Genomic DNA, 116,020 nt, shown 5'->3' with positions numbered 1-116,020 from the left:
GCCTTAAATATGCCATGACATTCTTATGGCTATAAGATTTACAAAATATAGAAAAGTGTCTCTCTTTTGGAAGAAACTAAAAAAGAAGAACTGTTATATAAAATGGAACAAAGGGAGTACTATTTATCCAGTGTACATCCGAAATCCGGGGGAAAAGAGAGAAACAGGAAGTTACCATTTTCATATTCCAATGCCTGAAGTATCATCTCCACCTGAAAGAAAACAACTTATCAGTCAAGATGAGAGCAGTGGATTAAGCTAAAGGAAGAGATAACTATCATAGATAGCATTACAGCACAGCAACTGAGCAACAGAATGGACATCCTTCAGTAACCCGTGGATAGCAATTTTGTTATCGTGAGGCAAGAACTTTTATTAAACAATCATGCATGAAGGCTAATTGAGTTTTTCCCGAATATCTTGTATGCATATTGGCTAACAAGATGTCAAACTTTACTGAGCGTATGGACGAATCCCTCACTTCATCCATCTGTGTAAAAGACACTAGCCGTAAAAAAGGAAGACACGATACAATGATGAGTAAACTTATATGTTTATCGCAAAATAAAATGAAAAACATCCTCATAAATACCATATTTTTTTATCTTTTATTTTTGATAACCATGGTGTGCAGATCAGCTTTTGCGCACCTCGACTAATTCCACGAGATACCATCACCTCCCACTAGCACCAAGTACTAGGTAACTCTGTTCACCACGGTAGGACAAATAGGAAGAAAACACCTAGCGTTTTTGTCTCTACTGGGATTTGAACACGAGACCTCATGCTTCTCAACCCACTTTACTGACCACTAGGCAAGTAGGCAACTCCCTTGAGTGTATCCTCATAAACAACATATAGATGGGACATATTCAAACTTTGGTAACAGAAACAATACCTTGTCGAAGTCCTTTACAACTTTGGCTTCTAAAGATGAATTTTCTTCATATTCCATCCACAAGTCACTGATCTCCTTGGCTGCAATTGCCCAACAGTAAATAATCAGCATGAGAATAGATCAAAGCTCAATCTTTCAAAATATATATTAGTTCGTAAAAAACTCAACGGAGAAGAGAAGCAATACCTCGGGATCCTCCACCCAAAAGTTTACACATGTCTTCTAGTGCTGCTCGCTCTCGTCTACTCTTTTCATCCTTTGGAATCCCATCAGCAGGAGTGATATCTCCAACAATTGCTGTTTAGTAGGAACACAAGAAAATATTTGATGAAGAAAATTAAATAAGCTATCAAATTTTTCAAGTGAAAAGCCCACAGGATTAGAAGACCAAAGACGCAGATGATTTGTCCTACAAGACACTGGTTCTAGGGGAGATCTTTTGAGTGAAAGTATTTTTAAGTGAAAATGATATATTATGCAAATAGACAGATAATTTCAAGTTCATGTTCTAATGGCTGCTTTATGTTCTTCTCATTGAAGTTAAATGTCATACAACCTCTACTAATTTTTTTCAACAAGTCCTCTAAAACCATTGAACTTAATACTTTTCCATTTATCTAATTAAAAACTGATGATACTGGATCATTCATTTACATTGATGTAACTTTCTAGAATGGTTGTAACTAGCTAGGTAGAGGGCACTTCATGCAAATTCTTCAAATATAGTAAAACTAGCCAAAAGAAAAGGAATACAAATACCTAAATCAAATACTTAGACACACCAGTGAGTTCATAATTCATAGCAGTTTTGTCACTGCAAACAAGCTTCATATTTTTTAAATTTTTCTGAGAAGTAATAAACAAGCTTCCTACAAGTCAAGAGAGGCATTAAATTTCTAGGTGTTACTTCCATTTTCAGTTGATATTCTACCACCATCTATGCATTCGCAGTATACGAAATGCACACTGAAAACTGACTTATTTCTTTTTTTTGATGTTCTTTTTCCCCTGAGCATCGCCTATTCATAAACAAACATTGAATTCTTATGAAAGCACTTGAAATTAAGGGGCATGCATCATTTGATTCAATAAAACATAAACAAATTTCCAAGTCCCTTGTGATAATGAAATCTGAATTCAGCAAACATATTATTTATAAATTCATCTTTTCCCATTACAGAGTTAACTAATTCTACTTTGGACTCTCTGACACGAATGATTTCAGATAGTTTTAATTCATCTTTCCCAGGTACAGAATATGATGTAATTCAGGTTTAATAAGATTTGTATATCAATAGTCAATGCCATTATCCGAGGAAGTAATACCAAAGGGTAACCTTAAAAATGTTTTCCCGGATTATAAGAGGTGACAAACTTATGTGATTATAAGTAATCCATCATTTCTTATACCATACCTTTTACTCTTAATTAAATCTTGTTCCATAAAGCTTGTAATAACACAGAATTATTATTGAAACACGTACAATCAAATACGCAGAGAAGAATCCCAACAGAAAAAAGAATTTCTCATAGGGAGATGCTACACGATAACATAATCCTATTTCATGTCATTGCCATAAAAGCAAAGAAGATAGAAATGGAATACTCATACATGACAGACTCACCTTCTGCAATGTCATGCACGATTGCCATCTTAACACACCTAAATTTGGAAAAAGAAAAAGCAGTGCATCATCTCTTATTATAAGAATCCACATGTTTACTGGAAACACAGTACAGGAATGTACCAAGTGCCATAAAAGCTAAAGTACAAATGTCAACTAATAAAAACACTTACTTGTCACGATCAACTCCAGGAAGGTCAGCAGCAATAAGAGCCATTACTCCCATACGGTACATGTGATCAGCTATAGACTCGGGATTATTAACCCCTCTACGTACCCAACCTTCTCTCTTTGTTGTCTGATCACGTCATCGAAAACACAAATTTTAGTCAGAGTGCATAAAAGATGACAATGGAACAGAGAGATAACATGGGAAGATATAACAATATGAAAAGAATGTTGCAGAACTTGTAACTATGTTTTGATGCAATAGCTTACTGTTTATCCCTCTTTATAAATTACCTTTTCACTTTGATGGCATTACCTTTTCACTTATCAAAAACACAGTATGAAAAGAATGGTTATGTGAGGTTGTAAGCATATAATTAGAAGTTGATATAGGCAATTAACACAACACAGTCGTGTATTTAAAGATACACATATATTCTCTTAAACAATGCAAGTAGAGTGTGGTATAATGCACAGAGTACAGGTCTCTGGAAACGACACACACTACTATCCTCATATATCATGATTCCATATTCATACACAAAACACCCGTGTAAGTAAAACCATAATTTGAAAAAGGAAAGCATAAAATAGACAACAATTGCATTAGCATTGTACAAACAGCTGCAATAGATACCAAACAAACTGAAATAGAGCAAATGCAAACACAACGCAAAATCCAATACAAGTAGAGCTTAATACAACACATAATGCACAAAGTACAACTCTCTCTGAAAACTACACACTAGGATACTCACCTATCACAATTTCATTACTCATACACCAAAACATTCATCATTACAAGCTGATGCATTAGATGCAACACAAACTGAAATGGAGAATGCAAATACAAGAAAAAGGTAAAATCCAATGCAAGTAGAAGGTAGTACAACATGCAATGCACATAGTACAACTCTCAGCAAACTACAACACACTACAATCCTCATCATCACTATCTCATTACTCATACAGAAAACATTCATCATTACAAGTTGCTGCATTAGACACTAATCAAACTGAAATAGATCAAATGCAAATACATAAAGCAAAATCAAATACAAGTAGTGAAGTGGTGATTAGTACAACGCCTGATGCGCAAAGTCCAACTCTCTCTCATCAAACTACAGCACACTAAAATCCTCATACATCACAATTTCATTACTCATACACAAAACATTCATCATTACAAGCTGCTGCATTAGATATAAGCAAACTGAAATAGAGCGAATGCAACTACAAAAAAGTAAAATCTAATGCAAGTAGAACTTAGTACAACTCGCGATGCTCATAGTACAACTCAGAGCAAACTACTACACACTACTATCTTCAACTCCTCATACACACAAAAACATTCATTATCATACAATCACATTCAAAACACAAAAAAAAACAGAGCGCGACGTACCTTGAGGCGGTGACAAAGGGTTAAAAAATCGATGGCAGATGAAGGAGACGGAGATGCAGATGACGACGCCGAAGCTGAAGACGATGAAGATGAAGATGAAGCTTCGGTTGCCATACGAGAAACCCTAGGAGATGATGAAGACGAAGAAGTTGGAAAGTATGTGAATCTGAACTGAGCAGAAATGGAAGAAGAAGAAAGTAACGAAGGGATGAGTGATTTACAAAGCACTCTGCTCATTTTTGCTCTTTACCCTCTTTTGTTTCGCTCTTTTTTCGTTTAAATAAATTTAGTCAAGTCATTTTGCGTGACTTTCAAATTATTTTACCATAAAAAGACGTGGTGTAGTAGATTGAGTATTGTATATCAATATATATTTTGAATAATTAAAATTAAATTTTTATATAATTTATATAAGAACCTATAATTTTATTAAGAAAAAATTATAAATTGATACGCTTCTAATTATATGTTGAACAATGAAAAAGTTACGTAGTAGATAAGCTTAGCAAACTCAAGTATACACAAACGACAAGAAAGAGAAACAAAATAAATAAATATATAAATAAATCATCATAACTTTAAATTTTGAATCTGCTTATGTCGATAGAATTAGAGGTGAAAGGGTAAAATGATCATCCTCATTCTTCTTGTTCGACTCATTTTGTTGAAATTATTACATATTAAATAATAAAAATTTCTTTCTTTAAAAATTGAGGAATATTTGAAATGAGTTCAGTAAACTCAACTTAAACAAATACAAATCAAAAAAATATAAATAGATGATGTTTTTCTTTTTGAATCAGTCATCATAATTCTAAATCTTGAATTTGCATCTGCTTAAAGTTCATCATGGTATTGGAGGTGAAAGGGCAAAACGATCCTCCTTCTTTGTTGTTGTTGATTTATTAAACGTTAAACAACAACAAAAAAAAAAAAAAAACTTAAAAGTCTGAGGCATATTCTAAACGAGTTCAACAAATTCAACTTATACATATGCAAAAAGAAAGTGAAACAAAATACAAACATATAAAAATTATTCTGAGGCGATCATTATCATTATTCTAAATCTTGAATCTGCCTCTACTTATGGTAGTATTGGAGGTGAAAAGGTAAAATGATTCTCCTCCTCCTCCTCCTTCTTATTCTTCTTCTTGTCAAGGGCAACACACCTCTTAAAAACTTTGCTAACATTAGACTTAACAACCTTAGAATCAATCTTATCTTTAACCTCTGGCAAACCAATATAAACTTTTATCAAAGTTTTGTAACACTTTAGTCCCATTCCAACAAGATCATGACAACATTTCTTGTCAATATCTTCCTTGTCATGAAGTGTGGCATTTAGAACTTTTATACCACAATTATTAGGCAAATACTTGGTACAATTCTCTAAATATTCTAACAACTTTTTTGGTATACTATTTATGTATTTTTCATGTGCATTTTCTTCTTTTTGTGAAGGTGGAATTGTTGGTGGAGGGTGATTTTTGTGATGATGGGATTTGCAAAGTGAAGGAATTGCACTAGAAATTATCAAAATTGTTATAAAGGATGAGAGGATATTGAGTCTTGCCATTTTTTATTTTTTTGTGTGTGTGTTGTGATGTTGATTTGATTTGTATTTTATTACCCACAAAAAAAGTTGATATTTATATAGAGTGAATTGAGATTATTTATTTTTATGTTATAACAATGTTATATTTATGACTTTGAATAACATTTGGTTATTAATTAATGAACTTTTAAGTTACAATTAAATTATGTCTAGAATATTAATGTTACACTATTGAATATAGAGCGTTAGTTTTTCTTTTTTCAAACTTTTATTTTCTAAAAGTAGCTATAGTAAATGTGGTATGGCACCACTCTTATTTATCCTATGTCAAAAAAATAAATAAATAGAGATTATTTATTAAATGTTTATTGAGTCGCGACAGGGTCGGTCTAATTGAAGGAGAAATGTAGGGAAAAGAATAGGTGTCACGATTAGGAAGTATTGAAAGGAAATCGAATTATCGGACCAAACCAAAATATCTAATCATATTGATTTAAAACCATGTATAATTAATTTGGTTTGATATTGAATAAGAAAAATATTGAACTAAAGTGATACATAAATACATTTATTTTATCACAAGATTAAGCGAGCGATATATAAATATATTTATTTTATTACAAGATTAATCGAATTTCTAGGCTCATACACCTTTTAAATAAACTAAGGATGACTTCTGCGTCTAAATTAAAAATGTATTTATTCTTTTAAGTTATTATAATTTGATTAGACTCGAAAGTACGTACTAGTATAAACGTATGGTAGATTAATGAAAATGTATAATTATCATGTATCACCTAGAAATTGTCTCACATAATAACAGATCAATATATTATAAATAAAATTTCATTGTTGAATTCATGTTCAACATACATTCATTTTTTTAAATAGTTTTCTATAATAGATTGAATTGGATTAAATTATGCCCAAAAAATAAATAAAATCGAATCAGAAAAATCGAAAATAATTATGGTTTGATTTAACTTTTATAAATGGTTTAACACTTCACAATTCATTATATTTTGAAGACTTACCATCAAAGAAATCAAAAAGGAAATGTACATATCACTTGATTGAAGATTAAATATTCTTGATCGAAAATTACAGAAGTTAAAATCATAATTTGTCGTATTGAGATATTAAAATGGTATTATTTTTTTCAAGAAATAACTAAACTAATTTTTCAGTAAGGATTTTTTTTAAGATAGTGTCTACACAACTATCAAAAACTTTAATGCTATTTGCCAAAATTGATTTAGATTTCTTCTCATATTGTGGCAAACGAATGAGAAGTTTAACCAAAGTAGCATGACATTCTAGACCACTTTGAACAAGCTCATTACAACAATTGGATGTGATATTTTTATACTTAAATAGGGTCGTAACGATCTCTGGACCACAAGGTTGTGAAATGTTGTTAGTACAATTATCTACAAAATCTTTAGTTTTCTGCGATAATCCCTCAAGAAACAACCCATCAGGAGTAGCGATACTTGTGTGGTAGAGATGACGGTGGGGCTTGAGCGGTTGGACAACGGGGTTGTCATGGCAACAGGCCCGGCCCGACGTAAGGGCCCCACTAATAATAACCAACATTGCCGCCATGGTGGAGAAGCCACAAAACGTTGCCATATTTTTTTAACTATGCTATTTAGGTGATCAAGAGTAATGTTCACAATAATGGGTTGTTATTTTCTTATTTATTTTTGAAGTTTATTTATTGATCAGTTACATTATGCATTAATTAATCAGATGTAAATACATTGTACGTAGAGGGAGAAAGATGTTGTGATAGTTTCTTAATTATACGCATCAACTTCACTAAGACGTAAAAGTTCATGCATGTTTCAATATTCACTATTGTGTACAATGTGACTAGCTACATAATGAACGTTTGTGAATATCTATAGAATTTTTTTTCAAAATTTCTATTATATAGAAATGTGATAAGGGGACGACCAAGGGCACTTTTGTCATTTTACCAAAATTATCAGCTTAAAACAATTGTACTTTCTGCTGCAAAATTATTGAATTTCCCAAATACCCAACCAAGTTGCTATTATTATGATGGCCACATGTACTTTCTATCATGAAAAGCATAAAAATATCATAAGTAGCCGTACTATCTAAAAATAGTGGGACCCATTTATTAAATCAATTTATATTTCATTAACACCTTTACTTTTTGCACTAAAATAAATATAAAAAGAAATAAACATGATTTAAAAATAAAAATTAATAAATAAAATGGATAGATAAATTAAATGAAATTAAAGTAAACTAAGAAACTAACTAAATTTTTAAATAAATAGTTTTAAAAAAAAATTCATATCCAAAACTCAAAATTAAGATATTTAATTAAGGAAGAAGAAACACCATTCAATGCACTATATTCTTTGATGGTTATTTTTTGATATTTTTTAATACTAAATTTTTTACCAGGATCAATATTAATTTATGTTGATCAGAATGCTATAGAAATACCTTTTAATATTTATCAAATAACAATTAATAATTGATTATATTGGGCCCGTATCACGGGCCTTAAGAATCTAGTATAAATTAAAAAGGGTGAATCACATAAATATGGAATATTAAAATAATATTTACCATCTATGGCAATACAATTTTTCTAACTAAATATAACAATTTTTTAGAATTAAAAAATTGTACTGTTTATCTTCTTTCGCCTCTTTTTCTACCATTTTTCTCCTCCTCTTTTTTTTTCTTCTTCGTCGTCTCTTTCTGTGTCCTTGTTTCTCTTCCTTCTTTTTTTTTATTCTTCTTCTTTTTTTTTGAAATTTTCATTTAAATAACTGTTTTTAAATCAGTTTTTGCCCATATTTCACTATTTTTATCCAAAAACACGATGAGAAGAGGAATAGAAAAATCAAAAAATTGAACAATATCATGTTCTCAAATAGAAATTTCAAATCTTTAAAATTATAGAAACAAGAGTTCACCATTGATGGTCATTATAAAGATTCAAATTTTGAATTCATTAATTGAATTTTACGAATTTGTGATTAGTTTGGTTAGGTTGTTCCTACAAATAATTGAAAATGTCGTTTGGAGTTTATATCCCAATTTTAAGAGGGTTTGGTTAAGTTTATAATTGATTTTAGGAGAAATATTAGATTGAAACTCGAAAAAGGTGAAGTTTATGGAACGGTATCGCGATTGTATTAAAGTTGTATTAGATATGTTTCATAATTGTATTAAAATCACGAACAATACATTTATAATACATATTAGAAACTTCACTCCTTTTTTAGTGATATCAACCAAAATAATTGAAGTAGCACACTTGTAATACATTTATAACATATGCACAATACATTTGTAATACATATTGCAAACATCACTCACGTTCTTAGTGATACAAACTAAAATAATTTATAAGACACATATAATACATGTTTTATTCATGAATAATACAAGTTTAATTCAGTCTATAGATTATTGTCTTGTCTTTCGTTAGTTACGTTTTTCATTTATTGTTAATTTTCTCTTCTAATTCAACTTTAATATTGTGTAATACACTTTTAATGCAATTTTGTTTTTTGTAGTTTATTATTTGTTACTGTTGGATTACTTGTTTAATTCATTATTGATATAAGTTTAATTCACTCTATAGATCATTGTCTGGTGTTTCATTAGTTACATTTCTTATCCATGCTTAATTCAACTTTAATATTTGTGTATGCACTTTTAATACAAGTTAATTCATTTTGCAGTTTATTGGTTGATTTGTTATGATTGAATTACTTCTTTAATTCATTATTAATACAGGTTTTATTCAGTTTACAAATCACATAATGCTCTTTCGTTTGCTACATTTTGCATTCATGTTTAATTCACTTTTAATTCAACTTTAATATGTGTGTAATACATTTTTTATTCAAGTTTAATTCATTTGGCAGTTTATTATGTTTCTTCATTTGTTACAATTAGATTACTTGTCTAATTAATTATTGATACAAGTTTTATTCAGTCTACGAATCATTTACTGCTCTTTCGTTTGCGATTAGTTTTGATAGGTTGTTCCTACAAATAGTTGAAAATATCGTTTGGAGTTTATATCACAATTTTAAGAGGGTTTGGTTAAGTTTGGAATTGATTTTAGGAAAAAAATTGGATTGAAGCTCGAAAAGGATGAAGTTTACGGAATTATATCACATTTGTATTAAAGTTGTATTAGATATGTTTCATAATTGTTGTATTAAAATCATGAACAATACATCCTACATTTATAATACATATTGCAAACTTCATTTCCTTTTTAATGATATCAGCTAAAATAATTTAGGTAGCACACTTATAATACATGCACAATACATTTTTAATACATATTGCAAACATCACTCACATTCTTAGTGATACAAACCAAAAGTAATTTATAAGACACATATAATACATGTTTTATTTATGAATAATACATTTATAATACGTATTGCACACTTCACTCATTTCTTATGGATACCAACAAGAATAATTTAGGTAACACACTAATAATACATTTATAAGACATGTACAATACATTTTTAATACATATTGCAACTATCACTCATTTTCTCAGTGATAAAAGCAAAGATAATTTATAAGATACATATGATATAAGTTTTATTCATGAATAATATGAGTTTAATTCAGTTTATAGATCGTTGTCTTGTCTTTTGTTAGTTACGTTTTTCATTCATTCTTAATTATCTCTTCTAATTCAACTTTAAATATTGTGTAATATAATTTTAAAGCAATTTCATTTATTTTGCAATTTTTTGATTTATTTGGTACTATTGGATTACTTGTTTAATTCATTATTAATACAAGTTTAATTTACTCTATAGATCATTGTGTGTAATATATTTTGAATTCAACTTTAAATGTGTGTAATACATTTTTAATTCAAGTTTAATTCATTTTGTAATTTATTATGTCTCTTCATTTGTAATGATTAAATTATTTGTTTAATTAATTAATTATTGATACAAATTTTATTCATTCTACGAATCATTGACTATTCTACGAAAGAAAGTAGAGAGAAAAACAAAAGAAAAAAAAGCAACAGAAAGAGAGAGAAAAAGAGCAGCAAAAGGAAAACAAAAAAAGAAAAAACAGCAAAAAGAAAGTAAGAGAGAAAGAGCAACAAAAAGAAAGGAGCGAGAAAGAGAGAAAAATTAAAAAGCTGAGAGACAAAAAAGAGAAAGAGGCGAGAGAAAGAAAAATGTAATAAAATATATAGTATTGTTTTATATGCTATAAATGGTAATAATTAAAGAGTATGTCTAAAATAAGTAATTATTTTTTAAAAAGGATCCACTCAAGTAATTAATCCAATTAAAAACGTATAACAAATACACTTTATCATGTATTCTGGGCCCAATAGGAACAAATTATAGTTTGATATCTATTAGATTCATATCTCACTAAAACAATTTTATTGATGTTTTCCATTCCAAAAACATGGGCCAAATCTTTGGGCCCAATCACAACATAACAATCTTAAATAGCATCTTACTTTATTTCAGTAGAAAGTGTTGAGAAAGAATGTGATTTACGAATGATATTTTTTTCCTTATTTATTTTCGAATTTATTGTATTACTCTACGTTCTATTTAATTTGACTACTATTTTAAAATTTCTTTTTTACTTATCATTGTATTAGGAAAAGATAATTATTTTTTCTATTTTATACTCAACATTAATTGCTTATTTTTCAAGACTTAAACTATTCATCAATTAGTATGACGTATCTGGAGGGGTTCACGTGAACATGTGTTCTCCTCCCAAGATCATGTATATACTGGTGTTATATTTTTTAAAATATTCAAATAAAGATGTGTGATCCCATACTTGAAATATCGAATACATGCTATAAATTATAATGATTAGCTACACCTCTAGGTAGAAGATTTGAAATTTAAATTTTATATCCTTCGTATTTTTCGTCTTTCTAAAATCATGTAACATTCTAAGTGGTTATTGATAGTACTTATGGCGTTTTATTATATTTTTTATACTATGATCTTTCAAAAAAATTAAATCCGTCACATTGAAACTTTATAATATTTTTAGCACTGTAATAATTTTTTTTATATAATTAAATCAATGTGTATATTAAAACTCAACTATTAGTATTGGATTATATATCATACAATCAATGGGTTTGACTATTTCGTGATAGGAATTTAAAGATTAAACTTGTATAATTTATATCTTAGATCAACTTTTTTCTAATCTTCTCAAAATCCTTAATACGCCTCTGAGAATCTTAGTATCTCAATTGATTAACTACCTATAATTTCACCTTATCGGTGAATATTCGATTCTCGAGATGGTAAATCATCTCATCTATTTTTCTTTTCTCGACCCAAAAATTTATTTTTTTTATCTTTTTAAAAACTCTTATGTCGTTGAAAACTTGAAAAAACCTTTCTCAGATACCTAAATAGAAAGAGCTGAGAATGTAAGGCATAAAACGCAGTCAACGAATGCGATTTATGAGTAAAATTTCGTGTATTCTTATTAATTGTTTAAATTACTATAATATTCCTTCGTTTAATTTTATTTGTCCACTATTTTTTCAAATATATTTATTTATTTCATTTATTACTTTTATAATATCAAGAAAAGATAAATATTTTATCTTTTTAAAAAAATGTCATGTCGTTGAAATTTGAAAAATCCTTCTCAAATATCAAAATAGAAAGAGCTGAGATTGAAAGGCATAAAACACATTCAGTGAATGCGATTTATGAGTAAAATTCTATGTCTTCTTTATTGAAATTACTATATTACCCTTTCCGTTTAATTTTATTTGTCCACTATTTTTAAAATATATTTATTTATTTCATTTATTACTTTTATAATATCAAGAAAAGATAAATATTTTATCTTTTAAAAAAAAGTCATGTCGTTGAAACTTGAAATTCTTCTCAGACACCAAAATAGAAAGAGCTAAGAATGAATTGCATAAAACTAGGGGTGTGTATCGGTCGGTTCGGTTCGGTTTTAAGTATTATTGATTCGATTTATTGGTTTTCGGTTTTTAAATATGCTAAACCGATAACCAAACCAATAAGATATTTGTTATCGGTTTTTGGTTTATCGGTTTTAGGTCGCTAACGGTTCGGTTTTCGGTTTAACCAATAAGAAAATGCTTTTAAAACAAATATATGACTTATCCAATAATTTGACGCGATACGCATACATCAAAATAATCTTTCCAAATGGGACAACAAGGATCAACTTGTTGTATTTTGGTCATCACAACAAAGACTTGGTCAATTTATGATCACCATAATATATAAAACGAGGTCCCCTTTATGCAATAAAGACAACCAAATAAAACCAAATCATAGATAAAAGTCAAAACAGTAGCAAATGAGGTCATGCTTATGGTAACTAAATGAAGTTCTTACATTATTTTTAAAAAAAAACACACAATCTGAATTCCTGACGTTAATCAAATAGCAGATATTTACAATCGTGCAAAAGCTAATATTAGTCAATTATAAACTAACTAAAGTAAATAAGTAATATTAAAAAGTAAAACCAAAAGGTTAAATAACTAAAAGCAGAGAGGAGAGTTAATTGTTAAGTAGTGTTAATTATTGCGTACGGTTTTTATATTTTTAATCTAATATACTACTAATTATATTAACATTTTTTGTTTAATATATTATATATATGTATAACTAAAAAATAAAATAGTAAATTATTATATTCTTAATGGGTTATCGGTTAACCCAATAACCCAATATTAAAAACCAATAACCCAATAATTTTTTTTTGTAAAACCATTAAATAACCGTTAACCCAATAACCCAATAACAATAAACCAATAACACTTTTTTCGGTTCGGTTTATCGGTCGGTTCGGTTTTTACACACCCCTACATAAAACGCATTCAATGAATGCGATTTATGAGTATAATTTTGTGTCTGTTGTTGAAATTACTATATTACCCCTTCTGTTTAATTTTATTTGTCGACTATTTTTATAATATATTTATTTATTTCATTTATTACTTTTATAATAAAAGATAAATATTTTATTTTTAAAAAAAATCGGCATGTCGTTGAAGACTTGAAAAAAAACCTTTCTTAGATACCTAAATAGAAAGAGTTGAGAATGAAAGGCATAAAACGCATTCATCGGATGTGATTTATGAGTAAAATTTGTGTATTCTTATTGATTGTTGAAATTACTATATTACCCTTCCGCTTAATTTTATTTGTCCACTATTTTAAAAATATATTTATTTATTTCGTTTATTACTTTTATAATAACAATAAAAGATAAATATTTTATCTTTTAAAAAAAACGTTATGTCGTTGAAAACTTGAAAAACCCTTCTCATATACCTAAATAGAAAGAGCTGAGAATGAAAGACATAAACGAATTCAGTGACTGCGATTTATGAGTAAAATTTTGTGTCTTCTTATTAATTGTTGAATTACTATATTACCCCTTCCGTTTAATTTTATCCATTATTTCTAAACTATATTTATTTAATTCATTTATTACTTTTACAATATCAAGAAAAGATAAATGTTTTATCTTTTTTTAAAAACACCATGTCGTTGAAACTTGAAAAACTCTTCTTAGATACCAAAATAGAAAGAGATGAGAATGAAAGGCGTAAAACGCATTCAGTGAATGTCATTTATGAGTAAAATTTTGTGTCTTCTTATTTTTTGTTGAAATTACTATATTACCTCTTCCATTTAATTTTATTTATCCACTATTTTTTAAATATATTTATTTATTTCATTTATTACTTTTATAATATCAAGAAAAGATAATTATTTTTTTTAAAAAAAATTGTGATGTCGTTGACAACTTGAAAAAACCCTTCTCAAATACCTAAATAGAAAGAGCTTAGAATGAAAGGCATAAAACGCATTCACCAAATGCAATTTATGAGTAATATTTGTATCTTCTTATTTATTGTTGAAATTACTATATTACCCCTTCCGTTTAATTTTATTTGTCCACTATTTTTAAAATATATTTATTTCATTTATTACTTTTATAATATCAATAAAAGATAAAAAGTTTATCTTTTAAAAAAATGTCATGTCGTTGAAAACTTGAAAAATCCTTCTCAGATACCTAAATAGAAAGAGCTGAGAATGAAAGGCATAAAAAGCATTCAGCGAATGTGATTAATGAGTAAAATTTTGTGTCTTTCTTATTTATTGTTGAAATGACTATATTACCCCTTCCGTTTAATTTTATTTGTCCACTACTTTTAAAATATATTTATTTATTTCATTTATTACTCTTATAATATCAAGAAAAGATAAATATTTAATCTTTTTTTAAAAACGCCATGTCGTTGAAACATGAAAAACTCTTCTCAGATACCAAAATAGAAAGAGCAGAGAATGAAAGGCATAAAACGCATTCAGTAAATGCGATTTATGAGTAAAATTTTGTGTCTTCTTATTTTTTGTTGAAATTACTATATTACCCCTTCCGTTTAATTTTATATGTCCACTACTTTTAAAATATATTTATTTATTTCATTTATTACTTTTATAATATCAAGAAAAGATAATTATTTTATTTTAAAAAAATTCGTTATGTCGTTGAAAACTTGAAAAAACCCTTCTCAAATACCTAAATAGAAAGAGCTTAGAATGAAAGGCATAAAACGCATTCACCAAATGTGATTTATGAGTAATATTTTGTGTTTTCTTATTTATTGTTGAAATTACTATATTACCCCTTACGTTTAATTTTATTTGTCCACTATTTTTAAAATATATTTATTTCATTTATTACTTTTAGGGATAAGTGTCTGAAAAATACCCCAACTTTGATCAGTTTTGCTATTGCGATACTAAACTTTCATGAGGACCTATTACCTCCCTAGACTGTGTAATACCATATTTTTTACCCCCTAAACTATTTAATAGTGTATTTTAAAGGTATATATGTGCCATCGTGGACACATTACTATTTATAATTTTACATTATTTTTTATGTCCACGTGGACAAATATATATGTTTAAAATACGGTATTAAATAGTCTAGGGAGGTAATAGGTCCTCATGAAAGTTTAGTATCGCAACAGCAAATTCGACCAAAGTTGGATATTTTTCAGACCCTTATCCCTTACTTTTATAATATCAATAAAAGATAAATATTATATCTTTTAAAAAAACGTCATGTCGTTGAAAACTTGAAAAATCCTTCCCATTTACCTAAAATATATATATTACTTTAATCATATCAAGAAAAAAACATTATTATTTTTCTATTTTATTCTCAACATTAATTACTTATTCCCAAATTATTTATCAAGACACAATATTATTCGTCAATTAATAAAAACATTTTATGAATATTCTCATATTAATTTTATTTCTTGCAAAACATGTAAAATTTAAAATGAACAAGTAAAAATTAACGGAGGGGTAATCACTTACATTTGAATTACCTACTCAAATGTAAATGATTGTACGTTGAAGGAAAATGAAGTTGTGATATTTCTTTTACAGTGTTTGTGGACTGAGTATATATATATAACATTGAAATGTTTAAATGGTTTATTTCACATAAATTCATGTAATACTAAAATTTATCGGTAATATTTAGGCACTCATATTATGGCATATTTTAAATGAACTCCTGTACGTATAATAAATTATACGTAATTCATATTAGACACTTTGACTTTATAATTTGAAAAAACTTTTATGCAAATTTATAAGCTAGCTATGCTTAAAATATGTTATTTTTTTTAATTAATTGTATGCATTAACTTTACTAAGCTTAAAGAATTTATGCATGTTCACTAAGATGTCGTTTCGATGAATGAAACGTAAAAAACAAAAGTGAACGAATGAAATATTTTGATTGAAGGAGTATTAAAAAATTCATCATCAAATGGTGTGCCTTGCACGATGTCCTAACGATAATTTTTATTAAGTAATTGACAAAAGAAAATATTAAATATGTTTAGTTGATGGCATGTCATTTTTGTGAAAACATCGTCATGAAAATGTTTTTTTTTTTTAAAAAAGAATGTTTTCCTGCTTTTTATTTGGTTGAACAACAAAAAATATTATAAATGTGTAGTCTATAAAATAATTAAATGGTTTTAAAATGTAAGTAGTTGGCACGTTTTAATTTATTTACTTTTTAATTTTCGCATTCAGTTCGTATTAAGATTCAATTAAATTTAAATTTGTACATTACAAAATACATTTCTAGAAACGTCGCTTCTAATATGACATATTTTGTTCCATTCTCATTACTCAATTTCAAAATGTTAGTTACAAACTAAATAATCATCACCAACTTCACTCAACATAATATCGTTTTAAAAATTGTACTATATATATAGTCACAAAATACATTGAGGTTATGATCGAGATAAGCTACTTTTTGAAAAATATGAATTCATGATGGATAAATTTTATAGCTAAATAATAAAATTGTTATCTTTAATTCTATTTAGCAATGTATTATCATAAAATCTTATTAGGTTACGAGTTATTTAGCGACAGATTGACGATGAAATTTATAGGTATTTTCAATTATATTAGGTTACGAGTAATTTAGCAACAGATTGACGATGAATTGGTAGGTAATTTCAATTATATATATTGACTAAGGAGATAATAAAGAGTAATAATTCCAACCAATTTATACAACTTGCAAGTATTGATTTGTAAGTGCAAATTTAAATTCTCGTGACAAATTTCAATTACCTTCATCAACTTGATTGAATTCTATCAAATTTCTCTTTCTGTAAGTATATATTAGTCCTTTATCAAAGTTGTTTAATTTTCTCTTCCAAACATAGTTTAACAGTAAAGAAACTACATAATTTAATATGATTTGATTCTTACTTAGTCAATAGTCATGACTAAATAGATCTTAATTAGTTGACAATTGGCAAATTAGTCGGATAAGTAGGTTTAATTAGGGTTGAGAATGGATATACAAAAAACAAAACAAAAAATACACTATGTTTCTACCACCTAGGTTTCTATACATATTTTCTACCGATGTTTCTAATGGACGTTAAACTTAAAATAGATGTATCTATATAATTAAACCTTAATTCCAACTAATTATTAATTGATATAGTGTATATAGAATTATTTGTTTCTTCCATTGTACTCTATTTTCTTATCATGATGTATATCAAGAACATATATGTAACTAAGTCATTCATTGTACTTGTGAATCAGAGTTGAAATTTACATCATAAGTTTTAAACAAGCACAAGAGCCAAAATTGTCGAAGATTTTACATAATATATGTGTTAGTGAAAAATAACAAATATCAATAGAATAGTTTAAACTGTGCATAAGCTAAGCTGATCGAACATCGACATTATTAAAAAAATAAAATAGGGTTTAGTACTCACATGTTGATGAAGTGGCAATGAGTTCTAACTATACTAAAGCATGTGTGAGTTATTATTTCCAAGAATTTCAAGTTGTTCATGTGGATTTGTTGTTTGCTCCTAAATATATGGTTTTATTCACATGATTGAGATTTAGTAATTACTATGTTTCCATCTTTCCTTTTAACTTTTGAATGAATTAATCAAAACCCCTTTATTTTATTTTTAAAAACCTATGCTCAAAACACATGAATTGAATTGAATTTAATTTAATTTAATATTATTATTTTTTCATAAATATGGATGTATAATCATTTTTATATATGTACAAATACTAAAATTCGATCGAAACTTGATATTGCTTAGTATGATAGAGGAAAATCGGAGCGAAAATAGTGAACCTTACTAGGGGATGGTGAATGCAATATTATTATATTGAGGTTAAATCTAATAATATTTAACCTCAAAATTTATATCTTTTTTTTTTACTACGCCATATTCAATTAAAACTTTCACATAAACCAAAGTTGTATGATTTTGTTAAATTCGTATAAAAATTCAAAAATGTTAAATAATTCAAACTTTCAAAACTTTATCGTTGGAATACTTTTAAGAAAAATATCAAATACTATTAAAGATCAATCACATTAAAGTTTGAAAAAAAAAAACAATGGGTCCAATAATATAAACTGTCGGTGGATGTCTAGTCCTTTTCCAAATAAATGAGTCATATTTTGAAAGAAGAAAAAAAAACGAATATAATCACTTACATTTTTTTCCTTTTATTTTTCGTTCGATATCTAATATTTACATTGAAGTACGACTAAGTTAAATTCACATATTAATTGTAGAGCCTATTTTATATGTGACGCTTTTAACACAATTTTTTCCCTTACCAAAGTTCAAACCTTAAACTTCATATTAAGATGTGGTGAAATGGTTAAGATCCTTCCACACTTCATCAAAAGTTTCGATTACAAACCATGAGAATGAAAATCAAAAATCAAAAATCAAATTCTGCATCGCGAATTAAAATTAATTAATCTTCAATTATGATACCACACATCTAGTAAAACACTAGATAAACTCCACCCCTCCCCACCCTCAAACACACACCTCATTATGTGAGTCGTGATGTGATGCTTAGGAATTAAGATTCCTCTACACTTTACTAGAGCTCACGAATTCAAGTTTTGAATATGAAAAATAAAAATTAATTTTGCAATAAGTGAATCTGAACTAATTAGACTTCAATACAAATATCCAACACTGAGTGAAAAAATAAAAAATAAAAACACTTCCACCACCACCCCTCCCCCCACCCATAAAAAACATCATAGGGCCCACAAAGCCCAATTTTTAAGTGAAAGAGCCCAAATAAGTGTCGGTAGGAAAGAGCCAACAAATAGGAATACAGTTGGATCAAATTCACACGTTTGAGTACTAATCATTCACATGTTGTGGGTCCCAAATAAAAACACTTCATATATATCTCGTATTCATATTGAAATCTGACTATTTCAAAGTTAGTGAATGACACAGCCCATTCATGATGATGGCTGCACTCCAAATAGATTTTTTCAATACGCAGAACTCGAAATTATCGGAGAGTAATCCCAATCATTCCGTCACAATCCAGATCGATGACTTATACATGTATTTCACAGTCAAGCTTAGCTGTCCATCTCCACTATTTAAGGCTCAAACTTAGCTGGCTTTTCTGTCTAATAAATCCTAACCATTTAATTGTCAACAAATATCCCTCCATGTGCCTGCACAAGATCTCACTACTACAATTAAATATTTTAATAAAAAATTAGATAACATTATTTCATATCAAGAGTGGAGATAGCATTCAAAATGCACATTCAACATAATTTTAAAATTTTAGTCTAATAAATCATATATACTTGAAATTATTTTCTTAAAATAAAAAATCAAAACATATATCAGATTAAAATCTTGAATTTTTCTTTGTATCAAACTTTCATACATATGAATTACCTTATGTACACCTTAATCAGCTTTTACATACTTCGATTATTCATAAAATACTTGTTACTAATAAAAGTAATTAGTTATTAGATATTGTTATTGTACTTTGTAAAAATTATCACATAAAGAAGGAAACAAGAATATACATATCAATTATCATATAAATATACATAAAAAAGTAAAAGACAATATATGAGACAAAGAATAATAAACTTCTTTTATCCTTTACAAGGAAAGCAATAACAAGTTGTTCTAAAAAAGGGAAAGGGAGTTTATCAAATCTTTTCCCCTCCTCTTTCCCCAATAATAATAATAATAATAATTTTTTAAAAAAAGAATTGGTATTCACCTTTTCTTTTTCCTCTTTTTTTTTTTGCTTTTGTGATTAAAAAAAAGAAAAAAAATCTAAAATAACCACAACATGAAATTAAAAAAAAAATTAATTATCAATTTACAACTTTCCTTGATCATAGCCATAATAAGAGAGATACCATTTAACAAACTTTTTTAACCCGGTTTGCAAATCGGTTGTGGGTTTATACCCGAATTCTTTCCGGGCCGAACTTATATTCGCATGAGTAAACGGAACGTCGCCGTTTCCGGGCATTACGACGAAATTCTTCTTAGCTTTAACCTTCAAATGCTTCTCCAACATCGCAACCATCATCGGAACTGTCACCGGAGACGTATTACCCAAATTAAATATCCGATACGGAGCGGGTCCCCGTTTCTTCCCACCCGACCCGGTACTTTTACCCGAAGTATCAAGTGACCCGATACAACCTTTTACCACATCATCAATGTAGGTAAAATCCCGGGCTAAATCAACCCGATTCTTGCCCCGATAAACCGTAATCGGTTTCCCTTGCAATATGTTACGGGTAAAGCTGAAATACGCCATGTCGGGTCTTCCCCACGGTCCGTAAACAGTGAAGAATCTTAACCCGGTTATCGATAACCCGTAAATATGGTTATAAGTATGTGTAATTTCTTCACCTGCTTTTTTTGTAGCGGCATATAACGAAGCGGGTTGATCCGTCCGATCCGATTCGGAAAATGGTACTTTTTCGTTTAACCCGTAAACAGAACTTGAGCTCGCCCAAACAATGGCGGGTTGCGGGTTCGAATTTTTACAAACTTCGAGTAGGGTTACCAGGCCGGCGATATTACTGTGAATGTACGAACCTGGATTCTCCATGGCGTAACGAACTCCAGCTTGAGCTGCCAGATGCATTACATGTGTAAATCGAGCAATGTCAAACAGCTTAACTAACAATTTCGAATCGTTAATATCACCATCAACAATGAAAATGGAATTCTGGTTGAGTAGATTCTTCCGGGCTTTTTTCAACGACGGATCGTAGTAATTGTTGAAATTATCGATTCCTACAACTCCGTCGCCTCTTTTTTTCAAGGCGAGGGAGACGTGGGAACCGACGAAACCAGCTGCGCCGGTAACCAACACCGACATTCCGCCGTGAGAACGGCGGATCTGAGCGGAATTGATAACATTTTTCTCCCAATGATGACCGCCCCATGTAGCGGTGAAATACCGGTTACCGGAATCCATAAACGACTGAAAACACAAATATGAAGCTGTTAAAGCTATTAAAAACAATGCCCATAGAAACATCGTGCTTGTTGATGCAAAACATCGATGAAAATGTCGATTTCTGTCCTTGAATTTTCCAGGTGTAGACGGAAACAATTCCTCCTCTAACGAAGGCATAATTATAATTATGGTGAATTTCTACAACTATTTTGTTTATTTATTTAATTTTTTTGAGCAGCTGCAGAGAACAATTTGTTGAAAATTGTGAGTCTGCATCTGCGGAAGAAGAAGATAAAAATGGAGGAATATATATAGTGGGTGACCACAAATAAGGCGACAAAATTTAACGCGTGAACGCGTTGAGAGGTTAGAGAGAGAAAAATAGGAAAAAAAATTAAATTGTTTAATAAATAAAAAAAGAAAATAATGACTAGAAATAAGGGGACAAGTAGTACAAAGTATAAAAAAAAGTAAAAGTTTAGGGGAATTGGATTTTTAGTGGGGTAGCGTGGGGGTAAAAATGGGATTATAGGTGAAAGTTTAAATTTAACGATAATAATAAGGTATAGAAAAGATAGAGTGTATATAAGACTTATCTTATTATAAGAAGATATAGAGATTATTTTTGATAAAACTCTCGAATTCAAATTTTCTAGTTGGTATTCGAAATCATTAGTTATGAAGGTGAAAATTTTTAACGTTGTATTGTGCGGAATTTAATAAGGATTATAGTAAAAGATTATTAAGATTTAAGAGATGTTCTCTTTGAAAATTAAAGACTTTTCTTTCTTTTTTTCACCTTTAATAAAAAATCAGCAATCCAAAAAATCTAAATTTACGCACTAAGAAAAAACTCACTAAAAACATTTTTGGTTTTTAATTTAATAAAATACTATTTTTAAATTTAAATTTAAAATTTCTAATTAAAGTAAAATCGCACTTGGTGATACTTCATTTAGTAGGTAGTAGAGTAAAAACCTATTAAGACTTTTAAAAAATAAATAAATGATGGTATGATTAGTCTATGTGTGGTTGTAAATATTATGGAATGTGTTTTTATTTTGTTTTTTGTTTTTTTAAATGATTTTCTATCTTTGCTCAATTTTTTTGGAAGATGGTGTAAATTGTTTATAAATCTTAAATTAATGATTCGATATTCCAACGAATCTTAATTCAATCATAGTGTTTTTTTCCTTTTGTATATTTTCAAAGTTTTACTGTTTATAGTCACTCCTATTAAAAATAAATTATCTTAATATATATTTAAAAAGTACTTCAATATTTCTTATTTGTATAAAGTTTACTATAACAATATGCTCACTAAAATTTCATTAGTGAAATCTGAAAAATATGAAAATATGAAATGTACGCAGATTTTATTCCTATCTCGTGAGTCGTGAAGGTAAACTATATTAATATTAGATCTTTTTTTTTTCTTATTTATTTCACATTAATATTGCTTTCTTGTTATTAATCTTTATTAATTATTATAATGAGGGGTTATTGTCAATAAGTGATTTGAGTGAATATCACTTTATACACGTAAGGATGTTGTATTTAAAGTGAAGTTAGTGATTGACCTTATTTTATATAAGATTTCAATTATCATATTGTCTCTTGCTACCATCAAAGAACTATTTAATTTCCATAAATTGAATGAATTAAATTTAAACACGTAATTTGTTTGTTTAAATTTGTTAAATTATTGTTATATTTGACTAATTTGAAAACTATATTACAATACTCATTCTATATATCACACAAGTAGTTAATTGGTGGAACTATTAACAATTATGGTAACTTTATAAATATTCACTTGTAAAAGAACAAAAAAATTAACGATCTAACTTACTAAAAATAAAATTTAGCATGCTTAGTGAGATATTATATAAATATTAGACTCATTTTTTAAACAAAAGAGTGTAATTTAATTGTTGACACAAGTAAGTAAAAGTAATTCCTAATTATTGATACTAAAAATTAAGGAGTATTTGTTTTAGTAGAGTGAAATGTGATAACGAAAACAATGTCATTATGATATCATAAAATTTATTGCACTAATATAAATTATTCGATTTTATAGATATTTCAATTCCAGCGAATAATATATGAATCGTTAGAATATTCATTAAAATCCAGTTAGGTTGTAATATTATGAAAGATACTCAATAGATATCCTTATTTAAAATGTTACTTGTTGCGTGCTTAAGTAATAAGTACGTATAATGTGATAATTAACATAACATATTTTAATTAAAAAAATCTTATTAATGGGAAATCATCACTCATAATGACATATTCACTGTTTTTAGAAATAAATCCTGACTCTTCAAAAAGCAAATAAATTCAATTAATGTGAAAATATATATCAAAGTGAACATACTCTCTAAGTGGTAATATTTTCCTCGTTTTCCACTTATTCTATTAAAAACTTATTATATTAAATGTATCTTAATTAATTATTGCATCTTTAATGGTAAATAAAATTGCAAGCGACTATAACACATCATTAACCAATTAATTATTGAAGAATTAATCTAAATAGGTTTATCGAATAGTTTAAATAAAAAATAGTTAACATAGGTAGAATATAAAAAATAATTATGAATATAGTAAAAAGGAAAAGTTAAACAACTAATATGATAGACTATTTGGGAATATACCCTCTAATTAGTTTACCAATTAGTTCACGCATGGCGTAAAAGAAGATTTGAAATAAAAACAATTAGTTCATCATACTCCCTCGATCTCAAGATTAGCATCGCTTTAGCAAAAAAAAAAAACATTTCAAAATAAATATTGTTTTAGAATTAGCAGTATTTTGAGCCTTAATCATCAAATATTACGATGATTTGCTATTTTATTGAGAAAAACTCATGATATAGTAATCGATTCGCTTTGTATTAATGTATTGATTAGCTTTGTATCGATCCAATCTATATCAAAGCATAGAGATAGAGTGCAAATCAATATAATTCCAAACGAACAAATACAAAACAAAATAAATAAAATTCGAATTTTCATTAAGTATTATTATTTTATTAAACCGTCACTATTTTAATAAATACAAAACATATATTTGCTCTATCGGTTAGTTGTGCTTATCGAGAGGTGGGACCCAATATATAAATATGAGAGTAAATTAACATAACATGGACACCATTTTGTTGAATCGGTTTAGTACAATGTGACAAATAATATGTACACGTTAATTATTGCTTCGGTTTTCTTTTTCTTACTAATTTTGATTGATAAGTTTACCATCGGTTGAACCGGTCACCACCTTTTTCTCTATTATCATCTTCGTTCACTTTTACTTATCAGTTTAAGATAACTCTCGTATTTAGTCGAGATATAAAAGGATAAATAACTTCATACAATAGTAAATTATTAGATTTTAGTTCAATCATTGTACATTGTAGATCACTTAATCCTTAATCAGGCTCCGAATTCGAACCTCTAAAATTGTAAAATGAACTTTACAATACATGAACTCGGATTTAATGACATGAACACTAATGGAAAACTAATAAAAATACCAATTTTACCCCTAAGGGCGGTCGCAATGTTGTCATAGGTGCCCATATTTTTCTGTTTGTTTTTTGTTTCTGTATAAAAAAAAAGTCTAATTGCCAGCTTTATTTTGCAGATAATAATCAGTTCAACCTGAATATTGACTTATTTTTTTAAAAAAAATTAATTATCATATAAATTATAGTTTTAAATTCCTTGATGAAGGTTCTATGAAACTGTGAAGACTGAACTTAATATTTTAACATAATTATTAAATTCATCACTCCAAAGAGCAGTGACTCTTGTGAGAGAAACTCCAAAAGTATCGATGCTCAGTCGAAAAATTTAAAATATTTAATTATTAGCGGATGAAGTAAATATTGATCGCAAATAAAAGATGATCAAACCCTAGTTCTCAAGGTTAGAGGAGTAGTCAAGATTTTCGTGGTGAAATACATAATTTATCTTAATAACAAGCTTCACAATTACATATTTAATGAATTTTTAATAAAAAGATTCATCTGAACCAATACGTAATCATCTAGCTCCCGCTTTGCTCAAGGTTAGGGTATTTCTATTGCTTTTGGCATATAATTTCAACACAAATTTGATAAGTAAATCGGTTAAATTTCAAAATGATATCAGACGTCTGACATAATGATAAGTTGATTAATGGGGCTAACTTAATTCAGATAATCATTGGAATTTTCTAGGTATTAATGGGGCTAACTTAATTCAGATAATCATTAGAATTTTCTAGGTTATTTGTTTATAACTAAATTTTAGTTGTTTTTCTTAATTAAAAAAATAGGACATTTTATGTATTTATTTTAGTTTTTTTCTTCTCAAAGAAAGGATTAAGATGGTGGTTGGAATGAGATTTAATAAAATAAAATAAAGAAAGCTTATAGAATAAAGTTCAATGTGAACTTAATGACGTGATTGCTTTAAAGTAAAGTCTTCTTTTGACCTAACTAAGCACATCTTGTCTCTTATTATAATAAATGAAAAAAGAACCCTAATTAGTACATATATCACTCCACATGTTACGAAAGACTTCCGTTTACTTTTTTATTCGATATTTGATATTTACTTATTTCAATTTATAATATTTGTCATTTTCTATCCATCTAAAGACAATAACTCATATAATCGCTAGATCAGTACGATCGATATGTTTTTATTATACACCACTTCATAACTCGCTCTGAAAATGCTTTTCTAAAACATTTGGTGAATAGTTACTATATTTGATTAACAAAAATAAAGTCAAGAAGGGTTTGGAATTCCTCAAATCAAGAAGAGCTAAGTTGTGAGATAAATAAGTAATAATTGATGAAATAGGTGTAGCACAATAAATAGATATAAATTCTGACTTTGATGAGATAGATATATATCCAGTACCATATGAGCTGTGATGTGTACTTTACCTTTACTACTCCACTAGTTTTAATTAATCGTATAATTGTCATATTTCACTTATCAAAAATTAAATTATATAAGTATTTGAAATATTTTTTTAATCAAATTAATAACCAAAAATTGCAATTTATGGTATAGATTATATATTGTATATAAATGAGTTAATTTGAATTTCTTACAATAAAACATGATAATTAATTTGAGACGAAAGGAGTACTATTGAGATTCTAACAACTAATTGTACGGCTAATATGGCTGGCACTTGAAAATTTAGGAGTGTTTGGTCTTACCATTAGAATTATTCACTTGATCTTAATAACTTTCGCTTACCCTCTACTGTGTAATAGCCTGCAAATCACACAGGGGATGTAAATCGCATTAGGCAAGCCCTATGCGAGCGACTCGACTCAGAAGGCATTGAGGGGAGATCGATCCCGGATCATCCATGTGGATGACCACCGTCCAAACCAACTGAGTCATCCCAAAGAACAACTTTTGCTTTATTTCTAATGTTTTATTATAAAATTTTCAAATCTAAATTTGAATTGGCATACATATTTGAAAAAATATTTTAAATTCATCTTTCAACTCTATCTTCGTAAATTCTAAATAAAGCATTCTTTTTATCATTTACAAAAAATATAATCAAACACAACCTCATCTTTAACTCTAACTTCATAAATTTCAAATAAAGAGATAAATATTTGAAATCTATGGTCAAACGTTAACTTAGATTAGCTAGAAAATTTATTGATAGTATACTATTTGTGCCAAATTAGTGGTTCAAAAAGTGACTATTTGCCAATTTCTAATCATTTTGTGATTGGGCCATGTCCCATTTATTAATCTTTGGGCCTAGTTCTTTTTCACAATTAGCAGGCCTTGAACTCTGCAGAATTTTGGCTGTATGGTCTTACTAATTTTCTCAATTTCAACTCCTCATTTTTTTTCAATGTAATCAAATACTGTGTAAATGTAAGGAGTTGTTTGGTATGAGGTATAAGGTATAATAATTCGGGATAAAATGTAGAATTACTTTATCTTGCTTTTGGTTAGAGTTATTAAGTAGTTATTGGATTATTTATCCCACCATTTATACCATAGTGATGAGATAAATTATCTCATATAGATAGTGGATAACTTATTCCAAGTTAATTAATTCCTAAATAACTTGTTCCCAATTACCAAACGACCCCTAACCGTTTTATAAGCGAAGACTATTATTTCACTTGAACATTTGCGGGACTATAAATCATTTAAAAGATTTGACAAGTACCTCGTTAAACTCAACACTTAGCTTTGCTCCCTCCAATCATAGCCAACACTATCACTAAATTTTGTATCATAGAAACTACATGTGACATTATATATACAACAATAACATATTCAGATCTTATATTTGTCTTTATGAGGATAGAGTTATTTCTGATGACATGATATATACGTATGTACAAAATAAAACTTTAACATAAGGTGAAGAATGCATCAAACACAAACCAAACATAATTCCTTCCATTTAAACCTTAAAAACACAAATCACAATGATCAAACTAGTAGTACAAAGTTACATTCTATTAAGACTTCACCATAATATTTATTACTTAATTTTTTTTTTTGAGGTGGTGAATTTTTTTCACTAGTGAAAAATGACATGCATGCATGGATTTAGTTGCCACCATTTCCTCCACCATACCCACTCCCCTGTCCACCTCCATATCCACTACCACTGGACCCACCTCTGTTCCCAGATCCAGAACCGGCTCTTGATCCAGCGTATGACCCTGCAGATGATCCCGCCTCAGAACCACCACCTCCTCCTCCTCCTGAGGAAGATGAACTAGAACTCGAGCTTGAACTTGAACTTGATCCTGAACCTGAGCCAGCTCCTGCACCAGCACCTGAACCACTTCCACCACCTAACCCTAACCCTATCCCAAGACCAACACCAATTCCACCCAAATTCAACCCTAAATCCATCCTTGCAACTCTACTTTCAGACAACACAATAAAGCTTGAAAAAACAAGCAAAACAAGAAGAGAAAAAGCCTTCACCTTAGCCATACTAGAAAAATATAGGACCAAAATAGCAAAGCGAATGTTTTGTGTACTATTTTTAGCTACTTGTGTTATGATGTTTTTGTTGAGTAACACATAAGGAATGTTAGGGCTATTTATAGTTGTAGATACTAATTAGGTAACACCAAAATAAGTGGACCACATTTTAACTAATTAACGCAAAAGTTAAAGTTAAATATATCAAAATTTTTACATAATCAGATCACTTTTATGTGTGGTAAATTGCAACAATCTTTTATATATTCTCGACATTATAATTTTACATGGTATAAAGATTTATTTGTAAATATTATACATCAATTCTAAATATCTGTCATGTAATTTAAATTCTTAATGTATCATACTAGGAAAATATTATGTTGATCTGTTTTTCTTTTTTAAAAATATTTGGACAAAAATTTGTGGATGAGAATGCTAAGCATGTCTGTCCAAAAAAATAATAAATAAATGTCAATTAAGCATGCAATACAAAAAGGTTATTGGAGTGCTGATTTGATGGTGTATACAGTATACTATGATGATATTATGACAATCCACCATACCACTATGGTAGTGGAGTTTTTTTTTTCTTTTTAAATTTAATTTTTTAAAATAAATAAATAATTTTTTTTAAATTTTTATAAAATATATAGTAGAGTTAAATAAAATTTCGCATTTTAAGGCGACTTACATATATGTTTCTTTAGATGAAGAGTATTTTTATCGATGTAACTATTTCTGTTAGAATTCGATTCATCAATTTCTTTCATCGTAAATTCTTATTTATCAAAATTTTTCCACTAAAAAAACATGTGTGTTTTAATAGTGATAGTATAATCAATAATGAATAAATTATATTAATAATACACATAAATTAAACTCTTTTTAATAATATGTAGCCAAATATAAAGTGGAAATATAATACCAATGAAAATGTACGTGCCACGAGGAGAATTGATTAATAAAATGTTTTAGAAGGAAATAAAATGCATATAATATTGTTCAATGGAATGATGAGAAAGATCCCAAAAAATGATATATATAAATAATATGTATGAAAGTTCTAGATTTAACTTGGACTTAATTAATCTAGATGTGAATTCAATTTTGTGGATGTAGTTCTCTAGGTTATATTTAGTGCACAAGTCAAATGATATAATATATGGTCATTTGCTATAATGGAATATCGCTATTTAGATCAATATTGAAATGTGACAACTAACAATAAGAAATTGACAAGTGATGAAATTGGTTAAAGCAATAATGGAGTACAAAATGGATGGTAATATTAGAGGCCGATTTGAGATTTAAATTAATTTAACTAATTTAATATTCAAAGTTTTAATAATGAGTTTATTACACTTCTAAAATCATATGTTTTCAATTTAATATTTGATAAAATAATAAAGAATTTTCACATATATACATTTAATATACATGTAAAAAATATTTAATTTAATTTAATTTGTCGATGCTATGAAACTATGTATACCTTATTGTATATATACATGCTCAATAATCTTGTAACTTCCTAACCAATCGAAGAAAAAACAATAAAAGATTAAAAATGCCAACCAAAATCATTCAACCCAAAACAAATATGCTTACAATTCAGATGTTCAAGACCGTGATACATAAAAATAAATGCATCGTATTACAATACAAAATCAAGATTTAACTGATGAAAAGTTGCTACATGTTCATATAATTGAACTATCTGTATTGAAGAATTATTATAGCAATAGACTTGGATTTACGTATAAACCAAATTCTGACAATAATTGATATCATTTACGTAAAATTCTATATACCTTAATTTTTGTATATACATATCATCAACTTCAACAATTTTGTATCTTTCTAACTCAAGCCCCCACCCAATCCAACCCAAACCAAACAACTTAGGTGGGAATTGATTGTTTTAAAAAGACTAGAAAATAAGTGTCACGCCCCGAGCTTACATCCTGGGCGAGATTGGCACTCGAAGATCATTGTTAGCCCCAAGCGAACCCTTGGCCTGGCTTACTTAACTCAGCGGAAGACAATATTCATACTTATAATGATCAATAACACTTAACTGAACTGAATAATAAAATAACTGAGAATGTTTCAAAGGTTAAACATTCAACTTGGCCAAAAGTGGCAACCCAAGTCTTAACAATAAGAAATGATAATGAAAAGACTCAAAGGACTAACATATGACTGTCTGTGAAGCCTCTAAAACAACTGAGATGGATGTTGGGACAACCCCACAACATCCTAATGAACTAACTAGAAAACAATGAAAATAGATCCTCTAGAATGCAAGGAGGCTCACCGACTGACTCTGAACTGCTCACTGGATCAACGGTGCGCTGGAATGCTGATCTTAGTTACTTGTGTCTGCATCATAAGACGATGCAGGCTAACAGTACATTGAATGTACGAGTATGCGAGTTGGAATGCTAAAACAACATAGGCTTGAAAGGGAAATCTGAAAGAAACACTTACCTTGACTCTTCTCAACTCATGAATACTTAACTGAACTCATTTCAATATAAAACAGTTTAAAACAAGTGCAATATGAAGAAAGCTATTCAAAAACATGATGTCAACTCTGTGTATATACAAGGATACAACATAACTCTGAAATGTATGTAAAAATACAATAAACTGATGTATATACAAATACAATAACTTCTGTGGGAGTTTCTCTAACTGACAACTATCACATAAGAGCTATAGTGATGATACAACGATCTACCTCACGCTGCCAGCACATCCTATACGCAGTCAGAGGTATAGGACCTGAACTACTAAGTGGATCCACTAGTCTATTGTGAAAATGGTTCATCTAAAAAGTATGACCCTTTATAACCCATGGTGGCTACATGGTTTTATGGAGACGTGAGTTATCTGAACTCATGCTCGCCCCCAATTCGATGCTCAATACTACTCCCAAAATATGATACTAGCTCTTTATGTTTAAAAACATACTTCTTTCTTTGGTTTGAGATAATTACTCAAAACTTAACTTAAAAGCTCTCTTGGAATCGATGTTCCCTTTTCTTGCTCAAATGTGAAAACATTTATAAACTCTTTGGGAATACTTAGTTCCCTTATAGCTTTTTGAGAAATGAACTCAACTCTTTACTCTTTGCTTAATTTGAAACTTAAGTCTTAAAACAAAGTTAAAACATTCGTTAAAGACTTTTGAAAAACTTTATAAACTTTGTTTTGACTTGCTTCGATTTGACTCTTAACTTCTCTTGACTTTGATCCTAACTTTCCTTGAATTGAATTATGGATTCAAGTTTCATGATCTCATGTTTATGGATGATTTCATGATGTTTAGATGTACCTTAGAGTGTTGGAATCAACTAGAAAACATAGGTACATTGCTAAGGAACTAGTACGAAAAGTAGGGGAAAAATAGGAAGAATTGGTGTCCCTGGCGCTCTGAGAGGCGTGGGGCGCCAACCCTTGAGATTCAGAGACCAAGTTGGGGAGCTTTGGCTAGCGCAGCGCCCCAAGACTCAACATTCAGGGACTGCTTTGGGGGGCGTTGGCTGGTGTGACGCCCTACCCCCTTCCCCAGGTGTTTGACGACTTTTCTTTTTTGTTTTTCAATTCTAACCCTCTAAACTTCAATGGTTCTTTCCCCAAACACTTAGGATCATTTATACCCTCAATATATGATAGATTCAAATCGAAATTACACCCGAAAACATGAATCAAATCGCAAGAAACTTCAACAAAATAACCCACAAGAATTCAAATGAATTTCATCAATAACTCAAAGGATTTACTTTCAATCACACATATTTCGCTGAATTGAATCATGATTGGCGCGTGGGTGAACTAACCCAACGCTATGTGATCTCACATACCTTTTTAGGGATCACCCTGACGAAATCCACAAGCTATCCTTGACGAAATCGACGAATCTTGAACGTTCTTCTCTTTTCTCCTCTCCTCCAAGCCCTAACGTGAAATCCCAAATTCTAAAACTGACTAAAATTTGATTTGACCCATATTAAACTCCTAAAATCGGATTAAAATAATAGGGCAGTTAAACAACTAAAATACCCCTTGAAATTCCGGATTGGACATTTCCTTAATCCAATTGCCCAACTTCCAAAGGGCATAACTTACTCATACGAACTCGGAATCGCGCAAACTTGGCGGCGTTGGAAAGATCATTCCAAGAGCTTTCCAACCATATCTGGAACTACACCTATCTCATCCTGATCTAGGAGTTATGATCATTTGAAGTTGACCAAAAACTCACTTTAACTTATTTAAACAAATTTCCAGATTTGTCACTATTTCCAAAATTGACACTATTTCAAATTCTTAGCTTTTTCCTAACTATTTCAAATTGCGAGATGTTACAATAAGAAACTTAAAAGGAAAGGGAAATGATTGGAAATTTCCCTTGTTTTCGTGGACCAAAGAGAGAGTGTAAATATTGTTCTTAGTTTATTGAGCCTGTGATAGAACGAGAGTCATTTTACATCATATGTAAGGGGTTTCTTTGTTTGGATCGAAGAAACAATGTCATTCAATCGTTATCAAATTGAATATGGAGTAATATTTTTGTGTTCATGAAAAGGATAGAAAGTCAATCTTATAATAACATTTTCTTGTATCGTTAGAAAAATCTCAATTTATTGAACCTTTGAGTAGAATCAAATAGACAATTTCAAGATGTTATATTTTAGGAGCTTAGCTTGTGTGATTCAATTAGAAAAATCTCAATTAATTGGATCTCCAAATATAATCAAATAGAAAATTTTCAAGATATCATGTTTTAGGAGTTTAAATTATATTTTAGGAGTTTAGATTATGTGATTGAATAAATATTCATACGAATGAAGGAATCCTTTTTTTTCTCCCTTTCTTCAAATTACGAAGAGCCATTTTGCTTCCTATTTAAGGGGCTACTTGGTTCGAGCCGAAGATGTAATGCCACAATCTTTACTAAATTAAATGTATTTTTTTATTTGTGAAGATTCTAAGTGCCTTTTGCCTCTAATAGGCCATGAACTAAATCAAAATCATTTCTTATAAATCCATATAAAGTAATATCATTTTTTTCATCGGATTTGAATAAAAATCAAAACTCATTTTCATATTTGTCTAAATAAATATTCATATTAATTTTTAAGCATGAAGACTTATTATTACTTTTGGATGCAACTATTCTTGTATACTCTAATTACCACCAATATAATATAATATGTGATATTTGCATCAATTCAATAAAAACACTACATATAATTTTTTCATAAATTGTTAGCATTATTAAATTATAATTAATTAGTACACATTTCTATTTTTTAATTTTTATTTATAACTTAACTATATTAAATTCAATGTCGTTTAATTTAATTTAATTTTTTTGATATTTTTGAATATTAAAAATTGAGTAATAAACAAATCCCTAATTCAAAATTTTCAAAACCTTAACTGAAGACCGCTGGTAAGAGAAGAACTGAACGCCGCTGAGCCTCTCGCCGTCGCCGGAACCTCTCGCCGCCGCCGCTATCAATCACCACTTGCCGTGGCCGTCTGCGCTGAAGTTTAGAGGTATTGTTTGACTTATCGTCAACTGGCAATTCATGTTTTTAAGGATTAGGGGAACTAATGTATTAATTGAGCTATTGTACTATCAGAGACGGAGTCAGAGTTTGAAGTTTATGCTTTCTGAACTTAGTCAAGGAACACTTTGGAATATTATGAATTATGTATAACGATCACCTTTTTTTGGTGTCCTATTGATTGATGCTTGTTTTTTCCTTAAAAATGGTGGCTAAAGGTATATGAGCACTTTTCATATTCTTATTGAGCTGTCTATGCCTGATTTTTAACTTTTAATATTGCCATCAAATATGTTCAGTAGCTTGTTCAACTGTGTTAGTCTTGTTGTAATTAGAGGACCTGATGATAATTTTATTTCTGTTGTTAACCTTGCTAAATACAAGGTGAAACTGCTCCATAGTCCTATATACGAATACTTAATGCTCTGGTTAATGCATATGAGAAGCATGAGAAATTTTAGAATGGAGAGAATGAGGGCCAGGTTAGCTGCACTATGTAGTATGTTCGTAGGGGCCATTATTTGCTGGGACGATAGGCTGACACTCCCCCATGTGTGTTGCTAGATCTCATGTACGTAGGGTCACAATGTGTATCTCAGTTTCTATTACAGTGTAGCTATTACCTTAAAGTTCTAGTTTCAGTTGTCTGCTTACATGTTCAGCTTACAGTTTCAGTTTTGAGTCTATTATCAGTTTCAGACCTTGAATTGTTTACATGCTTTCTGTGGATGCATTTTCTTCGTGGTATGTTTATCCCAGAAGGTCTTGCCCTGTCTTCTTAGGAGGTAGCTTATGGGACTTACTGGGTATCCTTCAGTCCAGTGATACTTAGCTCGTTTAGGCATGTCACGTCATGTGGCAGGTGTTGAGAAGAAGCACATGTCTACGGGCAGTGACAAGGTCTGTTGATTCATACCAGTGGTAGCAGATTTTTCCCCATTTTTTACTTTTAGATATTTTCATTATTCTTGGGAGATGCCCCAGGTTCATTTATTCAGATTTTAGTTAGAGGCCCGTGACTGGGTTAGCTTTCTAGATGTTTTGAAGTTAAGTTCCTTATTTAGTTTGATTGCAATATTTAATCAAGACATTGGGGGTGTGACAACCCAGGCTAAGAATTTTCTTTGATGGGGTACTGCATGGATCCGCACTGATAGCAAAAAGAAAAAAATGAACTTGCTATAGATTAAAAAGACCCACATGGGATAAGGAGCCATATCTTGTAGTCATTGTTTTGCAAGTCTACCAAATTTTGACTTTTCGCAAGTGTGTATTTTTGTGCAGAACTTGATAAATCTTTTTGGTGTGTATCTTGCCTCAGATTTAAGGAGGCATGTTTTATCTGAGTGAAATAGAACACAAACTGAGGTTGCCACCTCATCTCCTAAACCTTCCACTTAATGAAGCAATCAAAGGAGAGCTTGAGGGTCTCTTCGTGGATAAGGTTCATTTTCTTCTTCTCTTTTGAGGCTGCATTATTGTTTTCAATCCATTTCCCAACTGAAAAAGATTTGGCATTATTACAAGACACTAACTTTTGGACACGATGCTAAGGTTATTGCAAATTTGGGCCTCATCATATCTATTTACGATATTCGCTCCATAGATGATGGTTTTATCTATCCAAGTGAAGGTGCCTCCACATATACGGTATTCTACTTGTTGCTGCAGTTAATCATATTTAGTTTAACTTGAATGGATTCTACAAACATGTATCATCGTCCCTCATGAGAGATTCCCATTTTCCAAACCCGCTCGTTGAAACTGTTTTCTTTTGACATAAAATGATTTCAATTGATATGTTCTCTCGCTTTATGAGTATCACTGCCCCGTACCAGGTATTGTATTTGCACTTTTTCCTTGCTCTGAATATGAATTTGTGATTATGTGGATCTCATTCCTGGGCAGGGATGCAAAGCGACACAACTTCATTCTAAATTATATCTTCCCCCTTCACTGATCCAACCAAAAATATTAAAATGAAGAAGCTAAATTACCCCTCAAATTTTTAAAGAATAAGAGATGTGGATAAGTGTAAGTATCTTTGGTCTTCAATAAATCTGTTACTACCTTCCTTGATATGATCGATATGAAGATCTGATATCTCATTGGTTAAGAAAAAGTGCTCAACATCCTTGTTTTTGCCTACAACAGAAACCTTTCAATTAGAGGAATAATGATGAATCCTGGCTTGACAACACAATAACCAAAGACACTTATGTGTCAACTATTTTCCGTAATATTGATTTTTTCCTTCAAGGCCAGAGTTAGAAATATCCAATAGTTTTGCATGAAGGGGGTGCAACGCCATCTAAAAATATAGAGAACATATACAACCCTGCAAGGGTAACATGGAACAAGTCCTTCAGAAATATAGCTTACAAAAAAAATATCAACTTAATCAGTTAGCTATACGAGCAAAGCTGAATCAGTAGCTAATGGTTTCATCCTGTAAAAACAGCCTTAAAATTGGTAAGGGACAAATACTCATCTTGATAAAAGACCAATTAGGCTTTCGAGTGTATTGGCATTTGAAGAAGCAGTTGTGAGATCCTACTTACAGCAATGCACTTACGAGTTCCAATGACATCTTTGGCATGCTAATATGATGTTCTTAGTTGCAAGAAGTTCCGTAATAGTTCTATAGTTTATGAGCTAGTTCTGGACTAGCATTTCGGTGGTATTAAATGTGTCATATGACTGCAGGCTATCATCAATCTGCTTTCTATTGTTTGTAGTATCTTCTGTGATAACATGTTCATTAATACAGAAAAATCATGGTGTCTTGCAGGTCAAGTTTAGACTGATAGTGTTTCGCCCATTTGTAGGAGAAGTAATAACTGCTAAACTCAAAGAGTCCAAGGCAGAGGGTTTGCGCTGTAAGCCTTGCAGAATGCTTACAATTTATTCTCATCTAATATCCTGTCATATATGTTGTGAGACATATTTAGCCAAGTATTACAATCTGCAAGAGAACTATCTAGCACTGGAAACTATTAGTTGTTGAACCATGCAAACCATATTGAAGGATGTATGGTTCATAGTTTCTTAAGGCGTAATACATAAACAAACACTTGAGCACACCTAGACACCTCAACTTGTCTCCACTGTGTTAGTCGAACAATCCAACTTACAAAATGATCATCTAGACACTTACAAAATTTATGTGACACGTCATCATAGCGTGTCCACGAGACGCAGTGGGGACTAGTTGGAATGTTTAGTTGCCATTTGAGACCAAGTTGAGTTGTCTAGATGTGCACTCTCAAAGTTGAAGTGCTTACCTGCCAGTTGAGGCCAAATTTGACTGTCCGTTTATACATTATACCGTTTCTTTATGATTTTAAATATGTAGTTTATGAAGTGAGATATTCTCATTCTAGATATTCTTCACATCCCAAATCTTTCAGAAAAGGCATCTTAATGTTTGTTCTGTTTTGCGCTTGACAGTGTCACTTGGATTTTTCGATGACATTTATGTACCCGCACCTCTATTGCCAGATCCATCACGTTCTGAGCCTGATCCTGAAAACAAGTAAGTATTTTTTGTCGCAACGTCTAATTTTGTGGTGGGATCTCATGTACTGGTTGGTCTTTCTGAATCATACATCTTAAGTTTCTTTGCATATGGTTTTATTGTCCATTTCAGGAACCAAGTTAGGTGGATATGGAAGTTTGATGAACTAGATTATCCTATTGATGGCGTAGATGAGGTTGTTAGACCGAACAATTTTGCTAATGTTGCACCATTTTGTCAAATGATGTATGTTAAAATTTTGATGATTGTATAAACTGCAGATTAGGTTCCAAGTCCATAATGTTAGTTATCCATCAATGCCTCTTGAGCAAGATAAAGATTCAAAGCCATTTGCACCAATGGTCATAAAGGTATGTCAATTCTTAACTTCATTCCTGTTGTATACTATTTTTTTTGTTTCCCACCATTAAATTGATATAATTGAGCCACACATATTATAAAGGAACATGTCTTGCAAAAATTTAAACTTCAGACGATTTAATCTTGGAATTTTAGATGAAACAATGTTGTTTATCAGTAGCATTTGGTCACACTAAGTAGCTATATCTTGAAATCGAGGTAAAAATGGAATGATTATTTTCAATTAGTTGACAGGGGAATTAAAATTCCTATGGAGCAGGTCCTTTAAACGTTGTGTGGTATTCATGACTCAAACTGGAACTTTTTTTAATAATGGTGGTGTTGGGGCCAAGTTGTGCGCCTCGGTTATTTCATCGATTACCTACTACCTCCCACCAATATAGCTACCAGATAACTTCACTATCAAGGCTCATGCAGATAGAAAGAGATCACCTATTTTTTTTTTGTGTGTCTGTTTGGATTTGAAGACTTCTTGGGTCTTGAGCATGGGTGAATTTATAGGCTTTAGTACGAGGCATGAAAACCAATGGCCGCTTCGTAAAATTAGATATTTTATGTATATATTTTCTATAATTGGAATAATATTATCTTTTCCTTTTTCTTTTTTAGTGGTGCACCCATTTTCTAGAGATCTTAGAGTTGTCTCTTGTCTCGAGGCCACACCCTTGGGTGCAAATTGAAACTTCTGAAAAGGTTACCTAAACATCATGTAATAGTGAGAACTCTAATGGAAAGATTAGGAGTGACTGTCGACACCTAGTAATCTCATATGAGATAATTACCTGGACAGTATCAATGGACAATCAAGAAGGCTCATGGCCTAGGTTGGTGACTTCCTTTTTACTTTCGAGGGTGCTCGCTTAAGGTCGGACCCAAAACCTTGTAATCTCATATCAATGATCCTTGGTAGATAATGCCATTCATGCCCTTTTTTTTTCTTTTCTTTGCAAGGTTGAAATGAGCTTTTTGTCCCTTTTTATGTTAATCTTGCATTTTGGTGTGTTTGAAAATTTCTCCTCTGTTATTCTTATTTCTCTAGTCTTATTTTACTAACTTTAAAATTAAAATTCTGTTTTTTTGTTTGTATATTGCTAGGGATCTCTTGATGCTGATGGTCTAGGACCAATTTCATGGTGGATATAGCAGAATTGTTGTATAATCTTGACTAAGGAACTATCTATACAACTATATTTTTTGTTGATAGAGAGAAAAACAGTGACTGTAATTTTGACATCATGAGGAGAGCAGCAAAATGAGCTGGAAAAGCCATTTTCAAGTAGTGTTCGATTGATTGGTGTGAGTTTATCGACACAAAAGATTTGTCCAAGTCACTTCGATAGAAAGGAAGGAATAGTCTGTATATTTCGTTGAGGATTTCTGAGAAAAAATTGTTGCAGACTACTTCGATTTCTTATAAAAGATATTCAATTCTAACAATTGAAGTGGATATTTATGCTTAGCCATACTTGTTGATGTAAAATCATCTTCCAATCAATAAAAAATTCTTTCAAAGTGACTTAGATAAAATGTACCTATTGGGATATGGTATAATAATCTTTACCATAAGGTGGATGATTTACTTTGAATAAAGTGGAAATAAAATCACTATTTCCAGTATCAACTGTTGAATCTCCAAAAACAAAACTTAATGTGAAATCTTAATGTGAAATTGGGCATTGATTTTATGTTGATGTTGAAACTGATGCTTTGATTATTTCTCGTATCTTTTGATAATAAAAATTCATAACTTATCTTGTCGACGTTAAACTCTTTTGGATGGTGAAATATTGGAGACATGGATACATGACAAATATATATATTTTTTGTGGTGAATTACTGGAGAAAGAAAGATACAGGGAAAGGAAATTGTTATTTTTAGAAAAAATGAATAGCAATTAATTAAGGGAGGAACAAATTTTTGGGATGAGAGCACTTAATGAAAATGATCTAAATATATTTTTTATATCTAATTTTTTTATTTTGGCCCACCAAACAGGAACACACAATATCCCTTCCTTGCCTTCAACTCTCTTTTTTTTTTTCTTCTTTCTCGCCCAATTTGCGGTGTTCGTATTAGAATACAATTAAATTTGAATCTGTATCAATTTTTTTTGAAAGGGTTCACTTAGTAATTGATTCACTTGTTCACACAAATTCGAAGAGTTATCGCGGATGAGCCACATTCAGGTTCGACATATAAATCTATGCAACATAAATGAAGCACACCACGATGACAACCCTTTTCGTTTCGTGAAAGTCTCTGACAGAGAAAAAAATTGTAGGTGATAATACGCTCTTGCTTCTTATCTTATCTAGAGAGGGGTAGCAAAAACTTTCTATCGGTTCTTACATTGAGGATAAAAAGCTCCCTAATAAAGATAATTTCATATCTAACAAGGCTCAAATTCAAAATTTCTAATTATAAATTATAAATGATTGAATACTTACCTCTCCTTCAAGTTCTAAACAATGGACAAGTATGAAAAGCCTATCGTATATTTGAATGCTTCTTTGATTGAAAAAATAAAAAAGAATGCCTTTGTGGATTTTTTAAAATTATCTTTTAATATAAGTTTTTTTCTTTATATGATTATGAAGTTATATGGAACACTCATGTGCCAATATTTCACATTATACAATATTCTTAAAGGATTTTCAACTTTAAGTTCTTTAGAAATCTAGATTTTTTTTCATTATTTACTTGCTTTAAAAGGCAAATTATTTAGTTCATCTTTTGCTTTAAAGTGCAATTTAATTAGTTTATTTTAGCAATAAAATAATAATTTTGATAGTATTATTTAATCTCTTATTTGATAGTCTTTTTAATTTACGTATAACTAACACATGCATCCTATTTGGTCCTATTCTTATATAGAGTAAATCATGGAAATTATTTACATTTTTTTTACTTTATTTAAAAGTTAGTGTTTCGTTATGAAAATATCCAAATATCTGTTTTCACTTTTAATATGTAGCTGATGGACTAAATGTGACTAATATGTATGTGTGGAAAAAAGTAGCTATACTGAAGCATATATGGAATCTTACAAAGAAAAAGGATAAATTATGAATTGTCACAAAAATTATAACCAAGTACAATTTCATCTTCGACTCCAACTTAAAAAAATTTCAAATAAAATGATCACGTATTTCATTTCTATGACCAAACGTCTACTAATACATCCTATTCAATTCTATTCTTATTCTAATATATCCTATTCATTTAATATAACATCAATAAAAATTAATACCAGTATAACTCTATTATCCAATATTATTCTTATATACCATCCCAAATGACCCTCGAGGGAATTGGAATTTATCCATATCTAAGGGACTAAAAATGCAAACTTCAAAAAGTTCCTATAAATGACTACAAGCTTATTGTGACAATTTTTACTTCTTCAAGTGAAACAACACAACCCTTGAATGCCTCTATACCCTTCGCAATTTTGCTTCTCTGATAGAAATTTTTTCCTTAATGGGTTGTTATTAGTACAAAGGTATGATCTTTTTCTCTTTTCTTCTTATGGGTATGTTTTAATCTGATGAAAAAAATCTTAATTTGTCCAGCCATTGTTGAAGAACTAAGTTTTTTCATTTCTTTTTCTTGTTTTAGTCTGTTCTTGTTGATTTGGGTTATGTTTTTATCAGGGAGATGAAATTGTTTTCTTGTTTACTGATTAAAAGAAGTGATTGTGTTTATGTTGAAATGTTACATCTTTTTTTTTTTTTTTTTATGTCATTGATTGAGTAGGGATGTATAGTTTTGTTTATTTGTTTATGCCCCTCTTTGATTTTCTTGATCTTTTGTTGTGTTTATCTGTTTTGCATTGACCCTTTTAGGTTTTCATCCTGAAAAGATTTGTTTTTTGGATGACTGGGGTGTTGGGGTTAGCTTGAGTTTGTACTCTGTCTGTCAAGGAGTTTGAATGGATAGGTACAAAATACATACTTTTTTTTTGGCTTTGTTGGGATTTGAACCTGAGACCTAATGGTACTCAACGACTCCATTAATCAGTAGGGTGTCCCTGAAAAGGTTTGTATCTGTGTTTGGGGGTTGATAGGTTATGAACAACCCGCAAGAAGGAAAATAAAGGTGTGGTTGTGTCATGTGTGTGTTGTTGTAGTTGGTGGGGTTGGGTATTTTCTTTTGGAAAATCATCATGGAGGCAATGGTAGTAATTTAAGATTCTGATGCACACTCAGTTTGTTTGTTTCTTGAAATAGGAAATCTGTGCAAGTGTTTTGGGGATGCTAGGTTATGAATAACCAGCAGGAAGAAAAAGCGCATGAAGGAAGGGTTGTTGTAGTTGGGGGGTTGAGTGTTTATTTTTGAAAAGTCATCGTGGAGGCAATGGTAGTAATTTAAGATTCTGATGTACATTCAGTTTGTTGTTTCTTGAAATTGGAAATCGGTCCAAGTGTTTGGGGGTTGGTAGGTTATGAACAGCCGGTAGGAAAAAAAAGCGCGGGAATGGGTTGTTTTAGTTGGTCGGGTTGAGTGTTTCCTTTTGGAAAGTCGTTGCGGAGGCAATGGTAGTAATTTTAAGAATTTCTGATGCACATTCAGTTTGTTTGTTTCTTGAAATAGGAAATCAGTGCAAGTGTTTGGCGGTCGCTAGGTTATGAATAGCCTGCACGAAGAAAAAGCGCGGGAAGGGGTTGTTGTAGTTGGTGGGCCTGAGTTTTCTTTTGGAAAGTCATTGTGGAGGCAATGGTAGTAATTAGGAATTTCTGATGTGCAAGTCTGTTCGTTTCTTGAAATAGGAAACCGGTGCAAGTGTTTCGGGGTTGGTAGGTTATGAACAACCTGCAAGAAGAAAAAGCGCAGGAAGGGGGGGAGGATGTAGTTGGTGGGGTTGAGTGTTTTCTTTTGGAAAGTCATCGTGGAGGCAATGGTAGTAATTTAAGAATTTCTGATGCAAATTCAATTGTTCGTTTCTTGAAATAGGAAATCGGTGCAAGTGTTTGGGGTTTGCTAGGTTGAAGAAAAAGCGGGGGAAGGTGTTTCTGTAGCTATGTAACTAGGTCTAAGTTTTCCAAGGATGCCCGATGCATTTGTTATTACTCCCTCCGGTAAAAAATAATTGATGTTTTAGCCTCTAAAAGTTGGTCCAAAATAATTGATGTTTAACATAACCAATTCTTTTCCCTAAATTTGTCCTCGATACATTCCTAATCCTGTAATCCCGATGATAATTATGTCAACCAAAAAGTAAAAGAAAATCATAATTAAGGGTATTTTAGTCAAAACCCTTCTTAGTTTTTAGGAGTAAGTGAATTCCTAATTCATTATTCATGTGCCCAAGCCTAAAACATCAATTATTTTGGACCAGAGGGAATATTTATTTAATTTTAGTGAAGCGATTCCAGTAGAGAAATTATTCTCTCAGGTATTAGTACATTAAAGCTGTCTTTCTTCTCATTGTGTATATATGCTAGCAAGTTGCTGAAGTTCCTTCGTCATGCTGGGCTCCCTATTATTTGTAATCCCGAAAGAGCCGCTAAGTGACTGTACATCTGTCTTCTTCTCTCCCTCAATAAAAAATTTGAAGGTTGTGAAGAAACCATATTGTTTACAGAATGACTAACCTCATTATCTGATTCTCCGTCACTTAGCTGCAGCTTGTGCCTACCTGCCTAGTCATGCTCGTTTTCTGTTCTGAAATAAATTAAATTAGGAGACACGTAACTGGTGTGATACATAGTAGTCGTGGTATTTCTCAAGTAGCTTCTTGTCCATCAATTTCTATTACTATCTACTGTCTCTTGTATTTTGATTATCACACTTTTTTGGTGTAGTTAATGTTCCTCTTTTTAGAATGTTTTGTATAGTATTTTGCCATGATCTCTTCACTTCTGTTATTTTTTTTCCGATCTGCTTTGATATGCTTTTCCTTGAGCCAGGGGTCAATCGGAAACATCCTCTCTACCTTCCAAGGTAGGGGTAAGGTCTGCAAACATTCTACCCTCTCAAGACCCCAGTTATGGGATTACACATGATATGTTGTTGTTGTTTAGCTGATGTGATTAATAGTACATGCAGTTTCGTCTGCTTAATTTTCCACAACCCAAGAAGTGCACTGTTTTAGTTCTATTACCCTATGTTTTCTTTTTTGATAAGGCGTCCTATTATCCTCTGTTAAAAGGTTGCACTGCTGGTTTATGATGTCGATTTTCCTCAAATTAGCATTGCTTACCCTGTATCCTCAATTATTTATGATTCATAGTATGAAACTTAAGGTCCTAGCCTTAAATTGGTAAGCTGCAGTTATTTAGAATAGTAGTCTCATAGTTTATTTTCTCTCCAAAGCAGGTAAATACTTCCTAATATTGAAACCTTAAAACAAGTATTTGCCCTTTTTAGTTCTGGGGCCTGGTGAAAAGATGGCTTCCAGAAGACAAGTACCAGCATCATATGGACGGTCACTACAAGCTCCAGGAATGGTGCTTCATGAAGAATTGGCTGCTGGAAGCCGCCGCATTGATCCATTTCCTCCTCCTGAGCTTCGGCACAACATATTTGCTGCTAGGGCTGCAGAGCTAGAACACCTTGCTGGAGACCATCATCGGTTGGCAGCTACATATGTTGCCTTAAAGCAGGATCTTTCTGCTGCTCAGCGAGAGGTACTGAAACTCGATGAACATATAAGAAGTACTCAAACAGAAAGTGACATCCAGGTCCGGTTGTTGCGTGACAAGATTGCCAAGATGGAGGTGGACCTTAGAACCATTGAGAGTACGAGGAAAGATGTGGAAGAGGTCCATTTGGAAGCACGAAGCTTGGTATCAGCCAATATGGAACTGAGCGGAAAAATACATCACGTTATGCAGGAATTGGAAAAGGCTCATGCAGATGTCAAGAAGCTACCTGAGATGCATGCTGAACTTGATTCCTTAAAGAAAGAACACCAGGAGCTGCGGTAAGTTAAACATGTCTCTTTTACCAACCTTCCTCCAGGAAAATAAACCACAGGTCACTACTATTTAATTGTCTTGACTTGCTGTTTAGGTGGAAGCATGAACAGATTCCTTACCCTTTAATTACCATTGAAAGAGCTTCCCCTACCCATTACCCTTGAATGGACTTGGTTGACTCTTCAAAAATTTCAATGGTTGTGTGCTGGATACTCCAAAACTAGTGTATTTTTGGAGAATCCGACATAGGTGCGGCATCATTTTTGGAGAATCCGACATGGGTGCGGCATCATTTTTGGAGAGTCTGGCAACATTGATGTATGGCTATATATCAATCAAGTATGCATCATTTCCAAACTAGTCGGGCTGGCTTTACAAATTCTTCGTATTTGTGTTGCTCTTTTAGACACATTTTATTCCAATATTAAATATTTTGTCTTTTAAGACTAATTATGGGTTCTATAGAACTAGAGGGTTCTCTAAATCTTACACTTACTCCTATTGAATGTACAAGTTTCTAACTCAAATAGGAGGACTCGTGGAAAACACCGGATCTAATGTGAGTGCAACAACAATAACTAAAGCTTTATGATCAACTGTCATTGCTTTTATGGATCCTTTGTTTCTCTTTGCTCTTAACCAAGTCCACAACGATTTCGAGAGATTATAGGTCGTTTGAGATAACTTTCTCTATTATATTTTTGGTTCACCTTGTAAGTTTTGATCAGACTCGGTCATTATGGTGTCACACCTATTCGCCTATGCGTAAACGTCCAAAATTCATTTAAATATAATACTGCCTGGAATTGTTAGGGTATAGAATTTGGATCCTGCCATGTTGATAAGATGTCTTTATGACTGCATGCCATGTGAAGCATAACTCTCTGGATTCCGTAATCATGATTGTTTTACTTTATTGGAACATGCAGCAAGACCTTTCAGTATGAAAAAGGTTTAAACATAGAGAAAGTTGAGCAAATGAAACTCACGGAGAAAGAATTGATTGACATGGCCAATGAAGCAGAGAGATTGCGTGCTCAGGTGGTAATTACTGAGAAAAGAGCTCAAGGTAATCAGTATGCTAATATTCGGCACATCAACATTATGCTAATTTGGGCTCCTTTTCTGTATCTAACTATCTATTGTTCATTTTGAGCCGAGGGTCTTTTGGAAACAACCTCTCTACCTTTTTAAGGTAGGGGTAAGGTCTGCGTACACACTACCCTCCCTAGACTCCACTTGTATCTATTTATCATATATGCTGAGTATTTTCATGTTCCGTAGGTATTGATCCTTATGGTCACCCCTACATGAACTCAAATCCCATGTATCCAGCTCCTCCTATGCATCTACCGGCCCATGTAGACAGTTACCAGAGATCTCATATTCCAGTAGCCCTTGGCGCTATGGGAGACTCAACGTATCCATATGGCAGTAGCATAGCTGTAAGTGCTCAGGGCGGAACGGGAGCTCCACCTCTCCCCAGTACTGATGGCAATGTAGCATGGGGAGAAAGTCATGATGCTCCACAAGCCGGGAGCTGAATTTTCTGCAGTGTAATTTTTGGTCTGCTTGGCAAAGGTTGAATCTTCGAGATGTCAACCGGTTTTGCTTTAATCCAAATTTAATTTTAACAGCTCTAATGTAAGATTTGCAGGGCTGAAACAGTAGTTCATGAGACTAGAGAATTGTACATTTCAGTATGTCAACTTAGTTTACCTGCACATTTTCTAGTCCATGGAATATTTTTTGTTTTATAGATTATTAGCAAAGGGCACTTTTCATATTATTTTTTATATGCGGTTACTTGGGACAAGAGTCTTTTGGCAATGACCTCTCTACCTTCTTAGATCGTAATATTCGATCATATGAATAATTAATTTCATTATTTTAGTACAAATAGTGGAATAAACGATCTCAAGATAAATAATTAATTTCTTTATTTTAGTACTAATACACCTAATCAAATGGATAAAATAACAGAAAAGAATCTTGTATTTTATATTGAGAGTATTATCCTTTAATGAAGAGATTATTATCCTTTATTACTTGTACCAAAATCGTTCAACCCAAGGAAGCCATCACACACTTTTCTGAATTTTCCTACTTGATCTTTTAAGGGAAAACATACCTTCTATTAGTTGTTTTCGAAATGTCGATTTTCTTGTCTATGCTAAGGTAACAACAACAACATATCAAATATTTTTCATAAGTAGGATCCAAAAAGATTAGAGTAAACACATATATTATCCTTACCTCGTGGAGACAAATAAGTTGTTTCTGAAGACCCTGACTCAAGCAATTCATACCAAAGCAATTGAAAAAGAAAATACAAAAGAAAACATAACAAATAATAGATAGATAAAGCGTAACAATAACATTCAGAGCATCCAAAACGTTAGATAGTAATCAAAATCAAAGGACAAAGAAACTATAAAAAGAATATTAATAATATTGGTATGCAAGGAGAATGAAAAAGACCCTTAGTACGTGAAAAAAGAGAGTCAAATAGAACCAACAAGCTTTGATTTCGAGTGGCATTTCACCTCTAACCACAGCTCATCGCCAATTCTTCAATAGATTAATTTTTTATTTATTTGTTTCTCCAACATAAAAAAAATACCTTTTTTGGTCAATGAAACAAAAAAAGAAAAGAAAATGATTTAGAAAAATTGAGAAATAAATTTTGAAAATAACACCCAAATGAATCGGATCCAAAATTATAAACTTATAATTAACCATTCACTAATTTTTTTCATTTTGAGTCAATTTTGAAGCTTCTTCTCTCATTGATTTGCATCAGCCATGGCCGAGGTAATGCAAAAATTTTCCAAGAAAAGACAAACCCTAGTTTTATTTTGTTTTAATTGTTTATTTTCCCTTTTTCTAAGTTTTTTTCATTCGTTTTTGATGATTCTATAGTTATTCATGGATTTCAAAGGATTTAATTGATATATGGTAGAATAAACATAAAAGAACAAAAATTTTTTCTTATAGAAAATTTCTGTGCTTTCTTTGGCGATCTGTACAGCTTTTCTGTAGAATTCATGTTGTTGGTTGTTGTGGTTGATGTGTATGTGCTTAGATAAATATGTATAGGTGTGGGGATTTTTTTTTTGTGGATAACTATGGTGTCTGGACAAGCTTGCACGCACCTCGACTAGTGGTTGGTGTGTGTGTTTAGATAAATATGTATAGATGTGGGATTTTTTGTTTTAATAACCGTGGTGTCTCGGCCAACTTACGTGCACCTTGACTAATTCCATGGGATTCATGCCACCTCCCACTAGGAACTAGGTAATTTTTTCCACCAAGGCTAGAACAAATGGAAAGATATTGTCTAGTGTTTTGTCTCTGCGGAGATTTGGACGTGAGACCCATGGTTCTCAACTTATTTCATTGACCACTAGGTCACACCCTTGGGCGTAAGGTGAGTTTTAGTTTTTTTTTTTTTAAGTCAAAGAATTGCTCTTGTAGAGGTTATTGGTTTTATAGGTTGTGGATGAATATGGAAATTGGTGTATGGAAAGGTGTAAAGTCCAAGTCTTTGATCTAAGCGTTTTCATGTGAGAAATAACTAAAGAACTAAAACATGAAGGGGGTAAGGTTGAATATTTTGGATGAATAGGTTGCTTAATGGAAGGATTGGAGTATTGGATTCAACTAGAATTCTCAGCCCTGTTGCGATTTGGTACTAAGATCTAGCAGCAGTTTATATTGATGTTTGAGGTTCCATCTCCAGCTCATAATGAGTTCTAGAAATTGTTAGTTTGTAGCCTACAAGCTTTGAGTATTTTGCCCTTTTAGTGAGATGGTGATATATGATAGAGTTGATATAAAAGAACAGATTTCTAAAGAAAATTTCTGTAGGTTCTTTGGCAATCTATGCAGTTCTCTGTAGAACCCGTGCTGCTGGTTGTTGTGTATGTGCTTAGATAAATTTTTATAGATGTGTGAGTTTTCTTTTGTGTGTAAAGGTGAGATAGTTCTTTGTTAAAGAATTGTCTGTGGAGGTTATTAGTTTTATGAGTTGTGGATGAATATGAAAGTTGGTTTCTGGAAAGGTGAAGTCTTTGATCTAAGCCTTTTTTCCTGAAAGAAATAAAAAAAAGAAAAAAAAAAACTAGAAGGGGAAAAAAGTTGAAAAATTTGGATGTTGTATAATTGAAGGATTACGTTATTGGATTCAACTATAGTGCTGGATTGTGATTGAATGAAGAGAATTTTTTGGCAGTTTTGTGAAATATTACTAAGCTTTAGCAGCAATGTAGATTGATGTTTGAGGTGTGAGGTCTCATCTCCAGCTTAAACGAGTTCTAGAAATTGTTAGTTTGTAGCCAACGCGCTTCAAGTATTTTTCTTTTTCATTGAGATGGTAGTAAGTTAATCGAAAACAACCTCTCTACCACCCAAGGTAGGGATAAGGTCTACGCACACTCTACCTCCCCATACCTCACTTGTAGGATTACACTGGGTATGTTGTTGTTGTTGGTTGTGATAAGTTAATCGAATTTGTAATCAGGTTAGCAATTCACTTAAGGTCGATAACATGTTCAAGGTTTTTACTATAGAGATTATGTGAGGCTCGTCTGTGGAAATGACTTCTTAAGTTTCTCTCAGTATTTTTGATAACAAGGTTGCTTAGTGTCACTGCGTTTAAAGGATGGGTGACATGATGTTACCAGAAACTACTGTGATGTTTTCAGCATCGTGGTAAAGATTTTTCTTGGTTTTGGAATGTTTTCTTTTCTTTAATCTGATTCCACTCCAAGTAAAGTGAATATGTTTACCTGTCACATTAAGTTCCTCAATTTAACTTGCAGTTTGGTCTAGATCTTCTGGTTTTTGTCATTCAGAAAGCTTCAGTTAGAAATAGAGAACTTTACCATTCTTGTTGTAGTCAGCAAGTATTATATTGATAAAAGGTAAAAAAAAATTGTAACTAAAAATGGAAGATAAGTGGCAGTGCTCTCTTTTCAAGGTGTTTAAGAATTTTCTCCAACTTTGTGAATGTATTTACTTCACTTGGATTACTTCGGTACTTGTTATTCAGTTTTGTTTATGCCTTCAACTCTGCGTGCCTTTCAGATTGAACTTAAGACTGCCCCAGCTGATTTCCGGTTCCCAACAACCAACCAAACTAGGCACTGTTTCACTCGCTACGTTGAGTTTCATAGGTAAATTCCCATGCATTTTACAGAATTTGGTGCTTTGTAGACTTGTTTCTTCTGTTGCTTGGTTGCCAATTGAATCAGTTTTTGACCATTATTTTCATATCCGTAATAGTGCGAAAAGAAGGCCCGGCTCCAAGTTGTTCAAGAATAGTGGTGTTGAGTTTCTGTGTAAGCATGGAGTTTAAAGGATTAATAATCCCTTTAATAGACTTGGGAATTGATCTTTATTTCTTCTCTGAAATAGAACAATGAAAGGCTTGGTCTAGGCTAGTCCACTAAATTAAAATCATCTGCTAAACTAGGGACTGAACTCTCAATATTGAAATTGTGCTTAAGGCGGTTTGAAATCCTGCTTAATGCAAGCCTTTCTGCAATGAAACAAGAATTAATTTACGACGTAATTAATTGTGCGTTACTTGAACCGAAGGTTGTTCAGGATCAACCTCTCTACCTCCTCGAGGTAGGGTAAAGGTCTGCGTACACTCTACCCTCTCCAAACCTCACTGATGGGACTGCACTGGGTTTTTTGTTGTTGTTGCTGTGAAGACGCACTTATCATCCTCCCATCTACCAACCGAAAAATGGTAAAGAGAAGAAATGGTGGATTTAGTCAAGTATGGGGTGGAATTGGTTCAAGATCTGATGAAGTCTATTAATTTACATGTCCAACCTTTTGAAAAAAGGGAAAAAAATGTCCGTCCAATATTTTTGGTCACCTTTTAGAAGATCATTTAACTTGATACTGCCTTTTCTAACCTTGTGAACTTGAATTGTTCTTGCAATATGTGGATCATCAGAAGTTGTTACTTTGAGGCGTAGTCATTTTGTGGTTGTTTTACCAACTCTTGCTTCTTCACAAACCTCAGGTGTGTTGCTGCAAAGGGTGATGAGGCTGCTGACTGTGAAAGATTCGCAAAATACTACCGTGCACTTTGCCCTGGTGAATGGGTGAGTCATGTGCTTATTAAATTGTATTTTGGTGTAGTTAAAGTGATTAGGTATCTTCTAATTTGTGGTGGGTCGTAGTTCATCGCTTTGCTTTTACGCATTACCCCTTCCATTCCTCAATTTTTTTTTACTTGCCTATGAAAATTTTACAGAAGTTTAAGCCATAATTTGAGTTGAAAGGGCACTTCAATATAGACAATGACTTTGTGAATTTGCGTATGATCCTTGAGTCGGAATTCTCTGCCTGACCAAAGTACTTTTCCTTATCTCTTCAAATAGTACACATGGATGTGTTAAATACGTATGTGAGTCTAAACCAACCTTTTCTAGTTTGAAACCAGTGTGGGCAAAAAAAGGTTCTCTATGGCGTAAACGCTGCAGGGATCTCACTTCTGCATTCAGTTTTATTATGTTTTCTGTTTTCTCAAGCTTTCAGCTAGTGGCCATTAGGTGAATTTTGTCATTGGCACAGAAGATTGACGTAAATCTGGCCAAATAGAAGAGATATCTAGGTTGTGTGCATGAATATTGAGCAGCTTATTGAGTGTCTACCACATTTCTCCATCTTTTCTTGATGTGGGAGAAGGACTAGGTGGTTAGGTGTGTCATGACATGCTCCGTGAATACATCCTATCCTCGTTCACGATATGCCATAGTTCCAGTCTTTTCATCAGATCAGTGATCCACTCTATTACTATCAGATTGTGTGTTAGGTATCTCCTCTTTCGGGTGACGATTAGCAGTCTCGTGCATTTATCATTTGTCAATCAAGTCTGTGGGCATGTCTGTGGTGCTACAAGTATTACACAGGAAGTGATTCTAAAGCCAGTTTCCGGGAAAAAAGAGATAATGTGATTGGTGATTTGTCTATGTGAATGCTCAGTCATTTTTAACTCCTAATCCTTTTAATTTTCTCAACACATTTGGATTCATATGCCTTTACCTCCTAATTTAATGTCAACTATTTCAATTTACATGATAATCTACAACTTGGATATGTAAGGGACTCTTGATTTTTTAAAATCAAAACACCACCCAAATAATTTGTTATACGCAAACAAAGGACTCGAACCGGGTGCTGTAGCCAAAGGTCGGGCACGGGTGGGCTGGACCACGGACTCTAACCGGGTACTGTAGCTAAGCCTGGACATAAGTAAGCTGGGTTACCGACTATTAGACTCAAGTCTGCTACATCAGTCTACAAGGAGCTGACCGTCCGAAACGACGTCGGAAAAAGTTCTACTGCCCAACGACATCCGAAATCTCGCAAGTCTATGGCAACACTAGTCTAAGCCTAGACTAAGGCCAAACATACTTCAAATCAATATTATCATATACACCACAAGGTATGGATGTTCAATAATATCAAGAGACATGCTGTCATAATCCAACACTTTCCCGAAATAAGGTCTAAGGCAGGGATTATAGAAATTTAGCATGCTCGACACCCGAACCCCTCCATACTCAAGCAAATCAATAACAAATGCCTAAACATGCTCAATCTCACGAGGGAAAGCCATAGCCTACCTGAAAGCCGACCACGCGTGCTCCAACTCACGGTACCGGAACTTTTCCCTTCCGAACGGTCTCCAAATGCTTCCCCACTAACAAAAGGTTAATCACCTCGTCATTACGAATATATTGACACTAAAATTATATTTTTCGAAGACGGACCCAAAATCGGGTCTAAAACGGGATTGTGGGGCCCACAATTGGAATCCCGAAAACGAATCCGTGAAAACGTCCCAAATACCTTACTAAACTAATACCCCAAAATTTAGCACAAACAGATGCCTAAAACATCGCAAATCAGCCACAACAATTAACACTAGCAGCCCCTTGATCACCCATTTCTGGAAAAACGAGACCCTTCCAATCCAAACAGATTATACCACGACGATCCTTGCGAAAAACTCTACAAGTTAGCCTCAAGAATGACTCAAAACGGACCTAAGATGATCAAGATCTCATATTTCAAAATTCAACCACAATTCAATCCGAAATTCACCCTAGCAGTAGCTAAAATCGAGTTCTTACCTCAAACGAAGCCTCCCCTCGCGTTCCTGAGATCACCTCTAGATTCCCCACGAAATTCTCTTGAAGCACTTAATTCGGGCTTAAAATGGAGGAGAAATCTTATGTTGAAGATGTGAAAGAAATAATGGACGAAATTCGTCCTAAAATTTGGAAATTTCCAGATTTCCATCCGCTGCCACGTGGTGTCGCGTGGCTCTGCCACGTCACCGCCGCGTTAGAATTCTACAATCCTTCAAACTTAAATTTCGATGTTCCGGACTCGTTCGGAGTCGAAAAAATACAAACCATATATGGAATCTGATTGAAAATGATATTTCGGACTCAACGGTGAAGGCGGAATTTCCATTTGGAGATCGCTTCGATGAAAAGTGGGTCCCACACCCAGTATCGTTTTGAGCCAGATTCCACAACTGCCATCTAAAGCCTCGGGAAGTGAACAAAGGGTCGTTCTAGACCAAAATCGATATTTCGAAGCTAACCTAGCTGTCAGAATTTTCATCTGAGCACGTCTTCCAAGAAGGTTGACCAAAGTCAATTTTTCAAGTTATAAAATATCCAAAACAGGGAAACGGGCCTAAAACCCAAACGAACGACCAGGCGACCGAACAGTCAGTGCCAGCAAGTCATAAATGACTTGGGGTCGCTACAGGAATGCTCTATACGAGGGAAAGAATTCTTTAATTTAAAAATGACTTGGGTTGTGTATGATGTAGTTGACTTGGATGTAGTGGACCATGCCCCAATCATATTCCAGGATCTCATTACGTCCCGGACTTTAATCGGAATCTCTCCAACCTCCAAAACCTCAACCTACAGATGAGAGTAATCAAGACTAAACTGAAGCTTTAGTGAGGAATTGGGAATACACCACGTGCAAGCTGGACCACAGACTCGAACCGGGTACTATAGCTAATGAGTCAACCTATATGGGCTGGACCACGGACTCGAACCGGGTGCTGTAGCCAAAGGTCGGGCACGGGTGGGCTGGACCACTGACTCTAACCGGGTACTGTAGCTAAAACCAGATCACAGGTAAGCTGGACCACGGACTCTAACCGTTACTTTAGCTATGCCTGGTATTCCACCAGTGGTGTGGCAGGGCTCTTGTAGTCGCACGCCAGTTGGGGTGATATCTTTTGTTCGGGCCCAGAGGTTGATGGCTAGCGGGTGTTTGGCTTATTTAGCTTATGTTAGAGATGTTAGTAGGGAGGGTCCCACCAAATCTTAAGACCCCATCTAAATCTAAGGTAGCCAGGCCAGTGTCACCTCCCAAAACTCGATCTCGAAGTGCCACTAAATCCTCATCCTCAAACTGACTGCTGCGAATCCGATCCAGCAGAGATGACTGAGCATCCACATAAGCTAGTACACACCGGGAATCAGATTCCATATATGGTTTGTATTTTTCCGACTCCGAACGAGTCCGGAACATCGAAATTTAAGTTTGAAGGATTGTAGAATTCTAACGCGGCGGTAACGTGGCAGAGCCACGCGACGCCACGTGGCAGCGGATGGAAATCTGGAAATTTCCAGATTTTAGGACGAATTTCGTCCATTATTTCTTTCACATCTTCAACATAAGATTTCTCCTCCATTTTAATCCCGAATTAAGTGATTCAAAAGGCTAACTTCAAGAGAATTTCGTGGGGAATCTAGAGGTGATCTCAGGAACGCGAGGGGAGGCTTCGTTTGAGGTAAGAACTCGATTTTAGCTACTGCTAGGGTGAATTTCGGATTGAATTGTGGTTGAATTTTGAAATATGAGATCTTGATCATCTTAGGTCCGTTTTGAGTCATTCTTGAGGCTAACTTGTAGAGTTTTTCGCAAGGATCGTCGTGGTATAATCTGTTTGGGTTGGAAGGGTCTCGTCTTTCCAGAAATGGGTGATCAAGGGGCTGCTAGTGTTAATTGTTGTGGCTGATTTGCGATGTTTTAGGCATCTGTTTGTGCTAAATTTTGGGGTATTAGTTTAGTAAGGTATTTGAGACGTTTTCACGGATTCGTTTTCGGGATTCCAATTGTGGGCCCCACAATCCCGTTTTAGATCCGATTTTGGGTCCGTCTCCGAAAAATATAATTTTAGTGTCAATATATTCGTAATGACGAGGTGATTAACCTTTTGTTAGTGGGGAAGCATTTGGAGACCGTTCGGAAGGGAAAAGTTCCGGTACCGTGAGTTGGAGCACGCGTGGTCGGCTTTCAGGTAGGCTATGGCTTTCCCTCGTGAGATTGAGCATGTTTAGGCATTTGTTATTGATTTGCTTGAGTATGGAGGGGTTCGGGTGTCGAGCATGCTAAATTTCTATAATCCCTGCCTTAGACCTTATTTTGGGAAAGTGTTCCACGAGGTAAAGGGGTAAGGTCTGTGTATACTCTACCCTCTTTAGACCCCGCTTATGGATTACACAAGTAGATTAAAACGACTCCTAATTATAAACAATATTGGATTTAGTGCAACTACACCAATGGTGCGTAAGACTCAGTCCCAACTAGCTGGCATCATCAAGTCCCTTGCTTCTATCGTGTTGTGTTTTTATCTAAATTAATGGTTTTACGATTCAGTGATTTTATTCCTTTATTTTGTCACAAGTAGATATCTCATGTCATAACCTATATATGACATTTGCCATGTTGTTCCGACCCCCTACTGTTCGACCTTTGATGGTAAACTAAGCTAATTTCTATGGCTGGTTTTGTCATGTTTCGAATTCCTTTATCTTTTGTCATCATGGATATCGTGTTTTCTTAATTCTCGCCTGTTTCTGCAGGTTGATAAGTGGAACGAGCAGAGGGAGAACGGGACTTTCCCAGGCCCTCTTTAATTAATAACCATCAGATTTGCAGCATCCTTTTGGTTATTATGAAGAAAGCATTTGTTTGCATTGATATGTTGTTCTTGTTTGAATTTTCAAGGGATCAATAAGGAAAACTTCTTTCTACTTGTTATTTTCACTTGAAAAAGCCTTGGGAGCTTTATACAGTTTCTCAGTTTTTAATTTCATGGATATTCATTCTTATTCAAATGTTTAAAGATATGGTTTTTTTCTTCTCTCATGTTGGGAATAAGTATTGCTCTTTCATTAAGAAAGAGGATTGATTATATGCTGAATTTTGCTTTACTTGAGCCGAGGGTCTTTCAGAAATAACCTTTACCTTCATAAGGTAGGGGTAATGTCTGTGTACACACTAACGAAAGAGCTAAGCAGATTTCACTTGTGAATACATGACCTTTTTTTACCTATGTTATTATCACTTCACCATAGTGAAAATTGACGTTGGAAGCACCCAAGGGTGTGATTTAATAGTCAGTGAAGTGCGTCAGGAATTATGAGGTTTTATCATCTCAGGTTCAAAAATCAACGTAAGTAAAATTGTTATGTGATTTCTTTTAACATCTATTCAACCTTGATGGACAATACCTATGTTGATTGGAGATAATACGTACTTTGTAGAATTAGTCATACATAAATTGGTTTAGGTATCATGATTTCTTTTTAATTGTTGGAATATGTATTATCAACATGGTCAAGTGTCTAGTTGGCATAATTAAAAAGCAATATTCTTAATTTTAATTCATTTATTTGTTAATTATGTAGGTCTTAACTTATGTGTATATTTAAATATGGAAAAAAAAAACATAAGTAGACACTTTTTTATTAATACTTAGTACATCTTTCTTCTCTTTGCTGTCTTGGTCAAATTCAAAACAATAATAAAATGAATATTTTTTAGGATTATAAGTGTACTTTTGTCATTTAATCCAAAAAAAATAATTAAGGAATTAGGTTTATCTAAGCTGTGTTATACATGTGATATCCCTCAAGTCAATGGAATTTTTTTTTCTCACTTTTTTTTAATATCTTCCCTTTTTTTTTTTTATAAAAAAATGGTGGGAATTTCAAGGTGGCTTTTGTTTGAAAGTAATTGAAAAATAGATATGTGTGAATTGTGGTAAAATGGTGAAATATCACACATTTAATCAGAAATATTGAATCTGTATATCAAGAAAATTCTATTGAAAACGTTATTCTAAAAATAGGAAAATGAGTCCAAATTATATAATATGATAAAAAAAGGAAGAGTACATTGAATGAATTAATGACTGATATTTTTAAGAACATTCCAAGAAAGTTCATTATTAGTATCTTATGTTAAACAAAAAAAATACTGAAGAAACTTTCATATTTTACACGTTACGCGTACTATACCAAACCTGGTCAACATTAATATAAACTTTATAAATATCCCATTGCCTATGTGTGGCCTATATATATGGATTATTTTTATTGTCATATAAAATATTTCTACCACTATTATTAAAATATATTGATCGCAATGATAACGTTTATTGTGGTGTGATTAGAAGGTTATTGATTTAAACAAATAAAAAATAATTTTTCTGAATCGTAAAATTTAGTGTATCGAATTGCTCCTTTATTATTATTATTACTTGACGACTTCAGAATTTCCAATGAGGAAAGTCAAATTAATTCTTTCTTCTGACCTATTTACATAGTAAACTTCTCGACAAAATTACTTAATTCGAAGATTTACTGAAAATAACTTCTCTTTTTGTTAAAGTGAAGTTATGTACACGTTACTCAATTCTTCAGACTCCACTTATAAAATTGCTATATTATTTTTCTTCTTTTGTATTCTTAAAGACCTTTTCAAGTCATATACGTAATAATTCAACTACGTGTGTAATGAAGATGATATTTTGGAACTTACAAGACTTCTTCACCATTTATATATTTAGAAAAATATAAGCAAAGAAAACTTCTTCACCACTAGTGAAAAAATACATTAGTCTAAAGAAAATTATTGCAATTTAAGATATTTTAAACTTTAATGAAAGAACATTATATTGTAGGACCATTTAATTAGAACGGTAGGTATGGTGTAAAATCATGCTACTTTTGGAAGCTTATTAAAAGATAAATATGAGAGATGGAGATGATCGTGATTTATGATTAATTGAAAAATCGACACAAAAGTAAAGGAAAGAGTGAAATTTTTTCATGAGGAAACCAAGCGAGTTTATGGAATAATTTTTAAGTCTCGTTGCAAATTTGAAAGATTAAAGAACACAATTGAACAATATTTATGATTATAGATTGATCATGCTTAAGGCGGAATTAAAGCTCAATATTTCTAAATATAAAAGCTAATAAATTTATGCACGACTTATCTAATCATAAAATTAAAGTAATTTAACGTATTTTAAAACCTTAATACTCTATCATAAATACTATATAATCTTATAAAAATTAATATCGTCCATCCGAATCGTCTCAGTTATAACTAAAAGAAGTGGATGAAGATACATATTTTTTTCATTTGAAGATATTTTTTCCTCTTACTTTTTATTCTCTTTCCATAACAATAGTTCTTTTTATTCACAAAGTAACATAAAAAAAAATTGACGGTTACGGTTTGCTAACTAATGTGGGACCCACACTTCTTATCGATAAAAAATCTTAACGTAATTGATAAAGTATAAAAAAATTACAAATTTGAGATTGTAAAAACAAACTTCTTATGAAAATACAGAATATAGATTACATATAATAAACTCTTGTGATTATTTTTTTTTATTTTTAATATTTGATCGTATAACGAAAGTTTAGTGCATCGACCCGATCTTTCCGACCCCAAATTAGTTAATTCCACGCGCTACACGTCTTGGTAAACTTCTTAGCCCCTTCCTCTCTCCCTTCCCACTGTGTTCTTCTCCATCTCACCTATAACTTCTCCAGTTTTACATATTTTATATATATATATATATATACCTATGACTTAACCACAATCATCTTATTCTCTCTGAAATTCAGTTTTGTCATCTGGGTCTGTTTTGTTTTTGCTTATTCTTGAGTCTTTCTCTTGTGGGTATTCCTTGATTTTGCTCAAAACCGTCAAATTTCGAATCTTTCTGTTGTGGGTCTGTCTCGTTTTGCTCAAAGTTTGAATCTTTCTATTGTGGGTGTCTCTTGATTTTGCTGAAAACCTTGAAAAATGGTGCGTTGTAGCAACAATTTAGTGGGGATTCTGAATATAGTGACCCTTCTGCTGTCGATCCCAATTATAGGAGGAGGGATATGGTTGTCAAGACAAGCAAATACAGAGTGTGAGAGGTTTCTTGAAAAGCCAGTAATAGCAATAGGAGTTTTTATATTGCTTGTTTCATTGGCTGGTATAATTGGATCTTGCTGTAGAGTGACTTGGTTACTTTGGGTTTATCTACTTGTTATGTTTTTGTTGATTTTGTTGCTTTTCTGTTTCACAATCTTTGCTTTTGTGGTGACTAATAAGGGTGCTGGTGAAAAGATTTCTGGTAAAGGGTATAAGGAATATAGATTTGGGGATTATTCTAATTGGTTGCAGAAAGAGTTGATAAGAATTGGAATAGAATTCATAGTTGTTTGCAGGATAGTAAGATATGTGATACCTTGATGCAGGAATCTAATACTAAAGCTGATGATTTCTTCAAGGAACATCTATCTGCTCTTCAGGTATATACATATTTGATTTGAGTTTTTTAATGTTTATGCCTGTATTGTGTACTTGATTTGCCAAAATGTTACTTTTATGTGTATATAGTAGATGGTTTATGTAATACATGATGAACCCCTTGATGAAAATCCTGTCTCCGTCGCCAGTTTTGTTTTGTACGTGAAAATCATGCCTTGGGGAAGGAATATCACATTGTATATATATGGTCAAAATAAGTTTACGTGTATATAGTAGATGATGAATCTCCTTGATGAAAATCCTGCCTCTGTCGCTGGTTTGTTTTGTACATGAAAATCATGCCTTAGGGGGACCCCTTCACCGGAATATTACACCTTATATAAAAGGTCAAAATAAGTTTGTGTGTATATAGTAGATGATGAAAAATACTTGATGAAAATCTTACCTCCATGGACCCCGACGCTGGAATATCATACTAGTAAGGTCAAAATGTTATTTTTTTAGGTGTATATAGTCGCTGCTGGTTTTGTTTTGTTCATGTTGTGTGCTTCTCTACGGTATCTGTTATTTTCTAGATCTATATATGTTCTTGAATAAGCTAAGAGGTAACTTTTGGTCTTGCTTTTATGAAATCTAATTATTTGTTTATGAGTTTGGAGGGGTTTAAGTCAGTCCTTACAAATGGATCTGTTCATTTTCTTTTGTTCAAATTTTTGTTGTTTAATTGAATGGAAGGACCTACTTTTGACTATGTTGTTCGGACTCTCCAGAAATTATTGTCACACCATGTTAAATTGCACTAGTTTAGGAGTATCCGACATGCCCCGTTGATATTTTTTTTAAGAGTATGAGCAAAATAGTTTTGGTAGCTGACCTATGCTTGTCTTGAGTATAGGTCATGCAAATAACTACTTTAACTTTTCTCTAGTTAGTTATGAATTTTTTTTCGCTTTAGGACTTTGACTCTATTGGTGATAGTGCTTATAATGGGGCTTTTGTGTAAAGGGTTACACCTTTACAATCATTTAAATCAGTTTGGTGAAAATGATGATAAACCTTTTTAGTTTTTCAGAACAGCTTTTTCTTTAAAAAAAAATGGGGCATTATGTATAAAGGTATTCATACCTTTAAATATTCATTTCTAAATGTGGTTTGAGTTAAAAGAGTTGATCCTTTTTGTTTCCTCAAAGTATATTGTCTTAAATGTTGAGTCTTTTTGTAAAAAAGGCAAATACTTAAAGCATTCATCTTAATTAGACTGCAGTGGTGGAGCCACATGTTGGAAAGTTATACTACGCGAATAGGAAAACAATTTTTTTTTTTGAATACCTTTGACATTATATAACTACATGTCAACTTTTTGAGTCCCCTAGTTGGAATTTCTCTCTCCCATTATCACTCTGTTGTTGTAACTCTACTTGGACTCTTCATAAATGTCGCTGCACCCGTGTTGGAACATTTATGTAACTTTTTGAGTCCCCTAGTCGGAGTTTCTTTCTCCGCCACTACATGTTAACTCTTAGGTGTGACATTATCTAACTTTTGAGTCCCTTGTTTGAATTTCTTTCTCTGCCACTATTAGGCAGCGGTTGTAAAAATCTATGCTCTGCTTGGACTCTCTAAAAATGTCGCCACACCCGTGTTGGATCCTGCAAAAAGGCATTGCTTTTGAGTGATCCACACACCTCATGGCATTTTTGGGGAGTCCGAGCAACATAGGTGAAAATGCATCATCATTCTTTTTGCCTTTTCTTTGAGATGGTATCTTCCAGCTATAATTTATTTTGCTAGTGTCTACTAGTAATTGTTGCTTTTAGTATATCAATAGTTCTGTTTTATTACATTGTGTGATTGAATCTAGTGTACAACTTGCACATGTTCTGTTCTTGTTCCTCTAATGTGACCCCCCGTCCTGCGGCCTTTTGTTTTTAAAAAAATAAGTTTCCGAGGGAAATCATATATGCTTGTGTGTGTTTGTGTATTGGGAGTTCACATGGCTCGTTGAATTTGTTTCACATAGTTTTCTTATCATATATCCTTGACACGGTTATAACTACCTTGCAGTCTGGTTGCTGCAAGCCATCAAATGACTGTAACTTCCAGTACGTGAGCCCAACAAACTGGACAAGTACATCGACCTCATCCACTACCAATCCAGACTGTTCTATATGGAGGAACGACCCGAAAGTATTGTGCTATGGCTGTCAATCCTGCAAAGCTGGGCTGCTAGACAACGTCAAGAGTGACTGGAAGAGGGTGGCTGTGCTCAACATCATTTTCCTAGTCTTCCTCATCATCGTCTACTCTATCGGATGTTGTGCCTTCAGGAACAACCGAGAAGACAATGCTTGGAAGCGTTATCCTTAAACACTCTCTCTCTCGACTGCTTTATGTTGCGTATCGTATAGACTATAGATCACTTAGTATGAGTTTATGCTCTTTCTTGTACAGAGTGTATTTCTTCTGCTAGACAATTTACTTTGGCTTTTGGATTGGATATATGTGAATTCCTATTATTGAATTCTTTGTTTAGAATTGTGTTCTTCTTGATTAGATGAAGATTTTCATCAATTCCTACATTTTTTCTGTTAAATATACTTGTGTTAGAATTGTATGGTGGAGAGTTTTACATTTTTTGATATTTTGTGGGACACACTCGTGTTTGGTATCAGTATTAAGGTTTGATTAAGTTAAAATTCATGTAAAAAAATTCATATCGAGAGTAAAGCGCTTCCTATCAGAACCACATGTGCACTTCTTTGATTAGATGGAGCCTTTGTATGGTGGGAAAATCTGCATTTCTTGATGTTTTTCTTTTGGTTTCACTCAATGTTTGATATTTGAATTGTGGTCCGACTAAGTTCATATTTTTTTCGAATTTTTTAACATAGGAATTAGGGGGTGAAATGCTTTCAAACAAAGATAACTATTGAATATTTGAACTCGAGAGTTTTGATTAAATAAGAATGAAAGTGTATTTATCACTCTGTCACGATTGGTTTTAGTCATTGCTTGATTTGATATTGTGGATGAATGGTTGAGCAATAGTTAGAAGATAAAATTCTATCCAAAAACATTTTTGTCAAAGATTATCTTTGGAAAAAAGATAGAAAGGAAATATGGCAATTTATTGAGTTGGGGACACATGTTGAGACATGTCTTGTTAATTATTTTTGACCCACCATTTCATGTTCAATTTGCTGGATATGATGTGATGTATCTTTTTATTATTTTATTTTCTCTTTTGGTTTTTTATTTAATTTTTTCTTATCTTTTCAACAATGTGATTATAATTCATGTAGATACATACTGGTTTGAATCTTCTCTTTAAGGCATGATATTTAAGTTAGGAGAATTGACCAAAATATAAGATTTACGGTTCGTTTGGATGGGAAACAAGTTATTTTGGGATTGTTATTTCATCCTTAATGTGAGATAAAAATAATACTCTACTATAATTTTGGGATAAATTATTCCACGAGTTAATCCCGACTAAACATGGAATAAACTCATTCTGACGTCAGTCATGACAGGCCAATGAGTATTCATCATCATAATTGTTTTGGATGTGGAGAATAAATTTAAGGCAAAACAAAATCGGTCCAAAAATTCAAAAAAATTATGAACTAACACATTGAGAAGTCAAAATTCAGATTATTCTTTTATTTTATCTAAACACTATAAAAATGCTCAATTCACTTACATCCGCATTTGAGAAAAAGATCGAATCAATCGTAAGCCATGTCCAAATAAAACCTCATAGTTTAGGAGGGATATAAGAGTAGTGCGATCATCAATAAACCTCTTTTTATTCATTCTATCGGGAGGAACTGCAAATCAACAACGCTAATAAAACAAGTGAATCTCTAGAAAGATCCTTTTTGGTGCTTTGTTAATATTGTTCGGGCAGGGGAGGGGGGGGGGGGGGGGGGATTAGAACTTTAACGGTGAAGAATAAAAATATAAAAAAAATAAACATATGAAAAATCACGAGAGTTCAATATTTATAGTATGTAATACGCAAACTACATAAATCTCACTAGTTTAGTACCTAATTACTAGGATTCAAGATAGTTTTGATAATTACATCCTATACCATATTTTGTCCCTCGGATACATGTATCATTACTCGTCATATACATGTATCTGACGGTTTGAATTAAAGAGATACATGTTTTAATAATTTGGATTAAATGTGTGTAACTAATTTCCTTAAATAAAAAAGTAATTTAGGCTTAATTAACAACTCTAATTGATTTACAGATTCATTAACATATCAATTCTAACAAATCTTAAAACCACAATAATTCTCTAATTGAAAACTTCTTCTTCTTGGCAACAATTCTTCTTTTGTTTCTTGCGTTTGATTATTTTTTCTTTTCATAATGATCAATATCACCATAAAAATCTATTTCAGTTTTTGACCTATTCCAATTACTCGACCTTCTCTGCAAATCATGTTTCTATGGGAGATATGGTTTTTATACAGAGGATTGTTAGTTTCACCTCTTATAATTATGTACTAATGTATTTCTTACAAGATATAGTGTGTGATATGAAATTAGTCGTAATGTTTTAGAGATCAGATACAATGTGGAAGACAATTCGACTCCAATTGAGATTCAAAATGAGATGAGAATGAAGTTTATGAAATTAAAAAGACGTAAATATGATTTTGGATTTTATCCATTATGGTGAAATAGCTTTTGAGTCGGATACATCTATTAATGTTCGATTCATATTTTTTTCTCTGTAATACAAGTTTTGATTAGTCTTAGATACAGTAAGTTTATGTATGAAACATTGTTTTGTATATCTTTTTTTCTTCAAATACATGATGTAAGCTATTTACATTACTTTGTATATCTTTTTTTCTTCAGATACATGATGTAAACTATTTTTTAATTTAATGAATAAACAATATGTTAAGCATTCAAATACATTATAACTTAATGAATGCTTCTTATAATATATTTTGTTTAAGTACTTTAGATAGACACACAATTCCGATAGATACATGATAGTAAACAACTATTTAATATTTCAGATACACCATCTACCTTGTTAGATATGTTGTTGATTATCGTTTCTAAATTTTATTTATAATAAGATACATTTTGTTACGTCAAATACACATCTATTTTTGTTGTTCATATATATGAGACGGGTAGTAGCTCATATAATTGATGTGGTCTGTTAGATACACTGTTAATTCTCTAAACTAGTTAATATGAATTTTAAGTTAGATACATTGTAATTTATTGTTTTTTTGCTAAGAAGAAAGAATTTTTGATAGTTTTAGATACACTATTTATCATATTAGATACATGTATATTAAACATCTATAAAAGACATATAACAACATGCTTAGATACACGAAATAATCATATTAGATACGCATCACTGCCATATATAGATACATTGAATGAAACATGTTAAATATATGAAATAAAAACTAAGATACATAAGATGGATTGTATGACCATATACATGACACATATATTGCAACTAAAATAATACATTGGTGGGGGTGAGGGGTGGGGATAGACAATTTACGGAGGAGGTTGGGGGAGGGGGGTTGATGAGAGAGAAATATATTTGGACCATTAATTTTAATTTTTAAAATGTTAAGATAATTAAGTAATCCTAGTTTCAAGGAATTTGTGTATCTAATTATATTTTTTAAAATAAATGGTATAAAGTATTAAAAGTGGTAATATATGTAATTGTTTAAAAGTAGAGATAATATTAGTATATATAGTAGGAATGTATGTCTAATTAGGTAGTTTTTCCTAAATAAATTTATAAGGATGATAAATAAGATAACAAAGAGAAACTTTATTATTAAAAGAGAAACAACTATCCAATGAAAAATATAATTCTAAATTTCTAATCAATGAAACATATGCATCACTTTTATTAATAGAGGAAAAAAAATATAGTAACTATAACAAATTTTATAGAAAAGAGAAAAAGAAATTGCTAACTACATACAACAAAATAAATACATCTGAGATCGTTAAATGCTCGAGACTTCCTCTATTTTTTAAATTATTTTTACACTAATTATCATCTTCATTGTTTGTTGATATTTTAGTCAACAATGGTTCCTCTAAATCTATTTTACAATTTGTAATCAAATCTGAATTAGAACCTTGAATTGTAATTGTAGTTTCTTGAATATTGAGTTGCTTCACTGGCTCTTCATCCACACTAATATTTTCCTCTTTTTTATCCTTTGATTTTCCCCATAATACCACATATAGTCCAAAAATCACAGCAAGTGATCCCACCAAGCTGAAATTCAACAAATGATAAAAATCATTAAACAATCTTATCATAATACATAATATATATATATATATATATATATATATATATATACTTGTAAAGAAAGCCCGGGCAGCATTAATAAAGTTATATTGTTACTCTCTCCGTCCCATATTAGATGAGAATCTTACTAAAAATATTTTTTTCATATTATTTGAGCACTTATTAAATTAGGATAAAATTAATTAATTCTTTTCCATTTTACCCCTACAATTAATATGACCATTCCTATATTGTATGTGTATTTTTTGTAACTCATTTCAATGTGCATTGATATAAACAAAGGGCAAAATGGTGAAGTCTTCCAATGTATTAATGATTTCTTAATCACCGTGTAAAGTTGGAAGTGTCCATCTAATATGGGACGGAGGAAGTATAGTTTATGTATTGTTATAAAATTAGTAAAGATTGTCATAATATATTTTGCTCATAAGTGAGCTAATATAGAAACTTATTTGTCATTTGTCTTTTTAATTTCAATTTTAAATAGCAAATAAATGTAGTGATAAGATTGAGGGTAGAAATGAAGCATATCTTTCTAAATTTAAGTAAAAATAAACAGAGTAGAAGTAACATTAGGGTTATCGATAGGACGATTCATTCGGTTATTTTTTAAAAAATTATATCATTCAATTTTTCGGCTATTTTATAATGTATAACCAAAATTAAAATTTTAAAATCATCCCAATCCTAATTTATGTGATACAAGCAGTACACATATTAGTCTTTTTTTTGGTGTCTTGTAGATATATTAAGTTATTATTTATTGTAAATTATAGTACTTTTTATTAAAGTTTTTAATAACATATGTTACTTTTTATGTTTGAGAGTTAAACCAACCTTTTTTTATATGTCTTTTAATTTTATATGTGTTTTGTCCTTTTCCATTTTGAAAACCAATACTCTCTCCATTTTATTTTATATGTCATTTCTTTTTATAAATATATTGGTTATTCCCTCTTCTTATTGGAACACATGTTGACTTGTGGTGAATACTTATTCCCTCTTCTTATATAGTAATAATATATATATCCTTTAACTTGATCTCAACTGGTATCTATAGCTTACAACTTCAGATATGCACAATTAGACACCTAAACTTATAAAAAAGTTAACAACTAGACACACACGTCATACGTGACATAATACATGTAGGTCACCACATAGGACGTGAATTGCTACATAGGACTCTATGTTGTGTCTACGTGTTCAATTTTATACAAGTATAAGTATCTACTTGTGTATACACAAAATTGGAGGATATAGATGTCTCCAAAGTTAAAGGGCACATTTAAGGATTACCGGCAAATAAATTTTATAGATAAATACAAAAATCATCGCTAATTTTATTTAGTGATGGACTTCTAAAAAAATATATTAGCTATGAGTTATTTAGCGATAGATTTACCTTCCAGTGTACATTTCTTCTTTCATAAATGTTGAGGCAAATATTGTTACTATAACAGTGCATAATGGATTGAACATTGCTGAAAATAATGGACCTCTATGTGAAATACACCAAGCTTGTCCAAAGAAAGAAACTGCTGATGAAAATCCCTATTCATAAAAAATAAAAAAAATACAAAAATGTTGGAATAATATAAGTCATTTTTCAAATAAAAAAATAAAAATATTCAAAGAAAGTTATTTTCTGATATTTAGTTTCTAAACACGTGTTCAACTTTATACAAAGTTCATATCAATAATGTAACAGATATTTAGTTGTCATGTAGGACGCATATGCATATTATATATAACGGAGAATTTACAAGCAAATATTGATCTTTGGTCTCATATTTGATACTGAGATATATTATAAGACCAATAGGTTGGTTCGAATTTACCTTTTACTCACCAACTAAACATCAAAACATTTTCTAAGAAGATATATTTTTGACTAGAAATTAAATGACTTTTGTTGTATCAAACAATCTGAACAATTTTCAATTGTAATTTACCAAAAAAATAATTAAAAAAAAGTAAGAGAAGAGAATACTTATACTTACAGTGTATAAGCAAGAAATGAGCTCTAGAGATGAAGTTATTTTCCAGCTATTAATATTAGGTTCAATGAAAATTGTTGCAAATCCAGATTGAATTGCAGCAAATAGACATAACCAAGCTGTTAAACATAAATGATCTGGACAATCTGCTGATAATGTCACCTGTTCACGAGATTCAAAAGTTTTTTTTTTAATTTTTAAAATTATATGTCACGTTAAAATAAGTCAAACAAGTTAAAACGAAAAAAGTATTAATTAGCATCAACTACAATAATAACATGCCCAATAAAGTTCCACACGTGTGATCTGTAAAGATTGAGTGTACATAAGTCTTACCTTGTAGAGATAGAATAGTTGTTTTCGAAAAATACTGGACTTATATATCGCATTTTATCGAAAAAATAAGCTAGCTTGAAAAAAATGACTTTTTTTTTTACTTCAAAATATTTCACTAATGCTACGTAAATAAAGTCACCTACTAAAAGACGAAGCTCAATTCTAAGACCTCTCATTATAATTGATGAGATTCTATCCATCTGATCACAATTTTAATGGCTTTTAAGTTGATTTTTTTTCCATTGAATATAAGACGTTTTGTTTTGCGTTATGTAATCAGTATTCAAAATTTACTTGCCTCACTAATCCAAACACACATTGCATATAGAATCTACTAAAATAGGAAAGCGCTTGTTATCAGAAATTATCAACAACAACAAAAATAATATAGACTCGAAAAAATGAGTTTACACATGCCTTATTCCTATCTTCATGGAGCTTCGACTCAGAATACAACACTATCATATAATAGAAATTTCGAAGAAAGAAAAGTACTGATAATAAAAAATACCTGCAAAATGAGCCAAAATGACCAGCAAATAGCACTTGCAATGAGCAAAATTACACCAAGTATCCAATTAGAGTCCAAATTATCACTATTTTCTTTGCCAAGAATTAATAATAATCCATTTGTGGGAATAAATTGTGAATTTAGCAATTTTGGCCCTTTAATTAATGCCATTGCAACAGCTCCAGCAACACATAAAATTGTTCCAATCACCTTTGCTATACTCCTTAAGCTTTTCATTTGCACTTTCTCTAATCTAAACAAAAAAAAACAATTGAAATATTCATTAATAACACTATTATATTTAGTGACAATAATAAAGTATTTATAATCGATATTCTAAATAAATACTGCTAAATATTTTTGCTTTAATATTAAGAAAATTTATTGTACTAAATGTCTTTTTTGTTATAGTGTGTAAACAGTAATTTTCATTAATAAAATTGAAAGAAATTTGAGTTAAACATTACCGACAAGTCAAATTTCAATAACACTACTAGAAATTAAAATTGCTATTTTCTGACGCACGTCTTATCGAAACGTTATGGACGAGCCAAATTCAGTAGAAATTAGCGATTTTCTAGTAGTGTAAATCATAATTTTTGACGATTTTTTTATAACAAAAAATTGATTTTTTTTTTTTTTTTTTTTGAGTTTTAGATACTTACCCCATGATCCATGCCATGAGAAAAGTGAATGCTGGAACAAGATTTCCAGTTGCACTTGCAATTGTAGATGAAGAATAGTACAAACCAGAAAAATATATATTCTGATTTATTGTTACACTGCATAAAAAATAGAGATAAAATTAATAAATCTTGTTATTTATTAAAAAAAAAATTATGTTGGAAAAAAACATATTATTTGCTAACTTACCCAATGAGAGCAGCCAAGAATATCAACCAAAAACTCTTCCATCCCAAGCAAATACTATTGCCTGTTTTCCTTCTACAATAAAATTTAAAACACATAAATAATTAACATTTTTTAGTATAATTTAGAACAATAGAATAAGTCCCTGCAACCACAAAGATTGTGATGACTTTCCACATGTTTAACTAGATGTCTCGGGTTCAACATTTTGGAATGAAACCCCCTAGTAGGTAGCACTTTCCATTTTAAACAAATTCTGAAGAACATGAATCTGAATTAGTCAAATCAGTGAGCCTCAGATACTAGATTATTTATACCAAAAGTACTTAAAAAATAGATCATAATGAACATGAATCTGAATTAGTCGAATCAGTGAGCCTCATATACCAGATGGTTATAACCACAAGTACTATAAAAATGCAAGTTCACTCTCTTCGCGACATTCATAGCATATTTGGTAAGACATAAATTATTTTCTTGAAAATAAAAAAATAATCCAAAATTTGACTAAGATGGGTATTTGCCTCTTGTAAAGTGTCTTCTATCGAAAAAAAAGAGGACTCAATGATTATTCAGTTTCCTAAAATAAAAAATTATGATCTTAATAGACTGAGATTCTGTAAAAACTTCTTTTGAGGAATGTACCAGACATAATGTGTGGGTGGGACGGGGGAGGAGGGTAAGATGTACACATACCTTGGCCCAAAAGCAATGGGAGCAATAAGGAGAAATGCTATAGTTTGCCTATAAACAACAAAAACTCTAGCACTCAATCCTTGTACAAGAGTAACTCTAGTACATAAAGTAATAGCAGAATACATAAATTGCAAAGCAATCATAACAATTGTGGGCTTGTAAGTTTCAAACCCCATTTTTTTTTTTGCTATATAAAAAATAAATAAATGTTTTAACAAAGACTTGTGATGATTTGCTATGAGAATTTTCTTGATTTATAAGCAAACCAAAGAGAATAAAACATAGTACTATTAATTAATTACTTTATTAATACCTTAGTACAACTGTGTATTATATGGCATTACCAAGCAACTAGTAGGAAAAAATGAAAATTCAAAGTAACATGATGTGGATCCATGAAGGTTCCTAGCAATAGTTAAAGATATGATATTTTTGGTAGTGATTTTACATAATTTCTATGTATTTTTGGGAATTTGATGAAAGCTAGCTTTAATAATACACGTGGCGTCATATGACCATAGCGCGCAAGGATGTCTCTGTCATTGTGGCGCCACATGAGCATAGCGCGTAAGGATGTCTTTGCCACTGTGGCGCCACATCATGCAAAAGTAAGAGAGTTACTATGATTTTTTATGATGTTATTTATTGCAAAATTGTTATGTGGTATAATTCATAAACTATTAAATAAAATTGGCGGAAAATGATATTATTGAAATAAAATTTATAACAATATTGAATCGATTATAAGTTACAAATTCATAGTCTAGTTCTGAATAGTGAATGTTATATTTGTCCTTCATCGATTGTATAGCTATTACAACTAATAAGCTATGCATGATGATATGTGATGCATCCTTTGACTTATAAGGTTTGACAGGTCCTTTTGATCGATTTCTAAATAATTGCCTCAACCTATCGATTGAGTAAATTGGAGAAAAAAGTTTTAGAAGGCTACGACTTTATTTTTAAAAAGAGTTCATAATAATGGTTTGTTGTACACATATCCTAAATACTTTGAATTTGATGCACATATATCATAGTATTTCATGTGGTATAAGAGTCAAATTTTAGCGAGCACTTTAATTTATCGCGATCAACTTATCTATTCATGTTCTATATATTGTTATAAACTTTATGCTCACTCACAGTAACTTCTTGAGTTCAATCTCTCCTTCTAGTCCACACCCTTTGAGTCCATTGATTATGTTATTAATATTATTTTTCTATATGTATAGAATTTAAATTAAGGCTATTAAATTCTGTCGAACTTATATTCTAGCTTTGAGCTCTACCTGGACCTATCATCTAACACATGATGCCTTTGTTTTTTTTTTTTTAAAAAAAATAAAATAAATTCCATCCAAGAACTTTTGAGTTGGATACTGATCAAGTTGTTTCACTTCCTACATAAAAAAAAATATATTTTTAAAATCAATTGTATCAAGACTTTTTAAATGAAAATAAAAGGTGTCTATGATGAGTAGCTGAGTCAGAATATTTGGAGTTAGCAATAATATAATATCAAAGAGTGTTATTTGTCATGATATAAAAAAAACAACAAAAAAAAAACATTTATTCTGTCATCTTATATATGATGACTATGTTTCTTCATTTAAAATATTTAATAAAAAGTGATCTAATATCTAAATAATATATACTGTCCCATGTTCAATTTTATCAAAACATTTTTGAAAACATTATGGAGTTCCATGTGGGACTACGTAAGTATGAAGTGCACTTTGCTAAAAAAAAATTAAATATTTATAATAAAACAAATCATAATTATATATGGGATAAATATTATCACAGTCAGAATATTCATTAAGGATATTTAAAATAGAAAAAAGTGAATACACAAATTAGCTGAAGGGGTTCAACATTTATATAAATATAAATATTAATTTTAACCATATAAAAATAGTATAATTTTCGATCGAAGGGGATTCAGAGGGATCCCTGGCTATAAGCTGACTCTGTGTTTTATGACTTAATATTTTTGTGTCGATATGAAATTTGTAATAGCTATTCTCCGGGTGCATATATAATATAAATCTCATTCTTATGTAGTTGCCAACGAATCACACAAGAAAAGTAAATTGTACTAGACCAGTCTTATTGACTGGAAAAGTAAGTAGAGGTTTCGAACGTTGAATTCTTCATTTTGAGAAATTACTTGCTCAATCAACTTGATCACCCAAATACAACAACAATTAATATTAATCATTAGATATTATGTCATATATATTGTTACTATGAAAAGTTTTATACTAGTGGATCATTTTCACCTATTTGTAGCAGGTAACTTATTTTACTTTCAACACCATAAATTTCACATTTTAGTTTGATTTTATTTTTTAGTTTCCACTTGGTGTTTCATATTAATTATTATATTAGAGCTTCGATTAATTAGATTATTTTTTTAGTTAGACACGACCAATTAGTATGTATACATTAGACATTGTGTATACACCAATGATAACAACAAACTGTTACGACTAATTAAGTTGTGTAAATTCTTTTAATCGTTTGGCTAAAAATGTCAAGATCGCACCGAGTAAGGCTGGGAAAATATTTCATAATAACCTTTTTTTTTATTTGCAGAATTAAAATTCGAACACCCTGCTTAAAAATTAAGAATCTTATTCGTTCTATCATAATTTTCGACGGCGGAAAGAATAGTTTGAGAGTATATGCCTTACTTAATACTTTAAAACATTAAAAAAAAATGGGTTCTCTCCCAGATGTTGTACTTGGCCAGTGGATAGTTACTATTATTTTATCTTATTGAAAATAAATAATACTTTATATTATAATTGGAATCTTATATGTGGCGATTAGTCACTTACAACTCAATTAACTAATTAAATTTTTATAATTGTCCTTGACTATAATACATGTGAAATTATGATTTGACATTTTAGATCTTGAGAAAGAGAATATAGAATAGAACATTCTTTTTCTCATATAAGTGTTTTTTTAATACTATTTTTAATTATATTTAAAATAGTTTGGAATATTCAAATAAACATAAGAATAATTTTTTTTAGAGATGAGAGGAAGAGTGAATGAAAGAATCGAAGAGGTGATTCCTATCTTTGAATGCCTCGAAATCCATATAATCATTATTATGTGTGAATGTGTTGGTCAGAGTAGTTGTTTTTTGCATCCCCGCTATCCAATAATGAAGATGTTACTCGAAGAATTCCTTTTTTTATTTTATAATTGTTTTAACTTTAAGATGCATAAAGAAAGAAATTGAGGAATGAAAATGAAGCCCAAATAACATTTTTTTGGCCCATTCAAACTTGACTTTTAACCCAACCCTAAGGCCCAAGAAGTCTGTTAACATCACCGGTTAGGCCAAGTCCGGCCCATGAGGCCATATACTGATTTTTTTTAAAAATATTCAATAATAATAAAAAAAAATTAAATGTCCAAATGTTAATTAATAAAAATATACGTTCACCTTCCTTCAAATCGATTAATACAAATAAAAAACTAGGAAAAAATACAAAAATCCACCTTTTAGTTTACTTATTACCATTATCCCCTATAAGTTTTACAAATTTCCAAAATCCCTCATTTTCACGCATCAGATTAGTGTATGTCGCACATCAAATTATTGTATCAGCGCTTATATTATTGTATCTCGCGCATCGGATTAGTGTATCATGTATAAAATGTACATCAGATTAGTGTATTATGTATAAAATGTAATGTATCTTACTTAACGATTAATGCATCTCGCGCATCAGATTAATGTATCAACGCTTATATTATTGTATCCGTTTGAGGGATTTCTGTAATTATAAACTTTTAAGGGATATATTGTAATTTTGCCTTAAAAGTATGTGATTTCTGTAATTTACCCAAAAAACTATACTGAAAAAGAACCTTAAAATATTAGGTGTATATTGAATATTATAACTTTATAAATAAACACGCGTTTGAATAGTATGTTAAATTCAATAATAACTTGTTAGATTGATTGATCAAACAAAAAATATTTATATACACGTAAAATCATAAGTTGGAAGCGACCGACATACTCACATACCTAATTAAATATTTTTTGAGTTTGTCAAACATATAGATAAGGAAGAAAATATTTATACTTAAGCTGGCTTGATCAACTTGTAATATTGAGTAGTTAAAAAGTGTATTTCGACCATTTAAGATAATTGAATGCAATGACAACTTATGCACTTAATTAATTTTTTCTGCGACTTCTATTATCTCGAGCTTGATATTATACCTATATTGATAGAGGAGATTGATGATGCAGACACCTTTTTTTTGTCTTTGACAGTGAAACATGTATTACTTATGTCTTAATCTGGGCCAGGGGTGGATCCAATGTTATGATATTGGACTCATCTGAATTCAAAATTTTCGACGTAGAGTATAAATTTATATGTAGAGTTAATAAAATTTGCAATAAATAATAGATCATATGAACCTATAACTTTAAAATACAATAGATTTAACATTAAAAAAACTTAAATATTGTACTTATAAAATTTAAATTCTGAATTCATCTCTGTTCCGGAGAACTATTCATGATAGAAAGGACTCACTCACATAGTCACATGGCATTTTAAATTGTTTTAATTATCCAGACTACAATTGCTGGCATGTCAAAATCATGAACTCTGGGACTTTAATTAGTTGACAACTTGTTTATTTTAAATATTAAAAATAGAATTTATAAAAAAAAAATTGGGATTTATTTATAAAATAAAACATATGGCTATTATTTCTTCATGTCGATCAAGTGATTTTGTGTAGGGACTTAAAAAGTGAAATACAGTCCAAGGAATAATACATAATGTTGGAAGTAGCAACTTGCTTGATAAATAGAATTTGTTCCCTTATAGAAGATTTTATAGAAAATATAAACATAAAATAAGAATATTTTAATTTTTTCGTGTTTCAGTAGTAACATATTTTTTCATGGATCGCGCTAAGGTTCAAACTATGTTATGCATGATATTTTTCATATAAATAGAAGGTAGTAAAAAAATTAAATACTCTTTTGTATTCTAATCGTGTAGCGAACACGTACATACATTTGTAAAGGTTTTCAAAATTTTCAATCATTCTTTTTAGTGGAGAAGAATAGTGTAAGAAGAGAGCGAGATTAAGTCGAGCCACTAATATAGAAAGTCCTTCCCACGTGATAAATTTCATTTTTACTGATATAACTAATTGCATCTCTAGAGTCCCTATGTTCTAAGCCCAAATAATGTTCAAATCATGAATTCGTAATGAATCAAATTGTGAGATACGAGTATATGATATATGAAAAATGCAACTCAAGGATCCCTTTTTATTAGGGATAAGAGTGAAAAATATCTCATCTTTGGTCGAATTTGCTGTTGCGATACTAAACTTTCATGAGGACCTATTACCTAGCTCCCTAGACTATTTAATACCGTATTTTATTAAACATATATATTTGCCCACATGGACATAAAAAATAATACAAAATTATAAATAGTAATGTGTTACGTGGGCACATATATATACCTTTAAAATACACTATTAAATAGTTCAGGGGATAAAAAATACACTATTAAATAGTCTAGGGAGGTAATAGGTCTTCATGAAAGTTTAGTATCGCAATAACAAATTCGATCAAATTTGAGGTATTTTTCAGACCCTTATCCCTTTTTATTAAGCATCAATAATGTTTAAAAAATCATGAATCCGTATAGGATTGAATTACGAGACACGAATATCTGATATATAACATGTATCTCAAGAATTTCATTTTTCTAAGCATCAATAATAATCAAATCATGAATCCGTGTTAGATTGAATTAGGAGACACAAGTATCTAACAAACATAACATGCATCTTAGTGATCCCTTTTTTCTAAGCATCAATAATATTCAAATCATGAATTCGTGTTGGATTGAATTATGAGACACGAGTACCTAATATGTATACCATGCATCTCAATGGTCCCTTTTTTCTAAGTATAAAAAATGTTGATATCATGAATTCGTGTCAGATCGGATAACAAGACAAGAATATTGATATAGCGTGCATCTTTAGGTTTTCTTTATTTTAAGTATCGATAATATTTAAATTGTGAATCTACCTTTGTCTAAATAACGAGACAAGAGTACTGATCTAACATGCATCTCTAGGATATATCCCTTTCTTCTAAGTCCCTTTCATTACTTATACATGCATGTGCTAGTAGCAGCAACAACTACTATAGTACTATTAGGGGCCGTTGAAGAGTTGATTAAAGTTAAGCAGATATTAGTAATATAAGGGATAAATACGAGAAAATTTATGTATTAATGCATATATTAGTTATGCATAGTTTAGTTATTCATGTATTAGTTATCCCACATGATATTCTATTCTGCATAAATAATACATAAATTCTCTTATAACTTACACATGTATTGCAAAATTAAACACCATATTAATTTTATACATAAATAACGTATTTCCTAACCAACTATATACCAAATATGGTACTCCCTCCGTTTCAAAAAGAGTGACCTAGTTTGACTTGACACAAAATTTAAGAAAATAAAAAAGACTTTTGAATCTTGTGGTCCTAAATTAAAGTTATGTCAAATGTATAAAATTGCCCTTTAATCTTGTGGTCTTAAACATGTTACTAGGAAAACTGAAATTAAAATGTTACCAAAAAAAGAAAAGAGATTATTCTTTTTAAAACAGACTAAAAATAAAACGAGGTAATTTCTTTTTAAACAAAGGAAGTATTACTTATACTGAATTTAATACATGTTTAACTCACTTCTGAATCAGCCACCAAATGGCCCCTAGTGTGAGTAGTTGTGCTTATATGAACTCTGATATTTATTTTTTCCTTATCCAAGAATCAACTTTTTTACTTTATTTTTTCAAACATTATTCTAGATTTATATCACTAATGATTACTATGTTCAATAATTATTAGTATATGATCATCTTGTTAGGATTCTTAGAAATTGAAATTCATATAAATTTTGCTTTTATAGTACTAGCTAATTACAATAGGAAACACAGCTGCCATATATGAATAAATTTGTTCAATTATTGTTTGTATATATATATCAACTTGTTCAAATTCTAAGAATTAAATTTCAATAAGAATTTACTTAATTTGATAGTAACAAATTAGCCACATGAAACTCAGCTGCCACATGTGGAGACTTTTATTACATAACATTGAAAGAGTTGGTTCATGTCTCTTCATGAATTAATTCCTAGTTGTTATCATTCAGTACACCTATAAAGGTAATAACATAATTGTCTTTATATTGTATCTAGCAATAATAATAAATATCGATATTTATAACCATTACTTTGTATAAATGCAACTATGGAATATAGTGATTCTGAATGCAAAGACAATAACTTAATTGTCGCTGAATATTATTGCAAATCTATTGTCACTAAATGTCTCTTTTGTTGTAGTGACAAATTGTCTGGATGGTTATTACTTATTGTTTCATAATATATATTGTATCGTACTGTATTGTGTTGTGTTGTATTGTATATATAGTAGTTTGATGAATATAATATTTCGCTGTATAGATTGTATCATTTATGTTATTATATAATGTTGCACTTTAGCCAATGACGGATCTAGAATTAATTAGTTATGGGTGCTTAACTATTTCTAATTTGAAACTGCTACTAAAACTGGGTGCTTAATATATATATGTGTGTGTACAAATTACTAGATTTCCTATATAAATAATAGTGTTGGCTCCAAAATGTAATGGGTGCTCAAGCACCCATAAACTTAAACGTAGATCCGCCACTAACAGTAATAGTCGAGTAATAAACCTACAAGAAAAGTAAGATAGAGCTATCATCAAATGCAAGGTAAATGGTTAAGTAGAGACAGGAAGATAAAATGAGGGGGGTGGGGGTGAGTAACGACACGTGTGATCATATCAAATCAGTCGGTATACAAAAGAGATTTTTTCCCTTGTTACGAAACAATGATTTAACAATGTAATACAATAAAATGTAAATAACAATTAAAACAAATATTATTTTTAAACTAACAATACAATAGGTAACAACCATCCAAACAAGCTATAAAAACGACTCTTCAAATCACTGACTCGAACCTGAAATTTATAATTAAAAATAAAAAAATATTTACCGCTCTCCTAGAATCCTGATTGGTGATATAGTCTAGTAATTTATTATTTAGAAAACAAAAATGTAAGAGTCAGAATGATTAATAATTGTGGAGTACACCGAAAAATACTAATTGTGAACTTTAGATATTTTGCTGAACTTTTTGGTACAGTACGAATTGGAGATATTTGAATCCAATTTAATCAATTTCAAGATGTACCTATCTTCAAATTATATATTAACAAGGGGGTATATATAACCTAATTTGATAAATTTATAGGTAAGATTGGATTTTTGTTTGTTTAGTTACGAAAAATAATAAATAAGGATCGATTATAAACTTTAAAATTTTAACAATATTTTTAAGTATTTACAAGTACTAATAACCAAATGAAGGAGTAACTATTACTCTTTCCATCTCAAATTATCTGTCGTAATTTTTTACACGTTTTTTGAAAAATCTTAATTAAGTTTCTTTCCCTCTCATTCATAATATTATTCCTAATTGAGGTATTTGTATCTTAGAATAATAACCACTAAGGGTAAAATAAGATGGTTTTGTCTTGATCTTCTAAAACGACATAATTTGAGACAAACATTATTAGAAATAATGGTAAATAATTTGAGATGGGAGGCGTACTACTAATAACCAAACGAAGGATTAATTATTACTACACCCTTCTTTTCAATTATGTTAAGATATTTAACTAAATACGAAATTAAGAAAAAAATATAGAAGACTTTTAAAATTTATGAACTTAACGAAGAGGCTATAAAGTCAAATTGACAAGTAAGAGCATCATTAAAAACTTTGGTGAGGGCCCAAAATTTCTGTTGCTTTTTAAGATTTTAACCCCTCAAAGTTTGCAATAAATGCATCTTAGCCCTGCCAACTATTTCCTGCCATAAAGCTAGTATGCTCAATTAAGATGATGGGCCCAATATTAGGTATAGGACGGTTGGAAAATATTTATAATGGTATTTATAAACTATATACTAAAATAAAATATTCGTTTTATTTCAATTTATTATACAAAATGATGTATAGTTTGATTGAGCATGAAATATACTTAATACATTATTTATAGGGAAAAGGGCATGATATACATCTCAATTTTGTCATTTGGAGTTGATATGTCCCTCGTTATAAAAATGGCTCATATATACCTTTACCATTATACAAACGGCTCACATATACCCTTATCGTTACAAAATGAGCTCACATATACCTTTCATTTAACGGAAGTGAAAAAATTAGTTTTAAATTTATATTTTTGACTTTTATTTTTAAAAAAAAATTATTTAGGGGTATATATGATTCTTCTAGCAAAGTTCAAGGTATATTTTAATCTTTTTCATACATAAATTATTTTTTGACTTCTTTGATTATCATTATTTGAGTTTCTTATTTTTATTTATTTTTTTCTTTCATTCCTTATTGTAAAGAAAAAACTTTAAAACTTTTTTTTTGTGGCTATATTATAATTTTAAATTTTTTTTTTTTCTATATTGTAATTTTATTTTTGTATTTGAAGAAAAAAAATTGGTCATCTATAAGAAGTTTTACAAGAATATTAGTGAAACATAAATAAATTTGACCATCAAAATAATAAATCTAAATTAGTCATTGAAACAAAAAAAAGTCAAAAAAATATGTTTGAGGAGGATTAAATATACCCATATGGGATTATATTTCTTTACAAAAAATTAATAAAAAAATTAAACTAAAATTATTTTTTTTCATTTCCGTTAGAGGAAAAGGGTATATGTGAGTCATTTGTATATAAGCAGAGGTATATATGAGTCACTTTTATAACGAGGAATATATCAACTTTAAATGACAAAGTTAAGGGATATATCAGACCCTTTTCCCTTATTTATAAAGCACTTATTTTTCCTCTAGTGACATGCTACACATGTGTTACCTATTCAATATTGGCTCTACGTATCGTAGAGGGTCAGCTTTGCCTAATAAAGTTTTACGAATCACAGAGGAGGAACTAAACTTTTATGATAATAGACATTCTGTATAATAACGTATCATTATAACAATTAATTTCCTCGTTTTTGAAATTGAATTTTTTATGTTATGTTATAGTCTATAGCAATAAGAAACTATTCAAACTAACAACGTTATTATAAAAAAGAAAAAAGTTTGATTATATATCGTATTATACACGAAAACTTGAATGGGATAAATATTAATGTTAGAAGGGAAGCAAATTTGTACTGTGTACTTTGTATTATATCTGAAAATTGGCATAACATTGAAGGTGACATCAACTGTCACGAACCATTATTAGGTTCAAATCAATAAAAATATTAAAATTTGAGATAAATAATACAAATATTTGAAGTCAAATATTAGGAGACTTTTCCGCACACTTAATGTGTTGAATGTTATGGATAATATAAAATGGGAACGCTGCATTAGATAAATTGAGATTATTGATGAATCTGCATGTGATATCACGATAAAAATAAATCTTAAATCACATTTTCATATAGCTTTGACTTTAGCTAGTACTATTTATAGACTATAGTATATATATATATATATACAAATACTAGAGGAGACTTGTACTTTTGTCTTCAAACAGAATTTGGATAACATTAAAAAGTGAGAATATTGACTAGAAATGATTTTTAAAAAATAGAGAAATATGAGTAAGTGAAGATGTTGTAACTTGTTTGGAATAAAGGCATATTATTTTATTTTTTGAGGAATTAATTTATCATAAATTGACTCATTGAAAAAAAATATTCAATGAATATTTTGTTTTAAATCTCATAAGTCGCATTTGAAGCTAAATTTTTACATTTTTTAGGTTTAAGTTTTTAGTGGGGCGGGAAAGAAAGAGGGGGATCTATATATGTTGTTCAAGTTAATTAAAAGGTGCAAAAATAGATAGAACTAAATACGAAAAGTATGAAAACCACATTTCATAATGTTTTTACTCCAAAAAAATATCTCATGCTCCTGCGAAAATATCTGCTTATTAAGAATTCAAGATGTCACTAAAAAATTGTTATAGTTACCTAATAAGTAATTAAATTATATAAATACACTTTACAAAGTCATTAGATAAAACTGGTCAAATAATCAAGACATAATATATAAACGTGACCTAAATTTGGCTTTATCTGTCATCTACATCTTCCAATTTTAGATATGCACAAGTAAATATTTAAACTATCATAAAGTTGAATAAGTAAATATACGTGTCATACATGCATGACAAATTTCACACGATTTGTTATGTAGGATGTGTGTGTCTATTTGTTCAACTTTACCAAATTTAAATAGTTATTTATTCACACATAAAATTAAATAATATTAATATCAGTCGAAACCAAATTAAATACGTTCAATGTATTATGTCAATAATCAACTACACAAATCTATATATATTGACAGCTCATGTCACTAGCTATGAGCTAACCCTGTGATGTGTTTGTATGCATTTATGAATGCAAATTAAATAGACTCCAACAATAATCAACACCAAAGTTTGAAATAATTGGAAAACAACAACAAAAGACCAGGGAAGAACATGTAGCTACCGCTGTATAATTAAGACCGATCACATTCGAGGCGTAGTCTAGTAGTCAATAAAATCAACGTAAATCTTAAATAGTTCAAACTTTAATAGATTTATGATAAAAATAGGCGAGTGCACAAGTTGATCTTGACACATGTATAGTGGACTATTGATCGGTAATAGTAGCTATCCAATTTGGTGACATAATCTCAAATGTACAAGTTGATCTGAACTTTATATTTTTAATCCCACCATGAAAACTTTTATTCTATTATAGCCTGCTCTGATAAAAATCATTAAGGCACACTTATTGATGAAAAATGATAAGTAACTGATGGAATAATCAAAGAAATTGTAAGATGATTGGGACAATATTGTTATAAAATAAAATTAAGAATCGTTGTGAGCTTTACATGATCTATATTTAAATTTATTAACTCTCAATGTGTTTATCAGATACCAAATAAGAAAAGTGTAATGGTCGATCCAATATGGACCCCCCACCCACCCACCCACCCACCCACCCACCCCATATTGCTTCTCTAGAATACCCATCTTTAATAACCACACGCAAATTAAATTGAAAAATAAGTATCTCAAAGCACTTACAAAACAACCAGATCAGTGTTATGAAATAAAATCAAGATTCATATTTTCCCTAGTGAGCTTTACATGATCCATATTTAAATTAGTCGACTCTTAAAATAATTATCGGACATCAAATAAAAAAAAAAATTAAAAAGGGTAGTGGCCACTCCAAAGTTTGCACCCACGTGCATCCCCATCCCACCTCCACCCTACCTCAACCCATATTGCTTCTCTACAATTCCCATCTCTAATAATCACTCACAAAATAAAATACTTATATAATATTTCCTCATTAAATTCTCACCATCTCTATACAGCTGTGCTATTTCACTCCTAATTCAATGAAAAAATAAATAAATTTTGACGCGTTGAATTTTATAGTTTTTTTAATTATTATTTATTTTTGAAGTTCATTTTTCTGTTGCAATATAAAGGACTGATAGTGACAGTAAAAGTGGAGTAATTTTTCTAACAAGCAAGTAGATGTAGAATTTTTAAAAATATTTCTTTCGCATTGAAGCTCGACTAAATCCAATTTAGCGTCGCAAAGTTTTACATGGGTTAAAATACTTCTTAACGAAGGCAATTCCGTATTCAGGAAGAACTCGAATTCGAGACATCTGATTAAAAATAAATAAATACTTTTTTTTGTTTCCCATCCGGTTCGGAACCCTCATTAAAGCTCCGACTAAATTTGGATCGCGCACTACAGGGCCCATTCGGGGTGACGCTCCCAACAAAATTTTCTCCATACCCAGGGATCAAACCCGAGACCTCTGGTTAAGGGTGAAACACTCCCACCAGTGCACCATAATCCATGTTGGTAAAATAAACGAATACTTATCACTCCACTATAATTTATATTGATAATTTAAATATTTTTTTTATTTTTTTAAACTCTATGATAAGTCCAAATCAAACAAATAAATTAAACCGAAGCTTTTTCTATTTTATAAGATCACATATTTCCATTTTCATCATCTATATAAGTGAGAATAGCCCAATGCTAACATAGTTCAATTATTTCACTTTCTTGAGACACTAAAGAAAACTCACAAAACAATCTTTTCTTTATATTAAAGAAAAACAAATTCTTTAATTTCCCTTTAATTTTCTTATATAGGGATTTGTTGTTCTTCAACATATTGTTCTCTTTAAGAGGAAGAAGATTTTAAGTATTTTTTTTCTTGTTTAACAATGGAATCTTCATTGTCAACATGGCCATGGGATTACTTGGGAAGTTTCAAGGTACTTATTAAAATTTCTAATTTTATTTTTTAATCTTTTTTGCATATTGTTTCGCTACTAAAAACACACGTTTTTTAGATGGATTTTCGTTAGAATTCCATCGAAAATGTTCTATTCAAAATTGTTTTTGCCAATTTTTCATCGAAGATTATTCCAATTTTTTGATGAAATTCTGATAGGAATGTCTATCGGAAAAACTCGTGTTTCTAGTAGACTTTTTTCCTTTATGGGGAAAAAAATTCACAAATAGCCACTTTTCAACTCTATAATAGAAAAAAAAAATAGTGATTGTTTTAGAGTTTCAACTTAATAATTGCTTTTCAACCCTTCTTAATAGAAAAATAGTGATTGGTATGGAGTTTTAACTTTTACAAGTCAAACTAAATGATGTTGAATTGTCATGGAGTTTCACTCGTAGAACTTAAAACTCCAGAACGATGATTATTTATCGATTACACGATTGAAAAGTGGCTAGTCCACACTATTTACTAGTATAATAATATGTGCTTACTCTTCTTCTTTTTTTGTTATTTTTGGAACAGTATTTACTATATGGACCTTTCATTGCAAAATGGTTTTACTCAAGATCTCAAGAAGAAAACAACTTGAAGGAAGCAACATGGTGTTTACATATTCTCATCATATGTTTACTTAGATGCACTATTCATAGTGTATGGAATACTTTCAGTAACATGTTGTTCTTAACTAGAAATAGAAGAATAATCAAAGAAGGTGTTGATTTCAAACAAGTTGACAATGAATGGGACTGGTAATTATCTTGAATTTATATTCTTTCAATTTTTATTCGGTGGAATCAGCTATTGATGCTTGCGTCAGCAACATATGTTGTTTATGTTTATAATTGTTTTGGCTATGATCCTTTTTTGGACCCTATATGATATTTGTATACCAAACACAGAGTGGTGAATCAGAATTTTTAAGTTTATTGATTTTGAATTCTTAAAAAGCATGCTAATTGAGTTTTGGACAATTTATGTATACATATTAAGTGAATTTTTTAACATAAAACAAGTTTTAACCAACTCTAGCTCCGCCGTTACGTTGACACCAAATTGTACCCCCTTTTGGATAATTTTTCTAGAATTTATTTGCAATTTGAACTCTGTGGAATCAGTTATAGATGTTTGTGTCAGTGTTTATTGCCTATAACACAGTCCCGGAGGGAGGGGGTTGTCCTTTTTCGAATTTTGTATTATCGCAGATGCTAGAATTTTGAGTGTATGAATATTGCATTTTTGAAAAGGTAGCTCACTATATTCTAAATAATTATTTATTCATATTAAGTGATTTTCTTAGTATAAATACAAAGTTTTAACCAAAACTATTAAATTCTGTCAAATATGTAACTTTTTCTCTAGCTTTGCCCCAGCATCGGGTCCCCCCCTCCCCACACCTCCCCCACCCCTCTCTTTTTTAAAACAAAAAATCTTGAACTTAAATTTCATCTAGTTTTGTGAATTCTGAAGAAATTCTATCATACGGTTTTACTAATAATATATCAAGGGATGTAAATTTCTTAAGAACACAATAATAATACTATCAAATCATCTATTTTATGTTATCAATTCATGCAAATTCTTACTTGACAAAAAAATTGTTATTTTTTTCCAGGGATAATTTCATATTACTTCAAGCTATGATTGGTTCATTAGGTTTCTACATGCTTCAAGATCAAATAAATCTTCCTTTATGGGATTTTAGAGGATTTTTGGCTATTATAATTCTCCATATAACAATTTCAGAGCCACTTTATTATTTCTTGCATAAATGCTTTCATGGAAACTATTTATTCAACAATTATCATTCACTTCATCATTCTTCACCAGTACCCCAACCATTTACAGGTAATTTATTTTATTCACTTATTAAATAGTATAAATAATTTTTACATTGTCAATATATTTTAATTTGTCGTCGTAGAAAATATTATTTGCCTTTTTTTTAGATTACTAATTCTACTTATTATGATCGAGTTCTTATTTTTAGTTACATTTTAAGTGATTTGATCATAATTTAAACGTTATAACTCGTCTATAAGATAACTACATATCTCATATTAAATGAAATTAGCTACATGGAAAACAAAGCATGTACTTGTCGTTAGCGGTGAATTCAGAAATTAAAACATGTTTTAGAAAATACAATAATTAATGTTACACCTGAAATTTTGAATTGATGATCATCTAAAGTAACTTTTGAACCCCTTTATTATATTATAAGTTTTTGTATATCAGAGGGATTTATCAATTTATATATAAATCATAAATTTTAAAATTACTTATGCTTGATTTATACAGTATAATTTTCCGTCCTTATAACTTTACCTTTATTTGCTACAACAGATTAAACTATCATGATAACGTAAAGCTATTTTTATCTTATTAGTATATATAAGATAAATCCATACTCATTGTATTTATAATTATTTTATTGTTTAATAACTTTTTTTTTTTGGATGGAAATTTCAGCTGGTCATGCTACATTTTTTGAGCACATAATATTAGGAGGAATTATTGGAATTCCAATTCTTGGATCTTGTTTATTGGGATATGGATCATTAACTATGATTTATGGTTACGTGTTGATATTTGATTGGCTAAGATGTTTGGGACATTGCAATTTTGAGATTATTTCTCATCAATTATTTGAAGCAATTCCTTTTCTCAAGTATTTGATCTACACTCCAACGTAAGTATACTCTCTCTTTTTTATTCGGTAAATTGGACAATTATTGTTGAACGTTGAGAGTAATAATTTATACATAAATTTTCGTGCAATTTATAAGTTACATATTCAAGTCATGAAATAATTAATTAGAATAGAATTATACTTTTTGAGATGCAACCCTAGCTTTGAACACGATTAACATGGGAGACTTTCTGCATCGATTTGTCCTTTACTTTTGTTTTTAAAAAAATTATGTATAAATTATTGTCAACATGTTGTAACAATGTGATTTTTAACTATTGTTTTGAGTAGAAAACAAGATTAACTTTTCAGTAATTTGTGCAGAAAGTTTCGTGTCTATTGGTTTTATGGCCAACTATAATTTTTTATTTTTTTATAAAATCAAATCTTTATAGGTCGGTATTTTGACACATAAGAGATTAATAAAATTCATTTTTCTCTGTTCAAAAATTATATAAAATATTTGATGTTTTAAAAAAATATATATATTTATCACTTTTTAAAAGTTGATTATTTGTATTATTTTGCTATAATTAGTGAAATGTTTAAGAGAGAGATATATTTCTTTTTAAGATTAAAGTTGGTAAATATTTTTCTTCAAAAATGTGCAACAATTATGAAAGATAGATACTATACATGGATATGTATTAGTTTACCTTGAGAATTTGTAATTGAATTTAAATATTTATTGAAACCAGATTTCCTTTCTTTACAGAATTTCAACAATTTTTTTTTTTTTGCATATTGACAAAAGCATTAAATAAACTTTTCAAGAAATTAAATGGTTGAAAAAAGTTGGTGTACCTCTGTCATAGGCAACAAAGAAATTTAATGCCATAATGTAAAATTATTTTTTTATATAAAAAAAAAGTGCCTTTAGTTTGCTCATTTATTTCTTCAATTTTTTTTCTTCTAATAACCAATTTTTTGTTTTTCAAATTTTGGCTACAAATTTGACAGGTACCACAGTCTACACCATACAGAAAAGGAGACCAATTATTGCCTATTTATGCCAATTTTTGATGTATTAGGTGACACACTTAACCCAAAATCATGGGAAATGCACACAAAATTAAGTATTGAATCAGGTAAATATTCCTCTCGATGTTCGATATCTACATTGATGACAAGCTAGATTTAGATTTGCACCTAGTCGGTTGCTAACAAGAAACATGCGATTTCATGTCTATTTTTTCTTTTAAAAAATGGGATAGGAGAAGGGTAAACATGGAAGAGGACTATAAAGTGAGAAATTGAACCCTAATCAATACGATGAAAGTTCAAATAAACAACTAATTGAGATACTATGATTCTCAATATCAACAATTTCATATCGTGAGATTGAATCCGTACCCTCTAATCAAGAATGAAGAAGTACTACTTACCATATATAATACATATCTTAATATAATCTAACGATATCGAATATAACTAATTATGTAAACTATTAGGAGTATAATAATATATTTTAATTGTCATAGCAATTTAATTATTCATGTTCTAGCCGGTAACATGTCTTAATTTACAGATTACTAATTTCTTTTTTTAAAAGATTAATTACATATTTTTAGGTGATTTTATAGTGTAAATTGTTTTGTCAATTTTGTAGTTAAAAGTATATATCAATATGGAAAAAGGGAAAGTGTTAATTTATTACTACAAGGACAACTATGAACATCATTAAATGTTTTCTTTCTTTAAATTGAAAATGAGTCAGCTACTATTTAATAGAGAAAAAACTAGTTGGATAATTTTAAAATTTAGATATTTGTATAATACTCATATTAATTGTCATAAAGAAGTTGTGGGTGAAAGTACAAGAAAAAAGTACCCAGATCTCAAAATAAATATAATCTTAGAAATTCAAAATAAAAATTAGTATTTTTTTCAACTATAATCTTATACTCCAAGAAACATTTATTGAATATAAGTAATTTAATAAAATACATATCATATATATTTTTTTAATATACATGATTTTTCTAACATAACACTTATTTTAAAACAATAAAAACATATAACATGTGTTTTTCATGTAACTTTTATCAAAATTTATTAACTTAAAATTTTAAATCCATCTCTCTACTGCTAAATTCACATAAATCCTATCCCTATTACAAAATTTTATTTGACTATACATATTTTTATTGAAAATACAAATTTTCAATTGAAACATCAGTCGAAAATTCATGTCCAGATTTCAAACACATCTTGACAATTCTTAAAAATGTCTTTCGACTTCAATCTTGAACTTCCTTCGTCGAAAATCTATATCCATGCACATCATAACCATGTCAATTTCAAACATTTTTTTTTGTTTTTTCGACTTTTTACTCGAATGTCATTCAAATTCTTATCTAATTTTTTAAATATATATAATATTTTTTAATATTTTTTTGCAGGTAAAAATGGGAGGGTACCAGATTTTGTATTTTTGGCACATGTAGTAGACATGACTTCTGCAATGCATGCACCATTTTTATTCAGATCATTTGCTTCGACACCATTTTGCACAAGACTCTTTTTGCTTCCATTTTTGCCATTAGTTTTTGTGTTCATGTTTGTCATGTGGGCATACTCCAAGGTCTTTTTGGCAACTTTTTATAACTTGAGGGGTCGATTGCATCAAACTTGGGTTGTTCCTCGCTTTGGATTTCAGGTTTGTTAATATTATCCTTTTACCCCCTCTATTTATCTTTTATTATACTTTTAACCCGCTTAACTTTTTTTTTCATGAGGTAAACACGTGAAATTTATTTTCTACATAGAGGTGAATCTAGCTTGTAACCTATATACACGTGAATACAATTAGTTTTTTTTTTTTTTTTTATATACAGACTATGTTTATATATTAGTAACAAATATTTCACTATTTTACTGTGAACTCAATCAGTATTGTATATTAATTTGATATTGCTATAGGAATTCATAAATTTTAGTACATTTTTGAAATGTGTCCGACACATATATGATTAGTTAATCACGGTTAAGTACTATGTATTTTGACTTTAATTTTTAACTTTTAAGGTTAAATTGGTTGGGTTAATGTAAATACCTGATAAAATATAAGTATTAATTGGACTGATTTTGTAGTGATTATATCATTTAAAATAGAAAAAACTACTTTTATGTACTTAATTATATTTTCGCTGATACTTCTATAATTTTATCATTTATTTTTTGAAGAATATTTTTTTTAAAAAAAATATTTTATTTTGAAGTGTTATTTAATTCTGATGATTTATTTGTTGTGGCAGTATTTTTTTGCCATTTGCAGCTGAAGGAATTAATAACCAAATAGAACAAGCAATTCTTAGAGCTGATAAATTGGGAGTCAAAGTTATCAGCCTTGCTGCATTAAATAAGGTATTTTTTTTAACCCCCCATCCCCCCGCCACACACAATTTTTCGAGGCTCGATTATTTCAAATTTTACGTTTGTGTTAATGTGCTGCTTAATAAAAGGCAATTTTAAAAAAAAATAGAGATCTCGAGACTTTTAGTTAAAAATATAAAAATACTTATCATTTGACATCAATCTTGATTTCGTAATTTAATTACTTATACAAATTGATCATTAGGCATCAAGTTCTTGTCACATGGTAATCAAATATATAAAAAAGACTAATACATGTGCTACTATATGATATAAAAAATGTAGCAACGTGCCATTTGTGCAAAGTTAAGTTCAACACACCTATTAATGAAAAATTGTGTAACAAAAATATTTTTGTATTCTTAACTAGAAATGTTGAGTTAGATCGTCAAAAAGTCTAGTTACCTGATACCTATTACTGGTGAGAGGTTATAGATATCTTATTAATCATGATGCATAAAAATTAATTTGAACATCGCGATCATAAAAAAAAGAAGTCCAAGTTTAAAGTGTAATTTATTTATTTGCATGTGATGTTCACTTAGGTTGGTTGAAACTTTTAAAATTTGGTAGGCAAATGGACCTTTCATTCATTAATGCTACAATAAAAATAGTGAAGGTGCATAGCTGTATAATAGTGATTTAAATCCATTTATGATGAAAGTAACCTACATTTCAAGTAAGTACTATTCTATCTATTCTTTTTATCATTAAAGAGGTGTCTCAAACTATATAAAAGATACAAATGTCTCAATAACTTTCTCTAGTCTTTTTGTTTTTTTCAATAGGATTTAACTTATATAAATCGATGATAGTGTGCAAATAATATTTTTTTATATTATTAATGCAATTTAACCTCTTGTAATTGGTTATAAGTTTTTATTTCGTAACTGACTTGATTATGTAAATATATTTTTACATAAAAAATACATCAAACTTAATTTTATTTTATTTTTGTATATTTTCAGAATGAGGCACTAAATGGAGGTGGAACATTATTTGTGAACAAACATCCTAACCTTAAAGTTAGAGTTGTTCATGGAAATACATTAACAGCAGCAGTAATTCTAAAAGAAATTCCAGAAAATGTTAGTGAAGTTTTTTTAACTGGAGCTACTTCTAAACTTGGTAGAGTTATTGCTCTTTACCTATGTAGAAGACAAGTTCGTGTTCTTGTAAGTATCTCACAATTCCTGTTCTGTTCGTTTCAATTTATATGATGTATTTTTATTTACGAATGATAAAATTAGGTCAATCGCGAATTTGCATATGTAAGTGTAGACATGTTAGTTAATTAATGATTCGTTTATTTATTAGCTTAGTGTAACTCATTTTGAGTGGGAGGGGGTGAGGGTGGCTATAATTTTATAAGCTAAGTTTATCACCTCTAACTATAATAAACGAGAAAAAAGTTTTATTTGTTAATTAAATAATTATAAGGAAAGTAAACAATGAGATTAAAACTTGATAAGGGTTGGACGAATGATAAATAACATTTGAATAAATTAATAACTCGTTCATTTATTAATTCAGTATATTGTGAAGGGGATGTAAATTGTACAATTTATTTTCTTTAATTTGGAAGTTAAATAATTTTCATCTATAATTAATTTTTAATGCAAAATTACAGATGTTAACTATGTCTACTGAAAGATTTCAAAAAATTCAAAAGGAAGCTCCTGTTGAATATCAAAAATATCTAGTCCAGATTACAAAGTATCAAGCTGCCAAACACTGCAAGGTAAATATATATTATTTATTTAACAACTTGTAAAAAAAAAATTAATTTTATCGTGACTTCTTTGATCTGTATTTTTTAAATTTCTATTAAAATATTTTATTTGAGCCAAAAATTTATTGAAAATAACTTTTTTTCATTCATTTGAATCCCCTTTTCTTGGTTTTAGCTCTGCCCCTACATGTATGCCACAATCATCTATTAGATAACCTGATAAACTAGAATATAAAAAACAATTATACTGTTATTGTATAGAAGTTATACTCAATCGAAAAATAGGATAAAGTAATAAAAAATGTTACAATTATTTATCGTTGCAGTTGTCCTTTTCAGTTAGAAAGGCATTGTATGTACGTAGTTATCTGTTAGGTGACCAGACATAGTACATATAAGTAAATAAAAAATAGAATAAAGTGAAAGAAATATTATTTATTATTGTCAATTAAATATTTTTTTTGTTTATTTGTTTTGTGATATTTATAGGCATGGATTGTTGGAAAATGGATTACACCAAGAGAGCAAAGTTATGCACCTAAAGGAACTCATTTTCATCAATTTGTGGTTCCTCCAATTTTGGCATTTAGAAGAGATTGTACTTATGGTGATCTTGCAGCTATGAGATTACCAGAAGATGTTCAAGGAGTTTCTTCCTGTGAGGTATGTCTTAATTACTATTTTCGATCTATATTATCTGTCTTTTCAGATCTTTGCGCACGTCTTTTAAAAAAACGTTTAGTGTAAGATTAGTTGTCTAAACTACACTTTTATCTCTCCTCAAACGTCTTATTTTCGTTCTAGTTTATGTGACCTAATTCCCTTTGTTTTAAAAGAATGATCCATTTCTAAATTTTGAAACAATTTTACTTAAAATTTTCGATTTATCCTTAATAACAATCTCTTGTAGTTAAACAATTATTATTGTTGCATGTTTAATATCATAAGTTTCTAAAGTATTCATTTATTTCTTAAACTTTATGACTAGTACAATAGGTTTTTATTACAATAGGAGGAAGTGTATGCTTTCGACGAAATGGTTAAAAGCACTATTCACTCCGTTTCAACTTGTTTGACATTATTTAGTATCATTTAACTTTAAACTTCTCATTTTTCCTTAACAACAAACCTTACTACCACACGAATGTTACAATTCTTGTTAAAGACCACGTCTTTCAAAAGTCTTATAGCTACACAAATGTTACCACACCACAAGGTCCAAAAAATTACAGTCACCACACAAATATTATAACATGTATGAGACTACAAATTTTCAAAGTCATTATTTTTTTCTTAAAACTTCTTTCTAGTCAAACTTATACCAATCAAACTGAAACAGAGAGAGTACAAAAAGTTGCACATTCGGCCACTCAGCCAAAAATATTTACTTACAACTACTAGCCAATATACATATACTAATTATATATTTATCGATTATCTTTTTGGGTGAACGACTATTTAAGTTAATTTCTATATTTAATTTTTTCATTCAAGATTAATTTTTTTTTGTCATAATTTTTTTTCTTCCTATTTTTTTTTAAACAGTATACAATGGAGAGAGGGATAGTCCATGCATGCCATGCAGGAGGAGTGGTGCATTCATTAGAAGGATGGACACATCATGAAGTTGGGGCTATTGATGTAAACAGAATTGACTTAGTTTGGGATGCAGCTATGAAACATGGTTTAAAACCAGTTTCATTTCTCAAAAAGACAGATTAATTAAATTAATTAATTAATTTGTGAAGTCATGAAAAAGCCACAAAGAAAAAAAAAATTAAGAGGGGAAAAAAAGGTGATTGGCTTAGAATTCAGTAATTGATTCAATTCAAATAGAGAATTTTTATGATTTTATAAAATGCATATATATATTGTTATTATATTCCAATGACTATATACATTAGATACTAAATCTTTGAATTATATTTTATTTCTTTTTTTGCCATGTCTCTAGTGTTGTGTTTGTTCAATTACTTTTCTCAATTCAAGATATCATCATAGAACAAAAAAAAAATCTATAGTTGTTGTATATAGAAGGAAATCTTTCTATTTGTTCAGATATATTTTGATCGTTATAGCTAAATGTTGAAAAATCGATTTCAGAGAACCTTGATTGCTATAGTGAAATATTGTTAACAAGAATGATTGTTATATAGAGAGGTTTGACGGTACTTATTAACGTCAGATATGAATTCAAGATGTGAAGTTTATGAATTTTTATAATTCTTTTGTATATCATCGAACTCTTGATCCATTTATACTATTGGATTTGAAGTTTATTATACGCATTCAATAGAATTGGCTTAGTTTGGGAAGAAAACTATGAAACATGGCTTGGGAATTGTAATGACCCGAAAGGTCATTTTGGTAATTTTTCGTGGAAATGACTATTTTGCCCTTTCGGTAGTTGCCCCGAGTCCCATGTTTTGTGGTTGTAAAGTTAGTTTGAGGAAAAGTTGGTAAAAAGTTGAGTTTTTGAGAAGTTGAGTTTTTATGAGTTAAAGTTGTTTAAAAAGTGCTTTTTCGAGTTATTTGGAGTTTCGGGACTTGGATCGGATTTCCGTCAATTTCGGCAGTTTTGGAATGTCGAAACGGGTATGTGTGAAGTTACGGAGTTGAATTTGGAGTTGAAACGAAGAATTGAGGTCCTAAATTGCTAAAGTTGTGAAATTGTGATAAAGAGTTGACTTTGGTCAACATATGAGGTTCCGAGGCTCGGATTGAAATTCCGAGAGTACCGTTGGTTTCGGGAGGCGATTCTAAGTCTAGAATGAGTCTTGGTTGAATTTTTAGACGCTCCGTTTGAGTTTCAAATTTTTTTGGCGTTAAACTAGTTTCTTGACATCTTATTGAATTTCGGGTCAAGGAGTCCTCGAATTCAAATTCCGACGGTTCCATTGAGTCCGGAACGTCGAATTTAGTGGGGGTACATATTTAGATTGTGTGCACGAGATTCCGAACGAATCCCGAGGGTCCAACGGGGACTTAAACTTTGGTGTTATTGTTGTGTTTCAGCTGCAATAACAGTCCTTTTTAAGTCAAAAAACAGTAGCCATTTTCCCCTAACTTGAAAAATACCCATTTCTCCATTTTTAGACTTTGAGAGCTCGAAAATAGGTGATTTCAAGTGGGTTTTCGCAAGGAATTCATTGGGTAAGTTATTTCCAACTTATATCTTTGATTTTCATCGATTATTTATGGATTTTAACATCAAAATTTGAGATCTCAACTGAAAAATTTGGGGGTTTTCGCCTAATCCGAATTTAATAGAAAATTTGAGTTTGTGAACTCATTTCAACTCCTTTTTCGAAACGGTTTTCACTATTGGATTCTAAATTTTTTGGGAAACATTTTTCACTAAAAATTTCCAGATTTCGAGAATATTTTTCGGAACGAGATTTTTTTGACCATTTTACCCTTTTTCTCCAAATTTCACGATATTGGTGTTGTTAGATTCGTATTGATTGTGGGATTCCATTTATAAATAGATTGTGGTGATTTGGAGCGTGCTCGGAAGGGTAAAACTCAAATTTGAGTTACTAGTTGAAGTGTTTTGAGGCAAGTGACTTCTAAACTTTGTTAAACTCTTAGACTACACATGACTACTTTCCTAATTGTGTTGGGGAGTAATGGGGATTGAGGATGGGTTTTACTTGTTGATTGAAATTGTTGTAAATGAAAGATGGGAAATAAAACGAGCTAAGTGTGTTATATGTGACTTGAATTTGTTGAATAAGTCATGTGATAACCGATATTGAGGGGATAGAAGAGCATGAGTAAGCTATGATTGATACATACATTGATGTTGAGACAGATGATGTGTAATACTATGATGTGGTCGTGATATGGTTGTGATTGAGACAGACGATGTGTAATACTATGATGTGGTCGTGATATGGTTGTGATTGAGACAGGTAATGTGTAATACTATGATGTGATCGTGATATGATTGTGATTGATGACATGTGCATATTCATTATTCATCCCATGTGTGAACTATCTGTTGCATGAGTTCTGAGACACTAATATGAGGATGGATGGGTATGAGACACAGTTGAGACTAGCTCCGGCTAGAGATATATGAGATGGACTAGCTCCGGCTAGCGATTTGGATGCTGATGGGATCTGGTTCCGGCGGTGATACATGGTCCATGTGTGGCCCCCATGGGTTCTGATTTGAGTATTCAGCGCGGACTGATTACGTCAACAGATATGTATCGTAGGACAGACATGCATCATGACTACATGACATTATTATTGCATTTGCATCGCATTTGACTTCATCTTTGTCTGTGGTGTGTGGATTTTACCTATTTGCCCCTCTTCATGTGATATATGATCTATTTGCTCTTACATGAGGATATGAGGTTGATGTTGAGACACTGTTGAATATATCTGTTGATTATGAATTGTGTAGTATAGGTTGTTGGTTCGCTGTTAGAATGAAGTTTCGGTGGTTCGGTTGGGATTGAAAGGAGTTGTTTGTAGCTGCTAGTTTAGCTTAGTTTAGTGTTACTTGCGAGTACCTGTTGCTTTTGGTACTCACCCTTGCTTCTACACAGTTGTGTAGGTTGACAGCTCTATCAGATCCGACTTATTACTCATCTTCAAATTAGAGCTTCCAGACTTACTTGAGAGGTAGCGGTTCATTCCAGACGTGCCCTCAAGTTATCTATATTTATTGTTCTGTTCTATTCTAGAACTTTACTATGAGACTTGTATATTTTATTCAGATTCCGTATTAGAGGTTTGTACATGTGACAACCAATTCTGGGGTTATGTTGAGTTTATTTAAAGACTTCTGCTTATCTTTCTATCTTATTCTTGTTTTATTAATTCCGCATCGTCGGGTTTTTGGGTGTTAGGCTGACGTGTCCGGTGGGGTTTGGACACGTGCCATCACATCCGGTTTTGGGGTGTGACAAAATGGAGAATCTCTTGTGGAGAACACTTTCTCCATTAATGGATTTTATACGATGCGAACCTGAATTAATTGTGTCAGAAAAGTACAAATATCAGATGATTATATATGCTCTTTTTTTGAAAAAAAACAACAACAAACCTATAAGGCAAAAAAGGATGTTGCATGACTTGCATCAATGGCCCAATGTGTCCCTTTTACTTTTGGCCCATTAAGTACTATCCAAATAGTAATTTATTGGGCTATAAACAGTTAATTTTGAAGACCCAAGATAATTAAGATGAAACTGAATCCCTAACTAAAACACAAGAAAAAAAAGTATGTTAACTAACACTCCTTCCATCGGATTTTAACAACCGTCACGTACTGCTCCCCCAACTCATTATGAACAGATCTGTAAAAAAAATCAAAAAAATTGCCCGGAATCTTTCTCACCAAAAATTTAATTGGATAATACACATGGAAAATAGAGAAAATCACCTAATTCATGTTAAATTGTCCCTAAATGCCAAGATTATGTCGTGGATCATGATGAGGCTATACGTACAACTACCCTAGCTAATTATGGAGGTTCCCGTAAAGTTTTTTTCATCAAAAATAATCATCCAAAAATCATATCATCAAAATATTTATGGGATAACACACAAAATTAAGAAAATTTCCGTTAAATGACCTTAAATTGAGTTGTGAGACATATTCAACAATGTAATACATCAAACCTGACATCGTTTATCTGAATATATTTTAATTTACTTTTATAATGAAATATTATTAAATAAAATATATAGTATAATATAATATAAAATTAATTTAAGTTTTTAATTTTTTTATAATAAAATATTATTATATCAAAGATATTTTACAACTTGATCAATATAGGAAGATACATATAAAAGTTACTACTTCCCCTTTCTAATTTATTTACCTTTATTCGAAATACGAGAGTTAAATTAAATTTTCACATAAAATTTTCATTTCGCAAAAATGAAATTTATATATTTAAAAATTATATGAATAAAAAGTATTAGTAATAATTATAATAGTTAATAATTTAAAATATTTTGAAAATATTTTGAAAAAATTATGATAAAAAAATCATTTGAACTATTTATTATTTTGACGACTTACCTGTTTCTTTTCCAGCCACATAATTAAATTACTTAGAACTAACATCTGAGGTCCATATGTTGTCTAGGCATAAATGCTATTTGTAGGTTTCAGAAAAAGAAAATTGAGTACACCCTAGTTATGAAATTTTAGTTTCCAACTATTTGGATCTAGTTCGGAGATAATTAGTTCAGAATGAATGTGATTGTATTTTATATTCCAAAAGTTTTCACTAATTAAAAGAGAAGAATTTCCAAAACGATGTTATATATCGTTATAAATTCGTCAAAAATCATGGGATTTTTGACAAAACAAATGTTGAAAACGTTTATGATGAGCAATTTTTTGGTGAAATATTCAATAAAAAATTTTCCATTTTTAGTAGTATCTATTTTTGTATGTGTACAGTGTATATAATACATAATTTGTGTCGAAAACAATGTTGGAGGAGATCTTAGATTTTAGACATAAAATATAAAGTTTAACGGAAACATTTTCTGATAAGAAAATTTTCGATGGATTCTATCAGAAATTCCATGAAGTTTGGTGAAATTTTATATGCATAATTCAAGTTGAGAATAATGATTTCAGTTGAATCTACATTATCCATACATTCGCCCTTTGAATGCGAAGCCACTCACTCATCCCCTTCCCTACACCTCAACTATTGAACATCAAAATTCAATATAATTCGAGTTGAGAATAATAGCTTTTAATCAAATCCCTCCCTCTAAAATTGTTGAACATCAAAATCTAATTAACGAGACACATGCATATGCATTATATATAATAATTTTACTTGAATCTACATAATTTGTTCTAGATCCACCCTTTCAGACGAAATCATTGATCATTTTCACCTTATCCCCTCAAAATTGTTGAACATCAAAATCAAATTAATAAGATACACACAATTATTTACATAGTTCGAATTGATCATATTTCAATTGAATGTACATAATTTATTCTATATCTGCCTTTTCAGACGAAACCACCCATCCCTCTTGATCCCCCACCCCACCCAATGAACATCAAAATCAAATTAATGAGACACACGTGCATTAGCTTCTTGGTGATAAGTCATGGGCATGTAGCTAGGTTGTGTTCCTCTCTTGTTTGAGTTTAAATAATATATGTCTCTTTCTTAAGTTCATATATTAGTTGTATATATATCCACACCACACGTGCATGTATTTATTAGAGTTGCATGGGTACTATTCTTTAATTTGGCACTTTTCTTTTATGCTATAATTATTTAAATTACTTGAGACTTTATGATTTTTAAGTATATTTTTTATAAATTTATCGATGGTTCAAATTCATCTCAGAATTAGAAATGCAGATACTTATTATCTAAGCAATTCTCGTTACTTTGTCTTGTGAGACTTAGGCTGATGGACCACTTGTGTGTGATCTCAGGAGAATGGTAAATGTGTCACATGGATAGTGTAAACAAGATTCGTAAATAATTAGATCACTTGAATAAAATAGTAATAAAGTTATCAAAATATAAAGAAATTTATATATGAAGAAGTCAAGGAGATTTGATATGCAAGAGGTTTGGCTTCGCTGGAAAACTAAGCTAGCATTTGGCCATAGATTTCCAAATATTTTTGGCAAATATTATTTGGGTGAAAATTTGGGTGAAATTTCACCATGTGTTTGACCATAATATTTGGGAAACATATTTCACTTTTTTAGAAATAATATGATTTATACCCATAAATTTTAAAAACTATCAAAACTAACCATAAATTTGTATTACAAGTCAGTTGGATTTTTGTTGCAACAAATAATAAGTAGTGTCCATGACACTGGAGCAATGTGCATGGTAGTTAGGAGTGAGTGCAACAAGCATCATTCCATACATCGTGAAGTAGACAAAATACATGACTTTGTTACCCTGAGCCGATTGTTCATCATTTTCATCAACAACCATATCATCACTTCATTCACTGAATATTTAATCACTACTTTGGTGTTCACGTAAAAAATTATGTAATACAACACAAACAACTACTATAGAAGGAGTTTTTGTAAAAGATAAAAGTTTGATATAAATTTCAATTTTTAAAAGATCCCAAATAATGAGATTTGGCCCAAATACTAGAAAAAAAAACTAGTATTTGGGAATTTTGGATATTTGCCAAATAATGACAAATTATATGAACAAACACTATTTGCCAATTTTTTTCCCAAATATTACTTGGGAAATCTATGGCCAAACGGGTCCTAAATTGTATATACAAGATTAGAATTATTGTTTTTATTTTTGTTTGTTAAAAACAAATTAATAAATTATGAGGGGATGGGGTTAATTAAATATAGGGGCATCAATTAATTCTTAGGTCAAACTTTCTTTGCTAATAAGTCATAATCAATAGGCTATATCATGGTACGTACCTATAAATCTATAATATTGAATTTTGTGCATGTGTTATCACTTCATATAATTAATGAGATGCCGTCGATTAAATTTCATGTTCGAGTTCGATTTACTATTCTTAATTGTGATAGGATAAATAGTATTGTTTCGCTCTTAATTAAAAATCTCATATTTGAATTTTGGGTAACTGTTTGTGGTTACCATTACTATTATATGTGAACTATACACAAACTTTACGGTGATTATTGAGCCGAAAAATACATGAACATTTCATGTGAATTTATGTTGTGCACTATTCGATTTCTTCCATTTCAAAATGAGATTCGTCTGGAGTATCATCCGTCTTTGTGACATGTTATCGCTATTTAATAAATTCAACGAATTTAAAATAGTAAAATTGATATTTCATTTAACTCGTCTCAGTCTTGTCATTTCCAGCCCAACTTTTGACCGTTTTCAAACAAAAAAAATCATCTTGTCTCGTTCTATTATCATCTCTTGAGATAATTTTCATTTACACTCAATATTTATTCAATTAATAAATGCAACACAATATTTTTTATTATAGCGTAAGTAAAGTTAGCCTTCTCTATAATAGTCACTATCTATCACAATATTTTAATATAACAGCCATATTTTTTCGAAAATCGATCGTTTATACTATGTTGTATTATATTGTTCTCTATAACAACCAAACGATATAGAGAAAAATGATATTATAATAAAGATGTTCGATTATATTGTTTAATCATTATTTATTGATATGCATTCTAACTTTAGTTGCTAAGGTTAAATTACTTAATAATGACGCAAACACCCCATAATTAAGTTTTTATGGAGGTAGAACTTCTTGAAAATCTTAAGTTTTTAATTCATTCATTTCATAATTAATAGGGTTAAAATGGTAAACTCACTATGTCAATAATTGTTTTCTTAATAGGCGTGGCACATTTAAGCACAATAATTTATCACTTTTTTTCTTCTCATATAATTGTTAGCATGTATTTTTTTTAATTCGTGTTTGATATCCTCATTAGAGTCTGATTAATTTAAACTCACGTTATATAGAACCTATTTAGAAGAAAACGCTCCCTACTAAATACTTTTTCCCAAAACGCAAAATTATTGATGGTGTAGGAGAAAATAAAAGAATAAAAACCCTCTAATCACGGACATAGTAGAAGCTACTTCTTTCAAAAAATGAACCGTTGATTGTGGAGTATTTTAATAAATAGACTATGGATTATTTATTTGAAACCTTTAAAGGAAAAAAAAAAAAAACAAAGAAATTTATGTCAACCTAATAATCCCACTTGTACCATGTTAATTTAATGCTGATTGAGAAATTTTCTAATATAGCTATAGTTTTGCTCCTAATAATGAATTATTAAGAGATTTTGCTTAATTACGAAGTGTAACAATATTTTGATTCTAAATATAAAGGAATATGCATATTTTTCACATATAAAGAAGTGTACTAGCGCATATATAATATTTCTATAGCGAAATACACTATTTTGACATATTATTTTTCAGTTTTTTTTTTTTAAAAAAAAAAGAAAAATCATCAATTGATGTGTGTACAGAGTATTACGTGCATTGGCCTATTAAATAATGTGATAATACAAAATATTTTTACACCATCAAGACATAATTTATAATTAACAAAAGAAAAGGTTTAATAAAATCATATACATCATCATTGTAGATAACTTCGTACATCATGAAGTCATTCAAATGTTATCAATAATGAGAATAAATAAGTCTCCTTAGCATCGAAAACTTATAATCTTTAAAATAAAATAGGTTATCCTTTATATATACAACAAGTTTAAATGATATACAATAGTATAAAAAAAAATTATGAGTTGGGACAGATATGACCAAATCCAATCGAATTTAAAGTTGTAACTAACTTTTGAGTCCAAATATTGTACTACAAGCGAATTGGAAAAAATGAAATTATTAATTTTTTTAATCAAAAAAGACATCTGATAATGTATATAGCTTAAATCGAAAAAAATTGATATGTTACAACAAAGAGCTACATCTAAACTTTTAGACCATAGGAATTGATAGGGGGTGAGTGGGTGGGTGGGTGTGGGGTGGGGTGGGTAATACCCCCCTAATATAATGATTGAATGTGTAGGACTTTAACTTTGTTTTAGTACAAATGCAATGGCCCCATCCATGTGTGCACATGCAATTTTATTCACCTCTTTTCTCTTTGATACGACCATATTTTCATTCCATAATTTAATAATGATATGTTTTTTAAACATATGACTAACTATGTTTTGTATGTGTTATATTATATGTACACAAGAATGCTCACTCTATTTTATTTTTTCGCTCGATATTTGATATTTATATAAAAATTATGAATTTGGATCGTATACGATTCATTAAAGAAAGAAATATTCTATATAATATCTATTTTGATGGAATGTATGATGTTAATAGTCTGACGTGGCCACATTTGGTGTTACCAATCCCTATTTCTTGATTTTGTTCTTATATTTTTCAACTAACCTATCAAGGTCAGATCAAAGCGCATCAAAAATAATTTAGTCATAGTAGTCCTCTGATTTAATTTATTAAGATTTATTCATGATTTATGGAACCATCTCATCGCGAAATGTAGCTTTCTATTGCTATTATTTAGGGATAGTTAGGCAATAATTATTGTTACGAATTTATAAAACTCAATTTTTTTGTTGCTTAAATCTCATATTTATGTTAAAATAAGGATTTATCTAAAAGTTACGGCTCTGCCTCCAAAGCTCCCTAACTGGCTGGATTTACTTTATAGGTAGAATTTAAATTCGAAATATTTAACTAAGAATGAAGAGATTTTATTTATTCCGAGAAAGAAGGCTTACTTTAATTTACTTCACTACAACTTACAAGTCCACTCCCACTATTTATTGCTAGGACAAATAGCTGGGCCATTATATATTTAATTTATTTTATTCTCTTTTAATTAATTAAATTAAAGAAATAGCTTTATTTCTTACTTTTGTGGAAAAGACAGTTTTGATTCTAACGATTGAATTGTGAATTTCTTGATTATTATAATTATGTTCATGATTAAATATAAAAATACAAAATTATTATAATGTTATTTTTCTGTTAAATTTGGATTTACTTGAATCTTTGTGGATTTATCTAATTATTTCCTTAATTCAATCATATCAAATCTAGTTGTAGTACCTGGCTAATCTAAGGAATCAAATAAAGTCTATTTTTGAATTTCTAGGTTGTTTAAATTCATGTTCAATGAAGATTATTTATTTTTTTGAGAAAAATACAAACTTATTATTAAGTTATTTTTATATTGGGCTTGGACTTATAATTTGAGTTTTTTTTATGAGTCTAATTAATTATTTAGTTCACTCAAATCTAGTTTTGATTATGTAGTGTAATTTCACAATTAGTATCTCGGAAGAATAGAATGTACAAAAAATTATTTTTACCTTTGTGAAATAGAGAGATTGTTTTCAATAGATCCTCACGACCTTTGATTCGAAAGAATCCAAACGAATCAAATAAATCTTGTATTTATTTAAGTTTGACAATAGCACATATTTGACACATGTTAAAATTGACTAAGCTTCTAGTGAACCTTCAGTATTCTTCAAGGCTCAACATTTGTTTGTGACTATTTCCACGATCGATTCCCTCTATCAAACATTTATTCCTATCGTTTTTTACAATCGGAATCAAAGACATGATGAATGCCCTTTAGTCGCGGGCCATGACACTCGTCTGTTAAACCTACGATATCTTCATAAGTCGGACCTTCTTATCACACTATTACATATGTATGAAAATGATGATCAAAATTAAATTCTACTGTCAACTTCTTCTATAAAAACTAGAACAAGTCATCTCTTTTAGAATTAAATCTCGTAAATTTAAAATCTTAGCTCTACGTCTTTTAACTGCGAAATATAACCAATTTAAGTGCAATATGACTATAATGGTTTTGTCATTATTTTTAGTCAAATTTAATTGCACTAGAAAACGTATAATTGTGGATATATTTTTTGTCAATTGCATAATTAACATGCATGAAGAATATTATCGTTTTCATTGTTAAATACAACTCCCCCCTCCCTCCCAACTACCAATTGCCCAACACCTTCCCATACCACAATTAGAGCCCGTTTGGATTGACTTAAAAAAAGTAACTTTTCAAAGTGCTGGAACTTATTTTTAAAATAAGTAGTTATGTGTTTGGATAAAAGTGTTGCAGTTGAAAAAAAAGTTGTTGATGTGTTTGGCAAATAAGTGCTGGTAAACACTTTTTTTATCAAAATGTCTGAAATACCCTTTAAGTTGTTAACATGATGAAAAGTTGATTAATTTAAGGTTTTTATACTTTAAAAAAAATTAAAACAAAATTAATTTATATTTATCCATAAGTAATAATATTTTCCTATCATTCACATATTTCTTTACCACCACAAATTATTTATAAGAGGAATAATAATAATAATAATAATAATAATAATAATAAAATATCACATATTTCTTTACCACCACAAATTATTTATAATAATAATAATATAATAAAATAATAATAATAATAATGATAATAATAAAATAATAATAATAAAATAATAATAATTAAAAAAAATAATTATAATAATAAAAAAATAATAATAATAATAAAATAATAATAAAAAATAAAATAAAATAATAATAATAATAAAAAAAATAAAATAATAATAATGATAATAATAAAATTTAAAAAAATAAAAATAAAATATTAATAATAATAATTAAAAAAATAAAATAATAATAATAATTCAATATTGGCAATTTGGAAATTGTATAAAAGAATTAAGGGCAAAAAGGTAATATACTTGGTCAACATAAAAGGGCTTTTAAGTTAAAAAAAAAAAAGCTCCCCTCCCCTAGCTTTTAGCTTTTGGCTTAAAATAAGTCATTTTTGACTTAAAATAAGTCACTTTGATAATTGCCAAACACTCTAATAAGTCAAAAACTGGCTTTTAAGTCAGTTTGACCAGCTTAAAAGCCCATCCAAATAGGCACTTAGTTTGGTAGATTTTTTTAAAAAAAAATAGATAAAATTGGTCGTTACACCTCTAATTAACGTTTCTTAAGAGATGTATCAAATTAAGAAGAGTCAAATAAGAATTGAAGTTTATGTAATTTGACTATAAAAATTGAAACCTGACTAATATTTTGAAATGATTTTTTTCCAAATTGGAGGCAGGGGAATGAGAAGTGGAAATGGATAGGATATTACAAGGTGACAAATAGAACTATTGCCAACAAAGTGAAAGTTTAGGTACCCAACAACTACGTTTGGCCATGTATTTTTATTTTTTTTAGAGTTAAACTCCGAAAAACACGTTTAATCATAAAATTTTGAAATTCAACTCAACAGATTCAGATATTTGAAAAATACCAAAAAACTATTTTCACTCAATATTACTCACAACAATTGAAAAACAACTTCAATTTGTATTTATAACCAAACGCAACTCTAATTTTTAAATTTCATTTTCACTTGAAAACAAATTATTATTTTTCTGTCAATTTTCTTAATGAAACATGGTCAAACGATTAGACTCCATTTTGAAATGAAAAGAATAGTAACTTAATTATATCGATATAAAAACTTATCAACTTTATACTTTAAATTTGACTCAACATATCATAAGAGCCTAAAATTTAAAAATTTCATGTGCAAATCTAATCAAAATGTGTGATTTGACAAAACCATTTTGGAGAAAATAAAACTCAAAGGGGTTCATGTGAGGATAGCCGCAAATCACGGGGGGTCTTTAATTCCTTTTCTTTCTTGTGTTGGACCCCATTATTGTCTCACCATGTGGGAGTTGAGATATATTCCTTCTGTTTTAATCTGTTTTTCTAATTTTGATGTGATATTGAGTTTAAGAAAATGAAAAAAATTTGAATCAAATGATTTCAAACTAAAGATATGTAGAATGTACTAAACTATTATTTAATCTTATTAATTTTAATATGTCATGTGAAAAATTGAAACTAAAGAATTGTAAAAAAAGAAGAAGAGAGAATTATGGTAATTCTCTTTGATAGGAAGGAGGGACGGATTTATAACCTATTTTATGGTGCACGTGAACCAAGAGCGAATTTAGTACGTAAATTGTAATGCACGTGAATCTATAGTTTCTTCGCTAATTATCTGTTGGCATCCATGTTCCAAAATGATTGAATAGTGCTCTTGATTGAATGTTGAGTAACTTATCTAAATTGAGTTGAGGTAAATTCTAAAATTTTAGATTAGCCTCTGACGTGAATTCATGATCTTTCCTCTAAACTAGACTAGATATTTTATTTACGTGTATTTTCTAGAATTGTTTTGATATTATTTGTCGATGTATGTGATCTTAAAAGGTTAAATGATGCACTTAGTTGAATATTGAGTTATTTATACATATATCCAATTGCCTTATAATTGTTACTTTTTTCTCTTTCAATAGTCATATGATATAAATCATAGATCTACCTCTGATAGAAAGTATTTTATCTCTAAAATAGAACCTTTCGGAAGAAGAATTCGGAGGATTAAATTCACCTTTTTAGCTCATGTAATTGGTGAATGGTCACCATTATAAAATTTCTAATTCTACGTGAATATTGAATGTCTTAAAATTTTATCTTGAAATTTAAAACTTCAATACAATGACTTTCTTAAAGACGGAGCCAAAAAAATAATTACTTTACGTTGTTTCTACTAAACTTGAATTAATTTGACTCCAAATCAAATAGTATTAGACAATAAATTTTAAAATAAAATAAAATAAAATGAATAAGATTACATTTGGACATTTCACTGGTTTAAATTTCCTCGTATGATCTTTCGAATTCCAAGCTTATATGGTCAATTATAAAGTATTATAATATTATATATTGATGATATAAAATATATGAGATTTTTGTAGAATTATTTTTTTTAGTTTAATCACAAATTAAATTAATAAGGTATTGCTCTCCGTCTGTCGTAATAACAACAAAATTCTACATCAAAATTTTATTACCTTATTCTAGTCAATTTTCAAATTCGTTGACTTAGACTAATCTACATTATTCAACGATTTCAGATTCAAAAAGTTATAAACCTAAATATATATATATATGTTTTTGTAACGACCTGATTCCATCGTTAGAGAAAAGCCAATGGGGAAAGAATTGGGGCTAGAAAACTTTTTCATAGTAACTTGAGATTTTCCAATCTAGTCCAGATTTAGACGAAATTGGAGTCTTTGAGGTGTAGGGAAATCTGACTTATTTATGATTTTGATTACATGAGTAGTTAGATACGTCGTTAAGGAATCCGTACAACTTAACGGAATTGAATTCGGGTGAGTAGAACTCCCGGAATCGATCTTAGCGTGAATGATATTTTCTGAGCGTCGGTGGTTAAAGGTGTTGTGAAATGGGGGTCTTGGAATTATTAAAATAGTTCACTGTTTCGTGCAAGCCGCTTTGGCGGTGGTTTCGGTCGCTCTAGCGGTGCTGCTATAGCAGGGTGTGGGCTACTGTGGCGGACTAAACGCGACTTAAAGTCGTAAATAAACCCAAAATGACTTTATTCTGCACTTTTCGACTTTGAGAGCTAGGAGACGATCCCATACGAGTTCTTGATAGTTTTTCACCATTCTTGAGGCAAAAGGTAAGATTTTAACTCCCCGAATCCATTTTTCGATCCGTAGAACATAGTTTCTTGGGTAATTGTCATGGGGGAAGGGTCTTGATCTGTGATTTATGGTGGAAGAAACCCTAATCTAGGTATGAGGATCAAGGGTTTGACCTATGATTGATATTATTGATTATGATCCGTGTAATTGGGTCTTGATTGTTGATCCTTGCGTATAAATTGTTGTTTGTAGACCTAGAACAAGCGGAAAGAATCCGGAAAGGGAAGATTCAAGTGTCTTAGGGGATTCAAGCTTGGATTCGAGGTAGGTGATGGTTGTGATTTCTATGATTGTATGATGTATGTTTGTAATTGCTTCATTATAATGCATGTATGTATGTCAATGTTGCATTATTGATCACCCTAATCGTAAATGAGGATAATTGAATAGTTGTATGTCATGAATCACCTCTTGTTGTATGATTTTGAGAATATACATTGTGATTGTGATTGTGGTTTCGTGAATGGGCGGGTGTCACGATCCGACACACTAACTTGGATCGGTTGTCACGTTCTGGCATAATTATGGGATCGGTTGCCACGTTCCGACATAAACATTGGATCGGGTACCACGTTCCGGTATGCTAACATTTTGGGTGTAGATTCCATTAGAGGACCATTGAATTGGGTTCCGTGATAGGACCATTGAATTGTGTTGTGTATCTACTTGTGATGATTTCGTTCATATTTTAATAATGATTGATATTGGAAGACGGTATTTTGCTCTAAATTGATATAACTGTGATATGCGAGAATTGTGAAACTGTTTGTTGTTCGTAATAGAGACTAATATTGTATTGTTCGGTATATGCTGGTTTTATACTGTTGTGGTTACTTGCATGTGTTTCACTTATTGGGATAGCCGCATGATCCTACCAGTACACTGTGATTGTGTACTGATACTGCACTTGCTTGCTCTTTATTGAGTACCGAGCATTTTCAAGCGGCTATTAATAGACCTCAGCTAGGTGACTGTTAAGCGTGATCAAATTCAAGGGTGAGTCAGTTCTTTTAGGCTGCCATGGATCTTTCTTGTTTAAGTCCACTCTTTTCAGACTCAGACTATTTGTTAAGAGTGTTTGTTTAGTTTCGGAGTTGTACCCCTTGTTCTTAGACTTGTCGTTAGTAGAGTTTTGGTACAATGACTTTCAGGTTCTAGAGGTTGAATTTCCGCATTAATTTGGTTAGTTGTTTGTTAAAACATTGGAGTTTATGAGGACTCCATTTTTATTGTCATTTAAACTTGCTTCCGTATCTTTAAATGCTTTAGTTTTCATTAAGTTGTTTAGTCTGGGTTGTAGTAATGGTTCTCCCACCGGAGGGTTAGTGTGGGTGCCAATCACGACGGTCTAGGTCGTGACAGTTTTTGTTTTTGTTACTTTCTTCTAATTTCTATATGTAAATTTTTTCTAAGAAATTATCATTATTGTACACTTTTCTTTGATTATGATAACATTCTATTTATGCTAAAGAGAAATATTTATTCAATTTGCACTACCAAAATTTTAATCTGTTTAAGTGTCTTGTTTCCGTTAATATTCAATATCATAAGCTTTTCAACAATAGTTTAATGCGTCCATGACTTTTTTGCTTTTTATTTTAATAATAATAGAGAGATCTTTGATGGTCAATGACACACGGTTCAAAAATCAATGAATATAAATTTGTCCTTCATTTTTTCCCACTTAAATACTAAAAAAAGTATTTACATCATGTCGAATCTCTAATGTGCGCCTATTTACACATTGTGTGTTTACGCTCTTAATTATCACTAGACTAGAACCTTAGGAGCAAGACTAATTATATATAAGGCTTCAGATTCAAATTTCAGCCAATGAAAAAAAAATATTAAGATTATTTCTTTTCATCTATTCAAATACTGATGGATAAATTTATCTGATATTTATACTAGTAAAAGATAGCAATTACTATAGTAAATATCTAATAAAATAATCAAGATGCATGAAAACTAATCCGAAATTAACAATACACATAATCTTATAATTATTAATAACCTTTGTTCCAAATCTTACTATATGATATATATTTATATTATTATTAATTAGGAAAATAAATTTGTTGATTTATGCCAAGCATGAAACATGTCTAATCATTGAAGAAGATTTTGTACTAAAAATTAAAAGAAAAATAGATAAAAAGGCCCTCACATTCTCCTATCTCTCATCACAAGACCATACTTTAAAATCCCCCATGTGGAGACCATGTGAGTGATTTTCTCCTTTTTTCTCAAAGCCAAAACCTATGCCTCTCTTTAAGAATTTTTTCATTGCAAATGGGACCCACTACCCCACCCCACCCCCAACTTCACCATGTTTTGTGGATCATGCCAAGTTTTCCTTCTTGTGATTATCCACATTATATATATATATATATAAAAAATATTAACGACAGATAAATTTTGTACTGAAATAAAAAATTTCGTCGCTTTAATTTTATTTAGAGATAAATTATTTTTAAAATTTTTTGTTAGTTATGAACAATTCAATGGTTAATTAATGACAAAATTTGTGGCTAATTTTAATTATTTATTTTGATAAAATTTAATACTAAAGCTATATTTAAGGCTCTTTGACTTAATCTTTAACTACATATTCCTCAAATCAATCATGTGTATCTATTTTCTATGGATTAATAGTGTTTAGATGTTGAATTTATTACTCACAAAGGATGACAGAGTAATATATGTACCATGTGATTATTATTTTTTGAAAAGTAGTATAAATATTAAGAATTAGATATAAACTCATATTTTGATTATATTGTAAACTTTGAACTCAATAAATTTGATTTATGAATATGTATAAATACTATGATTTTTTCATTTCAAGATTTTGTAGTTTCTTAAAGCTTCTTATTGCATGTATGGTAATAAATGTGTCAATGTTTTTATTGCACATATGCTGATTTAAATTATATTGGTAGTTAACAAAGTTTATATTGTAGCAAAACTAATTGTGTTCATGAAAATGCATTATGTCAATGCATGCATTAAATAATTTTGAGATAGGACATTTTTGTGAAACACATTTATGAATAATTAGACCTATACTCCCTTGCTTTCATTTTTCTTTATTTATAATTAAGGTTATTTGACTTTGTCTCTAACTACATATAACCCCCAAATCAATCATTTGTATCTAATTTCTAAGAACTAATAATGTTTGCATGTTACATTTAATATAAGGATATGCTTGAGATTTCGGATTCGAGCTTTTGAAAATAGAAAAAATTATATTGGAAGTGTTACTTTAAAAATGAGTTATATAATGCACGGATTTAAATTTAATCAAATTCCGATATAAATATTAAATATTGAATAAAAATAAAATAAAAAATTAAAATAATTGAAGATAAAAATACATTTAGTATTTTTAATCGGTTAAAACTTATTTGCATCTTATATTTATATCAATTTGATAAATGAGTCTCATGTGTCTTCAAATATATTGGTATAATTAACTATAAGTAATTAACACATATTTCACCTCAATTATTTAATTAATTTAATCCGGTAAATTAATATTATAAATACACCAAGTGTGTATAAGTTTTTGCCCGATTAATATTCCACCTCCACCCCAACCCCACCCTACCCCCTCCTCATAGATTTGAACAAACAAAGCAAAGATAAGTTATTTACAAATTTAATTTCCATTACTAGAAATTCACTATTTTTTACTAACATAATTTCATCGAAAACCGAATGTTATATGAAATTCAGATGTCATTTGCTTCATCGAAAAATGGTTCGTTGGTAATTATTTTGATCTGTAATAGAACTTTTATTTTATCAGGTCACTATGAAATATGTTTTTCAATTTGATGACTTATTAATATTCACAAATTTTCAGGATTATTAACCATTTCGATGTTTAATTACACATGACATACATCTAATTAAGACTAGCCCAAATATAACACATTGCTCGCACAAAATGATCAAAATCATACATTTTAATCAATAGAAGGCTAATTTTATCTATGTCGAGTCATATATATAAGGGTCAAAATAAGAATATATCTATAATCGAGGGATCAAAAGTGTAATTCTCCTTAAAATAAAGAAACATGGGAAGAGAGAAAAAAGATAAATATAGTTTGACCGCTAATGACGCGCTTATGTTTCTCTTTACCCCACATTAGCCCCTAATCATGTTTTAAAAGTTTATTATAGTGTCCCTATATTATATTTGTATTTATATATAGAGACAAACATGACTACAATTTTAAAAAGATTTTAGATTAGATTGTGCCAAATCATTTGTTTCTTTAGTCAAATTGGATGACAAAATTAAAAGAAAAAGAACGAACAATTCATCAACATGCATGGTTTAATTTACTTAAAACAAAATTTCTTCATTTTTAATTTATTGTAGCACTTATCTCCTCACTTTCTATCCAATAACTTTTCAGTGAGATGGATATGATCTCTCCACCTTTAACGAAAGGGTCTTGATTGAATTTGAATCTTGAGCCTGGAAATTTCTAGCGAAAGGGTGAAAATCACAAAATAAGGACTTTTCAATCTTTGAATTGAAAAATAGTCAAAGGTGAAAATTGAAACTCTTACACTCTGTTTGGATCATTGTTTCATAATGTATTGTATTGTATTGTATGGTAGATTTAGTGTTTGGCTAGACTGTATTGTTTGTTGTTGTTGTTTAATAATATTTTTATTGTTTGGTTTGACTGTATTGTAATTTATAAATTTACTAAAATATCCTTAATTATTCTAGGGTAGGAGGCTTTACTAGAATTAAATAATATAAGGTAAAGGGTAAAATAGTATTATGAAATATTATGTAAAGATATAATTGGAAAAATAAATTAAGTAACAATGGAAACATACCAAATTGGTTGTTCCATAAAATGGGGGTTTTCAATGTTACGTAACAACTGAATTTAACAATACAATACAATACATTTTAAGTAACAATCAAAACAAACATTGTACGTATAGTAACGATACAATACAATACAATGGGTAACAATGACCCAAACAGAGTATTAATGGATCCTACGTGTTGGAAATCTACATTAGTCGATCCAATACATAATCTTCTTACACTTAAAAGGAGAAAAAACATAGGAATTCAAGGAGATTAAGTAGAGATACTAATTAATCTTGGAAATTTTATTTGTTGCTATATATATATATAAAGATCATATTAGATTTATTTCTTGAAGAAATTATTCAAAATAAATAAAGAGAGAAGAGAAAAAGTAATTTTTGTTTTTCCTTAACTTTTTTCTCTTCCCTTGATGAAGCAATATAATTATGTGGGGATTTATGTTAATGTCCTTTTGTAGTCCAATTAAGTTACAAATGTTAGGTTTTGCATGGCATTTAGGGAACCTTTTTATTCTGTCTTAAACCAAGATTTTTGGATAATAATTATTATTCTCACTCTCTTTTCTAGGGTTTTATTTGCTTAGTGGGCCATGGGCCTCCATGTGAGAGCATGTGCTATGTCCTTCTCTCATTGGCCCACCATCCCACCACCCCATGTTACCCCCCTCCCCACCCCACCCCTTTCATTTGAACAAATAAATTGGCTTTTTTATCACTTAACTTCTCCTTCAAATTCCCATTCTTCACATTTCTTCTTTGATTTTTTGTTCCTCCAATATTAGCTTCGTCAAGAATTATATACTTATTTTGTGACCTCTTTGTTCGAAAATTTTGTCCAATAAATAGAAGAAAATTCACCAAGGTATGTCATTTTTGTCACTCAAATTTTCATTACACATTATAATAGATAGTCATATATTGTTCATGTTTATTTTCTTTCTTCTTGCATGTTCATATCATATGTAGCTAGCTTATAGACGTTCCTTTCTATTGCATCTTTCTTGTTCTAATATCAAATTGTCTACATATAATAACATGTAAATCAAACTAGAGAGACTTTATATCACAGCTATGAAAATTCACAGCAAAATTCATCGCTAATCCTGTTCAACGATGAATTATTAAAAAATTCTAGTAACTACAAGCTATTTAACGACAGATTGTCAATGAAGTTCTTAGCTAATTTCAATTTTTTTTCTTGCTTCAAGAATCTCTTGATATTGCTAATCCTATTCAGTGACGAATTATCAAAAATTCTAGTAGCTACGAGTTATTTAACGACAGATTAGCAACAAAGTTCATAGCTGATTTCAGTTTTTTGTAGTGATTTTTTTTTTCTTGCTTCAAGAATATCTTGATATTTCTAACTCATTTCATTCTTCTTTTTTATTGGTTTTATAGTTATAAGCCTAACATGACTAAAAAAAAATTCTTCTTCCTTTTTTTGTAGTTTCAAGAAATGAGGAATCCTAATTCACTCAAGCAAGAATTTCTCAAGAAATGGATAAAAGGTCTTCAAATATGTAGTGCTACAAAGAAAAAGATGAGTATAATGGAAAGAAAAAAAGCTATAAAATTATCAGCAGATATAGCAATGGCTTCAACAAGAAAATCAACAATTTATTGGAGCCATGCCCTCATGAAAAATGCTTCAAAAGATGACACAAACAAAATCATCATAAAAAATATTCTTGGATCAAATGATGATAATAATAATAATTTCAATAAAGCTTCAATGGGAATTTATAATTCTATGTCTCAAAATGGAATTATTAGAAGCAAGAAGATTATTAAAAAGAGTTGCAAAATTTCAAGAAGAGCAAGAAAAAATATTTCTCCAAGTATTATTGCAAAAAAAATGGTGGAAAAAAGAACAAAAGTTCTTAAAAGTCTTGTTCCTGGTGGAGAATATATGGATGATGCTTCATTAATTAAAGAAACCCTAGATTATATTATTTCATTAAGAGTTCAAGTTGATGTTATGAGGCATCTAGCTAATAATGCTAGTTGTGAGATTAATGATCCTAAAACAAATTTGTAGTTTTATTTTTTTTGGAAAAAAAAAATTAAATCATGAAGTGATCAATTCCTTCTTTTATTTCTTTGTTTTTTTTTTTACTCTTGTGGAGTTTTTTTTAAATTATTATATAGTACAAAGAAGATGTAACAATGTACATATGAGTAATATTATTATATGAAGTTAAATGTACTTATTATTAAAGCTTCTTATTGATTTATGTTCTCTTAGTTTAATTTTTCTTAAAATTATTTTTCTTTCTCTTAGTTTAATTTGTTCTTGTATATATGAGTTTTGATTATCTTTAAGAAATATTTTGACATTTTAATAATCAATGTCTTTTGAGTATTCATCATAGAATGGTGTAACTTATTTTTCTTTTTTTAAAAAAAAATAAAAATAAGTATAAATGCATGGCCATAATAATTAAGCATGAAATTCAGCAACTCTTTGGGATTGTAAAAGTATTTTTTTTCCCCTTTTGGTAGGGAGTGGTTTAATTCTTTAATTAAAAAAATGCAATTTATATCATTCTATTAGAAACACACGTGTTTTTCTACGAAATTTTAAACAAAATTTGTTGAAATTGTACGTCAATAAAAAGTGTGTTTCTAGGTACAACAACAATAAGTATAACAATAACATATTTAATATAATTCCATAAGTGGAGTTATTTATTTTAGAGTTGATTATTAGAGTATAAAATTATGACTTAGTTGTTTAAAATGTGCGGATGTTTTTAATAAAATATGTCTACCCTATGTTGTGAGGTATAGAGATATTAATGTAGCCCAAACTCGAACTTGGATTGCACATCGACGCTCAAGGACCAAATGATCCAAACCAGCACATGTTTCTAGCAAAAACTAATATTCCTAATTAGTTGTTTTGATTTTTGAGAATATATTTATTTAAAATTGCTACCATAATGATGTTGAAAATGAGAACACAACTTGCAATAAAATAAAAAAGAATAATAAAGTACTTTTTAAAAAGGTTTATGTTATTAAGGTACTAGTGAAAAATTAAAGAAAAAAGGAGAGAAGAAAATAGTGGTTGTAATAACTTTATTAATTACAAGTAAAAAATTAAATTGTTTCTCTTATATTCCTTTTATTTAATTATTAGATTAAAGTTTCATGATATCATGTCAAAGATTTTATGAAACACCCGTGAAGAGACTTGGAAACATTAAATGATTATTCGAGACTTTAAGAGAAGTAATAATATATATCAACTCACAAAATCATAATTAAACAAAAAAGTCATCACCAAAAACCTTTTTAGGGAAACCTAAGAGAGAGGGCGGTCTTTAGAAATAACTGGTCGAAAAAATATATATAGT

At 30.3% G+C, this 116,020-nt stretch overlaps 11 protein-coding genes across 15 annotated transcripts in view; 6 read left to right on the top strand and 5 right to left on the bottom strand.

Annotated features, from left to right (window-relative positions):
* Positions 1–4,366, bottom strand: part of LOC125824535 (uncharacterized) — a 7,009-nt gene extending 2,643 nt beyond the window's left edge. The window contains exons 1-7 of one of the 2 annotated variants that reach the window (XM_049503936.1): positions 4,196–4,366; positions 4,097–4,159; positions 2,697–2,821; positions 2,524–2,561; positions 1,085–1,195; positions 899–978; positions 176–212 (exon numbers count right to left, since the gene is read on the bottom strand). In XM_049503936.1, coding sequence (XP_049359893.1) covers positions 176–212; positions 899–978; positions 1,085–1,195; positions 2,524–2,561; positions 2,697–2,821; positions 4,097–4,159; positions 4,196–4,333 — 592 coding nt within the window. In that variant the 5' untranslated portion in view covers positions 4,334–4,366. Of the gene's footprint in view, positions 1–175; positions 213–898; positions 979–1,084; positions 1,196–2,523; positions 2,562–2,696; positions 2,822–4,096 lie in introns of both variants that reach the window. The other variant, XM_049503935.1, reaches the window with a different exon arrangement.
* Positions 4,367–5,180: 814 nt separating this feature from the next.
* Positions 5,181–5,672, bottom strand: LOC125824667 (uncharacterized). Its single transcript, XM_049504061.1, has one exon. The coding sequence runs from the start codon at positions 5,670–5,672 to the stop codon at positions 5,181–5,183; it is 492 nt and encodes a 163-aa protein (XP_049360018.1).
* A 14,537-nt stretch (positions 5,673–20,209) lies between these two features.
* LOC125824512 (UDP-glucuronate 4-epimerase 1) lies at positions 20,210–21,844 on the bottom strand. Its single transcript, XM_049503905.1, has one exon. The coding sequence runs from the start codon at positions 21,743–21,745 to the stop codon at positions 20,468–20,470; it is 1,278 nt and encodes a 425-aa protein (XP_049359862.1). The 5' UTR covers positions 21,746–21,844; the 3' UTR covers positions 20,210–20,467.
* A 6,146-nt stretch (positions 21,845–27,990) lies between these two features.
* Positions 27,991–28,662, bottom strand: LOC125824551 (glycine-rich cell wall structural protein 2-like). Its single transcript, XM_049503953.1, has one exon. It carries the CDS (start codon positions 28,562–28,564, stop codon positions 28,169–28,171), a length of 396 nt encoding a protein of 131 aa, XP_049359910.1. The 5' UTR covers positions 28,565–28,662; the 3' UTR covers positions 27,991–28,168.
* Positions 28,663–35,459: 6,797 nt separating this feature from the next.
* LOC125824541 (uncharacterized) lies at positions 35,460–39,331 on the top strand. Its single transcript, XM_049503942.1, has 7 exons — positions 35,460–35,584; positions 35,695–35,790; positions 36,932–37,019; positions 37,591–37,675; positions 37,790–37,853; positions 37,939–38,028; positions 39,134–39,331. The coding sequence occupies exons 1-7, from the start codon at positions 35,474–35,476 to the stop codon at positions 39,179–39,181; spliced, it is 582 nt and encodes a 193-aa protein (XP_049359899.1). The 5' UTR covers positions 35,460–35,473; the 3' UTR covers positions 39,182–39,331.
* Positions 39,332–41,430: 2,099 nt separating this feature from the next.
* On the top strand, positions 41,431–46,579 carry LOC125824524 (protein FLX-like 4). Of its 4 annotated transcripts, none has more exons than XM_049503922.1 (4): positions 41,431–41,541; positions 44,355–44,964; positions 45,889–46,028; positions 46,244–46,576. In XM_049503922.1, exons 2-4 carry the CDS (start codon positions 44,429–44,431, stop codon positions 46,501–46,503), a joined length of 936 nt encoding a protein of 311 aa, XP_049359879.1. In that variant the 5' UTR covers positions 41,431–41,541; positions 44,355–44,428; the 3' UTR covers positions 46,504–46,576. The 4 variants fall into 4 exon arrangements, with proteins under 4 accessions (XP_049359879.1, XP_049359878.1, XP_049359880.1 ...); XM_049503921.1 differs by having other exon boundaries at positions 44,358–44,964; positions 46,244–46,571; XM_049503923.1 differs by having other exon boundaries at positions 41,439–41,541; positions 44,409–44,964; positions 46,244–46,579.
* Positions 46,580–47,621: 1,042 nt separating this feature from the next.
* Positions 47,622–56,117, top strand: LOC125824559 (cytochrome c oxidase subunit 6b-2). The gene is made up of 4 exons (XM_049503961.1): positions 47,622–47,773; positions 50,048–50,136; positions 51,000–51,081; positions 55,888–56,117. The coding sequence occupies exons 1-4, from the start codon at positions 47,765–47,767 to the stop codon at positions 55,939–55,941; spliced, it is 234 nt and encodes a 77-aa protein (XP_049359918.1). The 5' UTR covers positions 47,622–47,764; the 3' UTR covers positions 55,942–56,117.
* Positions 56,118–58,793: 2,676 nt separating this feature from the next.
* LOC125824533 (tetraspanin-8-like) lies at positions 58,794–62,071 on the top strand. Its single transcript, XM_049503933.1, is given in 3 exon segments — positions 58,794–59,510; positions 59,513–59,631; positions 61,655–62,071. Coding segments are annotated over 3 exon segments (798 nt in total). The 5' UTR covers positions 58,794–59,134; the 3' UTR covers positions 61,958–62,071.
* A 3,590-nt stretch (positions 62,072–65,661) lies between these two features.
* LOC125824666 (WAT1-related protein At4g30420-like) lies at positions 65,662–70,512 on the bottom strand (the record flags this gene model as incomplete). Its single annotated transcript, XM_049504060.1, has 7 exons — positions 70,337–70,512; positions 69,644–69,715; positions 69,436–69,552; positions 68,771–69,023; positions 67,927–68,085; positions 67,329–67,477; positions 65,662–65,887 (listed from the first exon to the last, which is right to left on the bottom strand). Coding segments are annotated over exons 1-7 (1,152 nt in total), but the record flags the coding sequence as incomplete, so codon positions are not given.
* A 13,076-nt stretch (positions 70,513–83,588) lies between these two features.
* Positions 83,589–93,405, top strand: LOC125824563 (very-long-chain aldehyde decarbonylase CER3-like). The gene is made up of 11 exons (XM_049503963.1): positions 83,589–83,838; positions 84,381–84,607; positions 85,471–85,703; positions 86,328–86,547; positions 87,508–87,635; positions 88,950–89,206; positions 89,806–89,913; positions 90,891–91,097; positions 91,553–91,663; positions 92,144–92,317; positions 93,200–93,405. Exons 1-11 carry the CDS (start codon positions 83,788–83,790, stop codon positions 93,374–93,376), a joined length of 1,893 nt encoding a protein of 630 aa, XP_049359920.1. The 5' UTR covers positions 83,589–83,787; the 3' UTR covers positions 93,377–93,405.
* A 20,686-nt stretch (positions 93,406–114,091) lies between these two features.
* On the top strand, positions 114,092–114,710 carry LOC125824542 (transcription factor IBH1-like 1). Its single transcript, XM_049503943.1, has one exon. The coding sequence runs from the start codon at positions 114,118–114,120 to the stop codon at positions 114,697–114,699; it is 582 nt and encodes a 193-aa protein (XP_049359900.1). The 5' UTR covers positions 114,092–114,117; the 3' UTR covers positions 114,700–114,710.
* Positions 114,711–116,020: the final 1,310 nt, after the last annotated feature.

The sequence above is a fragment of the Solanum verrucosum genome, unplaced genomic scaffold (genome assembly GCF_900185275.1).
Source record: "Solanum verrucosum unplaced genomic scaffold, falcon-dt-bn FXZP01000022.1, whole genome shotgun sequence".
Classification (NCBI taxonomy): Eukaryota; Viridiplantae; Streptophyta; class Magnoliopsida; order Solanales; family Solanaceae; genus Solanum; species Solanum verrucosum.
The sequence above is the reverse complement of the archived record's forward strand: the minus strand, read 5'-3'. Positions and strand labels throughout refer to the sequence as shown.

Coding starts and splice junctions, on each gene's coding strand:
- LOC125824559 (XM_049503961.1), top strand. Junction 50,137..50,999: donor CGCTACGTTGAGTTTCATAG/GTAAATTCCCAT, acceptor CACAAACCTCAG/GTGTGTTGCTGCAAAGGGTG. Junction 51,082..55,887: donor CACTTTGCCCTGGTGAATGG/GTGAGTCATGTG, acceptor CTGTTTCTGCAG/GTTGATAAGTGGAACGAGCA.
- LOC125824563 (XM_049503963.1), top strand. CDS start 83,788: ATGGAATCTTCATTGTCAACATGGCCATGGGATTACTTGGGAAGTTTC. Junction 87,636..88,949: donor AAAATTAAGTATTGAATCAG/GTAAATATTCCT, acceptor ATTTTTTTGCAG/GTAAAAATGGGAGGGTACCA. Junction 92,318..93,199: donor AAGGAGTTTCTTCCTGTGAG/GTATGTCTTAAT, acceptor TTTTTTAAACAG/TATACAATGGAGAGAGGGAT.
- LOC125824512 (XM_049503905.1), bottom strand. CDS start 21,745: ATGCCTTCGTTAGAGGAGGAATTGTTTCCGTCTACACCTGGAAAATTC.
- LOC125824542 (XM_049503943.1), top strand. CDS start 114,118: ATGAGGAATCCTAATTCACTCAAGCAAGAATTTCTCAAGAAATGGATA.
- LOC125824551 (XM_049503953.1), bottom strand. CDS start 28,564: ATGGCTAAGGTGAAGGCTTTTTCTCTTCTTGTTTTGCTTGTTTTTTCA.
- LOC125824541 (XM_049503942.1), top strand. CDS start 35,474: ATGTTTTATCTGAGTGAAATAGAACACAAACTGAGGTTGCCACCTCAT. Junction 35,585..35,694: donor AGGGTCTCTTCGTGGATAAG/GTTCATTTTCTT, acceptor CACGATGCTAAG/GTTATTGCAAATTTGGGCCT. Junction 37,854..37,938: donor CTATTGATGGCGTAGATGAG/GTTGTTAGACCG, acceptor TATAAACTGCAG/ATTAGGTTCCAAGTCCATAA.
- LOC125824524 (XM_049503923.1), top strand. CDS start 44,429: ATGGCTTCCAGAAGACAAGTACCAGCATCATATGGACGGTCACTACAA. Junction 44,965..45,888: donor AAAGAACACCAGGAGCTGCG/GTAAGTTAAACA, acceptor TGGAACATGCAG/CAAGACCTTTCAGTATGAAA. Junction 46,029..46,243: donor TACTGAGAAAAGAGCTCAAG/GTAATCAGTATG, acceptor CATGTTCCGTAG/GTATTGATCCTTATGGTCAC.
- LOC125824667 (XM_049504061.1), bottom strand. CDS start 5,672: ATGGCAAGACTCAATATCCTCTCATCCTTTATAACAATTTTGATAATT.